Genomic DNA, 142,864 nt, shown 5'->3' with positions numbered 1-142,864 from the left:
TTAATTAGAACAGCAGAGCACAGCAAAGTTAAAAAAGAATTTCTCAGCATGGTGCATCTGGCAAAAAGTGCAGATAAAAACTGTATGAAAAGCCTTTGACATGTTAGCCTCACTTTACCCATAAGGATGACAAAAAACAATGAAGCTTATGATAGTGCTTTCAGCTGCTCTTATGTCTTTAAACTTATCACAGTACTCGTCAAAAGAAATAACAAACAAAAGTACGTAGCGTAAGGAGGCCAGTGTCATCTTTTTATGTTGTAACGAAAAGTAAATCAGCTAAATGCACAGGCTTAGAGGAACCCTCGAACGTAAGGGCACCGCATTTGTGTTATGGCGGTGAGCCGCAGGACAATGCTGTGTGCTCTGAAGGCTTCTATATAATGCTCAACCTTGTGAAAGGGTTAAATGAGATGAAAACGGAGCAATGGTCGCACACAATGCTGGAATAGGTGCAAAGAATGAAGTCAAATCCATTTTTTGTTTCCCACTTGAGCTTTTACATTTCCGCTAGTCCCCAACATTGCTCTACATTTATGATATGTCTCGTTCTATATCCGTGGTGCAGAAAATTCGCGCAGTGTCAAAATTGATCATGCAGCGAGGTGTGCCCATCAGAATCAGACTTCATTATCCCAAGATTTGGGAGGAGCCTAATACAAAAAAGCTACAGCAGGTAACTCAGTCGACTGAGTCTAGGGATTTTCGGTACATAGCATATATGTATAATTAAAGTACAATACACTACCGTCAACCTCGGGTTTCCCTTCGCCCTTTCCCAACCCGCCGTGGTTGCTCAGTGGCTATGGTGTTGGGCTGCTGAGCACGAGGTCGCGGGATCGAATCCCGGCCACGGCGGCCGCATTTTGATGGGGGCGAAATGCGAAAACACACGTGGGCTTAGATTTAGGTGCACGTTAAAGAACCCCAGGTGGTCAAAATTTCCGGAGTCCTCCACTACGGCGTGCCTCATAATCAGAAAGTGGTTTTGGCACGTAAAACCCCAATTATTATTATTATTATTATTATTCCTTTCCTTGTCTGCCAGTAACGTTGTCGTCCGTAGACGGCCGATGCGTCAGGTGCCGTAAACTTGTGAACGTGATCATTCGAGAATGCCGCTCATGCATTCGCAGCGTATACCCACGTCCACTATCGCACGCGTTTTCTCGCACTTATCCGCTGCTGTTACTTTAAGCACTACCTTCTCTCAAAGCATACGTTCGTCAAACCGTCAAGCGCGGCGGAGATCTTCCGTGCCGCCTGCTATAGGGGAAGCGCCTATTATGTTTTGAGTAAAAGCACAGACGTCATCAGGCAAAGGTCCGTGCACTCACAGACATGCCTACAATCGTCAGCGTACGAAACACGATATTGCGAGCGCTGTTTATCCGAGACACATATTCTGACGCGGCAAAACGTACGACGGCGAGTAACTGAAAGCACACGAGTTGCACATGAATCTGAACCCCTCTTGCCTTAATCGCGCAGCCGTGTATCAGCGATTCTCGGTACACCGAGATTGAGCGCAGAATCTGTTTAAGGGCTCACGGTCGCGTTGTCGCATTTCATTCGTTGACGACTACATACACATGGACGAACTCGCGTACGCAGCCCGACAAACTAATCACTGCGTCATGAACATGCCGGTCGCAGTTTGCGAGCCGGATGTTTGCATCACGTGGTTTACATTCGAGCGCATAGAGCGCTGCCTTTTGTCTCGTATGCTGATTGGCTGCGATAAATCGGGCGTTATTTTTTCCAAAGGTAGCAAGTGTATATCTGTATTTCATACGTCGCTCGCTCCTTTATATGCCGAGTGCGGTCACGTGGCCCAAGTCATGAAATGCTGAGAAGCCACCACTAAGGCACTGATATAGTGGCTAACAAAGATAAAATAATATGGTGATAACAGCGTACCGGGCACTGCATCGCTACAACTTGGCAGCTTCTGTATGTGGATGAGTGCACACACAAGTGCTTCTTAAGTTGGTACCCTCTTTTCTATGCAATATTTGATAGAGGCTTTTTCTTTCTCATTCAGGTTCGCTGACTGCCACGTATATGTTTTATTAGGTGCCCTTACTAAACTGTCTGCAGCAAGGTGTTCTATGAAAAGCTACCCCTGGCACTTACAAAATTATCCTGTTCATTGAAAGCAGAAATCTATCATTGTTGAATTATTCATTTTGTAATCAGGTAATCCTCGCGTGCCCCAGATAAAGTGGGTTGAACATGCACCTGTTGCTGATGTTGCACTGGTTCTAGCTCTTTCAAGCTTGGGTCGTGGCTTTCATTTACAGTTATGGTTCTAATAGAATATGGCAGACCTTTCTGCAAGTGTGCTCCTGCCAGGAGCGTAATAATGCAGTAACTCTAATCCTAGACCAATTGTGCACACTATCTTGCTTTGCATTTGCTTTGCATTTGCTTTGCGCATGTTCAATGTAGTGTGACAACGCTGCCTCGAACTCAGTGGAAAACGACGGCTTGCGTGTGATCTGCACATGGAATATTGCATGAATTTTGCCAATGCATTAGACTTCAGAGAGCGCCATGTCAAGGCAAATGGAAGTCAATGGCGCATACCCTTTGGTGCAAGATGGGCAACAGTGGCGCATGATGTCTCCACTAACAGCAAGAAACCGACTTGCAAATGAACCTCCCAAGCGTGAAAACAACATTGTTCTGCATGGCACTTAAGCCAGCTCGCCTACATGCAACCATGCTGCATTAGACAAAGGCATATGGGCGTCCACCACACCTACAAGAACGACAAAGGCTAGAAGAATACTGCCCAGTCAGGCAGGCTATGTCAACGACATGTTCTCACAGCCTCTACAAGATGGTTGCAGCCCAACTTGACCTACTGAAACTTCCAACACTGTTACCATAATCCCTTACAAACTTACAACCGGCAGCACGCTAGTTGCATCCGCCATCTCACAGAATTTAGATTGTATTCGATTTATACGATTCTGTTGAAGTCGGTGTGTACCAGCAGCCCAGTAAAGGCATGTGTTGAGGCATAGTGCGTAATATGCAAGTAGAAACAGCCGAATCGCTAGTGGAAGCACTGTACTCGGAAACAGCCACGATATTAGTAGCCAAAACCCACAGGCGCTGCCTTTGGTGCTTTGAAGGCCAATTGGCGCTGCTCACTTTACCGACACCTAGGCGTCATCGTACTGTGAAATACTGCGGCTGGCTGACACCTGTGTCAATGCATGAACCCAAAATCTTGCCGTGCTCTAGATGCCACGGGACTGGTCATAAACAAGACATATACATGCGCCCACCTGCTTGCACAAAGTGGGGCACGAAACACGAACTTGAAGACTGCCTCACTATGGCTTTTACATTTACATTGAAGATCGACACCTGGCAACGGACCCAAAACACCCCGAGAGGGCTTGTCACAAAAAAGAACTGAAGAAGCACACAGAGCAACGGCCGTGCAGCCGATCACTGCACAGTCGTATTCCAGCTCCCACAAATGCGAATACACTAGACAAGAGTCAAGTTACTTTCCTGCACGATACAGAAAGAACAAGCTGCTGCTCACACAAGCAGAATACTTCTGTGACCTTTGCATTAAGAATGAGGGGCTTTGCGCAAGCAGTGTCTGGATAATAAAATGGAAACGTGGCCAGCGCAGTACATTGAGGCATCGCACTGAAATGATGACTGAATCTGTAAAGAGAACTGAGAGTGACCTTAACAGACGTGCTACGTATAACTGAGCAGCTGAACAAGCAGCAAACTGCACACTGCACACCTCCTTGCACTTGAAGATGAGCAGCATGTAAAGAAGTGGAGCACAAGCTGCAGGACAAAGCCAGAGGAGGTGGGGAAAGTAGGCAGCAGCTGCAGTGAGCCACCCCGAAGCCTATCAATTCTGATAGTAGGCTTACAACCTGCAAGTATGCTTCTTCAGTGCCAAAGAAAGGGAAACACAGCAAGAAGCTGCAATACAAGAGGTTGCACCAGTCAACAGCTACCCCGCACTGAGGGCTCTGCTTCCTAGAGTCAAACTGTGCTTAAGGATATGACAATTAAAGCCGAATAACTTCTGTATGCCAAGCTTGAACAGCTTCTCATAGAACAAGGCAAATTAGTTAAAAGTTCACAGTCATCAGCACATTATTCACAATCAGCAGTAATAGCAATACAAGCAGCAACAACAAATGATGGCATTGTATATGGAGCAGCTTGGCAAGTTCCTCGAAATTCTTATTCAATAATCGTAGTCATCTTCGCTCAAGAATCCTTTCCTGAGATTCTGAAAGACTGCGAAATCCACAACCCCAAATATATTCCATTGCTAGCGTCCTTCAATCGTTCTATGTGGCCGCTACTCCAGACCGCATGCAGCGGAAGCTGCAGCTTGAGTGTTAGTGCGACCGAATTAAGTCAGCTGTTTCAACAGGAGGGCCAACCCATCGTCCTGCTCCTCTAAGAAAACAGAGGCCCAAAGCCAAACACACAAGGGTACAAAGGCTAACTGCAGGCGGATATAGAGCATCGCGCATGGTGAGGAAAGGGACCAATTACGCAGGCTCAAACAGCCGTCTTTGTTTGCACCGACACTCCACACATATAACTGAAAATTATTCTATACTGCACCTCTTAACAGAAACTTCTGGTGGTGTGCTGCAGGCTAAGGCAGCGAAAGGAAGCCGTTTTGGCACCGGTCTACCTCTGTCCCAAAACCAGGCGCTGCACCCGAGGTGACTTCACTTGGATTCGACATTTGCAAATGTGCTTTCCTCAGCACAGAATACTCAGTTGAGGTGACCTCAATGCACATCACCCACATTGAGTATGCAAAGACGTGCGGCCAAGAGGATGCCACCTTGACGAAGCAGACACCACAGACCTCAAATTAACAAGTGACATCAACTATCCCAACTGCCACACTCTACATTCAAACCAGAAAAGGAGTACATTTACCTAACCTGGGCAACTGTGGCCTTCATCCACATTATCAGTGCGACTCTGACGCAAGAGGCAGCCACCATTATCCGCTCTAGATAGCACATGATGTAGGGGTGAAATGGTGCCACATTCACAAAATCGTGGTTTCAGGCTGGGAGCATTTCCGTGACGCACTTGAGTCTGCAGAATGCGAATGTATTGAAGAATCGCTAGCAACACGCATTCTTTACACAGTGAAGAGAGTGACATGCGAACTAGAGCTGGAACCCTGATCGATGTTCTGCACAAGACTGAGTAGGCAAGATGTCATGCTAAGCAACTTGTCAGAGACCAGTGGATGGACCGCTGCGTGTCATTTGGACGCATATATCTCAATAAGCTGCGGCATACATTCTCGGCTGTAACAGGATGAACCAAGTACTGTAATACTATTGAAAACATACTGCTCGATCTTCAGTGCACATGTGAGAAACTTGCGGAACAAGCTGCAGATGCTTTATCCAATCCCTCACAGCTACCTAGCGTCACCAGACTGATACGCACCTTAATGAGCACTTTCTGAGGAAGGAATCGAAAGCCTCTTTATGATGGCAGAACCTGTCGTTGCTTTCGAGCATGTCAACGCTTAAAGCGCACCTGGCAAAAATGGAGTCATTTTGCAGATGTTGAGGAATCTTGCCGAAACGAGAAAGCAAGCACAACTACTTGTAATCAATGAAATCTGAAATATTGGAGTTCCCCCCAGAATGGAATGACTCGGTCATGATGCCACTGTCCAAACCAAGCAAGAAGCCTGACACCATAGCCAACCTTCGATCAATCTCACATTGACAGCATTCAATGTGATTAAAAGAATGTGCCTCGCGAGGCTGAACTACCACCTGGAAAAGACAAGACTATTTGCCCATGTGCCAGATTGATTTCTGGCATGTGACATGTGCGACAATAGCCTCTTTCTGCATCAAAGGATCACCAATACCAGCCGCTTCGGAAAAAAGATATCAGGGTTTTTAGTCATACTAGGGCCAAGAAGGATGTTGAGCAGTCTACAACGAGGCGGTACTGGTGGCCTTTTTTGAAGCCTGGCCAGGTATTAGGGTTGCCAGTGTTATCAATGCCTCTTATGCAACTGAACATTAGAAATATGAAGTGATAGTAAGCAGCCACATTTAGCAATTGCGCAGGTGGAAATGCATGTAAAACTTGGACCAGCACACTTGATAGCAGGAGTGGCTCGCTGCTGAGGTAAGAAGGTCACTTAAAAGTTGGTGATAATGTATACAAAATGCAAGTACGTGCAGTATGTAAATATGCTGTTGGGCCGAAACAAATGCATTTTCTCCAACGCAATATCGAAAGCTCATTTTTCGAGGTGCCAGTCATGTGCTTTAGGTAAGTGGGGACAGGTTTATATAAAGCTGCATAGGCAAATTTGCACAGCTAAATACTGCTGTTAAGAGTAATATCTTTTTCTGGGCTAAATTCTTGCTCCTTGAAATCATTTGAGATCATTAACTGTAGCACCAAAGTAGTGGAGCGCTAGTAGAACAAAAGCATCTAGTGTGCTCGTCTCAATTCTTGTGCTTGTACCAGTCTTCTTTTTACAACAATCGCTGCTATCAGCTCACTCCCCTGGTTGTTCTGATGCCTACTGGTGTTACTACTGGAATTCCCAAATTTCTTGCTTGAATATTGCAACTAAAGAAAGTTCTCATTGTGCCGTAAAGATTCGAACATACGACCATAGTATTGGCAGTCCACAATTTTGTATTTCAGCCACTCTGCTGAATGTACAGCCGCGGTGAATACTGATCCTGGAGAGCACCAACAGGTGCCATGATTGACTAACACCTGCTCAATGTATGCGTACTGTATACAGAGCTTGCATCCATGCCTTCAGGTTCTGACCCGTCACCTTGCCACTTGTGAAGGCAGTCCTATGTTAAATTTTCTTCTTACACCTGATGACAATGATTGGGTGCATCTGCTTCATTAATCTTATTTTTAGCGCTTGGCTTCTCATGTTTACTGGGTGGGGCTGTTGGTGTTTTGTTTTCCTCAAGCACAGCGTGAAACCTGGTAATGGGGTAGCCCAAATATAGATTTCAGAAAATCAAAATGAATTCAGCAGTAAGAAGCTAAAAAGTTGTTTTGGTAGAGACTAGTGGCTAAGTCCGGATATGAAAGAGGAGGAAGAAAAGCCAAGTCTTTCCACTTCATCATTGGGAGGCACAGCTCCCACAAACAAATACAATTTCGCGGACAAATTTCACTTCTCGAAAAGAGATTACGCGCTTGCATTGGCAAGTCTTTACTCTAACAAACGCCGCATGAAAGAAGCTTTCTGCGCATATTTCACCAGCTGTTGCATCATTGATTCGCATTATGGGTGAAACTGCAATTTTCATTATGCCACAACTTGTCCAATTTTGTGTTTTGCAGTAGGACGTTAGCAGTGCTATTAAGATGCTTAAGCACTCGTGAATAGTGATAGAGAACAAAAAAAAAGAACAGTGCTTTTAATGCGCAGACTATTCATATACCTGGTGCAATGATGGCCATTTTTACCCTATCTGCTAAACCATGGTAAAAAGAAAAGCTGATACACAATTATTCTGCACGGACAGACCATAACTAAACCAGGGGTATTCTTGGTAAGCAAGGTATACTTATTTGGTGACAATTTCTGCAGCCCTGCTAGTGGGCTTTCTTTCCTGTTCAGCTGTGTAGGTTCATTACTTAAGAAGTGATGAGAGTTTGGCAACTTTACTCATTGCAAGACTTTGCGAAAACTTCTTTTGGATTGTTTGTTCTTGGCTTTAGACTCTGCGCATTGCATTTTAAGGGATGTCTTCCACATTTTTTGCTTTTGTTTCAATTCATTAATGGGGAGGGGATGTCAACCTTGTGTATCTTTACAACATGTCAAGTATGTGGTGCCATAGAGTGATATTGGATGGAGTCCTGCCCTTTCATTCCGTACAAGGTCATGTTGGGTTCCTGTTCTACATTTGAGTGTGATTGTAGCATTTTGCTAAGTTTCGCCTCTGTCACTTAAGCTGGAAAGTTTGCTACCTACTGCTGGTGGCATACTTGCACTTGTGTGATATTTTTCTCAATGAAAGAAAGTGTCACTTATCCTGTGCACTGCTTGTCTGTATCTTTTTGCATTACAATTTGTTACCTGTTTTTGCTCTTTTGTTGCATTTCAGATTAGGAATGGCTATCATCATTGACATCATTTAGCCACATTGCACACAATATGGTTTATATGTAATTGAATTGTATGGCCACCATAGATGTGTGACGTGGGCCTTTTGAAACTGACAGCATCGCTGAAGGGGCTTTGCCTGTCTGCCCATTGCATAGTGGCCCAGCCATGAATTGTGGCTAAAAGACACCAGCGCTGCAGGTAGCACTGCTTGTGCAGAATATTGTTCAATTCTGAAAACACTGCTTTCAAATATCATTGTTCTTATCTGCATTTGTATAGCTCCAGTACCTGTGAACAACACACATCTGGTTGAAGAGTGGCTTGCACCTGCAGTTGGGGCCAATGAATAGCGAAATTTCTGCCCGTCCTCATGTTATTAACATGTTAGTAAAGATAGTCGTTCTTATAGTGGCCTGTTTGCTCAGTGTAGATACCTCTGCGGGGTTTCAGGATCTTGTAAACATCTTCGGCTTTGCAGGGGACACAGCATCTGGCTCATAGTTTGTCACAGGCTATGTCTTCAGGGCAAGTTGAGCTTACTCACTTGCACAGGGAGAATGAAGCTTGTTGGATATGAAGTAAACCGCCTGTTCACTCAGTGGCATTCTTCGTCTTGTGTGACATGCGGTTATAGCTACCCTTGCTTTATGCACTTCTCGTCCGTCATCAGTCTTTTGCGTTTGAAACTCACTCAGGATAGCTTTGAGCAAGCTGGAAAAGAATAACTCTGAAAAACCAGCAAATATTAATCGTGGCACTTATGATGCGAAGCTTCATACAGTATGATGAGGGCGTAAATGAACGAAGGTGTCAGACCTTATAGCACATGTTACGAGTTTGGAGCAACATGATGTATAACACTTTTTTGATCGGATGCTATAGGTTCAGCAGGTGTGGCCATGGTTGAAGTGCAGCGTGAGGTCAGAAAACGTAGATATCTATGAGAAGCACCCTGGTTAAGGAGAGGCTGGGAAAACTAATGGGATGCCTGTTGAACACCTGGTTGACCCTGTTGCTGGCTTCACCAGGCAAAGCGTGAAACAAGAGAAGGAGGTCATCAACACATTAGAAGGTTCTTACATATAGACGCCGTGCTAAGGTCCTCGGGCAGGTCTCTGTCATAACACGCTAACAGGTCTTAGTGTGCATACTATGCACGACCGAATTCATATTCCTTTTGTTTGGACAAAGAGCTGCTCACTGTAACTGATGAGGATGGAGTGGACAAAAAAAAACAGCAGCTCCATTAAGATGGTTTCACTGGTATTCACAATGTTCTGCAAGTGTGCATTGCCATAGTCCCCGATGCATTTTTGAGTGACATCAGCAAGGACCCGCTTGAGGCAAGGGTAATAGACGTCTTTACGAGCTAAAAATGCATGCATGCATGGGGAGAAGATTGCGCCCAAAAATCGGCACTTCACAGGAACAGATTATTAACAGTGGGCAAAGATAACCTTCTCTGCTACGGAACAGCCAGCACTGTTGCCATGTAACGACCTTTGAAACAATCCCTCTTAAACAGGAAATCATCTGTGTGCATCCATAGCGAGGGCAGACAGGTAAAGCCCCTTCAGCGATGCTCTCAGCTTCAAAAGGCCCACTTCACACATCATGAATGCTTCCATCTTAGCCTTTGCTGTTGCAAGCATTCTACTGTCTAACTAAAAGTTGTCATTGAGAGCAGGTTTGGTGACAATACAGTTCAGAAGCGATTGTAACAAGCCTTCCTTCCTATTTGGTCTGGAGGCTCATAGTGTATCCATGGAGCTACCCCATGAGACGAGCAAGCTGATCGGATGCCTCCAAACCCTTGTTCGTTTATCACACTATTCTGTTAGTAACAACCATGCGACCAGATACCAACAAGCTCAAGTTCGGCCCTTATGCGGTTACTATGGAGGATACATAAAAATAAACACAAAAACAGTAAACACAATGGAAAGGATAAAGCACCATTTAACACTTGGTATTGCTGCTGCCCACGCCTTTCTTTTATTTTGTCTGGTCGTGCCACATTTTTTAAAATATAGATAGGTGTGAACTCCTGTGCAAAACTTACTGCAGAGAGCATAGGTGATGCTTCCAAGCTCAAATCAGTGTCTGATTTTATGTACAGTATGTGCTGGCTCAAAGACACTCGGAACACTGCAATGGAAGCTTCTGGTAGGAAAGGTGGCTGGAAGAAAAAAAGCTGTGCTGCAATCATCTTGACAACATCTTGTCCCCTTAATAAAAATTGTGCTTCCATATCAACTTCAGCCCTCCAGTTTAGAATAAAATACCAGTGCACTTATGAACAGGAAAACAATTTTTAAAGAGCATGTGCAGTCCAGCCAAAAGTACGGGCATGAATCTGCATTGTGCTCCTGCATTGAAGGTGAATGATGTGTTCCTTAATGACGAATGTCTTCCCAGCGATATGAATATGTAATGTGGTGAAACATATTACAAAGAATTGCCATGTAGTGAAGCTTACCTTAAGTGCAGATGCACTTGCAAATTATATCACAATTGAAAATAATGAGCACAGTGTAAACCTATGTGCCCTTTCCACTCTTAGTATGCTTTATTGCACGATGTTTATTTCCACCCCAAACACACTATCAATTAGCTTCACCGCATCACACTCCTGTTTTGCGGTGTAGCAAGCCACAAAAGAAAACGCATAATTGGGCTTTCTAGAATTAGCTTTCTCGCAATATACTGATATTTCGCGGCGAAGCCTAAGCAATGTACTGCGGTGAAGCATATTAAAAGTGGGAAGGGGACATTGTCACTGGGCATAAGTGTTTTTTAATTGTACACTCACGCACCCACCGTCTTGTCACATTGCGCACACCGGGACGCCTAATAAGTGGACATATAATGACGGGTGAATGCAGTCCCCTCCTACTTTTAGTAATATTCCCCGCAATACATTTGCAGGCTTCTCAGTGTAACTGAAATGAAGTGCGGCAAAGCGGCTGTAGATTTGTATTGAGTGAATAAACATAGTAAACGGTTTTTACAACAGTACAGAAATAAACACGTACCATGCATCAGTCCATGACACGGAAGAGCGTTGCAACAAAAGGTAGCAGCAAAAGGTAGCTGATTCAGACAGGCCGCGTAGCCCATCTATCAGTCACAAAGTATTATGTGTAATTCAAAATTTGAGGCATACGCAGAAATATGTTTATACATTTACGTTCGTGCTCCCTTCGTAATCAGATTGCCAGAACTTTTACAACAGAAAGTAATTTAGAACACACAAACGCAAAGAAACCAGACATGTGCCTTGTTTTCAACTCGATCGCCATGAAAATGACATCTAGCACGGAAGAACCTGAACAAGCTATGTTAGCATCGTAAACTTAATACGAGGCAAGGAACACACCACAGTGCCGCGACAGCTGCTAAAGTGAGGTCAAAACGGGAGCACATGTCTTTGAACGCGCAACTGGAGCCCCCCTAAGCCACTCTGCTCCTCCATCAGCCCCGTTGCACGGCTACACCACTCGTTTCAAGCACAGCACACAAACCACACATTCAGAGCTGAACAGCGGGCGGTCGACGCAGTGACGTTTACGTGACTTGTAGAGAGCAGCACATCCCTCGATGTCCGTTAAGCAAAGGCGGACACGGCGACGCCACATCACGGTTCGCTGAACTGCGCTGCCGAGGCGCTAGGCCACTTCAACATTTCAGTCGTTACCGCCGGCGGCTTCTCAAGGAAGCATGGGTCACACAACGCAGATTCTGTACTGTCAAAGCTCACCGAGGCGAAGGACGCACTGCCAAGCCACCACTACTCACGGCTTTCCGCCAGCTAAAACAGAACCTACACCAAACAAACAAGCAAAGCAAGCACAATCACTTAAGCAACGTTGAACAACGCATGGTCGCACGGTCCACGCGGGCCGGAGAACGAATACGCCACGGCGTCGCTGGGCGCCACGATCGCGCCTTCTCAAAAGTCCCTAAGCGATCCTGTCCCTAGGAACCTAGGATCAGGTCATGTGAGGAATTTTTGCACGACATTTGGACGCCCGCGTAGAGTGGCAGGTGTGAGTTTCCTTTGCTTGATGACCTGATGCTTGGCAAGGTATAACGACAAACTGATGAGCAGTGGCCTAGTAAAGGGGGGGGGGGGAGGGGCGTGGGCTTCGGGTGCCAGGTGCCAGGTGGAGGGGGGTGTCATGTATGTCTGTCATATATGCCGACTTGACTGGGCGTAAATGGTAGTGGAACGGTTCATTGGCAGAGCGCTCGTGCTGTGCGTTCATGTCCCACCATGGTTTGTGCATCGTCGATATACATACAGTATTCCATTTATCAGTCTTGTATCGTTTGTATTAGTTTTGCATCATTTTCACGGTATTGCATAAAAACAATATCTCCTAGTCATACGTAACCATCGCTTTGTCATTTTGTTGTTGTCACGGTGGCGTCCCTCAGGGCGGGGTGCTGAGCCCTATTCTCTTTAACCTAACTATGGTAGGCCTTGCTGAAATATTACCCAAGACAATTCACCTAGCAATGCACACTGATGATATTTGTCTTTGGTCTACTGCGGTGACTCGTCTTCAAGTGCGCGCAAGAATTCAGCGGGCAGCCACTCGAACGTGTTCGTATCTCCGCAAACAAGGCCTTAGTGTCCCCCCCCTCCCACCCCCCCTAAGAATGCGCATGAATTGCGTTTACGCGCTAACCGATGGCGCAGTGCCCTGTTTCTCTCAATGGCCAGGGTATCAACTACCAGAAGTATCACCGCTTCTTAGGTGCAATTATTGACCGGGATTTTCATGGAGCCCCCATTACATCTACCTGAAGCGGAGACTAATTTTGATTGTGCGTATAATGAGGTTCCTGTGCGGAAAAACCTGGGGCACGTCAAAACGGTCCATGTTGCAGCTGTACAGAGCACTGTTTCTGTGCTCTTTATGGTACAGCGTGCCTGGTTTTGGCGAACAGATATAAAACAAACATTCGTACACATTCGTACCCTCAAAAGTTTGCAAGGCCAGGCTCTAGGGACATGTCTTGGACTACCACAATGCGCCTCGACTGGTGCAACGCTCATGCTTATTAGAGACTACTTGGTTCCAACATATATAATGACTGATAACCTTAAAGCACACATTACCCAGTCACTATATTGCGGCTTTGCCAGTACAAAGTCATCAAACCACATTTTCCAAGCTTGTTGCGACACATTAAGGCTACCTTCCGTCGGGCTTTACCGAGCATCAAGACCACTGTTACAACTCTGGTGCCTACGACAACCACAAGTACGCCTCACGATTCCGGGAATTACGAAGAAGACCCATCAATCAACAGTGGCTCTACGTCAGTTCACATTGTAATTACTGAACGAGACATATGAAAAAAGAATGCAGATTTATGCTGATTGGTCTGTCTCAGCCACCAGCTCCACAGGCGCTGCTATCATCCCGGCCTTACAAGTCACAATTACGTTGAAAGTGTCCCATTAACGACTTCTACGGCAACAGAACTTGCCGTTCTACGTGCCGCTGTTAATTACATCGCACTAGCCTAACCTTGAGAGTGACTCCAAGGCAGCCCTTAACAGTATGCAGTCAGCCTTACGACGCAACACCCATGAACAACTGGTGTTTCAGGCCAGAGAGGTTCTCCATGAAGCCCTCATAAACGGATATGACATCATCTTCCAATGGCTTCCGGGGCACTGTGGCATCGTCTGAAATGACCATGCTGATGATGCCGCCCGGTGAGTCCACAAACAAACTGTGACATTTCCTATACACTTATCAAGGAAAGACGCTGCTAGGGGTCGTTTACTTGCTGAAACCAAGACTGAAACTTTGTCGAACACCCCGATTATTTGCAACTGCCGTCTCTACCGGCTGGATCCTACATTGAGGCTGCAGATTCCATCAAACTTCTTTCGCCGTGATGCAACTTTACTGTGCCGCCTCTGGTTAGGGGTGACCCTTACGAAAGCCTACTCATTCCTTATTGGAATGACCGACACACCGATTTGTTACTTGTGCAAATGTGAAGCGACGATCGAGAACGTGCTGCATTTTTGTAGTTTCTATGAGATCGAACGCGACATTCTTCGGACGGTGTTATACCCGTGTCACACGGGCGTTTGGAAGGCCTTCCAACCGATAGTCACTTGACTCAAAGGTCAAGTTCGAGCTGCTATACGGGCGGTTTCGAAGGCCGCCGAGTCAATAGTCTATCGAGTCAACGGAGCACCCTACAACTCTATCGTTTCTTATACCCGTGTCACACGGGCGTTTGGAAGGCCTTCCAACCGATAGTCACTTGACTCAAAGGTCAAGTTCGAGCTGCTATACGGGCGGTTTCGAAGGCCGCCGAGTCAATAGTCTATCGAGTCAACGGAGCACCCTACAACTCTATCGAAATATTGATGGCCTTTGAGCAACGGAAGCGGAAACAGCGCGAACATGCCCTCTCGTTCACAGTGTGCTCGTACTCACGGTTAGATAGAACAAATCAAACCAAATGCTCTGAAAATACTATATATATAAGTGTTATTCATTATTCAATAAAGTGTTTTTGCCACTTGACATGCGCGAACACACACCAAAACGGCAGCCGCATCGAACGGCGCAAACGTTGCCGCAGTTTCGCTACTCAACAACTTAAAAGCTAAACATATATGTATGGCAATGTATAAACAATTTTTTTTTTCATGTATAAACAAACATAAAAGAAATTATAGTGCTTTTAAATGGTTGTAATGTTGTTTAACTTTTCGTGACATAAAAACGAAAATAACGATCTGCAGCGCCACACAATTTTGCGAGAAGCGCCTGAACCACTCAACGGCCTTTCAAAAGTGCCGTGTAGCAGCGCGACAACTCCTTTGAGTCGATAGAGTTGTGGCGCTTCAAAGGCCGTTGACTGGAAGGCCTTTCAAATGTGCCCGTGTGACACAGGTATTAAACCGATTAGATAGCAGACCATGTTCAGAGACTAAGATTCTTGGACCATGGTACCACGCGTCGCAGGCTCACAAAGCGACGCGGGCACTGCTACGCTTCATGAAATCGGCTGGCCTCAGGGACCGATTATAGCTGCGAAGTTATGGACATCCGCATGTATTCACACTGATATACTGCCTCCTTCTCTCCTTCTCCTTTCTTTTCCTCCCTTAAACACCTTTCCATATCTAGGGTAACAAACTGGACGTGCGTCTGGTTGATCTTCCTACCTTTCCTTCCTTGTTTTTTCCTCCTCCATATTCTCCTGTTGTTGTTGTTGTTGTTGTTGTTGTTGTTGTTGTTGTTGTGTGACTTCATGTCACAAATAGTGTCCTGTTTCAGCTACACGAAATGTTACAAAAACGTGATTTTGTGAGGATATCTCCTGGTATTCTATCAGGATATGCGTCTTTGTGATCAAGAGTAACTCGGTATCGTGCATAATGTGGCAGATGATTAATAAGGATATCTTAAATGACTGCTTAATCAGCAATTATAGAGGAAACATTGCAATTCCGGAATTGAGGACCCAGATTATGAACTATATCATGAACTGAACAAATATTTCTTCTCTAAACAAAATCATCTTGGGTGATAGAGCATGCAGTACTTTGGCCCTGCGGGCGGCCCAGTATGGCAGTATTGAAAGAAATATGAAATAGTGCACCGGTCACGTCGATCTCTCTATCCTCTCCATTGCGAGTGCAGACCAACAGTATCACCATCATGGTGCTACAGGCGCGGTATGGGCCGCGTCCATTTCTCGTGCTGTTCCTTGTCACTCGACAAGCAAAACGACGACACCTTTTCGTTCGTTCCCCTGTAGCAGCAACGGCACCCCGGCACGCAACACACGTTCGGCATGGTCGTCCCAACCCACCACTTCACCTAAACAGTCCAGTACTCGAAAAAAATAGCGCAACACATGCACAGAACGCGCCACATCAACCAACTCGTCTCTCACCACGCAAGCGTTTCGGTACGCGAACGGTGCCCTCTGAGGCACCGTGGCGCCGCGTCGCGGCAGCTTTGAGCAGCGTATGAACCTCTGCCATAGCGGGGTGGCGGAGTTCCGTGACCAGAAAAAAAATGTGAGGACTCTGGTATTAAAGACACACCAAAGTGGTGTAATAAATCTGTTTGGTATGTTAAAGTATTATTTGAAAGCTTTTATGACGTGAGGACGCTGGAATCGCTCGTACTCTCTGATGTTCGTTTTCCCCGCACAGTTCTTGCAGCTCTTGTCCTTCGTCCTCTCCACGTGACACGTACACGATTGTGGTCCTAGTATTTTCTCCTGCTTCCATCTTGTTTCGCGCTGCCCCAACTTATAAGGGTAGGAGTTCGAGTTCGAGTCGTGCGACGCAACCGTGAAAAGATTGCGCGAGTGCTCGAACGCGAAGTTAAGAAAGAATATATATATATATATATATATATATATATATATATAAATATATATATAGGGGTTTTCTTCAAAGTTCAGTACGCAGGACCCGACGTAACATACGCAGGAAAGAGACGACGAACTTTTTGGGAGACTTCTTTTACTTAACGTTTTCGGCTGGTGGACCAGCCTTACTGTACTCTGACGAAGGCTGGTCCACCAGCCGAAAACGTTAAGTAAAAGAAGTCTCCCAAAAAGTTCGTCGTCTCTTTCCTGCGTATATATATATATATATATATATATATATATATTGGGAAAACTGCAGAATATGCTCAGTCCAGGCAGACGCTTAGAGCATATCTTTGCACTAACCCAGTGCATAGAGATTATTTCAATAGCTCAGAATATATCTGTATGAATAGCATTTATAGATATTAAGGGAGCTTAATCAAGCATACAGACAGGGCACTGCTATGGAATATTCTCAAGCACGAGGGTATAGATGACGATTTCGTGAAGCTGCTGAGAGATATATTGAGGGACAACCGTGCACAAATCCTATGGGCCGGCCGGAAATGCGAAGAATTATTGTAGAAATTCACCGACGACCGACGCGAGAATGCCCTCTGTCTCCACTTGTTCACGCTGTAAGTTAAGGGCCTAAAAAGAAGATTGGAAAACAGCGAATGGAGTTTTCTTAGGTGCGAGTTTTATTTCTGAATTATTGTATGCCGTCCTTTTAAAAGTTCCGCGGACGTTTGTTCTCGTCATTTTTTACCATATTTATAGTCTCTATTTCTCTCACTTTCTTTCTGATCACTGCGTGTTGTGTGTTTGTGCATTTAATTAACTTTTAGTTGGTTGTCAAGTTGCTTGACCTCTTCCACCATTCCGTGTACGCGCTTAGGTGTTGCAGGTATTGGTGAAATGTAGATTCCCCTTTCTTGTATGTCATATTCCCAAATTTGTCCTCAAAATTATTTTTGCTCGGCGTTTCTCCGACAAAAAGAAGCCCAACTAATGCCAGCCTTCACTGCCACATTTGTAGTTTTACCTTGAGGACCCAACTTCAAGTGGTCCACCCCCCTTTCATTAGATCCCAAACCCGACTAGTATTCTTATTTTAAACGTTGTAGGACGCCACCTATTATTAGGGCTTGCATAATTGTTCCGTTTCCAATTCCTTGTGCCGTCTCTTAATTAACGAAGTGTTTTTGTTTCGTTATAGCGAAATTTCACTTTTTATTCATTATGAGCTGTTCATGATTGTTGTTTGAATAAATCCTTGGTTCGGTTAAGTATACAGGATTATATTTACACTGCTTGACTATGGGTATGAGTTGCAGTTGAATCGATGCAATTTCACTGTTCGTTTTCTTGTTAATGACCATCATCCCGGATTTCTTTGCGTCAGAATTAGGGCTCACATAAGTTGCCTAATTGCAGCATGTACTCGCGGGCCTGTGTAAATCCCCTACGTTGTCCACTAGTACTACTGTGTCCTCCTAATACCCCTTCATACATCAACCCAGGGCCTTCTGTTGCACCAGCTGTCCCTAAGGGATGTAAGATATAAGCGAAAGTGTAGATATTTCACTACTAACTCAATTGGGACGCTTCTATCTTAATTTTTTTGTCCGTTTGTCATTCAAACCACCCGCCGATTTTTATAGCCTGGATGAGCCAGTAGGCGTGGTTGATCCTTAGAGAAGAATGGACAAATCATGACGTCACGAAAAAAAAAGATACAGAGTGTGGCGTCATTAAAAAGCGGCGGCTCTGCCATCACGTTTCGTGCGAAAAAAAAAAGGTCGAGCTCTGCTGGTATGAGATTTCTCGACCAGAAGTGTATAAAAGACAAGGCCAAGTTTACGCAAGGTGAATTCTTCGTAAAGATTTCGTTTCAATCCGCGAACAACTAACTGACAACGTGCCCTTTTGGTACCTTTATTGTGATAGCAATTATTTGAACACTCTAGGCGCATTTTGCCGTCGCCGTGATGTTCCGTATTGGGGGCAGATGCCATTTTTCGGAAGCGCCTCCCTTGCGTAGCATGAGGGAGCCCGCGGCGCGCTTCTCATAGGTTTCACTTACGGCGCTCAATGAAAACACCACGCGGCAGCCCTCCTGGACATTTATGTAAGTACTCTCAAAAAGAGGGAAGTTTTTGACTGTCAATATAATAATCTTGGGCAAACTGAAAGTACAAGATCGTTTACAGACGCTATCTCTTTACTGAATACGTACAGTGGACACCACTATACGTGCGGTCGCCGCGATGGAGTCTCCCGAACCGGCTTCTTGCGTGAAAGGTAGGCAGACGCTGAGAGGGGACTATGTGAAATATGTTCTTATAGTGGGTTCACAATGGTTCATAGTGGTTCACAATGGGTTCAGAACATAACACAATGAAGCCTCAATGCAGTGATCACACGGGTTCGCAGCGACCGGCTGCGAGTCTGCATGCATGTCCGCGCACAATGTTTTGCTTTCGCTGTGAGCGCGTTTTCGCACCGTGCCGTGAGCTTTAGGCCGCAGCATATGAGCACTTGAAAGTATACTAGCAACCATTGTTGCGTGGACGCTATCGGAACTGTTCAAAAATAATTTCGTTAAGAGACTTCGACGCCTACGGTGACTGTGGTGTGCCGTCGCGGCAATTCAATTTTTTGTCTTCTCAGTTCTTGGACATTTCAATATTATTTCCCAAGTTGCGTCGCACTGTGTGTTTACCGGTCTTTTCAGCATGCGATTTCCCTCTGCTTCTTTTTCGTAACCCAGTTCATTAATTCATAACACAAACGTGACCATATGCCATGCCTTTTTTTAATGTGCGTCTTACCGCTCCCTTTCCCTTCCAGTGGACTTGCCAGTATCTAGCATCAACAAGTTCATAGATCAAACCGTCATGACATCAGCCGGGCAGCGGGCGAGGGCGAGCATCTCAGTTTGCGTTTTCTGCTACTCACCTAACATCGAAGTCGCGGCGCCGTAGCAGAAATCTTCCTCGCGTCTGTGCTTGCTGCATAACCGAGTTGTAGCCGATGGCTGTCCGCCGGTTCTAAGTTTCGTTAGCCAAGCTTCACGCAGCTCCTTGTCCTGCGGCTACGTGTGAATAAGGCTGACACCGGGCTCCGTTGCGCACGGCCGACGCTGCGGCACCGAGCAGTAGCCTACCATGCTATACGCCTCCAAAGGCAGCCGCTACCTATTCTAGAACTTTCAAATGTTGTCAAGCAGACACCGAAGGCGGTAAAGCCTCACCACTTAATCAGACTGCCGCGCAGCTGGGACTTTAAACTTTCGTTTTCAGCTCGCTTCGGCACCCCCGAAGCAGCGGATGCGGTCGCTGTGTCCACTTGTTCCCTCATGACACTTCACGCCGACGGTGACGCCAGCTTTTTCAGTGGTGGAGCTCGCCCCCAATATGTCCAATGGCGATAACACCATCGCCGCGCGGTGTATGCTGTATGTGGGAGTGAAAGCGCGCAATGGGAGGTGACAACTTTTCTGGGCCACCCCCACTTCGCCTGTCAGTCACATGACGTCACGCAAACCGTGATAGCTCCCCATCTGAAATGACGTGTACACTCTAATGATGCATGATTGAACTGAACAAATGAAAAATAGTTATTTCAGATTGGGCGCCTTTTCGCCATTAGCCCTCGGCTATTGGTCAATAGCAGCAGAAGCTTGATGTAGGCGAGTTGGTTTTGCATACTTGAAGAAAAGAGCGCTATGAAGACGCGGACTAAAAGACGCGGACATGTCTGTCGTACATGTTCCTCCTTTAGTCCGCGTCTTCGTAGCGTTCTTTTCTTCAAGTATTGCTCAATATTTTTCGGACTGCACCCACTTCACCTGCCTGTCACGCGACGTCACAAAAGCGCGAAAACTCACCGCGTCAAAGTGACGTGTAGACCTTAAAGATGCAATAATATGCCGAACAAAACTGAATCTTTCTCTGAATAACCGCAGGCTGCCCTGTTCCGAAAGGAATAAAAGATGGCTGCCGCCGATCGCTCAGGCACTGGCTACTCGCGCATGCCGGGGAGCATGGGTTTATTTGCGTACAATAAAATGTTTTGCGTGGCCGTGTAACGTTTTCGAGGACTTTCGGCATGTTTGCTACTTCGCTCAGCCAACTTTTCTTTGCTGATGAACCTTTTTAGCGGCATAGTTTACCTTCCGTTGCATGCCGCCGCGATTTTCGACGAGCCACCGCAAGCTAAGTAAGGGAAAACGCATCAATCGCAGACGTCGGCACCACCCTCTTAATCCGGTTATCGATTTTCAGCGCACTGCCTCGGCCCCATCGAATCCCTCTCCACTTGAGCGTGCTCCTCGCCTCTTGTAAGCCAATTAGATTGTGTAGGCAATGTTATTGAGTTTTTAAAGCAAAACAAATGTGACCTCCTATAAAGGAGGAGAGCGTTTGATTGGTTTGTTTAGGCAATCCTGCGGGTTACCGCCCGATGCTTGCGTCGGCGGTTGCGCAAATTTCACGTCAGGAGATTGGAACAAAAACATATTGGAATAGCTTTACGTTATAGGGCCCCTGGTTGTGACGCACGCCGTAGTGGGATACTACGAATTAATCTGGCTTCCCGGGGTTCTTTACCGTGCATGAAAGGCGAAGTATACGGGCGTTTTTTGCATTTCGTCGCCATCAAAGTGCGGCCACCGGCGACCGGTCTTTGATCCCGCTACCTCTTGCTTTACAGCGTGAGGTCGCGGAAGACTTGCGTGTTAACAAAAGTGAGTTCCTCCCCCCCTCCCCCAGAAAAAAAACTCAACAAACAACGAACAAGAGGAAGTTATAACGATGTTAACAAAAAGAAATAGAAGAGAACGAAAGCGAAAAAAGAAGCTGCAGAGAAAACACGTGCAAACAAGAAGACGTTGCTGCGCTCCAAGAAGATGGAGCTTGCTATTGTGATATTGTTTTCGCGCTCCAAATATAGCATGCACGAAGCAGTCCCTCAGTTGTCGCGTCGCCACTGGGCGATGCTGACCCCCAGCAATGCGAATGCACTTGGGTGATATCGCCGGTGGTGGTGCGTATTGTTTCTATTACTGATCTACCACTAGCGCACGGGTTTCGTATATACTGTCAATCCAGCGGCCGTGATAGCGTGCGACGCAGCAGCAGGAATGTTTGACAGACGGACAGAAACCTTATTTGCGTAATGAAGATGATGATGGGGACGTGGAGAAAAAAGCCTTTCACAGGCTCGACGAAGGTCTACGCACCCTACAAAAAACTTGGCTTATACGAGCATAGATAATAACTACAAAGTAGCCATTTATAGAGCAACGACAAAGCATTGATACAGCAACAAAAAGAAAATCATTTACAACTTGCTCTCTAGGGTTGATTTGCACGCGAAAGCAAACAAAAATCACTCTGCTAGCGGGCAAAGTCATTCCATGAATTTAATAGAAAGGGTAGTCCATCAGAAATCATTTGTCGACCGAAATTCGCACGTGTTTTTGGTATAAACCAATCACCAGCGGTTCGGGAATCATATGTGTACATCTTATGTTTTAAATTAGCTTAACAAGAAAGCCATTTTGTTTAATGTTAAATTTATATCTTTTAAGCTGCACATTATTGTACAATTCTGTTATGGGCATTATGTTAACCGGTTACAAAATAGGTTTGGAGGGGAAATAGAATGCAGCACTGGCAATGCTGCGTGCAGCACGTTTTTGGATTGTGTCTAGTTTGTTAGTGTCGGAAAAAGAAGTCGTGCCCCATACCAGAAAACAATAGTTAAGGACAGAGTAAAGCAATGAGTAATATAATAGTTTTTTGATACACTGAGGAAATAAATTTCTGAATTTCGAAAGGATCCCTACCGTTCTTGAAAACTTTACTACAACAGTATCAACATGATCATTCCCCTGCAGGTGTTTCTCAAAGAGAACACCTAAGCTCTTTACACGAGGTACCGTGTCTATAACGTCAGATCCTATTTTAAGAACAGTAGCATGAGTTTGAATAATCTTGTTCCGGGGTCTAAACAATACAGCTTTTGTTTTATTAGTATTGATAGCAAGCGAATTACATAGGGACCATTGGTGTAATAAACATAAACAATCATTAGCTTGGTTTCAAATGTCCGACACGCATGTTCCTCTAAAAAATAGGCTCGTATCGTCCGCATATATAACGAAAGTAGGTTTATCGCTAATTTTAACAATGTCATTAATATATAAGTTAAATAGTAGTGGCCTAATATGCTACCCTGAGGAACACCTGCGGGAATTTCTTTATTATCCGAATATTGACGATTGATTACTACCTGTTGATGACGGGATGTTAAACAGGATCTTATGAGGTTAAAGAACACACCCCGGAAACCATATACACGAAGTTGGACGAGTAATGTACAGTGTTTAATCCTATCGAATGCTTTAGAAAAGTCCACATATATACCCGATGCTTAATCCTTTCGTTCAGAACAATTTAGAATAAGTTCTTTTTGAGTTAAAAGCGTCGTTTCGGTGGAATGGGACCTTAGAAAACCATGCTGGCTGAGCGTTATCAAGTGATGGTTTTCGCAAAAATTTGGCATTCGTACGTGTATTACTTTTTCTAGAAACATTGAAAATGTCGGAAGTATTTATATTCGGCGGTGATTTGCTAAATTATTTCTATCTCTACCTTTATAAATGTAACTCTAGCGTTTTGCATATTCTTGGGAAAATACCACCTTTGAAACAGCAATTAAATATATGAGCTAAGATAGGGCTGAGAATATCAATAGCACGCTTAAAAAGGAGAATCTGAAAATCACATACATCTCCTGATCTGCTGTTTCGAATGTCCAGAAAAATGCTTTGGATTTCATTGGGATTTGTAAGGAATAAGAAAGCAGTTTGAGGGTTTCGTGGTTTTAGGTAGTTGAGACAAGCAGGATCATGTGCACTATGGACCAAGGACACCAAATAATAATTGAAACAATTTGCAAGCCTTCTGCCAGAAAACGTTTCATCCTTAATATAAATTTCCATGTTAGCACTGTCTTTATTGGGATCTAAAATATGATTTAGTCGACACCATGTTAAATCGCTTCTTTTTAGGATATTGTTGTTCACAAGGTCATGCGAGTAGTCGTTCTTCTCTCGTCTTAGACGTGACGTAACTTTATTGCGATACGCCTTAAATAGAGCAAGATCTTCTAAATTTCTGCGTCGAAGGAAACACTTAGAAAGGCGGTCTTTGTATGAGTTCCAAACATTGTTTATTTATCGAGGGTTTACGTGCCTTTCTGGGCTTTTAAAGAAATTGCAGGGAAAACATTCCTCATATACCGCTCCGATAGGGGCAATGAAATCGTTATAAACAGTTTCTACATCAGTGATTTCATATATAAAATTCTAGTTCGTATTGGCGAGTCTGGCACAAAATTTACTCAGTGTCGCCTCGTTTATGGATTCGTATTTTTACAGAAGATGTTTGTTGATGCCTTCTACCTGATTGCTTAAGAAAAAGAAAAAAATAGGTAGATGATCGCTGACTTGCGTGCATATGACTCCTAGCATACAATTTTGTTCGCATACGTTGGTAATAAAGGCATCAAGGGATGTATATGTGAGCGGTCGAGTAGGCTTTTGTATCACGTTAAAAAAAAACTATTGCATTCCACACTCTCTGCATTTCACGTTGTTCAGGTGACGATTACAAAAAAAAAAAATCAATCTTTATATCGCTACCCAGGACTAAAAAGAGCTTGTTTTCTGTAATGTGAGATAAGAAGGCATCAAAAAAGTGGAAAAAGGCTTCAACACTAGCGCTTCGAGGAAGATATAAGACGGAGTGTACATAGTTACCACACTTTAAAGAGAAGATTTCGTAGTCGTCATGCATTTGTCAAAATTCTGGCACTAAGTAGCACTTTAAGGACTCTTTTGCAGCTATCAAAATACCACCCCCTCTTCTGTTTTACCTGTTCTTTGTGTATGTATTGTAATGCGAGATGTTCAGACGTACAGAATTATCCCGGTACCAGATTTCAGTTATCATCAAAATAACGCAATGACAGTTTAAAGTGTAAAGAAAGGTCATCACCTCATACTCTTTGTTGCAGAGCGATCGAACAATGAGATGCAAAAACGACGAAAGATGTTGACTACCAGAGCAGAGAGAGTTAACATCAGTAGTTGCAAGAAATGGTGGAGCCATTTCAAAAACTCATTTCCTTTCTTGCGTCTGCGCAGTATATAGAGTTTAGCCAATTTTGTTTAAGTCACCGTCTCAAGCAATCCTGACGACCCGCTCGATCTCGTCTTTCCTGGCGAGAATTTGTCCATCCTTAGCCGAGGCAAACCTCCATGCTTTGTCCTTCTTTTTGAGCGATTGTCTTACCCATTAGTCTCTTAAAGTGCGGGCACAAATTCTCATTAACTATAAACAGCGTTGTTTTCGTTGTAGCCAAGACTTCGCGTAGTCATCTTAGTACTTCTTGCTTTTTGCAAGACAGCATCTCGTTTTGCATGACTTCGAAACTGCACGACAACATTTGGGCAAGAAGAATTCCTTGTTCTTGCACGGTGGCATTTTTCAATGTCGTCCTTAGTTATTGGCTCTTCCAATACATCAATCATTTTCTGCAGTACCGTTGTTAAGTCTTCCCTGTCAACCACTGGATGCCCCTTGTCCTCAATATTTATATTTCTAGAACATTGCTCAAGGTCCACCAAGCGTTCCGACCATGCATCTCGGTCGGTACGCAAAACAACATTCTTGTTTCTCAGTGCTTTGTTCTCTTCCTTTAAGGCAGCAATTTCAGTTGAAATGTCATTGAACGGCTTGCTGCAATGTTCTACAATTTGAGTCATATCCTTTGTTTCCTTTCTTACGTCTCTCTCAAGAGCGCTGCGGACAGCTGCGATCTCCTTTTTGAATTCTTTCCGTAACTCTTCTCTCAATTTGTCAGTTTCACTCGGCATGGTTCAAAAAAGGTGCAATAAAGGCAAAAAAAAAAAAGGCTCCACCATCCAGCATCCACCGTCCAGGAATTTTTTACTATACAGTGCGATTCCCTGTCAAGCTTTAAGCGAAATGTGTGCGCATTTCATACTAAACTTCCACGCCGTTCGCCCTGTAAGAAAACAAAAGAAGGAATATAAAATGTCACTCGAAGGACGTCCTCAAGTGCGATTCGATTCAGCGGTAACTGGTCCTTTTGAGAAAGACAGTGGCGAAAGCGAGCAATGACGTCTTTAGCACGACAAATGGCGACAAGGACACGATGACGACGGTTTCGATGAATCTACGACCGACGACGCGGGAAGCGAAAAATGTGATGACGATTGCGTGACAGCCAATAGGTCGCCAGTACAGGCAACGCTCACTGCCCGTCTGGATCACCATGGGGCTGGTGGACTTTCGTTTTAAAGCTTCCCCAAACAGTTGGTCAAATCAAACATGAGTCAAAGTCGGGGACTAGTTCACGGCAACCATCGCTGTAAAAGAGTGCCGCATTCAATGTTACAGTGTAAGGGTGTCAATGTCGAGCCAATCATCTGTTGTAGGGCCGGTGTTACCAAAAATTTCACTTCCTTTGGCGCGATCTCTTGTGCTGCTATAGAGATGCCATGGACCAGTTTTCATCTCGTTTTGCAACAGCGATCGCACTAAGCGGCCTGAAAGATCACAACGTCGTGCTTCCATGTCCATTGTGCGGGGAGTCATCGAAAGGTTTAGGCACTGTCTGAAGCAATGCATCGTCGGAGCTCCGTTGTGAATGTTGCTGTTACTATCCAATAACTATATAGTTAAAACCCGCAATGGGGGATTTGGCAAAAACTGGACGGGTTATTACAGGTAATATTTGGAATTGAATTTTCAGGGCTGATAAAGAATAATATAGAAAGGCGAAGAACACGTAAATTCGGAAGAGCAGCTAGCGTCAGAAGGAATCAGTAATAATCGAGAACTAAGAAAAAGAATTACAGCAGGCTTGTGCGAACTTGCTGAAAACTAGAGATCTGGGTCAGTTGGTAAATAATTAGACCAGTCAAAAGACGAAGGACAGAGGAGAGACGTAGCACGCACAACGATTGGACTAACAACTGTGCTTTATTAAAGGAAACGGTCTCACAGAAAAGCCGGGCGCAGCTCAAGAGCAAAAACCCACCCAAAACAACGTTGCTTGCGAGATAATCCAAGTAGCTAGCGCCACTGCGATAGGAAATGAGAGAGAGAGAGAGAGAGAGAGAGAGAGAGAGAGAGAGGCAGGGAGGTTAACCATAGGCGAGTTTCCGGGTTGCTACTCTGCGCTGGGGTGGAGGATACAGGGGTTATAAAGACGACAAAGAGCGAGAGGAGATAAAAAGTGAAAAAAAAAAGGAAACGGGTAACGGAAAAGGCGTTGCAATCACAGGCGTTCACACATGCCGGTCGATGCAAGGGCGACAATTTCATCAGCGCAACAGCTATCCCATTGACGCAGAAGCAACTTAGTTTCTATCGCACTGGCACTAGAAGCTTGGCTTATCTTGCAATCAACGTTGTTTTGTGTTTGTTTTGTCCCTTGAGCTGCGCATACTTGCTTGGTTTTCCTGGGAGAGCGTTTTTTTTTCTCAATAAAGCACAGTTCTTAGTCCGGTCATCGTGTGCGTCACGTCTCTCCTCTGTCATTCGTGCTTTCACTGGTTTAATTCTCAATATTATGCCGAACTGGTATCATAACTCAATTTCCAGCGAAGCAGTTTCGTTCAAGCGTTCGCAAGAAGAAATTGATACACGGAATTTACGCACTCATAGACTATGACACACTCATAACTTTCTGGGCCGCTTAAGTACCTAATTTACTGCAAAGAAAAAAATTCCCCCCCCCCCCCTCTTTGAACTTTGCCTACACATCACCCATCACTTTTTAGTCTGGTTGGTTGGTTGGTTTTTTAGACTTTTCCTCCAAGACGGAAAAGAAAGACAATGTATCGCGGCGTGACAAAGCTCCCGTCTCCCGAAAGTACGCCAGGCAGTTGCATGCAGGCAGGTGATCAACTCAATTAGTATATAGCCACCAACACTTTCAGCTAATACAATAATAACAGGCTGAAATTTAAAGCTAAAGATAAATCCAACAACTATAGGAACTGCAGAATGAAATCGCAAAAAGCTATTTGCTTAAAGTTTTTATAAGAAAGGCTTTTTAATAGACGAATAATTTAATATTGTCATTTAGAGTTGACGGAAAAACATATTTCAATGCTTGCATTCCATGATTTGTGCGTGGCCGTAGGATATACTAGAATTCGGGGAGAGTGTTGTGCAGTGGAGTGGGTTCCTCTGTAATTTCGCAGTTACCGACAAGAAAAAAAGTGATTCTGTGCCAAACTTGCGACGTATATAGGCAGACAATACGCATGGGATAAAGAGCACTCACTTTCTTAAGACGTAAAACTTACTATAGCAGTACGGAAGAAGCTGCAGAAGGTACATATGCAATATCTCTTAACACGCTATTTTGCAGTGTAATTAATTAATTTGTTTTTGAACAAGGTAGTTACCCACGCGAAGTGGCAGTATATTGTGTGCGATTAAAACCGAGCAAAATCTATTAACCGGTTCGTTTCCTGAGACAATGCGTTTTGAAATCTTGAAATACCCAAAGTCCGCTATAGTTCGCCTGCCAAGTTTTCGATTTCTGAATCCTACAACATTAATCCGTTAGAAGTGATCACAAGTGCTTTAACTTCACCAGCTATATGCATAAAATTGTTTCCCAAAGTAATAGAGTGGTTGACTGTTTACGACAGGTTTCTTGCTCGGTATAAGAGTGTTCTTGTTCTGCCTGTACTTTTGAAAAGAGCGTTCTTGACAGACCACACTTGCTATTTTTTAATGATACGTTCACTTTCCCGATGAGGCTGTTTGCGTCACTTGCTGAAGTAAATAATGTTGTGTCGTCTCTGTAAATGACTTGTTCTACTACGCTGTCTATGCGCATGAAATCTTTAACGTAAATATTAAATAAAAAAGGCCTGAAGATGATACCCTGGTGTACGCCATGTCTACAGTGCTTCTTAACCTGATTTTGAATTACCGATTACCACATACTGAACGCGGTCACTGATCTAGCTAGTGATCAGATCAAGTGCCGCATCTGTTACTCCATGTGTAGAAAGCTTTTGAATGATTGTCTTGTGCTTTATCCTGTGGACGGCCTTGGAGAAGTCTACATAGACGCTTAGTGCAACGCTTCCGTTTCCTATCTTTCTTATAACTACATCTTTTTTTGTGTTAACAGTGTCAGCTCTGTAGATGATTGGGACCTAAAGCAAAATTGCGTTTTTGTGATAAGGTGGAATCTTTTCATAAAAACTAGAAATACGCACAAAAATTATTGTCTCCGCACCTTTAGAGAAAGGGGGTAAGAGGGACACAGGTGTGTACTTACTTCAGTTGTTTTCGAAGCCTCATTTATGTATAGCAACAACTTTTGCCTTCTTCATTTCCAGCGCAAACATTTCCGATTATGAACGTAGAATATATATGTGAGTTAGTACAGGGTTAATTTCGTTAGTAATATAGACAATAGGTTTAATGTTTAAAACAACACGGGTCTTCGCCTCTGGTAATTTTCATTGGTTTAAAAATGGACAGTTAGGCACTACTACAACAAGAAAGACATACACTATTAAGGTGGTTCCTCATACCATAAAGTTACCCCCAATCATGCGCGGTATTCAACAACGATGCGAAATGGTCACTAAATTTATCTCCACGTTATACGCCACTACAACTGCTACGTTCGAGAATCACACTGTCAGGGGTAACAGGGTCTGAATCCTACAACATAAATCCGTTAAAAGTGATCCCAAGTGTTTTACCCACATAGGGATAAGCAGCCTAATAGGGAGTTTAATTTACTCTATAGTATCTTTTCGTCTGTGATACCACTATAAATGGTTGTTTGGTAATGGTCCTGGGCTCTTCGCAACATAACGTTTAGTCTATTACGAAAAGACTAGAACTTTGTGAAATCCTCAGGATCCCGACTTTGTAAAAACTTTTGATACATGCCATTTTTCTTTGTAGTCATTGTGAAGAGCTGTTTGGTGATTTAAGGTTTGCGGCCTTTCTTCGGTTTTTGTATAGTGTTGCATGAGAATGCATCTCTGTAATCGAAACAAATACCTACAGGAAGAATACCTGCATTCCTAAAATTGTTCCAGGTCGTCGGGTTAATAAGTTGTGTTACATGTTTACCTGGGTTGGCGGAAGGATTGACACTACTGGCCGCATATAAGGCAGAGAGGAATGTGATCACTTAGTGATCTATTGATAACACGTGCAGCTATCATGCTGGTTGATTTATCAGTGATAACTAAATCTATTGGTGTTGACCACGTTGTGATTGCACATGTTGGCAACATACTACGTTCTTAAGAAAATACGATTCAAGAAGAACTGCCAACCTTCTTGTTCTGCTCAAATTATCTCTGTCATATCAACATTTAGATCATCCGCAACGAACACGGCATAGTAGCATTCATCCGCATATCGAAACAAGTTTTCCATGAAATTGAGACACTCATCAATATTGCCAACAGGTGCGCTGTAACCAAGCACATAAAGTAATTTACCTTAATTTAAAGATAGCATTTCGTAGTCACATGCTGTGGCGCTAAAATCATCAATTCTTCCACAACGCATCTGCCTTTGAACCAGTACACACACTCACCCACCTCGCCCGACGCTATGATTCAGCGCAAATGGTGCACAGTTATCTAGGGTAAAATAATCATTTCCACATAACCGCGTTTCAGTTAGCATCAAAGCTGAAAATTTCAAGTTGAACTCTCGCATGTGTGTTTAGAATACGTCTTGTTTAGCACAGGCATATTTAGGTGTATACCTCGTCGTTACTTCCGCCAAACTTGTAGAAGGTGCCTCGTTTAGTTCACGGAGGTCACCAGGCGAATCTTTTATAATGCATGAAAATACTAATGTTCAATAATTATTTTTAGCTCTCCTAAATGAGAAAGAAACGTCAAAATTGTGCGACAAATTTAGCTTAGGGAGCCTCCCATTTCTACTAAATTTAAACTTTGTGTAACGCAGCGCTTTATCGGGAAAATGGGAGACGGAGCGGAGAACGGCCCCGTAACTCTTTTCAGCACATGTTTTAGGACTGGCTTGCAAAAAAAAAAAGAAAAAGAAATTAATCTACTTACATTGATCTTCGCACACCGATTTACTATAGTAGTCTCGTATTTTTCGCCATGTTAGACTCTGGTGGCATTTGTAGTAATGCCAGGGCTGCGTTGTGAATTGCGTCACTTGTGAAATTTAGTCATACACGCTGTATACAGCGCTTGAATAAGTTGCTTACTTGTGCTTAATAAATGAAATAAAGAAACGATAAATTAATGGAAGTTAAAGTGGATGAAAAAACAACTTGCCGCAGGTGGGAACCGAACCCACAACCTTCGCATAGGGGTTGTGGATGCGAAGGTTGTGGGTTCGGTTCCCACCTGCGGCAAGTTGTTTTTTCATCCACTTTAACTTCCATGAATTTATCGTTTCTTTATTTCATTTATGAAGCACAAGTAATTTCCCCTATGTTGTCCTTGGTGTCAGTTTGTTGGCTTCGTGTGATATGACTACTAAAAATCGGGCCCCTAGGTTAACCCCCTTTCTTGTCGTTTATATATATATGTATATATATATATATATATATATATATATATATATATATATATATATATATATATGCACACATACGCATGCGAATGAGACACCATCCTCTGCAAGCTAAACACCGATATAAAAAAATTCGCTGTCCCGCCTGAAAGGCGAAGCGCCGATTGCGATAGCAAATTAGTAGGCAGCTGTACGAAGTAAACATAGTAATTTTATCGGCCGTATAAACTTGTAAACGTTCGCTTACTAACTAAACAATGACAGAATGTGCAAGCGTGACTCAACGAGGACGTAGAAAGGAACAGACACACGGAGACAGCGCTCTCTTTCAAACCAACTAGCCTGTAAACGAGTTTTAACTAAATTAACCAGCGCGGTGTCACACGCGCACGGGCAAACAGGAACACACATAGCTCGATGACAGCGAAAACTGTCTGCGAAAACGCTGGTGTTAGGAATCGTGGCAGCAGCCGCGAGCCTATTGACCTCCGTGCATCTGTCGATATAACACGTACGAAAAGTCGAAAGCACAGCGCATAAGAAGCTACCGCGTGCACTATGCAAACATCGCAGATCGCTTTGAAGATGAGGCCTGCGAGGGCACGCACTTTAGCCACGTCGCATACCGCTTTCAAGACACACGAGCGCCGGCAACGCCTACGGACGCCAAAGGCGTCTACTACGGCGTCCGTTATTCGCGTGCCCAACGTCGTAGTAGTAAAGCCCCTTGATCAGAGTAGAAGCCGCGATTGTCTCCACGCTGTACGGAGCGACGGGCGAGGAGGACATCGAGGCACCGGATCAGCCGCCGGAGAGAACGCCCCTCCTTCCCGTCCTTCCTCGCCTCGCTCCCCATGAATCAAGCGTCCTTCCTTTCTTTAGATCACTATCACTATCATCTCACTCCCTGCCTCGCCAAAGCCACCTAGAATTTTGGCCTCGCGCGCCACAGGAGAGGGCACGCATTCGGGCCGCGTTCCCCGCTCACGCACGCGAGATTGAACCGCTTTCGCCGGCTCACCCTCACCAGCTTTCATTCATGCGGAACCTCACGGCGACGGCAGAAATGCGCCTGGAGTGTCTATATACATGCTATCGCAATAATAAGGAGGGAAAAAAAACTGGCGCACAGAAAAAAGCACTTCGTAGTTTCAAAAGATCCCGACATTTTTCTAATTCATCTTCTTCGCTTTATCAGCGTCAAGAACATTCCACTCAATAATTGTTCGTGGAAAGGAGTAGCTAAGGGTGTTGCTTCGGCATTTAAAGGGAGTTAGTGTATGTTGATGCCTGCGCCGAGTAGCATATCGAGAAGAAAAATGTAACATTGTTCAGTGTCTGACTATTCAGCAGTCCCTTGACTATTTTGAACATAAAGAAACGGTGCACACGATTCCTCTCTAATAGATGCCTAAAATTTGGAGGACGCGTAATCTTTGCCTTTAAGGGTGGAGCGCGATAGCATTCAAAGATTTCTGACTGCTTCTCACGCTTTGCGCCAACCGGAGCGTATGTAACCATAATGTTTCCCTGGAAACGCTTGCCGCGAACGCTATGCACGAAGGCGAGCTTTGTGGTGGAACCACGGCCTCTTGCGTGAGCCGCGATGCGGCGGAGGGGAGCGCCAGCTGGAGTTAATACAATGAACTAGGCGCGCCGCTCCGTCGCCGCCAACATAGAATTTCATACAATAATTACTAGAGGGAACTCTGGCGTTGCAGTCGTTGTACCACCATGGGAATTATGGGAAGTACATGGAGTTGTCTGATTATCGTGCTTGTGGATTCAAACGTTCTTGTGGCTTTGTATATTACGCTATATAAATCATATTGTCGTAAATTTCAGCCCAATCTATACTCTTCGAAGTGCAGAAGACGCCGGGAACACGCACAAGTGCTATTAATTGCAACGATTGAGCTTGTCCAAGTGGCCAAATCACAACGCGCCAAGCGTCTCAAGGCACTGGCATTTCCACGATAAATTTATAAGGGCGTTTGAGTCGCTTGTCGATGCATCCGTCACGACACCTAGCAGTTACCTGGGGGTACCTTTGGATAGGCATCGTGAGAACGAGTCACTTTGGCTCGAAAAAACGGATGAAATGCGTGGGATGACCGAAGCATGGGGTGGCCGTGAGTTGTCGATTTTTGCACGTGTCACTATTTGTAACGTTTTTCTCGCTGCGAAAATTATCTATTTTCTGCAGGCACCGTATTGTACACGTAAGCGCATTAAAAAATTCCACCGAATCTTCGCCACGTTTATCTGGTGTTCTACGTGGGAGCGAACATCAAGGACAAATTTGTTTCGTCGAGTGAAGAAAGGTGGTCTGTCGGTGGGCCACTTGTTTCTTCAGCAAGTTGTATCACGTTTCATATTGATAAGAGACGAAAGAGACCCGTTTCTGTATTGTTGTTTTCGAACCATGTTAACAGTTTCTATTTCCTGATTTTTTTGTTTCTTCAGCCATTGGCACTCATTACACAATTTCAAGGTTCTTGCGTGAAGTTGTAACGTCCTATCGTTTCCTCAGGGCAAGATTTTCCCTTGAGTACCTCTCCAATGTAAAAAGAAAGCGTCTTATGAAGGATCTCATTGAGAGTGTGTTCCCTGTTCCATTGTGTCGGTTAATGTTTCAAGAAGGGCCCGGGCAAGACGTACTTAAAAGGGTTAAAAATATGTGGATACCGGCAAACGTTAAAACATTTTTCTTCAAGCTTCACACGGGAACCTTGCCTGTTAAAACGTGGTTGGAGGAAAGAGGGATTTATGTGCCATGGGGAAGCAGATGCTTTCTGTGCAACAAAGCTGAAACAATCGAACATGTTTTCATTGATTGTAATAATGCCATATACTTTTGGGACATACTACTGATAACTTTAATGATAGACCTACCCCTCAGTTCACATGACATTCGTTTTTTTACCACCCGAACGCGATTTTCAACAGATTGATGTTACCTTTTTACTTGGGCCGCATGCAGTCTGGCGTAGTCTGTCGGCATATAGACATTGTGATGTTAAAGGCCATCTGTGCATGGATATTTTGCGGAAATGGTTGTGAAGGTACGTGACGTGTACAAGATGAATGACTGTGATGAAGCTGTGGTGTCAATGCTTGATACTCTAACACATATAAAGCGAGTGTGACCTATGATCACAAACTCTTTTGATGTTTGTAGCCAAGCTGTAAATGAAGAAAAAGAGAAGCGTCCGTGGCTTAATGGTTTCAATATCAGGCTTCTGTGCTAGTCGAGTTCCTGTGTTCAAATCCGGCCATCGGTCTATTTCATCGATATTTAGTTAGTTATTTATTACGCTATACACTGTTGAAAATGACGGGTTTACAAAGTCACAAAGCCGTTTGAAGCCAGAGGGACGAAGTTTAGGCAAATCCATGTACTTCCCACAATTCCCATGCTGGCACGACCGCTCCCATTGCAGCTCCCGTAGGCACTAGCGCCAGAGTTCACACTAGTAATTTTGTAGGAAACTCTATGGCCCCGAAGACACCTATCGCACCGGAGCGCGCAAGATGGCGGACGCCGCGGTCGGTCTGTGAACGCCGCGGCCGGTTTGTGTGAAAGGGTTTCTCTGAGTTTTCGCGTAACAGAACTATGTTTTTTCGTATAGTCAAATGGCAATCCGAGAGCTATCATGTCTGTAGGTTGTGTGCAAGTCGTAGTTTACGATTTTTCTACGTATTTTAGCTACGTATTTTTTAAATAAATCAAAATACGTATTCTACGTATTTTTAATTATTAAGGGACTTTCTTGCATCCTATGAAAGGGCTGGGTATACGCGGTCCGAAAATCTTTTTGCCGATGCGACGTCCAACGCGGGACGCAAGATTTTCTGTGACACAGGCTCCTTAACGCTGTCACGTTAATAACTTTCGCGATTAGTTGAGAAACTGATGTTCGTCCATAAGTATTAAAAAATGAACCGTGATGCCCTAATCTCTAACTCTCCTAATTTGTTTACATTGACTTTTGTAAAGGGGTCCCAAACAACGTTTGCGCAGTCGAGTATTGGTACTATAAAAGACTTAAATGCAAGAAGTTTAGTGCGGCTTGAAGCATCACGAAGAGAACGTTTCAAGAAATAAAGTTTAGCCATTACCTTATTACATATGCGAGTAATATGCTGATCACATTTGAGATCATCACTGAAGCATAGACCGAGGTATTTAAAATCCCTAACCCGAAGCGGTACGTTTCCATTAGCTGTGTACGATAAGGTTAACAGATGTTTCTTATTAGTTATGGACATAAATACACATTTATGGTAATTAACAAACATCTGCCACGCCCCACACCAATGCATCGATTTGTCGACCTGAGATTGGAGCTTTTGTTGATCATTAACAGAACTTACCTCAGAATACAAAACGCAATCATCAGCATACAACCGGATAGGGATCATTATATTGTCGACAATATCATTAATGTAAAGCAAAAATAACGACGGGCCAATCACTGAACCCTGCGGTACTCCTGAGTCCACCTGTAGCATTTTCGAGGGTGTAATATTAAAAAGGACATACTACTATCTTGGAGCAAGGTAAGACTCGATCCAGCTACAAAACTGTGTATTTTTAACGTAAGATGCAGCTTCAAAAACAGTTTAGAATGAGAGATCTTATCGAAGACTTTGGCGAAACCTAAGAAAATTGCATGTATTTATGTTCGGTTATCAATAGCCAAAACGAAGTCATGAGATATTTCAACGAGCTGAGTTGTGGTAGACAAACTTCTTCTGAAACGATGTTATCGAAGAAGTATTGCGATGTGCTTGTGAATAATGCGTTCAAGTAATTTAGAGCATGTACTCGTAAGAGCTATTGGACGGCAGTTCCCGATCATCTATTTGTTGCCTTGTTTCCATAGAGGTTTAATTTTAGATTGAGCCCAGTCAGCGGGTAAAGTACCAGAGGCAGGCGATTCGTTAAATATGAGAACAAGAATTCTTGAAGTATATTCTGCATATCGCTTCAAGAAAGCATTGAGTATGTTGTCAGGGCCAGCAGACTTCGACTCATTTATTTGCAGGAGATCGAGAACACCGGATTCCGAGATGTCCAAGTCATCAATAGGAAGAAGTGTCTTACATTTAGGAAATTCCGGTCTTTATTTATCGTCGCAAGTGGACAGATATTGGAAATGCTCGTTAAAAGCATTAGAAATGACGCTAGCATCCGAGATGCACATTCCTTTTATACTGAAGATGTCATTACTTGAGTGTCCTCGGAGTTACAGCTTGCCAAAACTGCATGGGTGATTCTTTTGAAAGATTGCTTACGAACATCGTAAAAATTTCGTCGTTCTTCTTTCATTTTAACTTTGAGGTGGTGGGAAAGTACAGAAATTTGTTCGCGTATGTTCGCTCTACAATTTTTCTTAACTGACATTTTGTAACGAATAATTTTCCTTTTGAGATGTATTATTTCTCGAGTTATCCAAGGAGTGGAATCATTTATTTGTTCTTGCACGGTATTTTATGCACGGTATATTTAAATTTTAACCACATGACATTAAAATCACACAAGGTGCTCTGTGCATTGTAACGGAGTTCGTCATAAGCTAACTCTAGTCTATCTAAGATAGCAACATCATTAGCAGAAGAGAAATTTGGTACCCGTATCATTTCACGTTTTCTCTTTGTTTTTAGCGAACGAAACCGAACTAAAATATCCTAAAATTAGAAGCTTTGCTTCTAAAACTGTCTTTTAATTATCCGGATCTTATTATTCAGATTAACTGCAAAAACCACAGATAAATCAAACACATTAATCCTAGTCCGCACATAATTCATAAAGTGGCCCTTATGTTTGAAGAATATAAACTTTGTGTAACGAAGAGTTGCCTCGGCGCATTGGGAGATATAACGTAAAATGGTCTTATAACGTTTTCGAACTAGTCAGGAAGGAACGTTGTCAACAGGTTTAGTTGATCCACATGCAATTAAGCTCGCACGAAACTCTTCCAAGGAGCTAACCTCGCGTTCGCGAAATTCGATCTTGGTGGCACATGCAGTTAGGCCAGGCCAACGGGCTAAATTTTGCGTCTATCGTAAAGTGCGTCGCTCGTTCGCATCGCCCGTAACGCTCCGGAGCAGTTACATACGCCATTATTTTCAAAGGCCACAATTAAGTCGCGCACTCAGAGGATTGTCTGCACATAACCTGTTATGTTTTCTTGAATTTATCCAAATAGAGACATTGTGTAACTAGGAGCTCCATCGGGACAATGAGGAACGTAACGCAAAAATACCTTATTTAACAATTTTGGAGCATTTTCTAAAGGAATGTTTCACAAAGGCTGTATTTATTCCACGTGATTCAGATGCATTAAGCTAGCAGGCATATTTCCCGTGGCGTTACCCCCATATTCGCTCATTGTGATCTTAGCGCTCTTTCTATTTGCGCCATGGCAGCGGTTTAAATATGGCGCTGCTCGCAAAAGACACTTGTAACGCTACGGAGCCCTTGCGTACGTCATTCATTAAAAATTCCAAAAATTAGGCGACGCACTTTCCGCGCTCTTTGATCACGTGTGGCTCTTGCGCCAAAAACGCCACATCATCATCAACATTTTAAACATCGCCCTGCACATTACCCATAATGTGCCCTGTAGCTACGCCAAATTATCGAGGAACGCGAGAAAATGCAAATACCAATCTTGTATGACGCATGAAAATATGGAGAAAAAGAGGGTTAGGTATCATCATCACCATTTGGTTATGCTATTACAGGCACAGTAACACACGAATTTAGAGAAAAACGAGGAACACAATGAAACGTGAAGCACCAACAGTAACAGTGCTATAGAACGATTGAGCTACACCAACTAGGCTCTTTTCAAACTCTGATTACTTTCGGGGTTCGGTAACTAGTTTCAACGCCACGAATAAGGGCAGGAATGTGAAAGCTTTCATTGTCACACATTGTCACACGTTTCAATGAACTTTGCCCCCATTTGCACCGAAATGAAGCTGTTGTCTTGTACAGTTAATTGAGGCCTGTGAGAAACGTCACGGATAACGATAGTATGACAAACTGGAACGCAAGAATAATTAACTTCGTTTTTAAAGGCTTTATTTAACATAAGCAAAATTCACATTTATCGTCCGTCAAACACAACGTTTGTACTGCTTCAACGAGAAGAAAGGAGGTTAACCGAGGGGCGCGTTTTTTATTATTCATATCATGAGAAGCCAACAAAGACATCAACGACAACATAGGTGAGTTACTGGTACTTGCTAATTGAATTAAAGAAATGATAAATAAATGGCAATGGAAGTGGATGAAAAATCAACTTCTCGCAGGTGGGGAACGATGCCACGTCTTCGTATTACGCGTGCGATGTTCTAACCAGTTGAGCTACCGCGGCGCCGTTTCCCAATCCACTTTCTTGGACATTTATGTGTTACTAGTAGAGCTAACCTGGGGACTGTTAAATAAAATTTCTTAATCATTAATTCATAATCATTAGATAAAATTGCTAAAGCGTTAGGACAGTGCTTTATAACTCAGCTGCTGGTAAACTTCGTAGAGGCTCTGGCAGGGCATGAGTTCTTAAAGGTAACAACGGAAGAGCTTCAGCACAATGTTCGGCTGCCCCCTGGCACAGCCCCGGGTCCAAGTGGCATTGCATCAGGCATGTTGAAAATGTTGTTGGACTTCTCTCCGCAAGACCTATCGAATACAATGAATTAATCCTTAATGAACGCATGGAGACCTCCTGACTGGAAACTAGCAAAAAAAATCATCATCATCATCATAATCAGCCTGGTTACGCCCACTGCAGGGCAAAGGCCTCTCCGAAACTTCTCCAACAACCCCGGTCATGTACTAATTGGGGCCATGCCGTCCCTGCAAACTTCTTAATCTCACCGCCCACCTAACTTTCTGCCGCCCCCTGCTACGCTTCACTTCCCTTGGAATCCAGTCCGTAACCCTTAATGACCATCGGTTATCTTCCCTCCTCATTACATGTCCTGTCCATGCCCATTTATTTTTCTTGGTCTCAACTAAGATGTCATTAACTCGCGTTTGTTCCCTCACCCAATCTGCTCTTTTCTTATCCCTTAACGTTACACCTATCATTCTTCTTTCCATAGCTCGTTGCGCCGTCCTCAATTTGAGTAGAACCCTTTTCGTAAGCCTCCAGGTTTCTTCCCCGTAGGTGAGTACCGGTAAGACACAGCTGTTATATACTTTTCTCTTGAGGGATAATGGCGACCTGCTGTTCACGATCTGAGAATGCCTGCCAAACGCACCCCAGCCCATTCTTATTCTTCTGATTATATCCGTCTCATGATCCGGATCCGCCGTGACTACCTGCCCTAAGTAGATGTATTATCTAACCACTTCCAGTGCCTCACTACCTATTGTAAATTGCTGTTCTCTTCCGAGACTGTTGAACATTACTTTAGTTTTCTGCAGATTAATTTTTAGACCCACTCTTCTGCTTTGCCTATCCAGGTCAGTGAGCATGCATTGCAATTGGTCCCCTGAGTTACTAAGCAAGGCAATATCATCAACGAATCGCAAGCTACTAAGGTATTCTCCATTAACCTTTATCCCAAATTCTTCCCAATCCAGGTCTCTGAATACCTCCTGTAAACACGCTGTGAATAGCATTGGGGAGTTCGTATCTCCCTGCCTGACGCCTTTCTTTATTGGGATTTTGTTGCTTTCTTTATGGAGGACTACATTGGCTGTGGAGCCGCTATAGATATTTTTCAGTATTTTTACAAACGGCTCGTCGACACCCTGATTCCGTAATGCCTCCATGACTGCTTAGGTTTCGACAGAATCAAACGCTTTCTCGTAATCAATGAAAGCTATATATAAGGGTTGGTTATATTCCGCACATTTCTCTATCACCTGATTGATAGTGTGAATATGGTCTATGGTTGAGTAGCCTTTACGGAATCCTGCCTGGTTCTTTGCTTGACAGAAGTCTAAGGTGTTCCTGATTCTATTTGTGATTACCTTAGTAAATAGTTTGTAGGCAACGGACAGTAAGCTGATAGGTCTATAATTTTTGAAGTCTTTGGCGTCCCCTTTCTTATGGATTAGGATTATGTTAGCGTTCTTCCAAGATTCCGGTACGCTCGAGGTCATGAGGCATTGCGTATACAGGGTGGCCAGTTTCTCTAGAACAATCTGACCACCATCCTTCAACAAATCTCTTGTTACCTGATCCTCCCCAGCTGCCTTCCCCTTTGCATATCTCCTAAGGCTTTCTTTACTTCTTCTGGCATTACCTGTGGGATTTCGAATTCCTCTAGGCTATTCTCTCTTCCACTATCGTTGTGGGTGCCACTCGTACTGTATAAATCTCTATAGAACTCCTCAGCCACTTGAACTATCTCATCCATATTAGTAATGATATTGCCGGCTTTGTCTCTTAACGCATACATCTGATTCTTGCCAATTCCTAGTTTCTTCACTGTTTTTAGGCTTCTTCCGTTCCTGAGAGCATGTTCAATTCTATCCATATTATACTTCCTTATGTCAGCTGTCTTACGCTTGTTGAATAACTTCGAAAGTTCTGCCTGTTCTATTGTAGCTGTAGGGTTAGAGGCTTTCATACATTGGCGTTTCTTGATCAGATCTTTCGTCTCCTGCGATAGTTTACTGGTATCCTGCCTAACGGAGTTACCACCGACTTCCATTGCACTCTCCTTAATGATGCCCACAAGATTGTCGTTCATTGCTTCAACACTAAGGTTCTCTTCCTGAGTTAAAGCGAATACCTGTGCGGTAGCTTGATCTGGATTTCCTCTATTTTCCCTCTTACCGCTAACTCATTCATCGGCTTCTTATGTACCAGTTTCTTCCGTTCTCTCCTCAGTTCTAGGCTAATTCGAGTTCTTACCATCCTGTGGTCACTGCAGCGCACCTTGCCGAGCACGTCCACATCTTATATGATGCCAGGGTTAGTGCAGAGTATGAAGGCTATTTCATTTCTAGTCTTGCCGTTCGGGCTCCTCCACGTCCACTTTCGGCTATCCCGCTTGCGGACGAAGGTATTCATTATCCGCATATTATGCTGTTCCGCAAACTCTCCCCTGCTATACCTAGTGCCTATGCCATATTGCCCCACTGCCTTGTCTCCAGCCTGCTTCTTGCCTACCTTGGCATTGAAGTCGCCAATTAGTATAGTGTATTTAGTTTTCACTCTACCCATCGCCGATTCCACGTCTACGTAGAAGCTTTCGACTTCCTGGTCATCATGACTGGATGTAGGGGCGTAGACCTGTACAACTTTCTTTTTGTACCTCTTATTAAGTTTCACAACAAGACCTGCCACCCTTTTGTTAATGCTATAGAATTCCTGTATGTTACCAGCTATGTTCTTATTAATCAGGAATCCGAGTCCTAGTTCTCGTCTCTCCGCTAAGCCCGGTAGCACAGGACGTGCCCGTTTTTAGCGCTGTATATGCTTCTTTTGGCCTCCTAACTTCACTGAGCCCTATTATATTCTATTTACTGCCCTCTAATTTCGCCAATAGCCCTGCTAGACTCGCCTTACTAGATAACGTTCTAGCGTTGAAAGTTGCCAGGTTCATATTCCAATGGCGGCCTGTCCGGAGCCAGTGATTCTTAGCACCCTCTGATGCGTCGCAGGTCTGACCGCCGCCGTGGTCAGTTGCTTCGCAGCTGCTGGGGACTGAGGGCCGGGGTTTGATTGTTCTGTTCATATAGGAGGTTGTGGCCAAGTACTGCACGAGGGTGGCCAATCCTGCTCTGGTGAGGGAGTGCGTTACCGGTTCTGGTCACCGGGATCAGGCCACACTCCAGGCCTGTTTATGCAGTTTTATCAACACGCGGATTTCTTTTTTTTTAATCCGGTGGAAAATTGCCGGCACAGGGATTCGAACCACGGACCTCCTGCACGCGAGGCGGGTGTTCTACCTCTACGCTACCGCTGCACGTACCCCTGCGTAAAAAGCAAGGAGCGGGAATGAATATAGGTAATATAAGGCCAATCGCACTAACTTCGAATGCTATAAAATATAATAGAAAGGGTACTGCGCATTCGTATATTGAAATGTCTTAAGTGATGATACATCTTAAGCCCATGTTGGATTGGATTTAAACCTGGATGCTGGATATGCTGCGCACAAGTCGATTTAGAGGGACCCATTAAGCTTGCTCGACACGTGTGGCAGTATGCAGCTTCAGTGACCCTTGAATTTAGCTAAAGCACACGACAGCGTAGGGCATGTCATACTCCTTAACGATTTAAAGAGCATGAGTTTTCCTCGGTATAATAAAAATTGGCCAAATGAATTTTTAAAGGATAGGAAATTTTATTGTTCCCAACGGTGGCTTGTTAACGCAAAATTAAAATCAACCAAGAAGAGTTCCCCAAGGACCTCTCCTTTCTCCTATTTTGTTTAACGTTTTATTAAGCTTAATTCTATTGCGCGATACCGTACAAGTGTATGTGCATGCAGACGACAAAGCATTCTTTGCATCTGCGAGTGATATTTACTCACTACAAAGAACACTGCAGTTACACTTAGGAACGCTTGAAGCTTGATTTGCGGATATTCGAATGTCGCCTAATGTCCACAAAAGTTCCTTGATTGTGTTTCCATTGAATGTACCGTTTAATATCTCTCGCCAATACCGTCATTAAGTAATTCCGTAAGTTGACTTTATCAAATATCTAGGTTTAATATATGACGCCGAACTGAGCTGGCGAAATCACATTGATAATGTTAAATCTAGGAGCAAGCGCAGTTGGCATGATAAGCAGACTTGGCTGACTAAACGTTGGGCTGCGTAGGGATACTCTAATAATGATTTATCGCGTGCACATTCTACCGACACAGGAATTTGGGTGCGTCGGCCAGCCTACAAAATTAACCCCCTGAAGCGGGAGGATCTCCGGAATTGTCTTGGTTTACCGAAATTTGGGACTAACAATGTTTGATATCAAGAAGCATGACTGCCTACTCTTCCCTGCCGATTCCGAATTCTAACAGTGAAGACGTACCTAAACATTTATGAATCTTCTTTAAGACGATCGCAATTTGTATTTATCAGTGAAATGAGGCCATTTTTTGAGGAGCATTGGTCTCGCTTATATAGACCTCAGCTTTTGTTTGCACAAGCTGAGGTAGATCCAATAAGCGTTAATGTACGCGAGATCATTTGCCTAGACAAGCTCTTGCTTAATACAAAGATTGAATTAGATGATATACGCGTATTTTCATCGAATCCCAAACTCCTGCCCACTATATGATTAAATGGCACCCTGCAAAATTCTTTAACGCAATCGGGAACAGATTATGTGATCGCGACTGATGCGTCAAAGAGTGAGGCGAAAGCGGGTGTGGGTACTTTCTGCGAGTCACTATCCTGCTCATATGCGTTACGCCTTCCGAATTTCACGGCCATATTTCTGGCTGGGCTATCAGCCGTTATCCTAGGTCTTCGAAAACTTCCTTTAAATTATTCAACAGTTATTATAGGGTCTAATTCGCTGTCAGAATGCACATCACTCACTTCATCTTCAGACGCTACTGTAACCAATGCATAAATCATTAAACCGCTCAGACTTAAGACTGGCACGGTTGGTATGTGTGCCAGACCCCATCGTGGTATATTCTTAAATATAATGGTAGACACATTCGCGCGGATGTCTTTTGAGGGATCAGCTATGTCCGTTATGCGCCACGGCGGCCGCATTTCGATGGGTGCGAAATGCGAAAACACCCGTGTGCTTCGATTTAGGTGCACGTTAAAGAACCCCAGGTGGTTGAAATTTCCGGAGTCCTCCACTACGGCGTGCCTCATAATCAGAAAGTGGTTTGGGCACGTAAAACCCCATAATTTTTTTAATGTCCGTTATGCCTACTTCAGCTTATGTCACTGAGGCTAGGTTTAGAAAATTTTATTTTTTCAAGATTCTACAAAATTTAAAATCAAAACGTCGGTATTTAATCATTTGGCCTTTTCATGGGACAATAAATGGTGTCCCACACGTAAATCAGAAATATACACAACAGAACCATGATGCCGCATGCCACCCCTCAATCTTTACCTATACAGGTCTGGCCTGCCACCGTCCCTTCTGTGTCTGGCCTGCCAGGAACCCGAAAACCTTGATCAATTTCTAATAGCATGCAGTCGATTTAGAAATCAGAGGAAGTAATTAGAAATTTCATTCCGAAAATTGGGTATTTCTTTTAACTATTCAAAATATCCTCTTCTTCGGGGCTTCTTTATTGGGCTTTAGCCACAGGAACATCTGCGTGGCCATTTGCGACTATCTCCGTGACTCAAGAAGGCTGCCATGTTAATTCTCGAAATCCATAATTGAATAGATCATTAAATCGCTGATTGTGTCTGAAATTATGCTGATACCACCCAAAAAAGAACGCAAAGTTTGGTCTTTATATATGTTTAAATATTTTTTTTATTTCTATATCTGCCATGCAAATCTATTTTTTGATTAAAATGAACGTTATACTTCCCCCTGATTTATTTTTCCGTTTAAGTTTTTCTCTCTCCCCTTCCCTTTAACCTTTAGCCGTTGGCTTCTTGGCGACTCCACCGTAGTGGGTAAGCGCCACAAGTGATGAGCAAGCAAGCAAGCATCGCCAACGCAATGCGGAGGATAGGCGCTCGACCTGAGGTAGTGCTCCTTGTTGCGGAATTCTTGAGTCTACAGCCTTCGTAGAATGAACATCCCTTCAATAGAAACGTTCAACAGCATTAGGAGGGAAAAATAGAACTTGGGCATCCGGCCTCATTGGGAAGATGATTAGTATATTGTCCTTTAAGACTAGCAGCGTCTGGAAGATTCAAAATGGATAGCGATACGTGCGGACGTCAACAACATTATGCGAGCGTCTCACGTACAACTTGTGTTTCGCGAGCAGCTTGTATGTCTTAGGCGGCCGTTCCTGCGTTGAGCCTCGGCGTTCCTCTCGGCGTCCCTCGGCGTAGCCGAGCGAACGAGCACAGGGAAAGATGAAGGAGCGAACGCGGGGCGCAGCGGGCGACGGCGATAGCAAAGAGAGTGCGAGGAGGAAATAGGAGGAGGAGGGCATGTCGAAAGCGTGAGAAGAAAAGCGTAGTGCCGCGCAAGACGGGCTATGCGGCGACGACCGCTGCGAGATGACGCCAGAGTAGCGCGTTGTCGTCTGTTCACCGATGGCATGCTGCAAGCGCGTCGACCGATACCATACAGGGAAACAAAGCGTTGCATGAGCAGTCTGTCTGCGGCGACTGCTGTGAATGGCTCCCACACGTCACCCACGCGCTGCCTCTCGCCGTGGTCCGATTAGCGAGGCAGTGGCGCCACAAGTCACTCTGTTTACAATGTGCTGCACGAGACAGATTGTCCGCGCTAGCAAATATATCGCGAAATGAAATCACGTACGCAGCTGCGCTCAAATTTCGCATCAGGGAGTACTGTATGCGTCGGTGGTTTTTTTGTTTATAAAAGCTTTTCTTTAATATTTGACATTTTCCCCAATGTTCCAGCGAAGTAAGATGTGTGTGGATGAAATACTACCTTCGTAAAAAATTCCTTCAATAGTGCTCGAAAGTATTATATGCGGTGCAGGTTTCCAAATGGGCATTCATATGCGGGCAACGTTTCAAAGACGACATCTTAAATGTAACTTTTAAAGGTGCGTTCAACGCGCAACTGAAATTCTCATCGCGACTTCTCTAAAGAAACGTATTCGCTGGAAACTGTGTTGTGATATTGCAAGGTCGTACAAGCTTGCTGTAAGTAAGCGAAATAGTATGAAAGAAAGATGATGAAAACAGGCGGTGTATTTGGAGGAAAGTCGGTGAAAGTGACTGCACTGGCTGAAACGCGCCATTATATGTTGCTACTTTTGCGATACCTTCTGAATTCAGCATGCGGCGCGCCCGCGAAACTTTCCCCCGCGTCATTCAAGGTCGCACACCACATGCGCAACAAAGGGCAACAATTTTGCAACACCGTCGCCTCCTTGGCTCTGCATTGTCCTTCGAAAATGCTCTGCTCCCCGCGAGATTCTAAGTCTTCCACCGCCCACGCGCCGTGTGCACTGGGGCATTCAGATTTTTCCAAGAAGGTCGGACTGACTCTACTGTAAGAAAGACTTTCATTGCTTTGTTCTGTGTCACTTGTGTAGCCTTTCGAGCATGAAACTAGTTTTGAAACGCTCTTTTGTTGCTCCGTTTTGGTTGCGTTACGACACTGTCGCAAGACGAATCGATGCGTTGTATGTTGTCGTAGTTGTTGATCGGAGCTTCGAGAACTGGGGAATGTGTTTAAAAGAATGATAACGTTAGAAGTGAAACATATGTTCCGATGCGATGAGTACGATTAAAACGTTCACCGGGGCGGAATACTACGACTCTCAGTAATGCTTGGAAAGTTGTTTTTATGCATCATGTGCATTTATTGGCAATAAACCACGACTATGTTAATACTTATGAAACGAGTTTCAAAATGCTTACGTACCGCGAAGTATTTTGATTAGATACGCTGCTGTAGCATAAATATTGTGAGTTTGAGAGCTTGTGATATCATGCTACATCTACAGCAGCGAATACCTATTTCAATGCGCTAACAAGTGTTTAGAATTGTTATTTAAAAATCTCTATTTTATCGTGGATATGAAGCCTGACACCATGGTTAGACTGATACAATATGGCGTCACCGATGGCACGCTGCCGGAAACAGAAAATGCTTCAAAATAAATATAAAATGCCTAGTTCGTCAAATAGTTGTGAATAGGCGAGAAGAAAGCCTAGATTGACGCGGTGAAGCACCGAGAGATTCAAGGGTCCATGCCATCATACGCCAATATGCACGCGTGAATTTCGAAGCACCTTAAGCTTTTTTTCATTATTTGGTCGTAAACTCCTTTTCTACCTACTGCACTGGTAAGCCTCTCTTCATACTGCCAGTGAACTTTCGTATTACTTTACGAAACTGCCGCACGAAACTGCCGGAAGAAATTGCCGGATGAAAAGTACGAAACCGGACGAGGTGGTTTGGGTGCCCCTGAATGTGTGCTCGTAGAGGGATGTTCGCACTCCTTTTTCGGTAGTCTCCCACGTGCCACAGTATGCTTTAAGCTTTTCTCTGTGCAATAGCAGCGGCAATCATAAGCATTTGCTGCAGTGCACACCGACTCTGCTTCAGCCGCTACTTTAGTGGATTTCCAAGACGTCGATCTTACTTTCTCAATGTGTCCCTGTTCTTCAGTTGTTTGACGCAACCCGCCGTTGTTGCTCAGTGGCTGTAGTGTTGGGCTGCTGAGCCCGAGTACGCGAGATCAAATCCTGGCCACGGCGGCCTCATTTCGATAGGGGCGAAATGCGAAAACACCCGTGTACTTATATTTAGGTGCACGTTAAAGAACCCCACGTGGTGGACATTTCCGGAGTCCTCTACTACGTCGTGCCTCATAATCAGTAGGTGGTTTTGGTTTGTAAAGTGCCATAATTTATTTTTATTAAAGTTGTTTGACGCAACCTATCTTCTTCATTTTCCCTCCGATCGCGCACCTAAGACGGATGACGACCGTGTCTCTGACTCTCTTTGCATGTGTTTTTTCACTTGTGGTAAAGATAACTGCAAGCCTGTCGTGAGTCGTCTTCGCTTCTTTAATGTGTCTAAAATAGCTATTTTCTGGGCTACTCGGTTCTGGCACAGTAAGAACATAATGACAAGAACTAATTCATTCGCAAGAAAAAAAAATCGTTTTCTTTCTAAGCGATGTGTTGCTTTGCGCGTGCATGGTAAGTTTGTGGTATGGTAAGAAATGCATGGTAAGTTTGTGAACTGTCATGGGAACGAGAAAGACGACACTTGACATTCCAGTTCATGCTAAGCGCACCTTCTTACTTCGTGTTGGCCAACACTTAGCAACAGATCGCACAAAGAAAGTTTGAGTAGTGGGCGAGTTGGTGTAAGCTTGTGATGGGGGGCACCAAAAAGAAGACGCGCATAAGAAAAAAAAAATATAAAGGGTGAAAAGCGCTGTCTTCTGCATGAATGTTTACTGAAGACGTGTGTGACCAATGCGTAAAAGGTGAAATGCACGCGAAAAGGCAGTAGAAAACAAAAGAAATACGCAAGGTAACGCCGTCAAGAAAAAATAACAAAGGCCGAACGCATCAGGTAGGAGCTGTAGTTAGGCGCAATTAAGATTAGCCAGTCGATATTGCGTTAGGGCGACGGAAGACCAGCTCGTCCTGGCCGATATATTTCAACGGTCACGGGGTTGTGTGCGTCAACTTAGTGGCCGCGGGCTCACACATGGCGACGCGCGTTGTTCCAATTCATAAAGGAAAGCTTTCGCAATCCCACAGGTGCGCTGATCTCACAAAGAAGCCTCATAACGCGTTCGGAAGATCGGCGCAGCTGTGAGATCGCGAGAGCTTTGCTTATGGGAGCGCACGTACTGCCATGTGTGAGCCCACAGCCGTGAGATCGTAACACGCGGAAATTTGTACATTTCAACGCAACAGCGTTAAGGGCCCCGTGCTGCGGAAAATCCAGTGTTGGCACCGGCGGCAATGTCCGTACGAGAAAAACGATCCCGAACCACGCATCCCGATCCACGCAGACCTTCTGCGTGGTGCAGGGGCGTTACCGGACTAAATGAATTTCTCATTGTAAAATGCGGCAGAAAATTCGTGAAGTACGATTTACACACAACCTAAAGACATGATAGCATCGAATTGTAATTTGAATATGCAAGAAAACACAATTCTGTTACGCGGGAACTCCAACACAAATTCCTTTTCCAGCTGCCGTTTGAGGTCTGTCTTAGTAGGAGCGGCGCCCCACGATCGGCTCCTCGCTGCACGAACCAAATGCTTCTCGCCTCCGCGTCTCCGCGGGAGCGGAAGCGCCCACCGTGGAAAAAAAAAGAACCAGAAAGCTCGCCTTCGTGCATAGCGCTCGCTGACACGCTTCGAGGAAAATATTACGGTTATATAAACTGCCCCTATGAAAATGGTCATTGCCTTTATGTTTCCTTTATGTTTCCTTCTTGTGCCCTATGTGACCTTTATGATTCCTTGTCCTTTGTGTGACCTCCGGGACGCCAACTTTGTGTGTACCACATGTTTACTCATCCTAACGTATACCTCGAGGAAGTGACCTTTATTATGCCTCTAGGATGTGTCCTTTATGTTTACGGCAGGATGTTAACTGGGTGTGTACTATGTGTTACCTGCGTGTACACTTGAGTGCACATGTAGGTGACATAGAGTGCACATAACAACTGTCTCTACATATAATACAGGCAGATATATCTGTACTTTGTGACAGCCGTTGATACACTCTGCAGAGTCATTGTAAGTACTAAATCTTGACTTATCCTTTCCTTTGCCCCAAGAAAACAACCCTTATTATAATTATTGTAGTATGTGCCCTTTGTGTTTACGGCGGGATGTTACCTAGGTGTGCACTTCAGTGCACACGTAGGTAACATAGAGCATTAATGTATATATGGTGGATGCACTCTTTATATGTTACCTACATGTGCACTTGAGTGCACACGTAGGTAACATAGAGCATTAATCTATATATGGTGCATGCACTCTTTATATGTTACCTACATGTGCACTTGAGTGCACATGTAGGTAACAGAATGTGCGCAGTAAGCATCTTTTGCGAATAGTACAGTTAGAGCTATCTGTACTGCATGTTAGTCAATGGCAGATTCAAGGAAAAGGCACTGCTTGCACCCCTCGCACTAGACATGCCGACCGGCACTAATTGTGGCTATATTGTGCGGAAAATCGAGCATGCCATGAAATAGGATGGTGTATATGTAATGATTTATGCCATGCATTCTCTTAATAGATAAAGTATTTCTTACTTTTTCAACCTGCTATTCTCCAGTAGCAAGCCATATGTAGAAATCCGCAGTATTTAACCTAATATGCAAGAATTTCATGAAAGTTGTGCGCCAGCTAGGCTTTAAAATATAGTTGATTGAGTGTTTAAGACGGTTCTCATAACAGGCGTCTTTCAGATGCTCCGCCTCCAGTTTGGGAAATAATCTACTTAATTTATATATATATATATATATATATATATATATATATATATATATATATATATATATATATATATATATATATATATATATATATGAGCACTATGTTACCTGTGTGGGCACTCTATGTTACCTGGCTGTGTACTCCCTCGAGTGCACATCCAGGTAAGATAGAGTGCGCTTATATATAGTGATTATCTTTTTACACATGCTACAGATAGATCGTCTACCTGAACTATGTATTAACTTTAACTACTGGCGTATCAAAGTAAAAAAAAAATGGGGGGGGGCACCTGCCTCCCCCTCCCTAGCTATTTTGGCCGTATTGATCACCACGCGCCATCAACACTACATGCGTACATCAAAGCCTCATGCAGCGAATAATCCCTCACGACAAATAACAATTGCGCGGCGGCTGGAGACGCGGTGGCACGACGCGCAGTGTTCGATGGCTTGCGCTACATGAACCGCAATAGAGGCGGACGCCTCCGCGGCCAATCTGCCGCTTTGCTAGTGAGCGTATATGATTATACAACCATTTAAGTAGCTGTTCTCGTCGCTTTCGCGCTGACCACAAGTACGAGTAACTGCTGTGTCGATATTAGCACGCGTAGAAGGGCAGCGCGGATCCCGTAAATGCTTGCTTGGCCGTACAACTGAATAATTTATAATTGTGAGTTGGCTGAGTATGAAAGTTGCGTGCGGGGTATGGCCGTATTTGATTACGCGAGCATGCAAGCAGTACGCCTGCTTCACGTTGGCCGAAGTTCCGCTGCCGCTGCAAGCCAGCCATCGCCACATTTTGTTGCCTTTATTCCTTACGCTACGGGAAATATGGTTCCACCTATTCAAGATAAGGCCTGACATTCTCAAAAACACGCCACTGGGCGCCATAAGAAGCGCGTATATGTGTGGCGATTCCGAATTTCTGATCGGTGGGTGTCACAGCTATCGCGGCTGCCCGCACACCGTGCGCCATGGCAAGCAGACGGAGCTGCACATGGTGCGCGCTGATTGGCTCGTGTCCGCCGGCAAAAGTTCGCGCATAGTTCGTCTAAAATCTCTGTATATACTTTAAAAAAGAAGGCAGCGCACCAAGACACTTTAAACTCAATAATTTGTGTTTAAATACCAGCCTTCCTTCCAGCTACGATTTTTTTAAATCTCGAAGGCCGTGCTTTTTCAACATGTACGCTCTAAAAGGAAATGCAGATCTCGGAGGCTAAATTTACTTGTTAACCGCAGCGCGGCGCTGCCGCAGTGTAACGGGTGACGGTTAGCTGTGCCACGTTGTGGTGTGCGGTGAGAGTGCTCGTTGCAGTTACACGGTAATTTAATCATATTTTCGAAGTGCCTAAACAAACTGTGATCCGTACCGTGTGCATTAACCATCAAGAAGCCTCTGGACTCGTGTAACGCCATTAGTTCGCCTTACGTTTCCTGTGATACGCCAGTGTCTTATGTGTACTACAGCGCCCGTCCGAGCTGCCTTTGTTCTCGCCTGTCCGCGTTCGCTCGTGGAATACCTGGTACTGTGGCTTCGAATTATGGTGCGTGGAAGAATTTGTTGAAAGTTGTGCTTTCGTGCGCGGGTGTTCATCGGCAATTCGACAGTGTTCGCGCCGGAAAGAGCGTCGTCGCGTGGTGCCTGCGAGACGAAGGAGCCGTTTGCCGACCAGAATGAAGGTAAGCAGGTCTGATGCTTGCGCGCATTCTCGCAGCTTCTGGTTCATGTAGTAAGCTTTGTGGAACGACAACAGAACACGTTCTGAGCGTATGTTGACCATGTTGCTCTGCACATTTAGCGAAGCGTTTCACGAGGGGAGTTTCCGTGAAATGTGTTATTTCTTACCGCTTACTTGCTTTATGGAGTGATGTGCTACCACCGCTGATCGTTGGGACTTAATGGGCAAATATTTACGTAAACGCTGAAAGTTACTGTTTTCTCGGTAGTTTCCCGGCAAGAAATCCTTCCGTAGATATGAATTTCCGCAAGTTACGTGTGTAATACATGTCGATGTGTCACGGGCATCGCGAGTTGGCACACGACTGCGATGTTTGACACTTGAACAGATATTAGCTTCTGTGAAGATTACTTTATTGATAGTGTTCAGTTTGAAGTCCAGCTTCGCGAGAACTTGTCTGCATTGTTTGTGTTCGACGTGCTCGCGTATATTGCAGGGCAAATATAGACCGACATAACAACAGCGAAATTTCTTTTTAATCGAGGCATGTCAATCAGACGCTCGTTTTCATTAATATTTTCATCCGAAGAACAGGATGTCAGTGCCTGCGATTGTTAAAGACAGTGGCTTGTAGCACTGCCTAATAAGGGATGCGATTTTCTTGCGATGCTTTCCGCTCGATGTTTGCCACTCTTATAACCCACCTTCCATGGCTGGCTGTTCTAGTTAATAACGATAGCCGAATGTCGGTCAGATCAATGAGCAAAAGGAGTAGGATCGGAAAAGGGATTGCTACAAAATCGCGGCCTAGGTTTTAGACCCTTCGCAATCGATTGTTCGTTTGATTTACTAGATATTTGAGTTTTGGTGATAATTTCCCAGGTAGTCTGATGTTTGCTGCTGGTTTTATTCCCGCCTGAATTTTACCATATAACAGTGTAACCACTTGAGATATAACTACGAGACATCTGTACAAGCAGGCACACAAAGATTTGTTGACCAGTTGCCTACTCCTAAATGTCATGTACTACTTAGCAGCTGCTGCAGAAATGTTTAAAAGAATTTGTGAGCAGTTTAATACCTGAGTGGACTGGCAGCTCAGTCTGTTTCAAACAACAATTAGTTAAAAGCTTCTGTGTTGCCCTGATGTTTTTATGAGCTGTTTTTGACTGCTCCACGTTTCTTAGCTGTGTGCATACAGGCCAGGCTGTTCTTGCTTATATGAATATTTTTGAATGAGTGAAAAAGATTGGCTTTTGTTTTGTTTTTCAGGTCCCAAGCACCACATTCCAGAGGTCTGCTGTGAGCAGACGTGGCAAATTGCAGTAACATCCAGATAATCGAATAAACTGTTCGTAGTTTCAGACAAACCTTTGCAAAGTATAGTCAAAACTTTCTTTTAAAAGTGCGAGCACTGATCCAACCTCATCTTTCTATCCAAACGTTACATTTTATATTAGTAACAAAGACATTACTAGAACAGCAGCACTGCAGTGAGGAACGTACACATGGCACTCCAAGTGTTATACTGAAATAATCTATGAAGTCTAATTACTTTGTAATTTTAGAACAAATTGGCATGAATTTCTGTGCCATAGCAGAGTTTCAATCCGTGCGCTGCATCATGTAGGGAACAGTAACCTTACAATGAAAACCAATGCAAAACTTTCTAACTCAGGAAATGTTTATAAAAATAAAATGTGCACACGGAACTCTTCATCTATGCATGTCTACGTAAAATACAGGATTTCATCACTGCGGCCACATAAAGGATGCATAAAGGTAGGACACACGAAGGAAACATAAAAGCAGTGGCCAAATTTCAACATGGAGGAAACATAAAGTACGGTAACATAAGGGATACATAAAGGGAGGACACATGAAGGAAACGTAAAAGCAGTGGCCAAATTTCAACATGGAGGAAACATAAAGTACGGTAACATAAGGGATACATAAAGGGAGGACACACGAAGGAAACATAAAAGCAGTGGCCAAATTTCAACATGGAGGAAACATAAAGGACATTTCCTCATGTGAACTGCGGGAAACATACAGTAAACATAAAGGGCATAACCATTTTCATAAGGGTGCAGCTGCCGGGAAGCGTGAGAAACAGTCAGTGGTCTAGGAATGATGTCGTCATGTTCCACTCTTAAAGGCGAAGCTTAAGCGTCCTCAAAATTTTGATCGAGCGGCCATGATCGACGGCCCTCTGCCACTCTTTACATAACACGAATCGGCTGATCTTGATTGCCACGTTACTACAGCTCCTACATTGTGTCTTAGTTATTTTATTAGTTGTTTTATGCTACTCATTATTTTGGTGTTTTAATTTCGTGTTTAAAACTACATATAATTGTCATACGTTTTCAGTCAATATTTCGTTCAAAGCGCTTGCTTGCTCCTCCACTTTTTTTCTAGCCAGTACTTGCATGCGCTGCAGATTATGTGCACGCGAGCAATATAACAACAAACGAGAATTGTCGGTGATTTGGTGGCGACAGAGGCGCAGGAAACACTTCCATATAGTGAGAATATAAACAGCACTCACAAAGGTCGAAGGCAGTCCTGTCGTCTTCTTTGTCTACGCGCTTCTTCAGTGCGTGTTTAAATCTTCTGTACATGATGTTGCATGTACTTGCCCAACGACGTACTTTCCTGAAGAAACGCTTTGTCTGTTGGCCACATTGTTCAAATTGTTGCCCAGTGTTAGCAGTGACTTTGCCACATTCAATTGAATGATGTGATTTGACTTGGGGGGGCGAATATTGGAAATTTAGAATATGGATCGAATTCAACACACTATTTGTTCGCATTCATATAGGAAAATAAACTGCAGGGTATTTTCGAATATTCGACTAACCGCATATTTCGTATCAGCCAACCGGTAAACTCTGGGTACTACTCCCCGTCTGCTAAATAAATTATGGCTAGTTATCAGTAGCGTGACAACGATTAGAGGTGTTGAACAATTAGAAAACAAAATAGGTAACGGAACTGTTTTGAGTTTCGCTGTGAAAGCTTACATGGCAACTTTGATTTTTGCTGGTAGTCTGTGATTTAGTGTTTTGGGTAGTGTAGCCACGTCTCATTTCGATACTTTATTCTAGCACCATTGAAATTTTCTTTGCAACAGACCCTTTATAAGTGTCTACGGCACACAAGTCGTTTAGGAGCTTTTTGTATTTTCTCAATATTTCTTATCTTTTTCGAACAACCATTTATTTCACATTTTTGGAAAGCTAATCATACAGCAGTCATTCCTTCTTGCAAAGCTTGTTTGCGACGAGACTCTAATGTTGTTGGGAGACTCTCTGTGCTGATCTTTTAGTGACAGTTGGTGATTTTCCGTTTAATACTGATAATTTATTCTTGATAGCTGTTTCTTGCCCTAGTCAGTACAGGCACCAGTACCTGATTATGCCAAAATAAATACTCCTGCTATAAATATATACATCTGTGATTGACTGTTCGATGTTCGGTTTTATATTCAATTCTTAATACTTGTGCTTAATTCTTATTCGCAAAAGTTGGTATTTGCCCACCTTTAAATTTACCTCATTAAAACTTCTTTCTGGGCGAGTTGGTGCATACTTGACATAGGAATTGTAACAGCGCCAACACATGCATCCACAAAGTAACAAGGACGAGACACAAGCACTGTTCTTTACCGCCCCAGTGCAACTTGCGTGCTATAAGAGACGTCGTACTGTAGGGTCCCGAAACTACTTCAAGAACAAAATATAACGAGCCCCGCGGCCCTGACTGGTTGCCTTTGATGGCCAAATGAACTAGATTCCAGATCACTGGAGTGTTTGCTCTTTGATTTCTTAGGTGCATGAGCCTTCACGGACGAGGACGCGTGGCGAGCCCTTCGTGCCTGGCTTGTGGACACTAAAACGTATCGCTTGAGCACTTGCTGTTAGGATGCTCAACCTTCCACAGTTGTCGCTATGTGCTGCTGAACAAGTTCCAACAACTTAATCTCGCTCGAACTGCGCTTAATGATACGGTGCTTCCGAACGGTCCTGCTTCGACTCGATATGAGGCTCACAAGAATCTGCGGGAATTCTCGCCATCCACGCGAATATGCTATCGTCGGCAATGTTTGTACTCTGCGCGCGACAGTGTGATGTGTTGTTCTTTACTCTCTTTTTCCCCCTACTTTATCTCCTTTATCTCCTTCATCTCTTCCTTTTGATTTCACTCCTCTGTAAGCGGGTGGGCGTGGCGCCCTTTTGGGAGACAATTGTCAGCGCCATTTTATCTCTCTTTGTGGTGATTGTATACGCTTACATGATTAATGATAATAAGAACGATTATTTGCAGATGCACAGTGTGTGACGACGTGCCTGCTCTTAAAGAACTAATGGCTGTGGACATTTTGATCGTGCAGTTTTTACAGCATTATGCTGTTACAGTAGTTTTATCCGTTACTGGTTTTTGCGACTGGCGATGCGTCACTCATAAACTATCTAAAGAAAGAAAGAAAGAAAGAAAGAAAGAAAGAAAGAAAGAAAGAAAGAAACCCTCAGAAATTTTCTCTGCTGATAATTTTGAGCAGGCACTACTCATGTATTTTGCACAATGATATGGAATGTTATTTTTCCCCTCTTTTATTCATGTTATCACCTATGCAAGTGCATTTTGTTCTGACAAGAACTTGTTATTTTGATGTGATATTGACTATCCCAGTGCATTTTTATGATAGTGTGAATATCGTCCTTTGCAATACAAAAATGCCAACTTGTTACTTTTTTTCTTCGCTCTCTTCCTTTTCCTGTTCCATATGTCTAACACAAGAGCATATATTATTCTTGTCCTACATGATTGTTTGCGGAAATACGCCCACCTGCTTGGTCTGTATAGACTGCAGTATGTACAAATAAATAATAAATAAAGAAAAAGACCCCCCCCCCCCCCCCATCGCCATATGTCACCATAAAAAACTGGAGCATTGCAATTACGATGTTCCTTAGGGCCCCCAGGATGATTGAGTCTCACGGCCACCGTACGAGCACATTCACGTCAATGAGTGAATTAAAAAAAAGTCTGCGAAAATGCAACGACTTTTTTGCAATATTCATGTAATGATGACTGTTTCTTTTGCATGGTGTTCGGACATCATCGCAGAAATAAGTTAAACAGAAAATGCGGCGGCATTGAAATACGCTCCACTTCCTCTCCCATTGAAATCGTCGTCTTTGTTGGGTCAGCCAATTTTGATCTGGGTGACACTCACGGATGTATTTATATTATATAAGAAAATAGTGCCAGTCTGAACGGCCGACTTTAGGTTTAAATCGACTCTCTGCCATTTTCGTAGTTGGCCTAAATGAACGATTACTTGTATTTGCATGAAATACGAGGGCGAATCAGGAAGTCCCTACCCCTATTTTTTTATTAGCCAAAGTAAGCTACATACAGGTAATTACAAACAAACATACTGTTCTACGTACCTTACGCTCTTTTCCCCCATAGTCCGTACAGAGGTTCAGACATTTGTCCCATGGTAGCAGAAAACTTGAGATGCCCGTTTCCTCGTCGTCGTGTCGTCTTTTCACCGTGTGTCCGTCCTTTTTAGCGCTACCATCAGTTTTAAAGAATGCATCACCGACTAGCCCAGCACCATGTTTTACTGCAGTAGAATTCGTCCGACTGACTGTGGCAGTACCGTCGGACTGCTGTCTCGGCTTCATCGTTGCACATGAATCGCTGTCCTGCCAGGAACTTCTTCAGCGCACCGAAAATGTGGAAATAACTAGGGGGCGAGGACCGCACTGTATAGTGGTTGGTACAGACTTTCCCACTGAAACGACCGGAGCTTGTCGGCAGTTCTGATTACTACATGTGGCCTCGCATTGTCGTGGAGTATAACCGCGTTATCCACATCGAGAATTCCTCGGCGTTTTCACTTGATGGCAACCAGCAGACGTGACAGTGTGGAACAATAACTGTTGGCATTGGTGGTTGCACCTTGTGGCATGAAATCCGGCAGGAGCGGTGCGGCGATTCCAGAAGACCGTAAACATAACTTTTACAACAGATGGCACTGAACGGAATTTTTTTTTGTCACAGACGAACCCGGATGCTTCCACACCAAGCTCTGCATCTTCGGTTCCGGCGTGAAAAGCATAGCCACTTTTCATCGCCAGTAACACTGCGGTGCAGGAAACGTTCACTCTCCTCGGCATACGGTTGCAGATGATTCAGTGAAGCAATCATTCGCCTGCCGTCCATCTTGTCATCCAACTGCTTAGGCACCCACCGACATGAAACCTTCCGGTACCCTAAGGATTGTGAACGATGTCGTGAACACTCCCATGCGGAATGTCAAGCTCCCGGGAAATGTCCTAGAGGGCACACGCCGATCCGTCTGCACCACTGCATCCACGCGGGAAGTGTTGTCGCCCGTCAGCGACGCACGCGGCCTCCCCAAGCACTCATTGTCATGCAAGTCTTCAGGTTATTTTGCGAATTCACAACGCGACCATCTCACACTTCTCAAATCAAGACACCTTTGTGAAGTGATTTTTAAAGAGAAATGGAAGAGATAAGTGCAGTGCCGTAACTGTCTCTCACAGGAGGACACCTCAACAGCACTGCACGGGGAAAGGGGTGTGGGGAGAAAAAGATGGAGATAGTGACCGGAAGTAAAAAGGAGAGAGAGACCGGAATAGCGAAAAATAAAATGCGACAATGTAGCAAAGCGTTTGCGGGGCCTACAGCCGCGCTCTGAGGTGTGTTGCTTCGCAGAATTCCATCAATGCCGAAAATGCACGCTTGGTGATGGAACTGTGAGCATTGGGGAAGCGTAGGCACTGCAGGGTGGTGCATGGCAAGCCATATCGGCGGTAGGAGGCGTACAGAGCCTCCCTCTCGGTCTCGAAGGCCGGGCAGTGAAGCAGAAGGTGTTCTAGTGTCTCCACGTCGTCGCAGTTACCACACACGGGGCTGCCGGTTCCCGTGAGCCTGTGTGTGCGCGCCGCTGTTTTGTAGCAGCCGATGCGCAGGCGGAGAAGGAAGGCGCAGTCAGCCCGAGAGAGGCCCGCACGCGGGAGCAGGCGCGGGGGCGTTCCCGCCGCGACGCGCCGATCGGGCTGTTGCGCAGTGAGGCTGCGCAGAACCGCTGTCTTGGCCGCGTCGAAGCTCGTCACCAAGTGGGTGAGGGGAAAGCGCTCACCGTGCGCCGCCTTGGCGAGGGAGTCAGCCTCCTCGTTGCCTGGCAATCCGATGTGCGCGGGTATCCATTGAAGCGCCAGGTCGCAGCCTTGATTCACGATGTGTCGCAGCTTGCAGCCAACTCGAACAACAAGGGGCACTCCGCCGTAGTCCCTGGCCAGCATGCAAAGCGCCGCACGAGAGTCAGTGAGAATGGCCGCTGACACAATGTTCGGATGTTCCAAAAGAAGGTCGGCAGCGAGATGGATGGCGGCGAGTTCGGCCACTGTCGATGACGCGGCAAAGCGCAGTCGGCACTGGCGCGTTTCCGAGATGTCCGGTGCCGTGCAAGCCGCAGCACCAGACCCGTCCGGCGTCACCGAGCCATCGGTGTAGACGAGAAGTCGTCCTGCCAGACACCTTTCCCCATACTAGGGGCTGCATTTCCCTGTGGATTTCGATGGACGTTTGTACCTTGCTCCATGGAAAACGAATCACACTTCGCTCCTCGTACGCCATGTACGTGTGAAGAACAACTGTCATCTTAAACAACTGACAGCAGTGCCGTGCCGTGGAGCTACCCGCAGATATGGCCGGGCCGGTCCGAGAACGGTCCACCACTGGGAATGTATATGTTGACTTCGTGTTTATAGTCGTCATTTTGCGTATAAAAATAGAGACAAATACTTAATGATTTGCCGTCGTATCTGTAAGGTGTGAGCTGCGTCGCTTTATGAAATTTTTAAACCCACGATAAGAGCTTTTACCAATTTATGTGCTCTTGATTGTTCTTTAAACTTTGTGGTTTCAGATAACTTGGAGTGCTGCGCCCTCTGGAATGTTCCATGGCGTTCCCACTGTTTGCAGTAACTGTCTTCGTAATATTACGGCTGTCACTTTGTCACGCACTTGGCGACACGAAAGGCGGTGCTCCTGGAAGATTGGGATGCAAGGAAAGGAATGGCATACATCTCCGCAGCTGTTACGATTACATCATAGGTAATACTTCTTTCGTTCACGTATACGTGTACTTGTGATAAGGGTTGTAGGCCATGTTTCTTATGGCCTAGTTTTCTAGCGAACAAGATATTCTAGAAATGCTCCACATAATATTGTTGAAACAACAGTTTCGCTGAGCGATGTGGATAAATTCGGGAAGTTCTGAAAATGCACTGATAGATGCGATTGTTTACAAAATGCTTTTATATAGAATCGTTCTTTAAGAGCAAGTGTCTGCAAATCCTCACGCTGGACATATTATTAGCATAGGTAGTCAGCCGGTGGCAAGGACACTCACGAACTAATAGCTTTATGAATTATGGTCAACGTTCTTAGAATAGTACGGCTCGAAAGAACAACTATACCACGGAATAGTGATATCGAACATGAATAGTGATACCGAAATATGGCTGGTATATGAAAATAAACGCCTGCGAACGAACCAGTGAAATCAGCCCGTACACCGAATTTCAGACAAGCTTTACGTTACTGCGCGCCCTGCGCGATTGCCCAACAGAGCGGCGAGCGCACCGCCATTATTGGCGGGTGCCAGAATAATAGTCGATTTTGCATAAGCCAACAAGTAATAAGCGCCATCGTTTTTTTTTGAGACAAACGTATTTAGAAGGCATTGCCCTTACTCAAGGATTACTCAAGGTACCGAATGTATAGTGAAGATAGATAATTGGCACTGTGATGAGTCAAAGCCACCTAGATAGCACAAGGCCTGTACGCTGTGCTTTATGACGTCATGCTACTAGGGCCGACTATCATAGGAATCAAAGGGAAATGCTGCCGAGTCAGCCGCGCTGATCTTGACATAACCGCTTTCGTCACGCCGTATTTGCGAATAGAAATTTCGGCCCTAGTAGCGTGACATCATAAAGCAGAGTGCACAGGCCTTGTGATATCTAGATAGCGTTGGATGAGTACGGCCGCATGAAGGGCAGGGGTAATATCTACAGAGGAAATTTAACACCGAAAGTGGCTGGCCATTGCCAAATGGCACTTAAGAACGAAAAGTTCAATGAATTCGGCCCACGGAGCTGAACTCCTAAAGCTTTTCGTTCGTAAGGACTCTTTGGCAAAGGCCGGCCGCCCTCTAAAGGGTTTTGTCCGGCATGACAATTCGCTAACACCTCTCCGACGAACAGTTATACGCCTAACTATTTTATTTATACGGTCCCTTGGTCCATACCAACCTAGGCGAGGTGCAGCAATAGGCATCAGCGCCATAGGCGCGCAAGGGACACCGGTTGAACCAACGGTTTTACAGGGAAGCTGTTCAGGGACTTCCACAACAACGGTTTACAGATGGCGTAGGCAGACTGAATGACAGCCATGATGTTAACTCAGCTTTCTTCGGATCCCACAAGCAGCCATATGATCGAAGCGTCGGTGAAAACGATCTGCTTGGAACCGACGACGGGGATGAGCCGTCACTGGGCCTGATTTGTACGGCCATAAAGTTGCCCGTCCCGCGACCACCACCGCGAAGGCCTCCGTCAGGAAAGAACGTTTCATCACCAGTTTCTGCTCAAATAAAGGTCACCGGTAACGTTAAGAGCGTCAGACAATGTCGCATGCATCCCGTTTCCGGGTTGAACATGTCGAGGAAACGCTTTATCTTGACGGGCGCCGTGATGGTGACGGGACGGGGCGGATGACAGCTGCGTGGATCCAGCCTAAAGCGAGGGCTACATGGGGCGTTTTTATCCTGTGATTATCGCGCGCCAAAAAAAAAAAAAACGCGCTGGCGGGACGCCGGCCAGGCTACATGAGGCGTATGAGCGGCGAACGCCGCCGCAGTGTGGCCAGAGAAGGCAAAAATGTTTAGGCTACCACTAAATGAACGAACAATGCTTATATGTTGTTTGCTTGTGTTATAATTAATAAATTATGCAATAAATACCCCACTAATATGTCTATACACCTTACCAGGTATGTTTAGTATTGTATCGATATTTTTGTGGATGTTCAGCGGAGAGAGTTGGCCGGAAATGTTTCGTCTGGCGACCTTGTGCGACTGAAACGGGTGCGCGGATTGCGCAGAGTTTCAGCGCACGCGCCCGAAGTGTTCAAGGGATGGCAAGGAACGGTGAGACGGCTGGCCGCTCGCGCCGAAAACAGACAGAAGTGACTCCGACAGGCACTTCCGGCAGCATCAGACGCGTGCGCGCCGCGTCAAAATCTAGCCGGTCCCGATCGGCGGCGGTGGGCGTTTTTCTCGACGCCGGGCGTCAAATCGGCGCCGTGAGGCGAAAATCGCCTCAAAAACGCTCTATGTATTCCAGGCTTATTAGGCGACAACGCAGCGCGTTACGAGCACGTCAGAAGGCGCAGCCGGACGTGGGCGTTAGCAGAGCCGGCGGAGCGAGCAGAACCATGCGTCCTAATTAATGGAGTGGACAGAAGTATAGTATATGCTCGGATATGTAGTGTTTGAAGAGACTCGCAATAGACGTAATGAAGCATTTTCAAAGTTTTTGGTATATTTCGGGCAGTGAAAAAATCGGAGCCTGCGGGGACTTCCGAGAAGTGGCAAAACTCGCTTAACGCACGAGTTGCTCGAATTTGCATAGATCTGCGAAATTTGTTTTGCTTCCCTGCGAACCACCGCCCCAATCAAGGAGACAGATCGGGAGGAAGCTGGCTTATAAATTCCATGCGACAGACAAGGGGCTCGGCCACTGCAGCTCGTGCGAGCTCGCATAACGGGTATTTTTGCGCGAGTGTTGGTTACGCATAAGCACGAGAAGAGTGAAGTCATGGGGGCATGTATGGCACCACGTGATGCCGTCTAACAAGTCAGCCTATCGGCGGTGTAGAGATCACTCCACTTAAGACCTGACTCAGCATCTGTCAAAATAGGACATACACTTCCATCACATATCTTATATTTGTTTTTAGCGGTGATGGAACAACAACAGTTTTCTGTCGCAGTGACACAGTGACAAACCGCCACATTTGCAGCAGTTAAATGCAGTCGCTAGATGCCAGAACTACGTTGTCACGAGTCACGACTATGAGCCGTCATGAATTGCAGACAGAAAGAGAGACAAAAGGGAACAATTTCTCCGGTTTCCGCAAAAAATATCACGGAGAAGAACTAAAATCGCTGTAATTTTATTCAGCTGACCATAGTCAGATTGGCTGGTGGTCTATATATATAAATTATTGCCCACGGGTGCACACAGCATGCTGTAGCGTTTGTGCAGCCTTACGGGAAATTTATATAAATTTTTCCCGCTTTCAACCGAATTTTCAGCATTTCATTGATTGCTCTTCCCGTATGCGCAGTGGGCGCCGGCTCAGCAGGAAGCGTAGTGGCTAACCGCCTCTCGGAGAGCGGCAACTACAGCGTCCTTCTCCTCGAAGCCGGTGGAGAAGAGACGCCAGACCTTATGGTTCCTTTCATGGCACCCTTTGCAGCCAACAAGAACAACAGCTGGCAGTACGTCACAGTGCCGCAAAAGCATTCGTGCTTTTCCTTCCCAGGACGTGTGAGTGTCTTGTGGATGGATTGATTTTGTTTGTTCGATGTAAGATTGCGTGACCGCACTAGCCACTTCCATGTGGCGCTATTGTGCATAATTCGGATCCAAAATGGCTAAAATATTTGTTAATATACCAGTTGCCAACTTGTTTCACCTTTACCGAAAGAACAAGTTCGCTCCTCTTTGCGTTACCCCACGGATTGTCTGCTGCCATCTACGAGAAGCGCGGCAAGCTACTGAGACCAGGCCAGCTCGTTCATGTTGTTTTTACCAGAAACGTGCGGATGAGCCAAGCTCGTCCATGGCACGGAAGGGGCTAGTAAAAAATAGTGAGAATTGCGGTAGAATTTTCCTTCTAGGGTGATATGAAAACTCGAATTAAGACTGCCTGTTTTATATTCAGAAGTTATTGCAGCCGTGAAATGTTGCGCGCGGCATCATCGACATGGTATTAAACATAAGAGCAACAAAAACAAAAAAAGCAAGACACTCATTTTTGGAAATTACTGCATAAGGCAATTGATTGTACTTGAGCCCTGCGGTACGATCATTTTTTAGGTCATTTTGGAAGACTTAAATATTTCCTTCCTTAAGTCAGTAGCAGCTATCATCGTAGGGTACATGACAACACATGCTGCTTGAGTTCATACACAACACATACATTATGGTACACGTATAATACAAAGCAAACATTACACATTCGGGCAAGTCTTCAGTGCAGGAAAAATAGTAGACGGAAGGCGAAAGCATCCGTGCACTTAGATTTAGGAGCAAGTTAAGGAACCCCAGGTAGTCAAAATTTTCCTTGTTCCTTTCTACGGTTAGCCTCATAATCAGATCGTGGTTTAGGCACGTAAAAACACATAATTTTAATTAGTAATGTCACGTTGTAGTGACGGGGAAGAACACAGTAGAAAAACTGTGGCTCACGAAACCAACTTTTGGTTGGGCGAACCTGCGCCAACAAAGGCAGGTGACACCGAAAACAAGGTATACGTAAACTAGTAGCAAAGCTTTCATAGAAGCCCACATGTCAAGAAAATGGCGGCTCGTTTCAACTGTCACCATCTACGTATAGGGGGGGGGGGACAACTAACTGCAAGCAAAAAGAAAAAAAAAAGAAAAGTGACGTCGCAACCGGAAATTAGTGACGTCAAGATCCTATGCTCTTTGGCGCGAATGTTTGAATTTTTTTTTAGCGTCCGGCATTTCGACCGCTACGCCAGCAGTTTTTCTTATGAAGATGAGGCGAGCTTGGGACTAACCTGTGCTGAAGCGTCAGCGTGTCATTAAACTATAGGAGTGGCGTATGTGTTAATGTGAACATAATTATGCTGCCATTGACAGCGATTGTTCCAGCAGGTTTCTTAGGAAGGTGAACGAACAGGATGAAAATAAATGACAGTGCCACACAGGTTTCAAAAGCAACTTCACTTTTATTCGTCTAGAATAATGCAACCCGTATATATGACTAAAGAAAACATGTTTCAATGAATGAAATGTACTATGGCCAGCACACAGTCGCAAATGAGGGTTCCGCATTTATCGCCACGACGAGACACAGCGCGTCGGATGCAGCAGCGTGAACTTGTACGATAACAAAAATCCTCCACTCACACCTTTCGCCAATGAATGCCGAGCGCTAGGTCATGCAAAATTTGAAGTGAAGCGCACGCCACACTTTGAACAAACACGCAAGGAAATAAAAAGAAAAGAACACGGATGAAACTACCCCGTTCAAGTGTGCAACGCCATTCCGCACGACATAATAGCTGATTTGCGCAGCCTTGCCAAGTCTTGTGACAGAATCAGGGGTTGGTAGGGGGTTACCAAGAACGAACTAATAAATTGTGAATTGAAAAAAAAATGAATATTTGTTGTTTTAGTACAGCAAGAATATTCGAAACGATATATTTACTCGTATGACAGTATTCTGATTAAATATTTCAGATTTTTTTCACATAGGTTTTCTAGTTTTAGTGTTTGTCCCCCCCTCACCTAGTCGCGCTTCAATCGAGCACCACTAATTGATGTCTCTGGTGATAGGTTTTGGTACGCTTTTTGCTCCAAGCTTCGCGACCTGTTTAGATGGACCTTGCTCAAGGCACTTGGAAAGCGACGAGCACAGTTGGCAATCGTCGAAATCTGACCTGCAGGTTAAGCGCGGCCTTTTACGCATCATTCGTCGAAGTTTCCGGCGTAATTGCTGGTAGTCGCATACCTTCCAGAAACGTCAACGCTATTCCCGTCGCGCGTGCAATCTCATTACACCAGGTTCAGCGAGAACGCTCACGACAGGTAGTATCAGCGATAACATTACAGTAAGTACGAAATGATGCAGGCGCGTCTTGAGCTGAGCGGTAGTGTTAAGTTGTGTAGCGGATGAAATGCAGTCCCCGAGAAAAAAGATAAATAAGAACATGTGTCGGTATCATGAAACGATTGCAAATATGATTAAACAATGCATACTTCATCAGCTACGACTGCAGCCTATTATTATGGGCATTAACAAAAAAGAGACATATCAGTGCTGAAGCCTCCTGGTCATCGGTACACGTATTTTATTATGCTCTATGCTTTAAATCCCTACGATATGTAGGAAGCAACACCTCTATACCGTGTTGGGGTTCTAGGGCTAGTGCACGACAACACATTTTTGTTCGTTTCAGTACCATTCACGCTGTACCTTGAATATGCACTTGCAGGTGTCACTAGTTAAGGCAGGCTGGTCGATTCGGGAATGAAAAACTCAAGGAACGTTCATTATTGCTGAAAGAATATGTTGCGAGCCAACTGGCAAAATAATTAAAAAAATGTGGCTGATGATCAATGGTTAGCAAATGTTAAAGTTTTTTTATGATTACCGTGAGCAGCCAGCATAATCAGCAGCATGCTTTGGAAAAGCTTGAGCCATGAGTTTGAACGGGGCTCAAGAATATTCCGACAGAATTGCGCTAATCGATGAAACCAGTGGCTGAATGGTTGCGTACTCTTGCGGACAATGTTGGGGTCCATATAAGCTTTAGAATGGTGTAATTATTATAATTTTTTAGACAAACTGAAATTCGTTTTAATGAACTTCTTTTCTCACAATGGGCACAGACTTTGCAGACACCATGCGTAGTGCTGCCGATCGACAAACAAAAAAAGGTGCTAGTTTGTGCTGTGAATGTCTTTCTAATTTCCACTCCGTGTGCTGCACTGTTCTTTTCCGTATAATAGTGCAACTAGCACAGTAATGTGGACGTGAGCGCCTTGACACTACGTACATTGACCCGACAACATTACAAGCTCTAACTGCCGCGAAGATCTTACAGGTCATGCGACCGAACGGGGGGCATTGGTTGAATGTCATTTCTCATTACCGAGGCATGAATTCGAGGCGTTCTGCTGATAAGTTCTTTTCGTTTTGCACCTGTCGAGACAGGTGGCTGCCATTAACACGGGAAAAATTCTAGGCGGCACCAGTTCCATCAACTCCATGGTGTTCGTGCGGGGAAGCCAACATGACTTCAACCGATGGGAAAGTTATTACAAGGCCATCGGATGGAACTACTCAAGCGTGTTGCCCCACTTCAAAGCCATCGAGACATTCAACGTGAGCGGGGTGCCTGAACACGTCAGTGAGTTGAGTAGCCTCTCCGAGGACTAGATATAGCACTGAAGGACTAGATACAGCACAACTCGCGCACTTGGCTTACTTTCCTTTATGCAGTGAAAAGTTGAGACTTCGGGGTCTACATTCCCGTTCACACGAAGCCCTTATGCCAGAACTGTTCGCAAGAGATTATTGCAGGAAGTCCTGCTGTTTGCCGTATTATTAGTGAAGGCGACCGACGAAAACGGTATGAATTCGATTTGCGTTGCCTATGTCCCGCAAATATTTTCGGTCGAATTCCCAGAGCGTTTCGTTCAGAAGTGTTGTTTGCCACTGACCAGCCGCCTTCTCTGAAAACATGTACAACGTCCCGACTTGAAGGCCGTTGCTCTTGAGGACGTTTCTAGTGCAAGACCTTTTTTGAGTACGGACCCTGATTGGTAGGCCTTAAAAAGTATTTTGGTTCATGCTGCGAGTTAATTGAGTCTGACCAACAGATTCAGCAGTTGCAGGTGGCAGGTGTTTCGGTGGGGTACAAGATTGTCCACTTTTACAGAAAACGTCTCCTTAGTATTTGAAATCTCATAGCTGGCTAAACTTGGCATGTAATCCAGCAGACTGGACAGTCGCTTAGGAAAAACCTCATCTCCGGAGCTTCTATGTAAATCCATGAGAACTGAGAAATATTTTTTCGCGAAAATCGCAAAATTGGGGAAAACAAAAGAAACCTAAGTATCAAGTTCACAACTCTGTAACTGAGCAATAAAAAAAGAACTCCGAGCACACTAAGCACTCCTTATGAGTTGTGCATCCGAAAGCATTGATCTCCAATTTAATGCCGCTGTTCGGACCTTCGAATTATTAACTCCACGCGGCAAGCGAGCAACATGAGACGCTTGGCCCACACCTCCTACATAGTGCAAAGCCGGTGCACTTCAATTCGGCACGCCATGCTACCTTGCCCGAATTCCGGGCAAGGTAGCATGGGGCCGCTAATAGGGCCGCTCCCGTGTAAGCCGCGGTGATTTTGACATCACCGCTCTCATCGCGCTGGGCTTGGCAATGTTTCTGTTTTGATACATTAATTTTAGGGGTGTGTGAATATCGAAATTTTCGCATGTGAATACGAATATTTACCTTCGGATAACGAATCGAATATTAAATAATGATATGAGCATGCATTTATCAGCAAGTTGGGTTAATTTGTAGCTTTGGAACATTGCATTTATTTTGTCAATGCTAAAGAAACTAGACTACAAACCCTTTATACTAAGACATTGTGTATTTGCCTCATGTTAACTTTGAAAATTGAGTAATTCCCCCTAGCTGTCCTTGCCAATCTGTGCGTTATTATACCGCATCAAATTCCCTAAATAGGAGACATTTCATCCGGTGCCAGTCGTCACTCATCGCACTTGCTGTCAAGCGATAAGCTCAGAATTAGGGGTGGCTCTGAAAAAAAAAGAAAAAGAACTATACGTGGCCCTGCTATCACAACCACCCGAGGAGGAGGAGGAGGAGGAAAAACTCTATTTAAGGCCGACAGTAAGTCCTAGTGAAGAAGAGCGCTTGCTCCCCTAGGGCCCGTTGTCCATCTGCCGAGTCCGAGTGCCAGAGACCAGCGGATCTGCGGGAAGTTAAAGCTTCAGAAAAAATTGGAGGACGCTTAAGCTTCGCCTTCAAGAGTGGAACGCGACAGCGTTCCCGTCGACCCGCCAAGGGGTGTAAGACAATGGGCTACGGCGCAGCGACTACGCGCCCCGCATCGGACGCGGTGAGCGTCGAGCAACGCAGCGTTCGGCGCGACAACGAAATGTGCGCCTGAGCAAGCGACGCACGCCTGAGCCTTGGAAACAGCTCGTTTCTAAGGCAACGCCGCGTTCACTAGAGGCGCTTTTGTACCGCTTTGAAGCATCGAACTCGTGGCTCAGTGGTGCTGTCGTCTGTGAGACAAGGCTGTCCTTTATCCCCCCTGCTTTTCGCTCTCTACCTCGAGCCCTTTTTGTTTGCGGCTGCTGAAGAGCCCAAACATTCGGGGTTACACGTTTCATAAAACTGAAGTTCGAGTTTTAGCATATGCTGATGATGTAGCAGTGTTTTGTACGGACTATGACAGTGTCAAAGCAGTTGTAGAAGAGGCTGTAAAATTTTGTACTGCAAGTGGAAGTGCTATTAACTGAAAGAAGTGTCTTGGTTTTTGGCATGGGAATTGGCAATACAAGCCTGAGACTTTTTGTAAGATGCAATGGGCGGTAACTCCAGGCACCTACCTAGGTGTCCCCCTCGAACATTATCGAGATAGCAAAGAATATTGGGACAATGAAGTAGCGCGAATGAAAACCCAGACCGGCAAATGGGGAGGGCATAAATTTTCAATGTTTGCAAGAGCCACAGTGTGTAATTTGTTTTTAGTCGCGAAAATCTTTTATGTGATGCAAGCGTTATGTCTGACGAGGATGTCTGTGCAAAAGCTACATAGAGTATTTGCGGTGTTCATTTGGGCCTCAACATGGGAACGTACAAGTCGTAGTAATCTGTTCCATAGAGTGTTTAACGGGGGGCTGGGGTTGTCACATTTGTTCCTCAAACAGATTGTAAGCAGGTTTACTTTTTTGCGTGATCAAAAGGATGCTTTTCTGAGAACAATGATTCAAGCTAGACTGCGTGATTCATTGCCTGATTATGTAGTGTCGTCCATGTATGCGGGGCCAATGCCTTTGAGTGCTTTTTTGCGTGAAGTGGTCGCGTCTTTCCGAATACTAAAAGCAAGATTTTCTAGTGAATACCTGGCCGTTGTTACTAGTAAGAAGTTGTACAAAGATCTTGTTGATGTATTCTTGCCTGTACCGTTGTATCGTACAGTATTTGTTTTAGGTTCAGAACGAGATGTTCTTAAGAGAGTTAAACGTATGCCGGTAAGAGCTTCTGTTAAATCTTTCTTTTTTCAACTACATACAGGCACTCTCCCAGTGAAACCGTGGCTGCAAAGCAAAGGCATTTTTGTACCTTGGTCTGTGAAGTGCTTTATATGCAAAAAACCGGAGACGATTGAGCATATCTTTTTGGACTGTCATGACGCAGTGTTTTTGTGGGATATTCTAAAACGTAGCCTTAAAAAGGAATTGCCGTTAAGTGCTTTCGGAATACGCTTCCTGCCATGCGCGGAACCAGAGTGTGTGCCTGTCGATCTGTTAATGCTTCTGTGCATGCACAGTGTGTGGCGAACGCGTATGGATATTAGACATGAGCGCATTGTCCAGGCCCCAGCACATGAATACTTCATTGAAAGTGTGTTATATATACGCGAATTTTTTCTGCACACAGAGTGATCCTCCTGATTGGCTAAGTGCTTTGGACAAAGTGACTAGCCTACATCGTTCTTATCACACCACACTGATCCGGCATTGACTAGTTGTTTTTTATGGCCATGTAATACTCACATTGTATTTTCTTTTGCCTAGCCGGTAATAAAAAAAACTCGTGGCTCAGTGGTAACGTCTCCGTCTCACACTCCGGACACCCTGGTTCGATTCCCACCCAGCCCATCTTGGAAGTTGCTTTTTATTTATGAAGTGCCTGCCATGATTTATCACTCACGGCCAACGCCGCGGACGCCGACACCGACACCGACGCCGACGACACCGGCTTTTCTGCGACACGAGCTCCTTAACGCTATCGCGTTAAAATACATGCCGTCTTCCTTTGTGGGGAGTTTCGCTTGGGACTGCGCGCCACTTGAGGCGGCCGCCGCAACGAAAGCGATTTGTTGAGACGCCATATGCGTCGGTGTCGTGTGCCAGACGCTGCACCAACGCGCCGCGGTGGCAACTCGCGGCCGCTGAACAGTCCCCCACTGGGGGGCGCCGGGCCGGATCACAGCGTTTTCGATGCATGCGGCAGGCCAAACCTTTTCTTTTTTTATCCAGCAACCGTGCCCTGTTGCATGCTAGCTCCGGCGCCGTGTGCCTAATAGCTTCTTGAAGTCCGCCTAAGTGAGCGCGCGGGTTTTTGTAGGAGAGCTATGACGTCGCACCACCTGTGCCCCCTCCACGCCTCTCCTTCTCCCCCGCTAGGCTCCACCCACACTCGTCGCGTCGCTGTGCTGCGCGATGCTATTTTTCTACTCTGCTTTAACTCTCTCTCAGCTCTCTCTCCCCCAGCTCGGCGAAGCTGCGAACGTAAAGAAAAACGCAGCGAGATTCTAACAGCTCCGCTGTAAAAGTGCACCCTTGCTGTCGCAAACCCGTGCCCCTTGATACTGATAAACTGGCTTTCCAACATTATTTGCTTGTTCAGTGGCTAAGTGTGCTTTACAGGCAAAATTTCACTTGCAACACAATATTGCAAAATTTAGCACAGAATCACCCCCATCTTAGGTTAGATGCAAAAAATGCTAAGAACCGTAGTTTCTCCCGCATAACAAGCAGTAAATTCGATTTGATTTGTATATTCGTATCCGACCGAGTATTTGAACATTTTCGAATATCTATTTCCCGAACCGAATATGTATAATAAAAATGTAACATTCGATAATACTTGAACTTTTCGAATATTCACACACCCCTAATTGATTTTTTGTAGACATTACCGAGGTCCACTTACAACGCAGGCGAGAGCTTGAGCAGATAAGGAACGCGTGGATTGGGGGCGAGGACCACAACTGGAAAAGCTGGCGCCACCGTCGGCGTGACATGGCATGAGGGATCACGTGGACACAACGGCCGCGTCGGCTGCTTCAGAAGCGCCGAAGCGAGCTGAAAACGAAAGTTTAAAGACGCACCTGCGCTGCGGTACTGATTAAGTGGGGAGGCTTTCCCGCCTTGGCTGTCTGCTTGACAACATATGAAATAACTATAATAGGTAGTGGCTGCATTTGGAGGTGTGCAGCATGGTACCGCAGTGCCGGACGTACGCAACGGAGACCGATGTCTGCCTTATTCACACGTAGCCACAGGACAAGGACCTGTGTGAAGCTTTGGCTCGCGAAACTTAGAACCGGCAGACAGCCATCGGCTACAACTCTGGTATGCAGCAAGCACAGACGCGAGGAAGATTTCTGCTACGCTGCTGGGACTGCTATGTTCAGTGAGTAGCAGAAAACGCGCGCTGAGATGCTCGCCCGCACCCGCTGCCCAGCTAATGTCATGACGGTTTAGTCTATGAACTTTTTCATGCTTGATACTGGCAATTTCACTGGAACGGAATGAGAGCGGTAAGATGCACATTAAAAAAAGGTATGGCATATGGTCATGTTTGTCTTATGAATTAATGCACTGGATAAAGAAAAAGAAGCAGAGGGAAATCGCACGCTGGGAAGACCGATAAACATACAGTACGACGCAACTTGGTAAATAATATTGAAATGTCCAAGAATTTAGAAGACAAAAAAGATTCAATCGTCGCGACAGCACATCACAGTCGCCGTAGGCGTCGAAGTCTCTATAACAATATTATTTTTGAATAGTTCTGATAGCGTCCACCGAACAACGGTTGCTAGTGTACTGTCAAATGCTCATATGCTGTGGCCTAAAGCCCACGGCATGATGCGAAAGCACGCTCACAGCGAAAGCAAAACATTGTGCGCGGACATGCATGCAGACTCGCAGTCGGTCGCTGCGAACCCGTGTGATCGCTGCATTGAGGCTTCATTCCCTTGTGCTCCATTTGGTTATAAAGACAGCCCACTATAAGGACATATTTCCCATAGTCCACCCTCAGCGTCTGCCTACTTTTCACGCAAGAAGCCGGTTCGGGAGACTCCATCGCGGCGACCGCGCGCAGTGGCGCTCAGTGTACGTATTCGGTAAAGAGATAGCGTCTGTGAACGATTCTGTGCTTTCAGTTTGCCCAAGATTATTATATCTACAGTCAAAAACTTCCCTCGTTTTGAGAGTACTTACATAACTGTCCAGGAGGGCTGCCACGTGGTGTTTTTATTGAGCGCCGTAAGCGCGCAACCTATGAGGAGCGCGCCGCCTGATCCCTCATACTATACGCAAGGGAGGCGCTTCCGACAGATGGCGACTCCGTAAGTCCTCGCCCCCAATAGCACAGGCTGCCGAGAGCGATAACTAGAGCGGCGTGGCGTAGAGGCGATGGTCTCACGCAACACCAATGGCGTACCAACGCGACAGCGGGTGTTTCGCCTGCTCTGCTCCGTTGAGCCGTGAAGGTGACGTGGCGTCGCAGCCGATGGGAATTTAGGTGCCATTTCGCTGCTTCAGACTGTAGATGCCAGCATTCTCGCTCAATGGGCTATTTGATGTTTTCGCAACAAAACGGCATCACACTTCTGTAGGCTGAGAAGTCTAAGCTGGAGAAAATTGTAGTACACGGTAGTCTGTTGCGTACCACTGATTTGAGAGCACGGTTTATTTGAGACCCTCGTAGACACTGCAACAATTTCACGTGTACTCTAAACTCATGTATAAAATTTGTTCGCTTGAGATGCTCTCACTAACGGAATTAATACAACTGCGGTACCCGTTTCTTATGCAGAATTATGAACTCCTTAGTCGTGTGCTTCAGTTTTTCTAAGTTATCGATATTTGACTTTTCCTGCGTAAGCACTTGAGATCACAAACGAAAAAATATGCTTCTGTAGGTCGATAAAATTTTGCTTGCTGGTTCAAATGCAACCAGTTTAATGGGAATAGTTTCAGCTGCAGTGTACTGATAGCATTTCTGCATTTTACATGAATTCGAATTGGCATTGGAGCTAACCCCGAGGCATAGCTTTTTGTTAATAAATATCTTCACAGTGAAATCATGTTGGCTTCAACGTTGATCAGACGTTTCCCATAAATGTGGATGACGCTGTCTAGTCTAGAGGGTGCGTGCCAATAGCCGCTGCGTTCCACCTCCTGTATAATACATTTGTAGGTAACAGATGCAAAGACACAGTGTGCCCTGTGCTTGCAACGTAGCAGAAGTATAAAACTGTGAAGAAAATAACCGACGATTACGATACCCCCTAATGCGATTTCGAGTGCCGGTCTATAAGTTTTTTCCCTTCGCGATTTATTGGCTGGCGGAGAAAATGTGTCTCGTGCGGCACGTTGCAAACGGAGCGAAGTATGACGTGACTGCCTCGCTAATCGGGAGATCGTGAGAGGCAAATCGTGGGTGACGAGAGGGCATGATTCACAGCAGCCGCCGCAGACAGACCTACGCTCATGCAGCGCTTTCTTGGTATCGGTGGAGGCGCTCGCCTCACGCCTTATCAATGGCATCATCGGTGAACAGACGACGCGCGCTCCTCTAGCCCCATTTCGTAGCGATCGCCGCCGGAGAAACGTCTTGCGCGGCAGCACGTTCTTCTTCTCACGCTTTCGACATGTCCTTCTCCTTCACTTTCCACCTCATGGTTCTACTGCACCCTATTCCTCCACTTTCCTCCTCGCGTTCTTTTCGCTATCACTGTCTTTCATCTCACGCTGCGCTCCGCGTTCGCTCTTTCATCCTTCGCTAGGCTCATTTGCTCTGTTACGCCGAGGGACACCGACGCTCAACGCAGGAACTGGCGCCGAGGAGCTGCGCTCTAAAATGCCATATATTTGGGACACATTATACTCACCGGACATTTGACCAATCACTGAGAGTTAATGCAGTGGGAGAGAGCCCCAATACATGCGTTTTTTTTACGTTCCTTGCGCAGATGTATATGCAGCATGAAGTACACGCGAACGCTCCCTATTCCTATTGGATAAGTCGCACGTTAAGAGCTAACGTACTATTTTCTGTTATGTCAGATTTCTTCCTGGGTTCAGCGTGTCAAATATGCTTCACGTGGTGTTTCAGGTGCCAATATTTTTAGAGCTTGGAGTTTTATTTGACGTGTCAAAGTAACAAAAACTAAGAGGTCTTGAATATAATACTATGCGCGCGTGAAATTGATCGTTTTCTTTTGCGGCCATACAATTACCCTTCGTATTACTCTCAAATTTTGCATTATATTCCGAAGTTTACGGTACTTGTTGCGAGGCATGTAAGCAACTTTGGGTTATGTCACCACCAGAAAACGAAATAAAATAACATGCGAATACGGCAAGTCAATAACAATTCAAAGCTCAGGTAATGCAGCCGGTGGGGCCCTTTGTAGTCATAATTGTCACATTGAGAGGGCCCATCACCCCCTCCTGTTACGCTCCTTAAATTTTCGGCTCTACCTTTCAGGAAGCATGAAGTTAAGAAGCCGTAGTCAAATTGGCCATTTCATACGACGCCCTTATGCGTAACAACGTTTACTTCACGCAGAATCATACTACCACGGAAGGACAGGGGAAATACCAATCAATTACCCCCGCTACAGCACACCGCTAAGCTACCACTTCCTCAACGCCTGCAGCGAGTATCACTACGAGCACGTTGACTACAACGGCGATAAACAATCAGGTAAGAGTTGCCAGACGTCTTGCCATTGTCAACAGTTCTGCAAGAAAATGAGGAAAGTCATTCAGGAACTGCTGAAGATAATTTCCAAAGCAAGCGAATAGCTTTCTGAGTCCACCGAATTATCTGTGAAAGTCGTCGCGCAATTTTTCTTCCCGTTCCTAGGTGGTCATGGCGGCCTCCCATTAACGCCGAGCCTCGCATCACTTTTCCAACCTCCGTTTCTTTTCTGTCGATGTCATGGCAGCAGCATGCTGGGTCGCCGCAGTAGAGAGAGAGATAGAGAGAGAGATGGAGAGAGAGATAGCAAAGAAAGGAAAGGCAGGGAGGTCAACCAGAAGAGCATCCGGTTTGCTACCCTACATTGGGGGAGGGAAAGGGGGAACAGAAAGAGGAATGCGGAAGAGAGGGAACACAAGTGTGTGCACGCAGCAAAGTGCCTTGAAATCAGTAAAGTCCAAGCTAGTGCCCCGCCAATACATTAGGCTGCCGTAATTCTGCTGTCTGAAGTTAATCTTCGGGCTTGCCCATCTCTGGTGATGCACGTTGAAGTCACCTGTGAAGACCAAGGAGCCATTGGTCGTCAGCAGTACGTTGCAGTATGTGGAATTATATCGTTAGAGTAAAACCCAGCCTTTTTGACTTCAGAGCGAATAGAATGCTGCGGGTGAGCCATGATGCCTACTCAAAACTTGCAAGTACTGAATTGAGAGCGTCCAGCACTCGCATTGCACTTCGTGCTGACGGAGTGTGCAGGTTATTAAAGAGCATTCGAAAAGCATTCATCATACATCATAACCACTTCCCGGTCTTCTTCGGGCAATTTGTCAGGAACCCGCTCAGTACAATCTACAGCGGTGCACAGCTGTATCACTTCACGTGGCTCCGGCTGTGGCATCGGCTGTGACATCGGCTGTGGCATCGGCTGCGGCCTCAGTTGTGACTACCACTGTGGCTCTGGTTTTGGCTTCAATAGTGCGGACAAAGTTGCATTGGTCTCCGCCATGACCTTGTCTGATTTAGATTCGATTTCTCCAGACCTAGGGGGCAGAGGAGGCTGTGTTGTCGTATCGGGTGTACTCATCACAGAGGCATCAGCGTTCTTTGAAGTGGGACATCTGACGGCGCCTGGAGCGTCGCTTTCTAATGGCCGCAACAGCTTTTCAACGAGACGGGAGGTCTCTGGCCATCTGCTTCAAGAACACCTTTTCCTTCTTCCTTTTGGGGCACTCCTTCGAGAAAGCATCATAAGACCCAAGGCAATTAGTGCATCTGAGAACCGTGGCTGCACATGAGTGCAGCATGGAGCTCGCTGCAGCGTGAGAAAAATCTCGCGTTCTGGCACATGGTGCTCACGTGTCCCAGCCTCATACAATTGCGGCACTGGAGTGGCCTTGGGATAAATGGCCGCAAAGGGTGCCTAAAGTGGCCCACCTTGACGTGCGAAGGGAGAGTCTCGCCCTTGAAAATAATTTTCGCCCAGCGGGTTGTGCCGAGGCGATACACATGGGTTATGGCGACGCCATTATTGACAGGCATCACTAAAATCAGCAAGTCGGCGCTAGGGATGGAGACGTCCACGTCGTAGATAACACCAGTAGCGCAACCACTGACGAGGGGGATGTACGAGGCGAGCTTTATGCCACCAAGTTCTTTAACTTCACTCAAATTTGTCAACGCAGTCTCATGTGCGACGTGAATAGCTAACACATTTTTCGTGGGTTGACTGTAACGGTCCGTGATTTCATCTAGCGCCACCGTTTCAAGTTGCACCGAGACAGACTGTCTGTTGAGTCGCCTCAGGTTGTCGGTAGCGAGTTCTGGTAGAAATAGAATCGTACTGCGGTATTGTATAATCTTTATGGCGCTGCTTTGTCGACACACGAGGTTCATTGTGGTAGGGCAGTGAGCTATAGGTTAGTACGGCTACTAACATGCCTACTAACGCCTGCTAACACTCTTGTTCCCACAGTGAGCAAAATTGTTAGTAGGCGTACGCGCTAGGCGCTTCTCTGCTGGGCTTTCACACTTTCCGGCGCCAAGAACCGTCACAGTTTGTTGAATTGTTAGCTGGACACTCACCGCCTATGTAGCCCGGAGAAAATGTAGAGTTTGTCCGGTATTCGGGTAAACGAAGGCAGCAAATTTTCAGCACTGGCGTAATCATGTTGCTGCCAAAAATTTACACATGCAGCAAAGTAAAATACACTGGGTTACTGCAATATTAGCTCCTTTTGTCTGTTTGAACTCCGCGCCGCCAGGTGGCTGCACCATGCAGGCCGCCCCCGTTTACACCTCCGCCCCAACACCTCCGTCCGCCTGTGTTTACCCGAATACCGGACAAGCTAAACCTTTCTAATGTCTGATGAAGAAATGCAGCTGTCACAGCGCCTTTCGCACTCCAGCTTCACGTTACCGGGCCGTAGCCCAAGTAGAAGCTCACTTCTGTGTTGTCACGGCTTGTTGTGATTACGGATGGATCAAAGACAGCGGAAGCAAGACCACACAGAAATAGAAAGAGAGAGAGAGAGAGATAGATATATAGAGAGACTCTAGCTCTGGGAGCGAACAAGACAAGCTCCTTGGGAGAGACGGCTTGCATCGCCAAGGGGCATGGAGCCATCGTCGCTAGGATTGGTTGTTTAATAAACACCAATTTGTAAGTTTGACTGAATTATTCGCACACACTTTCGCAAGAACAGGATCAGAACATTTAGGGTAGAAAGTTGGATTCGCAGAAGATAGCAGATACAGACATGCATAACAAATACGATGCAAGTAAACAAGTAAACTAAGAACTTTTTATTTCATCATGGTTTATTTCGTTTGTTTGTAATTGTGGGACGCGAACACGCACTAGAAGAAAAAAGGCATTCAGAGTGTAACACAATTTTATGCTTATATTTCTGGCCTCTACGGTAACGCGGGTGCAAGGCTTCAAGTACAATACAACCAGCGTGCTGTGCCATGGAAGTATGAAACATTTATGACACGAACTTTGCTAGTGCACATTCTTCAGTCGAAGGACCTGGTTTGGTTGAAGGTACTGCAAAAATAATGTGCAATACGCCTTTTGTATTTTCTTGTGTGACAGAAATCTGTCTTGCCGCTTTTTGCAAGGAAACTACAATTTGACTTCAACGTTGTGAGTGTTTTGAAACATTCGCAGAAAAGTGAGTCACATTGGTTTCTGCCTTATCTACAGGTTATTCGAGGACACAATGCAACACAGCTGCTGGAGTGAGGATGAGCGCGAACAAGTGCTTCCTAACGAGCGTGCGCCAGATTCGTGAGGGTCACCTACACGTGTCTACGAAAAGCACTGTCACTAAGGTAAGGACAGCATGTCTTCTGTCAAACGAATATGAATGCATAGAAAATGCAAATGATGCGATCAGTAGGAAGAATAAAGGGTGTCTCAGGTAATATGTAGAGGAGGAGGAGGAATAAACTTTATTTGTAAAAATGAGCTGAAGGTGGAGTCGTCCGAGGTGGGTGGAGTCCCTAGGCCAGGATGCCGTGAGCATGAGCCGATAGATTGGTCCCGCTCATCGGGCAATGCTGGTCTTTAGGGCTCGCGTTTGTCAGTTGGGCCTTCCACTGCTCTACAGTCGGTCCAGTTAGGTGTGGTGTCGATGGGTCGTGCCCACACTCCCTTACCATGTGGTAGAGGGTATTGGGTGCAGAGCAGAAGGCACAATTGTAAGCCGCAGGATAGGTGGCGGGCAGCAGGGTGGCATGCGAGGATGTGCAGGCCTGTAGTTTGCGGAACATCACCGCCTCTCCTCTAGTCAGCTTGAGATGCTGGGGTGGGTAGGTCCTGCTGCCGCGTCTGTAGTGGCTCTGGATGTCGCTGCATCTTTTCGGGACGCCATCGTGTAGGTCTACTGGGGCTCGTGAACCCGGTGGGATAGCCCGAAGAATGTGACCTCGAGCAGCAGCGCGAGCCCTAGATTACCTGCCGGAGACTCCAGTCTCGGGGCCCAGACAAAGTATATTTGTTGAAAATTTTATATTTTCTCGAGGTTGCTCAGGGGTTCTTTAGAAATGCGGCCCTTTTGGTAATTTCTGCACGCTGTTTGTGAGCCCGTGGTGACATTGATGTGATATTTCTGTGGCTTGCCCGTCGCGGCCGCCAGAGCTGTCGACGTTTCTTCCACGTAGCCGATGTCTGGAGTATTCACTGAGGCTTCTGCTACCTCTTCTTCCTGGCCGTTGATAACGCTGACAGCGTGGACTGCTTTGTTACTGTACTTTATCGCATCGGTATATCTTATTTCTCCATTTATTGGTCCTTCTTAGGCCTTATGCAGAGATTGTCCTCTAGCGTGCCTCCTTTCTCTGTTATGTTCCCGGTACATGTTTCTCAGGATGCTGGCCCCCGCGATCTCCGCTGTTTTCGAGATTCATATTCGACTGGGTGGCTCAGTCTTTTTAGCGTGTCCCTGGCCGTGCTGGTGAGCTTGAGTCGCTATATTTGACTCGTCCTGTGGGCCACTGGTAGTTCCTCCCAAATATTATGGAGACCCAGGCTGAGTAGCGCCTCCGTCGACGTCGTCGGGGGAAGCCCTAGTGCCAGTTTGTGGTTCTTTCGGATGAGAGTCTTTAGTTTGTCCCTCTCGCCCATCTCGAGACGCAGGTACGGGGCGTCGTAAGCAACTCTGCTGATTGTCAGGGCTTGTGCTAATTTTTATTGTGTCCTGCTCCTTCAAGCCGTGTTTTCTGTTCTCTTCAAACCAGGTGGGTGACATGTATAATGTCCACCTCGGGTATGTTGACTCCGCTCAGGGTCAATGTCGGGTCCGATGTCTCCTGTGGAGGCCACCCTCTCGTCCTCTTTTCCAGGATTAGGAGCTCCGACTTTTCCGGGGCCCATGAGAGACCGCAGTGGTGCAGATAGCACTCGGTCCTGTCGATGACTTTTTGCAGGGCGTCTTGTTGTTCACCCGCCGACCCCGTGCACGGCCACACGGTCAGGTCATCAGCGTAGATTGTATGACGGATACCCGTGACGTTTTCCAGGAGGTTCGGCAATCCCCTCACCGCTATATTGAAGAGCAACAGGGGATTCCTTTCGGCGGTATTTGAATCTTGTAAGTCCTGAAGTTCCCCAGGCCTATGGCCGCCCTTGGACCCATAACGAAGTCCCACATGTAGTGCTGCGTCCGCTGTCCACATTTAATGTGCTGTAGGTAGTTTAGCACTGCTTCGTGGAAGACGTAGTCGAATGCCCCCTTCACGTCGAGTGCCGGGATGGCACTCTTATGGCGTGTGCTGAGACCGCCGGTGTCTTCTTCTTTTAGCTGAAGTAAAATGTCCTGGGTGGAGAGATTATGCTCGAAACCGAACACATTGTTCGGCAGGTAATGACTCTCGCCCTTCTTCCACGTAGGGCGAGAGTCGATTGTGGACCCCGTGCTCGAAGAGTTTCCCCGCACACGACGTGAGAGAGATCGGGCGCAGATTCTGTAGCTTTCCGGGTTTCGGGATCATCATTGCGTCCACGTATTTACAGGAAGCCGGTATGCTGCCGGTATAGGAGAGGTTAGGCCCGAGACCGAACATATTGCTGGATAGGTAATGACTCTTGCCTTTCTGCCACGTAGGGCGAGAGTCGATTGTGGACCCCGTGCTCGAAGAGTTTCCCCGCGCACGACGTGAGAGAGATCAGGCACAGGTTATGTAGCCTACCGGGTTCGGGATCATTGTTACGTCCGCGTATTCCAGGAAGCCGGTGCCGGTCTCCTAGCTTTCATTTATGTACTTTAGTAAACTCTCCGTTGCACCGTCGTCCAGGTTACGGAGGGCCTTGCTAATTTTGTCCCGTCCGGGCGTCGTGCTTTTCGTGAGGTTTCCTAAGGCTGCAACAATCTCTGGCTTGATGAAAGGTTGATCTAGATCCGTGTTGGGTTCCTCCTCGTACTGCGAGGGTATGACGGGCTGCGCCTTGCGTTGTTGCTCGTTTCCGAGCTAGTTCTCGTTGACGGCTACGAGCACTTCTTTGTCGGTGCCCTGAAACTTGCGCATAAGTCTTTCTATATATAGCCTGGTGACAGTTTTTGATCCCTCCTTGGCAAAGAGTGTCTTTTGAATGGGCCAGGTCTTTCGCTTGCTTACGGTTCCCTATAGTTGGTCGCACACTTGATTCCAATTCTGGCGTCCGAGTATTTCAGCGTACTCCTTTGCCTGTCGGGAGATTATAGCAATGCTGATCTAGAGTTTTCGGTTTCTCTTCAGCTTCTTCCATCTCTTGAAAAGGCGTTGTCTAGCCTCCCAGAGGTGAAGTGGATGTGAGTCGATTTCAGCACTATCAAATGTGAGTTGGAATATCTTAGTGTGCTTGATAACCAAATCTATCACGTTCCTGGTCCACTCCTCAATGTCCTCGACGCTTCTAGGGTTTTCATCTTTTCGGAAGGGGGCCAGTACGTAATTTTGGCCTAACGTACTCTTACTGGTGTTTTGTGGTGCATGATTTCGGTCCGGATGATGTCATAGTTGCTGCCCAGAGTTTCATCCAGCCTCGAGCACTCAACTTGCTTAGGCCACTGGAGAAGGTCAGGTCTGGACTGGTGTCTCTGGAGACGCTGTTGCCGATTCGACTTGGTAATTGAGGACTGGTCCACAACGTCAGTTGGTGGTGCTGTGCCGCGTTGTACACGTCCATACCCTCCTTGCTGGATTCTCGGTAGCCCCAAGCCACGTGTGGAGCGTTAAAGTCGCCCACTATGAGGAGCTTTTGACCCTTTGTGACTTTATTTCCTTCTCCCAGAAACTTGTCCAAGTCCTTGAGGGTGTAGCGCGACTGTACACAATAAGGATGTAGAGGCTCTGCAGGGTTTTCTTGTGAGGAACCAGCTCGACCAGAGTGTGTTGGATTTGGTTGTCGATATGGTGTTGTTACGTCGTGCGATGTTTTTTGATCAGGACGGGCTTCCGGGACCTTCCCTGGACAATGTGCGTTTCGTAGCTGCGCATCTTACTATTATCTGTTTCTGTTTCCTGTAATGCGACGACGTCCGGTTGATGTAGGGTGCATAGGTGAAGTAGATTTAGCCACTTCCAATTTGATGCTCTGCAGTTCCCTTGCCAAATGTTGAGGGCTTGGATCACTTTTTTCTTTGCTATCTTACTCGCCATCTTGGCTTCCCAGAGTTTCGTTCATCTGGGATTCTCTAGGTATTTTGGCTTTTTTCTTGCCTACTCTTTGTCCTTTTTGAGGATGGAGATGCGTTGGCTGAATTCGTTGCCCACGTAGGTGATCCTTTGACGGAGCGTTTGTACGGCTGCTTGGACGATGGCTGCCACAGATTTGCTTGTAGTGTCGGTGGCCTGAGTTCTGCTCGGAACTCATTTTTCAGTTCGACTTTGTCTTCGGCTCGCGTCTTGTTCATATTGTACTCTATTCCCGATTCGAGGTCCGCTTTCGGGGTTCCCTCGGTTGAGTTGGTGTTATGGTCGGTTGCTGCTGCTTCTGCAATTGGTGAATGAGTTGCCATTGTCTCGCTTTTAATAGATGGCTGTCTGCCTCTCAATTTACTTTTTTTCCTTACGTGCAGGGGTGGGGGTCTTGGCTTGAATCTCTTCTTGCACTCCTTGCTTGCCGTCTCGTGAGGAAGTCCGCATAGTTTGCATTGTAACTGTCATTCGTGGTCTGCTTGTGGGTTTTGTACCTCGCACCGGTTGCGGATATTTTTGTTTGGGCTGGGGCATGCTGCCTTCTGGTGGCCGATTTCTCTGCAGATCTGGCAGTACTGCACCGATCTGCGGTATGGGCGGCATCACGTGTACGAGCTGGCCACCTTCACATAGAAAGAGGCATGCTACGTGAGAGGGATCACCTTCGAAGGTGATCACTGCTGAGGTGTATTTGCCGAGGATCCTCGCGTGCAAGATACCACAGTCGTTGGCTTCCAGAAGCTCCGTAAGTCGTTCCTCCGTCGTACACGCAGTGATATCATACGCGACTCCACATGGTGTTCCGGAATGGTTTGATGTAAGGCGTCACCTCATATGTGGCCGCGGCTAGTTGGGCCTAGTTGGATGCTGTTGATGGAGGCGAGCGTCCTTCTCCAACGAGGTCAGCATCCATCGTGCCTCCTTACCATCGGGCTTCACACCCTCAGCACGTCCAAGATCAGCTTTGTTGTGTTTAAAACTACCTCAAGTGAGTCTTACGGTTCCATGGATAAGAAAGAAGATCGACCAGCCTACCTTGGCCTTGAACCAAGCAGCTCTGGATTGTTGCACACTTTCTGCTTTGACCGAGTCGACATATATACGGATGGCTCTTCTACTCTGACCAGCTCCACCGGCGCAGTGCTTATACCATCAGGATCAATAAGCATTCGATACAAGATCTCTCACTTGACAACATCGACCAGTTCGGAGCTTGTTACCATCCGAGGTGCCGTTGACTATATTAACAAACAACCGGCTAATCGCTGGGCTATATTCTGTGATTCGAATGGGGCCTTACAATGTTTTCTGTCATCTCTTCGTCGCGGGTCCTGTGAACAACTCGTGTGGGAGATACGAGAAATGCACGATTGCGAAAGGACACAACGTCGTGTTTCAGTGGCTGCCTGGCCATTGCGGTAACTCCGGCAACGACCACGCTGACGAAGCTGCTAGGAAAGCACACGAAGGAACAAACCTTGTTTCTGTACCTTTATTGCGGACTGACGCAGCCCAACAGTTAAGCAAGCTAGCGCACCGTATGACATTGGAGAAGTTACACATCTGAATTCACCCAACATCGATTGCATTCCCTCGATCCATCTATGCAACTGCGGCTGTTACCACGACTTCCGCGTAATGAGGAAACAGTGCTGTGCCGCTTACGCTTGGGCATCGCATTCGCCAATGTATATACGTTTCTGATTGGAATGGCTGATAGCGCCGAATGCAATGACTGCGGTGTCGAGGAAACTATAGAACATCTACTGTGCTAATGCCCATTAAAAAAAAATGAAAGACATACCCTCTGCACAGCTCTCAATCAGTTAGATAAAAAGCCGTTCACCTTGAACAAGATCTTGGGACCATGGCCTAGCCTATCGCAGCTGCGAAAGGTCACAAAAGCACTGCTGCGATATTTGAAAGCTACCGGATTGAGTCAGCGTCTGTGATCCGGACTGAGTGACCGAATGATATCCCCAGTGGACTTTCTCTTCTTTTAATCATTCCGTCCCCTTTCTCCAGTGTAGTGTAGCCAACCGGGCTCAGTCCTGGTTAGCCTCCCTACCTTTCATTTATCCTTTGCTCTATTTCTTTGTGAGATTAGGAAGAGAGTTGACCAGTTCCATGTAGTGCGCAGGGCAGATAAGCGGGCGCCAATTAACAGAATGGGTGCCAAGGGAAAGGAAATGCCGTCGATGATTTCAGACAGCTAGGTGGTGCGATGAATTGAGGAAACTGGCAGGTCCAGGATGGCATCAGTTGGCTTAAGAAATTGGTAGCTGCAGGTTTCTGCGATAAGTTAATATCGTTAGTTAGTTAATATAAGCTAATAATGATGTTGACAATGATGAAGCCTGCAGCATTACGATGTGATAGGTAACCCTAGGATGGAAGTGGGTTTGCTCCGTCCGCGCTTCACACTGTCTTCATCGTCAGCCCTTAAAATCAGGATTCTTGCCTTCTTTGCTGTGTCATCGTTCGCAAACATTAAAGTTCTTCTGTCTTGCGTGCCAAAACAACAGATGGTGGTGGAGGTCGTAAGACAAGATGTCGCGGTATTGAAGGCTAACGATGTCATCAGTAATGTCAGTGCACAACGATGTCGCACCGGGTAACATTGACGAACTAAAAGCGCCCTTTGATTTAAGTTGTGGTAAGCACTACGGCTTGTACATAGCGTTTATTTTGTTTCCCCTTTTTAGATTCTTTTTGAGAAGAAACGGGCCATCGGTGTACAGTTCATCAAAGACGGCAATGTTACGAGTGTGTCTGCTGGCCGAGAGGTGATATTGTCTGCTGGTGCCATAAACACGCCCAAACTGCTCATGCTGTCTGGGATCGGGCCTATCGAGGAGCTAAAGAAGCACAAAGTGCGTTCATTTTTTCTGTAGAGCATTGTTTTTCAAAAACTTTGTGTCGAAGTATTATGAGGCTCTTCGCAACTCTTTGGCACACACGTATATTACTGGTACTATGAGTGCTTGTCTTGTCTGTACTTCAGTTGAAATTTGTATGCTGAATCTCACAAGTCGTTTGCAGCATTGTGGGCGCTGTAGGACTCCTTAATCAATAAAGAAGGTCAAATGCCCTTTGAAATGTGTTGGGCCGCGCCTCACCGCCTTCTCAGCGGCTGCTGAATTCGCGATAAAGGTCCTAGCATGTCACGTATCGCTGTAACGTATCATGTACCAAGAAAAAAGAAGCAACACTATCTATCCTGCCATTAATCAGACAGTTACACCCGGAACTATATTACGCGGCGCAAGGACATTACCCGTGTACGTCTCGTACCTTCGGCGGCGCAGCGAACGGCTTTTTCGATGGAGAATAGGTGCGCTTATGTGACGTGTCTGCGCTTCATGGACCATAGCCTCTGAGATCGGGTGGTGTGGCAGCGTGCGTAGTGTGATTTTTGAGGCCTTACAATCACACTGCGTGGTGATTTTCGCTCAGGAATGACCATCTGGCGTCAGTGAATGATCTCCGAGATCATCCAGTGTGTTCTGTCGAAGGTGATTTAAAACTAACTTTTTGTAAACCTCCTTGGGTTTGCCATGTCTTCATATTCGGGTTCTCCCGTAAAAAAAAAAAATATAACAGGGTGCTTTCGACGTCTCTTTGAATGCACTGGAATAAAGGCCGCCTTTCTTAAGCAAATCCTCATGATTGTTTTAGGGAAGCGCTGTTAAAGCGTTGAGCCTTCACTGGACAGCTGTCGTTGCACTCTACGTAGTATTGAGTAAATGGAAAAAATTTCAGAGTATCGCCTTTGTCTTCCGGGCACTGCCGCAGGGCTGACTGGTTCGCTTGTCTCACGCGAGCTCCAGCGTCCATACCCCTTCCAAGCGCCTTCCGTGTATGCGCGTTGCACACTCAGTGTGCATGGACTTTTAGAAAAACTTTGTCGCTTTATTCAACGCGTGCCAGCAAAGTCGCCAGAAATTAGCTCAGCATCATGCCTGGTGGCTGCGCCTTCGAGTATAGCAACCTAACGGAGCCTGAAAAATTTATATTGTATTCTGAGCCGGAAGGACGGCCAGGAATGGCGCTCTGCTTGGCTCTCGTTTTCGAGGTTGGCGGTGGTTGGTGGTCGTAGGTAGGACTTGCGATGCGAAGGCGCCGAGATAAAGCGCGTGAGCTCTTGCACAACGAAGTTGCAGGGGTTGGGATATAGGGAGGGGTGGGGGGGACTGGCGCTCGCTCGTTCGTTCGCACGCTCCCACGTTAATTCAGGCTGTTCGCTTACTTAACAATCATCATCGATTGTTTCTCGCACAATTCTTTTAGTAATCACATATGCGCAGTTTCCTGGACGGTTTAACTCGCATGACTTGACTTTTTGTATATGACCGATAAACTTTAGCTGTTCAGTTCGCACGGCCTACTCTGCTTAGCGCCATTGGTAACAACATACAAACCTTCAAAGTAAGCTGCACTGTTCTTTCCGCTCGCGCTGCTTGGCACTATCTGGAAAACAGTGTACAGCGTGCTGCAGCAGAATTTTGAACGCTTGGAGTTTGCCAACCGGCATATCATCTCTAAGTAACCTTGTACGTCGTTTTATGCCAACAGCACTGCGAAAGCAGTGTATTGCCTTCCAAAAATATATGTGCGCAACCAGCATAGTATTTTATGGTTGCGCTTTTCTTATATGGTTTTCCGGTCACCTGACACGCCTCCTCGTCTTAAAATACCTTTTTATGTTTACTATTTTATTTAGGTAAATGGTCGTCTACACTAGAAGGAGTGCTATCAGAAAGAATTATAGAGAGGTTGGCCTGAAAAAAACAACACCCCTGTTTACGTACTGAAAACATTTGCAACAAAAAGAATCTTCCAGAACACAGTTGAAGATTTGCAAATGCACTGCAAGTGTGATCATGCCAAAGAAGCGAAAATACATATTAAAAGCACATACGTACATACATTTGCTCATGACCGTATATAAATATAAGCTTGCGTTTCGCCTAAATGAAGCGCTGTTAACGAGTTGTTCACAATGCGAAGTAATGTTGTTTAAATGGCTTACTCCTTTGACTTAGAAAATAACAAGCACGCATTCGCAAACGAAAATATTATGCAGAAACCATCCACGATCACTGTCAATGTAAGCGAATGGCCCGAGTAAACGAGTGAATGAACGAACGAGCAAGCGAACGAGTGAACGGGCGACTGTCACCTCTCCACTCTCTCCCGCCTTTCACTGCAACTCGGCAACGGGAGAGCTAACGCGCGACAGCCCCCTTCAAGCCGCCCATCCCCGCGACTTCGTTGCGTCAGAACACGCGCATTTACCCTCGGCGCCTTCGACAATGCGTTGAGGGATAACAAACGCGTACTTGAAGGCAACCTGAACACCAAATGCCCATTCGATCTGCCGTCAAGCTGTGTTTTCAGCGGAAACACGACCTCACAGTCCAGTGTACCAGTAAACGACGTTTTATACGGATTCATTGAAAGCATGCAAATATGTATGCAGTTCCGGACCGAGCGAGCACAGCATTTGACGTAAGACGACACCCATGAAGGGACGAAGATAGTACGCCGGCATCGCAGCTATCGCCCCCTCGTTTCATGCGTTTCATGTACCGTTTCATGCAGCGTACTGAGGATTATCGCGCAGTACGTTTATACCCATCGATATCTCGGAATCACTGTGATATCCATTCGGAGAAAAATAAATATTCCAGTTCCGCCGAGCGGAACGCGAGATGCAGGCGCGCGAAAACCCAGTTTGTTACCCAGCACACGCCAGCAGTGCATCGGTCATGTATCGTCGGTCTGGAAGGGATATGGCTGCCGCCCAATGTTGCCGGCATGCCGCGTGCCTTTGCTGTGCTCTGAATTTTTTTCCAGTGACTCTACGTAGCGTTAGGCAGCCTCAACGTCCTCCTCGCCCGTCGCTCTGCATAGGGTGAAGACAACTGCGTCGTCGGTTACGCGTGCGCCATTTCCATGCCCGCTCCGCGGGACGCGTCGCTGGCGCGTGTGTGCAGGAGCGGTTTGTACGTGGACAAAAATACTATCTAAAGGCATTATTGCCTACTGATAGTTAAGGAGGTAATGTTTTTGGTGGTTTACAGTTTACCAGCACTATTAAATAAGCCACTTCACGCTGTCATGCAGTGCTGCAGTCTGAAATAATCTTAAAACACGTTACGACCGCTTTCTGGCGTCAAAGTTTCTGTTGCATGGCACCCGCTGTTTTGTTCTACGGGCGGGAAGTAGAACGTTTTACTCAAGCATTCGTATAGATCAAAAGATCATTGACTGTTCAATGACCATATTACTACGCATTGTTGTTCTTCAGGCAGATTGGCGTGGCTTAACGGCGCCAATCTAGGCATACTTCTCGTCGCTACTCTCCGATTTCGAAGCCCGGTTTACTGGTATGCTTTCCAACACAGCACTCGGTGTTGGTTTGCGCCCCGGCCTTCGTTGTCAGATAAACAGTAAACATTGTTACAGCTTTATGCGCGTTAAAATGATTAAATTTTGGCGTTTCACGTGTTAAAACCAGGTCTCATTGTGAGGCACACCGTAGTAGGGACCCCGGATTAATTTTGACCATCTTGGTTCCTTAACCAAAGGTACACTCAATGAATCTGCGCAGGGCATTTTATTCGTGGCGCTAGAGCGCCGCTATCAATAAATCAATAAATACTAAGCGAGTAAGAGTTGGCCTTCGGCGTGTGAGAGAAGTGGCAATTTTGGAGGTAATTGGGTGACAAGGGGTGAGAAGCGCATCGGTCGCACTCTCTTGGTCGCGCGGGAATCGCCGGCAATCTTCTTCAGGGAGAAATAGCGACTCCTTGGCGCGCCTTGGGTCCGGCGTGGTCGTCCGTGCCTCTCAGGACTGCGCTAGCCTGCCTGGTGTGTTTGTCTCGGAGCGAGCGACATCGATTAATTTTACGCGTTAGTACATGCCATTGTTATATCCAGCCACACAGAAGCCGCTAGAACGCCCATACCGTCTGTCCTCGACGGCTCGGACATTGAGGTGTTTGACCAATAAATTTCATCACTCACTCGAAAGCCCTAATGTATGTTCATTTTTCTGACCAATGTTTGAGTTACGACTCTGACCACAGTGAGCTTTTGTTTAGACGGAACTGCAGCGGTCCCCGACACTGGCGAAACATGTAAGAATCCAAAAGTAGGCAAGGCCTTTCATGACGAATGAGTAATTTGAGTAAAGCTCGTCTGGTCGGGTAAGGATATTAGAAAAAAAAAACACACGGTTCTGGTCAGTGACGAAGTCAAATGCCAACTTACGCTTGTGAACACAAGAGTTTATTGTTCACAATGCCTTGTTGCTCGTTTCCTACTCGCAATTCCCAGTTCTTTGTTCACAAGGCACTGTTCACAAGCTGTATGGGTTGCGTTACGTCAAATAACTGTTTAGTTGGTCAGTGAGCGTTTTAGGCTTAAGGGCAGTGCTTGTAGCCGTTGCTTGCTCGGGCGGCGGCTGTGGCGGGATACACCGGCTCGAAGGAGATGACACACTTGTGTGTCAACTGGCCTTAAGGGTTACAGCTCACATTCCTTTAAACCGTATACCTACAACATGCATCAGGGCACTGCAGGAAAAGGCAACTGGCTCATAGTTCTGACTGCGAGAGGAAGTGAGCTGAAGGAGAACTCAACCTTCATTATTGAAATAGACCGGGTGCCTCCGCTAACACAGATCTCAGCAGATAAACGACGTTATAGTCCATAACTCGTCCTTCAAAAGTAGTTCCGTGATAGCTTCAACCCAATTTGCAGATTACAAGACTGGCCAACCTGCCGGTAGGATGGGGCCTCCAGGACCACGTCGTGTTTTTGGGCCTTGTGGTCACCACAGACAAAGATTATACAGGACTGAGTGACTTGCGGAAGAGCGAAGAATTGTACAAGCACAACCAAACAGGCGAGTATGACGCAGAACCTCCCTGCGGTAGCCTGTAGCACTGTTCACTTGACGTAGTGGTCGCGGATGGCAATAACTTGTCTTCGTTCTCTAAGCATAGCTTCGCATTACGCTTGTCAAAAAAAAAAAATAGCGGGAATACTGGAGAGCAGCCGCGGCTGCTAAGTGGATATGACGCTGCACTTCTCAACTCGACTAGGTCGAGAATTCGATTCCCGACCGCGGCAGCCACGTTAACACGGGCGCGGAGTGCAACAGCGCCTGTGCACCGTGCTTACGGCGCACGGCACACAGGAAGTCCAAATTATGCGGAGCTCCCCCTAATTCCTTCCCTCGTAACCTTCTACGTGGTTCCGGGACGACAAAACTTACAATTTATTTTTGATGGAAAATAATTGCGTCATTACACAGCTCAATGTAACTGGACGCAATCACAGTGTCTGAATAGTGCGCAGGATACGTAAAACACTGAGAGCTGTTTAGTTTTCTGAGCAGCGGACGTGGCACAGGGATAAATACTGAGCAACTTGCTCCTAGGTGAACTACTTGCCCCTAGCGGCTGCAAGCTGTAACGAGGCACAGGCCTTGCGGTGGGAATTTCGCATTTCGCGAAATTGTTATAGTAAAGATCATTCCGTAAAAAATTATTCGAGGAAATATACTCACCTGTCGTGCCAAACAACGGGGTTTAAGCGGCAGTGTTATTAACATATACGTGTTTTTCCAACTATGAACGCAGTTCGCACCATAAACCTGTGCAATAATTCGTCATATGACAAGCCGTGACATAAAAATAATCAGATATTTTATAGTGGTTGCGTAGAAAAGAGCAAGTTAAAAAGGAATCTGTGCTGGGCTTTTGATTTACTAGTGGTTCATGAAGATCATTCAATTTTACAAACGTGTAGTTGCTGCTGTGGATTTGTTCACTCTCTCCTGTCACGCGGCATTACTGGGCGCCAGGTAAATGTCAATATTCATTGAACAATGTTTTCCCCTGCGCCCCTTTTCTCTCTTTGTACTGTGACAGAAATAACGGTCAACTTGACGTTCATTTTTTTTGAAACCGTGAATGAATGAATTATGGGGTTTTACGTGCCAAAACCACGTTCTGATTATGAGGCACGCCGTAGTGGGGGACTCCGGAAATTTCGACCACCTGGGGTTCTTTAACGTGCACCTAAATCTAAGTACACGAGTGTTTTCGCATTTCGCCCCCATCGAAATGCGGCCGCCATGGCCGGGATTTGATCCCGCGACCTCGTGCTCAGCAGCCTAACACCACAGCCACTGAGCAACCACGGCGGGTTTGAAACCGTGGTCTGCCTAAACACATTTATGCGCACACATAGAGAACTGTTTGAAGCATGCTTGGAAAATGCATAATGGAAACAAATATTTTCCTTGTAAGAAACACATACTGCGCGCCTGGTGGGCGTGTGGTTTGTAGAGGATAGAGAGAGAGATGAACAGTTTATGTAAATTGAGCAATGGAGCTGCTGGAGGCCCTCAGTCCAAGGCCTCGCTGGTGCAATCTTTATACGCAGCTTTATCTCACCAGGTACTCTTGTGCCGGAAACGAGCTGGTTTGTGTCAGCCACGTAGCCGATTTTACTTTGAGAAATTCAATTACTTCGAACACGCACTTGCGCTCGGCGGAGGGCCCACAAGAATGAGGATGCAAGCTGTGCTAACGGTACCGCCACCTAGCGCGGAGGCCACTCAGACAGACCTCAAACGGCAGCTGGATAAAGGCGTTGTCTTTCAGTTCTCGCCTAACAGAGTTACGTTTTCTCGTACATTAAATAACAATCTGCGGCTATTGCGTCCCCAACTTGTGTGTAAGTAGTACGTTACGCATTTTCTGACGCAATTTACTTCTAAGCAATAACTTAGTTCAGTAAGGCACTTGCGCTTGGCGGACGGCCTGGAAGAATGAGGATGTATGCAGCACCTCCGTATGCGTGCGCGCGCGCGCGTAATGTATGCGGCGCCTGTGGCGGTGGTGGTTGCGCAACGTCGTCAAACGTCAGCTGGGGAGGTGGTACTTGTCTAACGGCTGCACCAACTTTGCTCTACATCCACTTTTACAGAATGGAATGTAGACGGATTTTTAGTCTTTCGCTTTGTTGCATGACGCAGGACTGCTGACGCTACCCGGTGCCATCGAAGTGTTGATCTTCACAGACAGTGGTACAGTGAAGGGTAAACTCAAGGATTACCCCGACATAGAGGTGCAGCTCACTGACGTATTTCCTGATGCCAATATCAGCCGGTCGCCGTATGTTTCTGAACAAGTAAGGAGCTCGCTCTTTTGCGCATTATACATCGACATTAGGGCGAGATATATTTGAAAAAAGCAACAGAATACGCACGCTGAAAGGTAACGTGAATATCACGCAATAACTTTGTCTGTACAATAGCTTCGTATTTCCCACGCTGGGCACGTGGTAATGTGTTATCTTTGTAAGAACACCACCTGGACAGAAATTCACTGCATTTTTGGTCTCACTTATATGTACTCTCATTATTCATGCCAAACATTTCTGGACATCAAACACCAGCGCCGTCTGTCGGTGTTGGATGCGTGAAAGTCGCGTCACTGTATGGGGAACGTCACTGAACATCTGACTGCAGTGCCACAATTCTTCGTGCACTGGAATCACATGATTGACGTAACATAAAGGGCAGTATATCAAAAAGCGCCGAATCCTTCATTACTTCCAAAAAGACCTGTGAGTTTCGTACTTCTTTTACGTACCACTTGAACACCTACGCATAGCGTAGTGCTTCCGAGTCGACATCAGTGTAGAAAATCAGAGAGGTTCAAAAGTCACGTTTTTGGGGACGCCATGCATTGAAGCAGGGATACTGAGGTGCGTGTCCCTGTGCGATTGTTGGCTGCCAAAATACAGAAAATTTGGCCTTCGGGAATAGGGAAAAACCCGGGCAGTTTTGTCCAAAAATACTGCAGAGAAAAAACCGTCTAGCGTCTTTATCGTGTGCACTGCTTCAAAAATTGTTTTCTCTAAAACTTGAAGTTCGCTGCGTGAAGAGCGTGAATAAGACTTTTAAGAAAGACAAAGAAAAGTGCAGGGTAAACATATTTCTGTCGCACCAGAGAACGTCCCCGTAAGAAAACGTGAAGAAAATGCACTTGTTGAATGTCCCCTTTTTTTGCGAAATCTACAAAAACCCCTAAAACGGGGTTTTTGTGATAAGTTGACGCTAGGTTTGATCATCAATAGGCAAAAACAGGAGCTGTTTACATAAAAGCATTCGAGATTTGCGGTGTGCGAGTATTCAAAAAATTTGAAACAACGAATGCAATAATTTTCTATTTGATTCTGTCGTCGAATTGAATAGTGGCAATTTTATCTTCGTCCTCAAATGGAACATCACTATGAAAAAGTCCAAATACTTTCCGAATACTTTTCGAATAGTTACCACCCTCGACTGCACACAATCAGACAAGAAAATGAAGCAAAAATGTGATAACTTTCATCACTTTCACAATATAGATAAATGTGGACAGCACACTGTCCTTAGAAAATGATAATTTAAAAAATATTGAAGCATAGTTGGTCGATGTTGACTAACTGTATTGAGCACGTATTGTGCATTTGTTGTAATATTATTATTATAAAGGATGAGACGTTTCCAGTTCATTGAGCTGTAACTCCTTTGAGCGTTTGTTCAACCGCCACAGATACAGTATTGCAAGCCTATTGCTTGTGTTCAAATATAGCTGAGGTAAGTGTTTATGCCTATGGAATATTGACAGCTGAAACTATATTGAAAGTTTATTGTGCTTCAGCTCAATTGAATCTTGAATGCTATTAGCCAATCGAATTTTATTCGCCATGTGAATCTGTACTAACAGGTACTTTCGATCACGACCGAACCCGATGGAGATCGAATTTCTTTATGGTAATTAGCTTCGCAGTGCAAGCTGTGGGAGGGAGTCACCACGATAGAAAATTTCGATCGCGAGTCTATCCTAATAAATTTTTTTGATCGCCATTGGCTCCTTTGTACAAACAGCTGAAGGAAGCCAATGGCCATTGAGAATTGTGTTCCCAATCGAAATTGCATTGTGTGACCAGTGTGTAAAACATTGGTTGCACTTCTCCTGCAAAACAAGCTGGCTAGAGTGCAAGAGCACTTAACAAGAACAGTGCTCATAAAACCATACGAATTAGCTCGCAGCTGACCGCAGCCATGACAGAATGGGTGCCAAGAGAACGGAAGTACAGTAGAGGACGGCAGAAGACTGGGTGGTGCCACAAAATTAGGAAATTTGCGGGTGCTAGATGGAATCGGCTGGCGCAGGACATGGGTAATTGGAAATCGCAGGGAGAGGCCTTCATCCTGCAGTGGACATAAAAGAAGCTGCTGCTGCTGCTGCTGATGATGATGATGACCGCAATCGATTGGACTGAGAAGAAATCCGCCTTTCACGCCTAACGAATGCACTTCATTGTGGGCCCATTAGTGCCTGGTCATGAACACAATTCTTATAAGATGGTCTGGTCCTTGAATGCGGTCGCCCATTTTTTCCCGTTAATACGTAACAAAGTACATGTAGCACAGTTCAGCTAAAGTGCATGCTGACAACATGCCAGAAATTACACACTATGAGCCCACGAAGAAGAGCGTTTCTGACTTACAAAACATCGGGCTGCTCGCATCCCCTTTTAATTGTTGCACGAGCACTATGAGTGGCAGTTATAAAAGTCAAGCCAGCACAGCTACTACCCAAAACAACCTCAAAATCAGTTATCTTGCAGAATGAATATCAGTTAATTCCCGTACTCACCGAGTTATATGCAGCACCGCCAACACGCTGCATTGTGCGAGGGAGGTAACCACACTGTTGTTAGATCGACACAACGGTGCACTCAGTTGCATTCAAGAATGCCGGGAGCACCATTATATACGAGTAATAGCCCGATACTTCCGTTCGCAACTAAGTGCTTATGTATTGCGAAACTAAATAAACAACGAACAAACGATAAATTACTTTCATAAAGTAGACATTAGAAAGTAGACAAGAAGCATATACAGTGCTGAAAAGCGGGCACGTCCTGTGCTACCGGGGCTTATCGGAGAGGCGAGAACTAGGAGTCGGATTCCTGATTAATATGAATATAGCTGGTAACATACAGGAATTCTATAGCATTAACGAGAGGGTGACAGCTCTTGTTGTGAACCTTAATAAGAGGTACAAATCGAAGGTCGTACAGGTCTACGCCCTTACATCCAGTCATGATGACCAGGAAATCGAAAGCTTCCATGAAGACGTGGAATCGGCAATGGGTAAAGTCAAAACAAAATACACTATACTGATGGGTAACTTCAATGCCAGGGTAGGCAAGAAACAGGCTGGAGGCAAGTCTGTGGGATAATATGGCATAGGCTCTAGGAATAGCAGGGTAGAGTTATTACTAGCATTTGCAGAACAGAATAATATGCCGATAATAAATACGTTCTTCCGCAAGCGGGATAGCCGAAAGTGGATGTGGAGGAGCCCGAATGGCGATGCTAGAAATGAAATAGAACTTATACTCTGCGCTAAACCTGGCACCAACAACATGTGGACGTGATCGGCAAAGAGCGCTGCACTGACCATAGGATGATAAGAACTCGAATTAGCCTAGACTTGAGGAGGGAACGGAAGAAACTGGTACATAAGAAGCCGATCAATGAGTTAGCGGTAAGAGGGAAAATAGAGGAATTCCGGATCAAGCTGCAGAACAGGTATTCGGATTTAACTCAAGACGAGGACCTTAGTTTTGAAGATATGAACGACAATCTTATGGGCATCATTAGGGAGTGTGCAATAGAAGTTGGTGGTAACTCCGTTAGACAGTATGCCAGTAAGCTATCGCATGAGACGAAAGATCTGATCAAGAAACAACAATGTATGAAAGCTTTTAACCCTACACCTAGAATAGAACTGGCAGAACTTTCGAAGTTAATCAACAAGCGTAAGCTGCAGCGAGAAGACCGTTCTCTTTGCGTGCAAGGAACCTTAGTAAGGAAATGGGTGCTCCGGTGCTTGAATATTGCCTTATGTCACCAGCGAAACTGTTGCCACCATGGCAGTGGCAGCTGATAGAGTGTGACACATCCTTTGTAGAGATCACTAAACATGCACCAGAGACACATATTAAAATGCATTTCTTAGAACTACAGTACAAGTACTCGTGCGCAGAGTTTCACACTGACGCGTCTAAGTCGCATGCCGGGGTGTCCTATGCAGCCATTGGTGCATCTTTCTCTGAATCCGGTGTACTGCACCCTGAAACAAGTATATTTACGGCTGAGGCCCACGCACTATTGTCGGCTGTGAAACATATGAGAAAGTCAAATCTTCAAAAAACAATTATATTGACAGACTCCTTAAGCGTCGTAAAAGCATTGAAGTCACTCTGTAAACACAAGAACCCTGTACTTACTGAGCTATATTCCATTCTCTGTAGAGCGTATATCTCTGGCCAGCATGCCATTATATGCTGGGTACCTGGCCATAGAGGCATCGAGGGGAATGTACTAGCTGACGAAATGGCTACATGACTCACCTCACATGCAATTATTCCTACGGCTGCTGTCCCTGTTACAGATCTGAAGCCTCTCTTACGGAAGAATCTGCGAAGCCACTGGCAACGCTTATAGGACATGTAAACTAAGAATAAGCTTCACTTGATTAAGCCAAAGTTAGGTTTCTGGCCCCCGAAAACGAAAACACGACGTACTGATGTCCTATTCTGTCGACTCAGGATAGGACACACCTATGGCACCCACAATTTTTTACTGACAGGAAATGAGCCTCCAACGTGTGGTAGATGTGGTGAGAGGCTGACCGTTCTTCACGTACTCCTGGAGTGTCGGGAATCCGAAGCTGAGAAAAAGAGACATTTTCCTCTTGTATATCGCCAGCACACCCCTCTCCATCCAGCAATGTTTCTTGGCGAAGAAGCGTTCTTTGACACCGCAGCAGTCATAGCTTTCTTGAACGATGTAGAGTTGCAAGTTTTTAGCCCCATAAATTCATAGCACATCCTCTTCTTAGAGGATGCCGCTGTGATGGTTGTGTTGCAAAGCACTTGCCTCCAGGCCCTTGCATCCCAAGGGCTCGGTTAAGGCAGTAGTGCTTATTGCAAAAAGTTTATCTATGAGATATGTCACTATCTGATAATTATGTTACAATGCGTATTTCGTGTTCATTGTACAGCCCATTAATCATTGGCATAATTTTATCTTTTATAGGTTTTTATGCACACTAGAGCAACTGTTTTAAGGCTCCTATACAGCCACCGTATCATCTGCATTCGTCAATCATAGCTCCATTGCGAACACATTAGCACCGGCCTGGCACTCTTTGGCCACACTTGGCCCTTGCGCCACAAAACACCACACATCATCATCACAAGCGTAAGACAGCTGACATAAGGAAGTATAATACGGACAGAAGTCAACATGCTCTCAGGAATGGCGGAAGCCTAAAAGCAGTGAAGAAGAAACTAGGAATAGGCAAGAATGATATCTATACGTTAAGAGACAAAGCCGGCAATATCATTACTAATATGGATGAGATAGTTCAAGTGGCTGAGGAGTTCTATAGAGATTTGTACAGTACCAATGGCACCCACGACGATAGTGGAAGAGAGAATATTCTAGATGAATTCGAAATCCCACAGGTAACGCTGGAAGAAATAAAGAAAGCCTTGGGAGCTATGCAAAGGGGGAAGGCAGCTGGAAAGGATCAGGTAACAGCAGATTTGTTGAAGGATGGTTGGGAGATTGTTCTAGAGAAACTGGCCACCCTGTATACGCAATGCCTCATGACCTCGAGTGTACCGGAATCTTGGAAGAACGCTAACATAATCCTAATCCATAAGAAACGGGATGCCAATGACTTAAAATATTTAGACCGATTAGCTTACTGTCAGTTGCCTACAAAATATTTACTAAGGTAATCGCAAATAGAATCAGCAACACCTTAGACTTCTGTCAAGCAAAGAACGAGGCAGGATTGAGTAAACGCTACTCATCAATAGACCATATTCACGCTATCAATCAGGTGATAGAGAAATGTGCGGAATGTAGCCAACCCTTATATAGAGCTTTCATTGATTGCGAGAAAGCGTTTGATTCTGTCGAAACCTCAGCAGACATGGAGGCATTACGGAATCAGGGTGTAGACGAGCCGTATTTAAACATACTGAAAGATATCTATAGCGGCTCCACAGCCACCGTAGTCCTCCATGAAGAAAGCAACAAAATCCCAATAAAGAAAGGCGTCAGGCAGGGAGATACGATCTCTCCAACGCTATTCCCAGCGTGTTTACAGGAGGTATTCAGAGACCTGGATAGGGAAGAATTGGGGATAAAAGTTAAGGGAGAATATCTTAGTAACATGCGATTCACTGATGATATTGCCTTGCTTAGTAACTAAGGGGACCAATTGCGATGCATGCACACTGACTTGGAGAGGTAAAGCGGAAGAGTGGGCCTAAAAATTATTCTGTAGAAAACTAAAGTAATGTTTAACAGTCTCGGAAGAGAAAAGCAGTTTACGATAGGTAGCCAGGCACTGGAAGTGGTAAGGGAATACATCTACTTAGGGCAGGTAGTGACGGCGGATCCGGATCATGAGACGGGAATAATCAGAAGAATAAGAATGGGCTGGGGTGCGTTTGGGAGGCATTCTCAAATCATGAACAGCAGGTTGCCACTATCCCTCAGAAGGAAAGTGTATAACAGCTGTGTGTTACCAGTACTCACATATGGGGCAGAAACCTGGAGACTTACGAAAAGGGTTCTACTTAAATTGAGGACGACGCAACGAGCTATGGAAAGAAGAATGATGGGTGTAACGTTAAGGGATAAGAAAAGAGCAGATTGGGTGAGGGAACAAACGCGAGTTAATGACATCTTAGTTGAAATCAAGAAAAAGAAATGAGGGGGCATGGGCAGGACATTTAATGAGGAGGGAAGTTAACTGATGGTCAATAAGGGTTACGGACTGGATTCCAAGGCAGGGGAAGCGTAGCAGGGGGCGGCAGAAAGTTAGGTGGGTGGATGAGATTAAGAAGTTTGCAGGGACGACATGGCCACAATTAGTACATGACCGGGGTTGTTGGAGAAGTTTGGGAGAGGCCTTTGCCCTGCAGTGGGTGTGACCAGGCTGCTGCTGATGATGATGACTTGTTTTCTCCCACAAAATGTCGCGATTCGACTCCAACCAAAGGTCGTGGGTTAGAGTGCCGTAATTAACTCTAGATGAACTGTGTCTTAATTGACTTCGCCTTAATCAACACCAAAGGTAGTGGGTTCTACTCTCGACTGCGACGATGTCAACTGGAATCCAACTTTTAGATATCGCCGGTTCGCCGATATTTCGATGTGGTCATGCGTTCGAATGCCTTGACTAACTCTACCTTAATTAGCTGTGCCTTAATTAAATTTGCCTACAGTTAACACCACTGCTTGTGGGTTTGACTCCCACCAGCGGTCGGGGGTTCGGGTGCTCTAATTAATTATGTCTTGATTAAGGGTCCCTTCATTAACTTCACCTTAATTAACACCAAAGGTAGCGGGTTCGTGTCACACCAAAGGTGAAGGATTCGACCCCCAATGTTGGTGCCATTGAATGTTGGTACCATAACGCCGGACGATAAACTTTTCGTTCCCTGAGCGGTCTAAGGCTTTCGCCCTTTCGCCCTAATAACGTTTACCGGTAAGATACGAAACGGTTGAAGCACATAGGGCGCCAACGGGTGCTGAGTAGTTCGCACGATTCTTCGAATAACTGCTACTTTAATCGGCGCATCCTACTAAAAGATTGTTACGACTCACGAGCTGCGCTGCGTGCGAAATGAGGGATAGACGATGGGTATATGCTGGCAAGTACGGCTACTTCGGCAGACACACTTGCCCTTCGGAAGTGGGCCATGATAGTTGTGTTCCGCGGCTGAAAAGTTGTTTCAGGGGCTCCACGAATTCGACATTCCTGGCGACGCTCCCAATTCGGCTATTAGTTCAACTTGCAGATAAAACTAGAGAAACACGGAGAGCGAAAAAAAAACCCCGATATCCTCGAGGAGGGATATCAGCAAGTTCAGCGGCAGGACTCATTGTAAACATAAAGCTGCGGTCCCTAATGATTTTCGTCATGTTTTCAGTGAGCGATGACCGCGGCTGTCGACACCACACGAAATCTGCTTTCGTTGCGTGCCATGGCGCAACGCGCGGTTAGTGCTTGTGCCATAGAGTTGTAGAAATTAATATTGGGGACCATGTGCGGCGCTTTTGTCTTGTTTGTCCGCCCTTAGCCATCGCAAGGCTAAGGGCCTTTTCCAGTTGCGCAAGAAACATCGACGTGTGAAGCTACGGTTGGTGTTCGTTAAGAATCCTCAATTCCCTCACCTGCTTCTAAAGAAGCAGAAAACTGAGCGAAATGTCAAATGCTGGCTTTTTCCTTTGCTACCTATTAGAAGTTCGAAGCTGTAACTTGTGTAATACAATGGTAATTTCCACTGTCTTCAAAACTATCGATTACATGCCATGGTTAATTCATTACCTATACTGTTGTAAAAGAACTGAAGCAAAACGAAAGTTGACTGACTCCGCTGTAACGACTGTGGAAGCTAAGCAAACCTTACTGTGACGCACGGATTATCACTAATTACGTCTTCATTAATTCTGTACTTGAAAATGTCCGTGCAGCTGTCTAAGTGTATCGTAAATTTATGCCTCCTCTTGAGAGAGAGAGAGAGAGAGAGAGAGAGAGAGAGAGAGAGAGAGAGAGAGAGAGAGAGACAATTTGATTCCTAAGAGTGGGGAGCTAATTCATGGGCTCGTCAGGAAGGCCAGATGGCCGCCAGGCAATGTGTGACGGCGACCTCTTCGGCTCGCTCCACGGCTCGGAGTTGCATGTGCGTGCTGGATCTAAGCAGCACTTCCTCTCACGATGAAGGTGAAGGAAAGGCCAGGAGATCTGGGGAAGAATTACATAGCCCCATACGCTAGGAGCACCTCACGTGTGAAACCTGCAATTTAAACTTGACGCAAGTCCTTAACAAAAAAGAAGTTAAGCGCACAGTTTTTATTGTCTTCGAATGCAGAATGCAAAGCGGCAATGAAAGTCTATGGTGCGAAACGCACTTAGATTTAGGAGCATGTTAAAAAACCTAGGTGGTCAAAATTAATCCGGCATTCCCAAGGAGGGCGTGCCTCATAATCATATCATTGTTTTGGTACGTAAAACCTCCTGATTGCAATTTGAAATGAAAAAATTACCTTCGAAATTGCATAGGCCTGAGGGACACATTATCAGCAAATCGAGTGAAAGGCAATCCGGTTATAGCAAAGCTGCGACATGGGTTAGTTCGTGTGATATCGTGGCTAAGCGCGCTGCCAAGTTCTGACGAAAGACTGGTAAAAGAAGACACAAGTAAACTGACAGGCAGAGTGACACGCATCACCCTGTCTGACTGCCTTCTTTTGGTCTTCTTTTACCAGTATTTCGTCAGAACTTTGCAGCACGTGCGGCCACGAAGAAAGATCATGAAGGTGACTGCGCCCATCCGTGCAGCTTGGAAGAAAGGAGCAAGTTGCGAGCCCGTCCTGCATGCCGTTCGCACGTGAGCCGCACAGCCTTTGTGCCGATATCTTCGCCAAATATTTCTGATTGCACGCCTAATTGCCGCTCACCGCAGGAGCAGCTCCTGGGAAACTTCCTTGCATGTAGGTCTCCGATTCTCGCCCCTTCAGAGCACGCAGTCCATCGTCACAGTGAATCACGACACTCCAATGAGATTCACAATGAAATTCAGAGTGACGAGCAAACCATCCGCGTGTGCGACACCACTTCAGTTAAACTGACAATGAATAGCAGAAGCCCAGCGGACAGATGCAAAACTTGTGCTTGAAAACCTGGGAGAAATTTCTGCTAACGTTGACCGTAAATTATGCCGAACTTACTGGTTAACCGAGTTTTAAGCTTTCACAGGAGCTTCCGGAAAAAGAAAAGCTCGCAATTTTATTCCTTTGTGTGTTATTTTTTGTTACCGCAACGCAAGGTTAGCGTTACAGGGAGCGCGTGGATGCTCTTTAGCGCAGGGAGCATGTGGTGCGCATAGTGTGCGTTTGTAATTACGAGAGAAAGTACGAATTTACTTGGCATTTTTACATGCGCTCTTGCCCTTATTGCGGAGGCTATCAGAGCTTTTTTGTGGCGTACAACAGGATTAAGCGCTGCGGTCGGTGATGCGGTTTGAGTTAACCAGGGTCAACACATTGGAGACACCACGCCCGCCAGCGTCGTGTACTGGTGCTAGGGGTGGAGTGGGCGAGTCTGCTATGCTTCGTTGGGAGTCATTATCTGCGGAATTCGTATGGTTGTGACAAAAAAAAAACGAGTTCATCGTGTAGGCTGTTCTCGCCAACAAGACACGCACGCACACCTATTATTTATTATATGCGCTGAAACCCAGTAGTTACACGACAAGTGAACACTTTTTTGTGCAATGCTCAACCGGAATATCATTGAATATCGCATTGTAAGTGTAATAACTGCTGAAATGTCACCACTGGTGCATGATGTGCCAGATAGAGGTAGCATCACTCGAAGGTGGTGGTCGGCTGCGGTGGTGGATTGGACGCTTCCAGTGTACTTCATTTGGATTAAGTGCCTGCTGACTTTGATCGTGTTGCTATATCTAACGAAGTACTAACCCCTTGGTTCTGCTATTCTATTCTAGCTATTCTTTACGGGAACACACACGTACACACGCTGCTAAATTATGTTAACTGACACACAGTAATCACACATAGATAAGTCAGCAGAATGCCGCCAGTGACTGTATTGTTGACAAATGCTGAACAGGAATGTCGTTGAACATATCTTGTCTGAATTCAAAAAAAACTGCTGAGAGACCACTGAAAAAAATTGAGTCAACATTCCCTCAACAATATCTTCAAAAAGAAATAAACCAACATTCATTTTATATGTGTGTGTCTCTCAGATAGTCAGACTTTTTGACGAAACACGATCACTCGCTATAAAATGCTGGGCAGGCACGCTATTCAGCAGTGGGTATTGTTTGGTACTAATTATACATGCAGAACCTGTGTCCAATCGTTGGAATTAATATGAGAACGTTTCATTGCAGGATACTTTATAAATAGTGTCTCTATCTGTCGCGAACTTCCAAAGGAAAAAAAATACGATTTCCTTTCGCTCTTACTTCGCCGTGAAGGTATAAGCACATAAAAGTGGGCCAATAAGGCTGTCTTTCGTAAAGTTTATATGATAATGCACGACCACGTATTCTTCAAAATGAGCCTGAATTTGAAACAAACTGTTTAGGTGGTTGTTTCTAATGCTCCCATAGTGCATTTAATGAAGCATGCTTTGTAATGTGCAATTTGATCACAAAAGCTTGCCACATAAAACTTATAAAACCTATAATATAAAACTAGAAATGACACAAAATGTTGTCGCTACTAAGGCATGTTAATTGTACCATTTAATGGTGAGAATGGTTGTACTTTGTTCGCAGGCTATCTGGAAACTGTTCGATATTCGATTTGATTCGGGACTGGCAGTGTTAAATGGGTATTTCGTTCTGTTCTGGTACTATTCAATTCATATTAAATTCGGTATGAAAAACTGCTATCGCACACCCCTATTAAAAATTTTACTCTAAGAATGCCACTATTATGCCCTATATGCAAGAAACCCGGTCATAAAACGCGAGTTTGGAGCTGGTAACGAAACGTTACCTCAAACTCCTATCAAAGCACAACATCTTTGCCGAAGTGCAACAAATTTGTGCAATACAGTGAAAACAACGTGTAGGAGTGAGCCGCGAACCAAAAATATCATGTGAGTTTATTATGAAATAACGAATCAAAAGCATTTATTCGGGCAGAAAGCATGAAAAAAGAAACGCGATGACTACTCACAAGACGAGAAATTTTCGAGTGACAAGGTGGACGCTGAATTGAGGTAAATTAACTTCGGTGCTTTGATTCGGCAGGCCTTCGTCCAGCAGGGTACACAAATAGGCTGATCATGATGACTATGAAATTATTGCGTGATAAAATGTTGTGTTCTCTGGAATAAAGTGCGTTTGATTTTTTCACTTGCATCCTACATCTACAAAACAATACTTTTCTTTTGTATTTGGAAAAACGTCTGCGCGCTAAGGAAGAACAAACCGTACAAATCGTACCGGGCGGGATAAGTTACATGTGCACGCAAGCTTCTTTTTGAGTTATCTTAATCCAACGTTTTCACATAAACATTTTCTTTCCAGATATACGAACAGTACTACAAGCCCATGCTACAGAAGAGTGGATTCATGTGCGCAGTGGTAATGCTGCAACCGAAGTCGCGAGGCACCGTCCGGCTGCGATCCCCGGATCCCCAAGACCCACCTCTCATCGATCCACGGATGCTGTCCAAGGACGAGGATGAAGATCGGATGGTGTATGGCACGTGTCCTTGACATCTTTTATGTAACAAAATTTTAGGTTGTTACCTCCATTTTCTGAACACTTAAGCAAAGTCTGCCCGACTCTTGGCCAATCCCCGCCAGTGGGTAAGCGCCAAACTCATCAAGGACATCATCATCATCATCACGATTTGGCATTGGAGGACGTCGGAACGAAATGGCCTTTTGTTCTGGTTTTAGTTTCGTTCCACTTAAAAAATGCTCCGTCCCGGTTCTGTTCCGGAGCGAAAAAAAAAATGATCCGTGACGGTCCATAACGATTTTCATTCGAATTCAAGAACTTTTGAAGCAAAGTAACGATAAATGAATAAATTAATTAACTATTAAATTTTCTGAATAAGTGAAATATGAATTCTGAGATCATGTTCAGAGCCTTGAGATAAGGCACTGAACACTATCTCAGAAGCAGCGCGTCATCAAGCGCACTCGCCGAAATGGGAAAGCACGGTTCCGATGAAACAAACTGGAACAATGAAATTTCGGTAACGAAGCGTTGTAACCGCAGAAAAAAAAAAGCTCTTCATCGTCCAAGCCCTGCGTTTTGATACGCCGCCGTTCTGCTAGAGCACCGAGCAAGGAGTGCTAGACCGGCTCTCGTTCGCACTATCCCTAGCTGTGTGCACACTTATGCTCACGTTGCCTGACGTCGGTTGTTTCGGATTGCCGACATTCTCGTTGAAAAGAAATCAGTTAAAAAATATTTCGGTTTCCCTCCGAATCAAAATACTAAATACCGTATCGGTTACGTTTTAAATCCGGTCAAAAATATAGTTTTTGTTTTTCGTTTTTGTTTTCGTCCTGTTCCGACACACTGTGGCATTGACGCTCATGGAAGAAATCGACATTGCCTTGGTTAATATTGCAATATAAAACATTTTTTTTATTAGAAAAGGAGCTTGTCGATCGGTGTTTATTACAAGGATAGTTACAGTGCAACTCAAAAACTGCGCTTATTTTGGCGCACATCGAGATGCCTGTTTCATCTACTTGTTTGAATAATTCGGCCTGATATTATCAGGCTAACTGGCGCTTTGCACAAGAAGTTCTAAACTAGGGTGCTATGCAGGAAGGGCTGCGTATGGCGAAGTTCGTCATCTCCGCTAGTTTTGGCGACACCCTCAAATGAATTAGCTAATAATATCAAAACACAAAATTCAACCCTCGGCACACCTTCAGTTTTATTGGCTTATCTAGATTCACTCTTGCACGATTATCACTTGGGCGTTGCCTCATGGGTGGGAGAAAAAAAAAGAGGAATCACGTAGTCAAACCGTCGGTGCCTTGTTTCATTTGTTTATCGTTGCACCCAGTGCATTACCTGTGCCAGAATGTTATCGAGAAAAAGAAAGCTTTCTGATTTATTTTTAACATGCAATTTATAGTAGTATATAAGCATTTCAATATGTGCAAGATGTGCATTGCATGCTCTTTAAAAGAATTTGTAATTTATTATATTTAACGTTGTACCGAGAGGGAACAGTGGAATTGACAGATGTCTAAAAAAGGAGACACGCCTGTGACGTGCGCCAAGAGGGCGTGGCAAGCAGCCTGCACCGGGTGCAGATAAAGCGCGGGCTAGTCACGGTATTCCGATATTGCGTTGATAATAACAGGCTGTGCTGGTGCGCAACCTTGCCCATTTTTCTGTGTTTGAAACTAGGACATGGGGCGCTCCGCGTTGACATACGTGGCTTTATCTCGACATTTCATTGCCTGCGGCTACCGGGCGTTCCACCCTTCCTTTGTTCACTGACTGCCGTCGAGCAAATTCAGTCGAGCGACAAACCGAGGGCATCCTGCACAACGCCCCTGGACATTCGTTTCGTGTGCATTTTCTTCAGTTATATTCGTTCTCAAAAATAACTGAAAAACAGTGCCACCACGAAGTGATGACAAGGTTGCCTACATATATTTTGAATACAGTCAAAATGAAACAATGTTCTTGCACAATAATTTTAGCGATGATAATTGTGTTGGCCTAGGGAAAAATATTTTTTTTCGAAAGAAGGCAGTGACATGATTGCAATAAGCACAGAGATATAATATGATTAGGAAGCAGCAGTTAGGCAATTTGATTAACCAGTTAGTAAAATAAAGATTTTACTTTCATGAGGGGTGATCAGGTTCATCAGTTTGTTCAAGCTACTCTCGTATTTTATTTTTTCTAAGCTCCACAACAGAAAAATTTGATAGAGTGGAGAATTCTGTAGTTGGCGAGATCTTCAGTATTTCGGTCAACATATGACGGAGGATGCACGCGCAAATATAGTTTAATACTTACTAATTAAAATGCAAAAGTATAATGACTTTATTTAGGCATTTAATGAGGTATGCAATGCCCTGCACTGGAACACCAAGTTCGATGTTGTAGCTGGGACAATTTCACGCCGGTCTTTTGAGCTTACTTTGTTCTGGCCTAAAAAATAGCTGAAAATTGTCAACTGCAGTGATCGGACGATTGCTCAGTGTTGCTACTACGTCGCCCTTATTTTTTTGCTCTTTAGGCGTGCTGAAAGTGAAAAAGCTATTTGACACACCGGCCATGAAGAAAATTGGTGCTCAAGTTTGGAATGGATCGTTCCCGGCTTGCAAGAAATACGCCATCTGGAGTCGTAAATACGTGAGATGTTTCGTCAGGAACGCTGCATTTCCTGCTCAGCACGTGTGTTGCACATGCGCAATGGGTGACCACAAGGGAGCGGTTGTCGACGCGAGACTCAGGTATGGTGGCTGGTAGTACTGAGGTATCTTTTTCGATTTAATATTTGTGGTTTCGGTAATTAACAAGAACACATCGTATGTGTTCATGGACTAACGTCGATGATGACAGCGCGCTCTCGCTAGAAAATGCACCGTTGTAATTAAAACAACCAGGGCGAATCGCTCGAGGTTACTATTAAAAAAACGCAACTGAATCTTGAAAGGTAGCACGCGCATTTGATACTGTGCCATCACCGAACCACAAGAAAAGCATCAAAGCGGGTTTCTTTTTTCTAAAGCTGGATCACAACCAAACATTGGAGTCAGCAACTATGACTTCGCAATAATTGTTTTATTACGCCTGGAAGAAATACGCCTGCGTTTTCAAATAATACATACGGTTAGCTGAAGAAAAACGCTTAATACGTATTTCTCAAATTTCATTTGACAGAAATACGGTGGTATATGGATAGTTGCCTGTATCGTGAAAAGGCATGAAGAAAAGTACTACAGCTTATGGTGGTAAATTATCAGGCATAAGGTTACATGCAAATCAAGAACTAGTTCATGAACTCTGTTGTCCTACGTCGCAAAGCTATACATTCGTCTACTCATCGTTGTAGGACTGAGCAAAGCACTTCTCGAAGCCTAGATGTGGGACGCAGATTCCGTCGTGCAGTAACTCATTAAGGCATAGCGCACTTTCTTTTTGGCGGGAAACGTCTCTTATTTCGGTCAGAATTAGGGGTCGCTTGCTAGAACCACATGTAACAAAACACGAAACGCCATTATCGCTTATGTCTTTGCAATCATACTACCTACGAAATTTACTTTGGTATTGTTGTGTAAATGAAAGAAGTCATTACTTGATCATGCATCCGAGCTAAATTTAGCCTCGCATGCATTTAGAGAGGGGTAGTGCGGCAGTACGCTTGTTAGTCCGAGCGGGAGTGGTTATGTGTGAGAGCTTACTCTGACATAGTAAGAATATTATCCATCGAACGGATCAGGAGTTATAAGGCTTAAGAATGTGAAATTCGTGGCGGAAATTTAACTTTGCTCAGTTTTGGTCCACTTGCGTTCGACACGTAGGTTACAGAAGTGCCGCAACGTGATTCACCAGCAAGACAAAAGGATATCCATCACCCTTGATCACGGCGGAGCGTGTCTGTCTCTATAGGGTGTATAAGCGCCGGAGCCGCAATCATCCACGAGAAGCGCAGGACAGTCTCGGTCAACTACGGTCAACTAGGAAAGGGCAACTAGGAATAGGGAGCGAACACTATTGCAAGCTTACACCGTAAGACCTTGATTTGCTGTAACATAAGCACTTAAGCTTCCCAATGCGCGGATACATAATTTGTGAATATAGTAGCGGCATTTCTGTAGCCCTCAGTGCCCGTACCCTCTACAGCGCGCACACTACGTTTTACGAAGAAGACCACACTGCGGCTGCGTCCCTGATACAGTCCACATTATTTCTCTTTCTCAATTTAGTTTTCAATGAGTTCACTTGATGCACTTTCCTGAGGGCTAGCTATGTATGTATGTATGTATGTATGTATGTATGTATGTATGTATGTATGTATGTATGTATGTATGTATGTATGTATGTATGTATGTATGTATGTATGTATGTATGTATGTATGTATGTATGTATGTATGTATGTATGTATGTATACCAGACATCGCACCAACTTGGGTCACAAAGTGTGTAACATTGGGCATATATGCACCGCTCTTCATCGAACCTCTTTTATGCAGACATGAGTAACTGTAGATGCGGGACTGGGTCGGCGCCGCTATTCAATGAAAATATTTGATGCCGACTGTAGCGCTCTGGGTGTACTATTCGCTCTGTGCTGGTCTTCACTGAACCTCTTCGGGGACAACTTTGGTCAAAGGGTATGTGCCAGTAAGTGTGTGCCGCTCTCCAATGAAGGTCTTTGACGCCAACGTGGGCCACTATGCATGTTCCACCGAGGATGTTCCGCGTTGCAATGACGAAAATGTCCCTTCGTTTCTCCGATCATGAGAGCAATGGAGCCCACTTCATGAGGTCTCCTCAAGGACAGCAACCCGACGCATTAGCAGTGTGCGCCACAAATGCATTGGGTACGCACCGCTGTTCAATCAACATCTCTAACGCTAATGCTTCTTTGAGCTGCGCCGTGAGTGCACTGGGTACGTGCCACACTTAATTGAACCTATCGCCAATTTGGCCAACTCATTGTATGCTACTGAGTGTGCGGCAAGCGACGGAACAATTGTCAGCGTTCGCAAGCACCGGCATGACCCGCTTCTCATCTCGAAGGCCACGCGCGGACCTGTTTGCAGCGGCTCCAGAAACAAGCGCGAGAGAGGAACCCGGTTGCCACATGACGCGTTTCTAAGCGTTCCCAAGCACCGACGCGGTACGCATTTCGTAGGCCACGCCGGCTTCGCGGTAGAGGCACTACATGGCGCCAAGCGTTCTTAGTGATGCGCGAAAGAGGAGCAATGCTGCAGTACACGTCTCCTACATAACTCGTTTCGATGGTGGCAATACGCTGCGTCGCTGTGTTGATTCAGTGCTGAACGCATTACTGTCGACAGTTATCGTGAGATGGGTTCTGCCGAATGGTGGGCCGTGGAGGTTTTGCCACACTTTCACTGTTTCAATATACAGAAATCAACAGAAGGGCGATAAGCTAAGTACCCTGACTAAAATTATTGCTCTGAATACACAAATGTACCAAAAGACACTTTTGTGCTGAGTACACGAGCGTGCAAGCAACCGCTCTTTTTCGAAAATGTTCGGATTATTTTTATATTGACACGTGTTTGTATCGTTTTTTACCGGGGACTGCATTTCACCCGCAAAGAACGTGAAGTTATCGCTCAGCTCAAGACGCGTCTGAAAGATTTGGCACTTACTCTAATGTTATCTTTGTTTCTATCTATTGTGTACGTTCTCGCTGAACATTGTGCGATAGATTACGTGCGCGACGCGAACAATGTTGTATTTTTCTGGAAGGTATGCGGGCACCAGTGTTTACGCTAGAACCTTCGACGAGTCATGGATAAAAGCCTACGCCCATGACTCGTAGATCGGATGTTCGACGATCACCGACGCTGCCTGCCGCCATCGTTGTGCTACGAGTGCAATTTGCTTTTGTGTGCACAGGTTTGCGCAACATGAAGCTATTTTCTGGATTCACAGTTCCGCTAGTGTGCTTTTCACCGTCACTACAACGTGACAATACGCCGTTCATGCTGTCTTCGTTTAAATATGATGTTATCAAGTGAGAATGTTAACACAAATGAAAAATATCATGAAACCGATACGACTAATGTGATAAAAGATGTGTGAACATCTGGATAGGAAAAAAAAACATTCTCACAGAATGGGTCTAACGATGAATGTCGTGTTGATGTGATTAGCATTGAAGCATCTTTGAGACACCGTATTTCCTACGCGGAAACGTCTATGGAAATTTCCGCTGCACACCCTGCGTCATCTAGATGTGCAGCCGTAGGTACCGCTCGAGGCGGGGGTTCGATTCCGCCGAGCAGTGGAGAAATTTAAATAATAATTTCCACTATTGTAGAGCCGTACCAGCCTAGCTACCCAATGTTAGTAATCAGAGAGCGGCTCAGACCGAGTGGCACACACCCATTGTTGTAAGACGGCGTCAAGGAGATTCCTTGAAGAGCGTTCGTACATATCCAGTGCTACATGTCCAGAGCCGCATTCACAGTGACCTATGTCGGCGTCAAAAATGCTCGTTGATTGACGAGCGGTGTGTAGGTACACAGTGCAACATACCCAGTGGCTCAAGTTGGTCTGACGGCTGGTTTGAAACCCTGTCCCCAAGCACAACCACTCGATGAGCTACCCATTCCATGATGGACTACCCTGGACCTAGGTTGGCCTGATAATGGTTAGAGACATAGACAGTCAGCTCCTGAAAAGTGCGTGGAGTATCCAAAGAACGCCAATCGCATTGATTGGCCGTGAATTAAATTGCCGGTGCATCCATCTTTTACAGATTATTGGCGACTGTAGCGCTATTGGCAATGGATTGGATCATTATTGCGTAATGGTTGGTGTTTTATTTCGTGGTCATTAGGGAAGGCGGCGCATAACGAGTGGTACGTAGCTGCGGACCAAAGTTGGCACTAAACAAGTTCACTAAACAGCAGCACATACCCCGTGTCGCACACTCAGAGACCCAGGTCGGTGTTATTGAAGGTCACAGAAAAATGGCACATACCGGTTGGCACAATGACGACGTATCCTGCGATCCAAGCCGGTCCAGCAGTTGGTTTGAACCCGGTATCCCCAGCACAGCCGCCCCATGCTTTTAAGCATGGACTATCCTGTGGCCTAAGGTAACCGGAACATGCACACATAAATACATATTGTGAGCACAATTTGTATACGTCATCCCCGTCTGTATTACTAGTTATCATCGTACTTTGGCTCGCCGGCTGCATCAGCTGTCTCGTGCGGCTGCAATAGAATGAAAGCATTACATCGACCGACGTCTCATCACTGGTGGAAGTGTTTGGTCACAATGTATAGATACGTCGATACATACCGACATACCCGCTAGCTGGAAGAAGGTTACAAGGAATAGCATTAATAATGTACGCAAGAACATCAGAAATACGTCTTTCATCAACATCGATTAACAATGACCGAAAAGAAAACAGCTATGATATTAATTAGCGGGCAAACATAACTGACAACTTCAGGGATAATTTTCTGAGTTTGTTTAAACATGCTTTCGCAGCAGTTTCGGCTGAAGTCGAAGAAATTGTTAACTTAATTAGCGTTGAGAAATAAAATACATCTTAGCAAGATTCGAAAACCTTTACTACGACAGTCTAAATATAAGAAATCTATATATAAGAATGTATTGAAATCTATGAAGTCGAACTGGCCTATCAGTGCTGAAATTTTGGCGCGAAATTCGAACATGTCAAGTTTGGTAGTCATTTCTTCACTAACAGTGAGCTTTTTTCTACCAAATCAATGAAAAAATAGAGTTATTATGGAATATTTTACCAAGATAATTAATTTAGTGGTGCTTTTCAGTGTCCCTTTAAGCAAAGAATACAGAAAATTTTCAATTGAGTTCTGTGGTCAGGATTTCGTGCGCGTTTCAGAAGGCGACAAGCATATTTACTGATAATTTTCAATAGTAAACTGGTATAAAGTTAAAATTCTTGACGTTCTGAATATTCCGCACTTGCATTTCAACATTACTGAAGTCTATTTGGCGTTCATTTGTTATAAGTAAAATTCTAAATTAATCCGGTGCTATGACTACCCGTGTAGTTACGTTAGAAAAAAAAATATGTATGTTTCATGTTACGTTTCCTGAACGGAAATACTGTTGTCGTGTTAAGGCTCCGGGTCTGGACTAAATTTAGCACACACTTTACAAAGTCGTGCAACTGAAAGGGTGCTGGCATCATTGACCGCTGTACAAAATCTGAAAAATATCTGAAGTGCAAAAATACTTGTTTTTTTTTGCTGTGTGTGCAGGGTGCATAAGGTGAAGAATCTCCGAGTCATTGACGCTTCAGTGATGCCTAAAATCACTGCGGGTGGCACCAACTCACCGGTGATGATGATCGCCGACAAAGGAGCGAAAATGGTACTAGAGGACGCCATTGCTCAAGACAAGAAGCTAGAGGTGCAGACAGGAGCTAAAGCTGAGAAAAAAATCCCAACGAAGCCAGCATCCCATTAAACATACCCTATTTGTCTTCGTTTGTTTTGTGTTTTCCTTTAGTGCGTATTGTTATTGCATAGTCACTGATTAGGGTCGCATAGGCACACGCACGCACGCACAACACGAACTCTACTGAACAGAAGAATTTCTTGTTCTGCTCAGTGGGTTTTTAGCTGTGTCCTGTGTCGCGCTGTTTAAAGCAGTTGTTCAACAAGACGCGCCATAAAGCCCTAATGAACACGCCTTTATAGTGAAATACATCTTCCAAGTTGGCCATTATTTGAAAGATTTCTTACGTGTGTGACCCGATCCATTCAGATAGCGAGATCATTATAATTAACATATTGCTTATCTGACTTATATTCAGTCTTTTGCGCATGATTTCGCAAAGGTGTGGGTATAGGAAGCGCGGAACGAACGCGATTTGCTTCAAGGAGGCATGCTAGGCTTACTTGCGGCCTTTTGAATCAGTTAACTGATTATAATGAACTTTTTGTGTAACAGGTTTTATACTTCCAGGGAAAAGAAGGGGAATGCGCGAGATGGAAATTCAAGACGATGAGCAAAACGTGTGTGGGCGCAACTTGCTCACACATTTGGGCACCTACTGAAATAGTTATCTCAGACACCAAGCTACAAGGCTGACCTGCCCCCTGTAACACTGGCGCTTTCTAACCTTTCTAGTTTTGAGCCATTGCTATCAGGATAATGCGCCCACACAAAAAAAGCACCCCTCATGTAATACCGCTTCCTCAGGGATCATTGAGACACACCATATAAACAAATAAATAAATTTTAGAAAACGAAACACTGAGGAGTGTTTTCTTGAGCAGCTACTTGAGGTATGTAATGCGTACTGATAGTTATGAGTGCATACGACAGACTCAAAAGAAATCAGAGGTGTCTCGAAAAAAAGAAAGAGAAGTTAGTGTCATTTAACTTCGTGAACGCGGATGACGCGCAAGCGTATGAGTGCTATAGCGAACTCGATGCTGTCGTCCTTCGGTGCGCCTCGACGCATGGACTGTCCACATCACAAATCGTATTCAATAAAAAGGCTCGCGTAGCGCCATCATACGCAGCAGCCACCGCCGGAGTAGAACGCCCCGTTCTAGGCATTGGCTTCCTATCTAAATTACCTAGGATGGTGTCAGCGCGCACACGCAAAGATGAACACTTCACACAGCATGACCGCGGTCAAAAGGCTGGTTTGAGGTAAACATGGCAGCAGCACCGAGCGTAGTGACCTTCGTCCTGTTGATCACTTCAACCCTAACTGAGTGGTGAGAACACAGCCCACGCATAGGTACGAGCCGTCGGGCCGCTTAGACTGCGGCCCCAAAGCAGATTGTTTTCAGGATAAAGCCCTTACGATCGAGCGCTGCCGAAGCACAACGCCGCCCCTCCCTCCCCTACCCCGATAACATGCGCATGACAGAATAGGACGCGCTTATTCCCCTTGGGCACGCGAGATTGAGCCGTCATTGTCTGCTTACCGTCGCGCGCTTTCACTCGCATACACCAAGCACGGCGCGTGAGGACGACGCCACGTCCATCTGCCAGTGCCACGAAGTGCCTGCATCCATTATCAATGCCGGAACTGGCTCGCTGGCTCATCGGTCAGCTACATTGACAGTGTGGCGAGACCAACACCCCTTCTTTCACTACCTCTTCTCCACCGCTCCGTGCCGAGTTGCTGCGTGCGCTCACACTCATAGTCTGCCCCCTAACTCAAGTTCTGTTGGTACTTTCATAGCTCGGAGTGTATGTTATTTCTTGTTGTGAATCAGGCACGTACCCAGGATTTTTCTTTTCGGGGGGAGGGGGGGGCAACCCAACGTAACTTTTCTATGCAAATGAGGGGGGAAGGTGCCTTTACTAGTACAAATGTAAATAACGCCCCCCATTCACCATAAAAAAAAGCGTAAACCCACAAAAGAGAAACGAAATAAGGTGTATTATATAGGTAAGCTTGTGCGATACACCTCTCCTTTACTTGGCAAACAAAGAACCACGTCAAATGAACTCGCGCAGCAAAGAAGCGCAGGAAGAACACTGCCAAGAACAAGTAAAGAAGCGAGACTGTAAAATAAAGATTACATTAGTAGAATAGAACTTAAATAACAGCAGTCGGCAACCAAAGCACACGGACCACGCGGAGTTGCGTTACTCCGCCTGCCAATCTAGAAGCAAACAAAATCGTCGTCATGCGGCCTTTTCAATATGGCGTCGTACTTGATACCTCCGGAGCGTCTGCTGTTCTTGAAGAGTCTTTTCATCGGCTGAAACAATGAGGTATGGAATATACATGTACAAAATATATGAAGTCTGAGCATTTCACTCTTCAAAAGTCTGCGGTGCAGTTCATTTCACTGCTGAACCCGTTTTACTCATGAAACTTCACTGCCAACTGCAGTGAAGCTTCACAACAAATAGTTGTAGCCAAGCAAGAATGTTATATGAGTTCAATAAAGAATTAGGCATTCGCCATTCCACTATAATAGGCGAGGCGAAAGGTATAAAATTACGCGCTAATAATTTTATTTTTTAGCTACCGCCTTATTTGGGTAACAGAAAAAGTTTGAAGTACGAATTATTTGCAGCGGCTGCAAATAATTGGCTCGCGGTTCTGAGGGCGTGGGCGGGGCTTCATTGCAGACTTAAGTTGTATCCGACTATAGTAGCGTTTTTTTAATTAGCTCTGGAAGAATTATACAGAAATATATATTTGTGGAACAATCACAGTTGTTTTGGCTCGCTCGTTTACTGCTCTAACAAGTGCCACAACCGACTCGTATTGTTATTTAGGAAGTTACGCAACGTTGCGTGGCCGACAGTCGCATACAACCGCGTATGGCGCAGGAAGCTGCGATTCTACACGTACTGCGCCCATCGCGGAAGGTTAGAAAAACACCTACATAAGCACAGCAGTGAAGTGGCTACGTTATGCGGCTCGAATGATAACTGTAGAAGCGTCATTCAGAACACACAGAATTGTCCTTCACTTCAGACTGAGTCTTCTCTACTTCCTTTATTAAATAAAAAGATGCTGAACCACAAATATTTTCATAAACAACTGCAAATTGTTTTAATTTTCGCTTTTCCTTCCTGTTTGGCTGATGCCTTGGCTCTCTCCCTAAGTAGATCGCTTAATTTCTCAAATCCTTGCGACTTTTGTTTCCACTTGGTAATTTTGCACGAAAAGAGCTGAAAAAGGGAAAAACCAGACGAATTAACACGTGACAGTAATTTTGCCTATAAGTTTAAGAGTTATTGCAGGGTTTGATGATGGACGCTGTCTTGCATTATTTTATTTTCCACCTAATGTAACCCATAGCACGGGTACACGGTTCCGAGGATCTGTCAGCGTCGCGGCGAGCCGTCACTCGGGGAAATAATGGAACAAAAAGAAAAGTTAAACGCAATCGGAATTTGCACCGGCCGCAACTTGTTCCACGTGCATACAGACCAGCTGACCACGTACTGAATCCCTTTCCTGGTCCCTGGATCAGTATAAACGAAGAAGGTTGAACTAAGAAGCAACAACGATGCGCGTGACCGTTGATTAGATGGTGACAACTGAATGCATCTCGAGTTAATCGCGCGGGCACCGAATCGATAAGGAATCGATAAGGAAACTAGCCTTCGAATCCCAGGAGACGCCGATAACTACCGCCATCCAAAAGGAGTGAAAAAGGCAGCAAAATGTTGACCGCCGAATAGCTGTCAAGTCTCAACATTGATTTGGCGGCGCTTTAGGAATGTCTGTGAGAAGTGGCGGCGTGGGCGGGGAGTGGAGATATGAGTCTTAACTTCTAGGGGGGGGGGGAGGGGGAGGGCGGGCCCCCCCTGACCCCCCCTTGGATACGTGCCTGTTGTGAATGTTTCATTGAGTGTTTATGTGTCTCTCTCCACAATAGTCATGCTGAAAGTTTTGTGGTTGTTTTGCAACAAAGGGCTTCGTCCTCAATTGGGTTATTCGAGGCTCCGCTTCAGGGAACCTTCTGCAACCATTAAAGAACCTGCGTCACATCAACCAGCATGCCTCCGCCTAGCTTCCTCCCTCGCGACGCTTCGCCTCGCTTCTCCATCCACACTTCGTTCAACGTTGCCTACACATTCCTCTGGGTGGCGCTACCTTGCCGCGCGCTCAGCGCTTGGTCGTACTTTCCACGGCGCGCGATTCTCTTCACTCATATAGGCGCCTTCCTCCGTCGCTTGCTTTGCGGTTCAGACAGACACCGCCGATTTCATGAGCTGGTCAGTTACGTTAGCGCGTAAAATGACCGCGTTTATGCGGTCACCCGGAAGTTATATATAGACGCGAGAAGAGGTCGCTCAAGTTCGGCTTTAAGAGTTATACGCAATAGCATTCATAGACTCCTAACTTTTCACGGTTTTCGGCAGCAGCATCTTATGTAACCGTAATGTTTACCGGGAAACGCTGGCGGCGAAGGCTATGCACGAAGGTCAGCTTTCTGGTGGAAACGCGGCATCTTGCGCGGGCCGAACTTTTTTTGTTGTTTCGCACTTTTAATATTTCAGTCTGAGAAGATTTGACACAAAAGGCATGGCTATAAATGTTTTGTTTCATGACATTTGTTTGTGAGCTGCCATTCTCAAAATTCCGAGGAATAACGTTGCAAAGAATGGAAGTCATGAGCAACTTTAGTGCCGTATAGAATTCTCCGCGGCCTCAGACAAACACCGCTGATTTGAAGACCTCACCAGTTACGCTGACCTGACCAGTTACGTATCAGTTTTGCTCGAAAGGTCAAGCATCAATTGCGATAGCAGGTAATAGACAGCTGTACGTAATAAGGACAGTAGACAAACACCGCCGATATGAAGAGTTGGCCAGTTACGCTCGCGCGTAAAAGTCGCAGTTTTGCTCGAAATGCCAAGTATAAATTGTGATAACAGGTTAGTAGACAGCTCTACGTAATACGTATAGTAGTTTAATCGGCAGTATTGACTCGTCAACATTCGCTTACTAACTAAATTAACAAGCGTGCTTTCCCGCGCGAAGGGGCACGGAAATGGATCGCACTCGATGAGTGTGTTTGGAACTGGTGTCAAAACGCTGTTGCGAGGAAGAGCTCCAGCAGCAGTGAGCTAACGCTGCCTCACGCTTAAACGCCAACTAAGCGGCGAGCACACAGCGCACACGAAGCCCTCGGTGCGATTAGATTCTGTAACCACCGCAGACGACTTTCACGATAGGGCATGTGCGGCTGCACGCAGCCTTGCCATACGCAGTCGCCGTTGGAGTAGATCGGCCCTCCTCCCCTTCCCCTCGCGCGCGGTGAAAGCCAGCGCGCTTCCTCCCTGTTTTCCTCACTTGAGCGCACGAAATCAAGCCAACATCCTGAGCTCACCCTCGCACGCTTCCACTCCACGCCGCGTGGCCTCGGTGTTATCGCACTTCGAAATTATACAGAACATCACGGAGACGCGGCCACCGACAGCGACGACGACGGTGAAAATTAGCCTCGATGTCCATGTCATTGCTATTGCACTAAAATGATATTTTCATTTAGGACGAAAAAACACTTCATTCCTCTCAATATAATCTCGAACTAAGTCAACAGACTTGCAAAACCTTTTGTTTTTTTGCAACTCTTGCCAATGCTGTTGAATGGCACCTGCGTTGCTCTCAGCAGATACACAAAAAACGTTCAGAGTTGAAATAATAATACTTTATTGCGTTAGCAACAGTAAGGCCACTTCTTCCACTTTTGTGGATCGTCCTCGCGTGGTCCCCATTGGTCATAGTCTGATGGTTTCGGGCACCTATGGTCGAGACAAAAAAAAAAAACACTGCGATAAGTTTGCAAGTGACCGCTAGATTACTGTTTCTTCATTTGTTGTACTTGCAATTTTTTTTTTAGCACAGAGAAGCCAAACGCGCACCGGCTATTTAGCACGTGGGTTCTGGCTATAGCAGACTTGGCCACTAAAGCACGGAGCTCAGACCCAAGTATTGGTGGTTAGCAGACGCGCTGTTCGAAAACACTAACGATGGAGCAGAAAAAAAAAGACATAGTCATAGTCCTGGTGGGGAGTGAAAATTCCAGCAGCTCCTATCTCACAGTGAACGTCCACGTTACTGCGATTAGCATTGAAGCAATGCAGTGATGCGTGTACGAAGCAGAATTCCTCCATTGTACTTCCCTTCCGGACGCGCGATGCTATCAGTGGCACCCCCACGAAGTGTGTGAGTGGCACGTGTATGGACACATATCAAGTCAAGATCGTCGGAATATACATGATGCGGATTCGGTGCCGCCCTGCACGGGATGAATACTTAATTATTTCTTTGTCTTTATTCATTAACTTCATTAATTACTTCTGTCCACCTTGCGCGTTTCCGCAGAACTATTAGACGAAACAGCTGCCTTTGCTTCGAGTTGTTCATGAATTCGACCCCGCGGTGCTAGCCGCCTGGTTAGCTCAGATGGTAGAGCAGCTGCCCCGGAAAGGCGGTGGTACCGGGTTCGAGTCCCAGACCAGGGCGAATTTTTCTTCAACTCCGAGGCTTTTCTTTCGAGGAACCCGTATGGGTTTCCTTGCTAGCAATTGCTGCGATTTGGTGGTTGTCTCACTTTTCCTTCATTAATTCGTTCCTCAAACTCACTGGCTCATGATTAATTACCAATGTTGACGTCAATGAGATTCATTGAAGAGCCACACGCATCCTGTGGCCCAAATCTGTCCAAGGGCCGCTTTCCAACCCGATTTACTAAGCACAGCCGCTATATGGTCCCCGCATTTGACATGGACTGCCCGTAGACACAAGTTTACGGGAAAACAGTTAGATAGACGAAAAGGGAGGCAGGCAGGTAGGTAGACACCGTGTAGAGCCTTAAGTATCCTAAGAAAGCTGATGGCAGTAAAGCTCTAAAGGGGTATAACAAATTTTTAGCGAAGCTTTCTTTGTGCACCCTCCGAGACTTTGCTGACCATGGCTGCTGTATTGCCAAATATACTTTATCAAAATGCCACGTGGCACAAATAGTTACAGTTATAGAAATAATTAAAAAGAACAGGTATTTAGAAAACAGGGCAGCAGTGCTGGACGCACAAGATGGCTGCCCGGAACAGCCGCACGCTCGCTTCGCCAAATCGTTGTCTTTGTTCATAGTAACACTATGCCCCACTGCTCCGTAACAATATATACTTGTACAAAGGTTACCCACGTAGTTTCTCATCTAAACTTTCGTTGTTGGCTACGTATCTCGAGCTTTGTTCTTCGTAACAAAACATTACATTCTACATAAAACCTGAACGCCATCGAAGCGACAAATCAGTGTGACGGCGCGCGGCGAATCCAACTGTGCAAACCGTACGGAAAGCGGCGAAGACGTTCATGCATCGCCATGTGGACGGCCAGTTGTGTGCTCGCGATTGCAATGGCACCTCCATATGGGGCGCGACCGGCCGGCTCCGAAAAAAACCACGTCGTTAATTTGGCGTTAAAAAGGAATCGTAAAATACGATGCCTGTCAAGAGTGCGCGCACGGAAGTTTAAGATATTTTACAATCTATTCATCTGCACCACTGGGACGGACAGCGCTGCTGCGCTACTGCTGTCAACGACACTTAGGGGTAACTGACGCTCTGGCAATGTTTGTCAGCCTACCAGCAGGGTAAGATAGGCTCGGTTGCTCTCTTTCAATTAGCTGCTTGGAGAGGCCTAAAACGCGCGCACGCGTTTTCTAGCGCAATCTATTTGTGTATGCGATGATGTGACGGAGAAAACACGACAAATCCGCCTACGCGTAACGATAAGCGTTATGTAGTTTCACTTAACAGCTCTTTCAATCAAATACTCTCTTCTTTGGAACAAACTGCCGGAGTTTCTTGAAAATCTACTTTCTTCGCAGGCATATACAGGGACACTATGTAAGGCGAGGAATAGTGCGTGCGACACGAGGCTGCCTGGGACAACGCAAGAGAGATGACCATAGTATGGCAATACGCTCGACGGTATGAATAGGGTTTTTTTTTCTTCCGGCGGACAAATGTTACAATGCGTTCTGTCATAACCCGAGTCAAGACCGAAGGCGACACACGACATCTACGCAGCTCTAGCTGCTATGACGAAATGAATGCGTAATGTGGGGTGATCGCGAAAGCGCGGCTGTTTAGCACAGCTTCGAAGTGTGATAACTGCTCTGTGGAAAGAACGGCAGCCGCGGGTACCTTTCTCGTAGACTTGAGCTGTGTAGCAGTGTGCTTTAAAGCTTGCAAATGTCGCAAGAGTAGTAGAGCCACAGAATTGAAAAAAAGAGAGCAGCCATTCCACTCTTTGAAGGTGGGTCATTAGCGACGCTGTCGAACATCACACAGGCCTAGACGAGTATTGTAGTGACAAATACGGGCGCCAGCAGAAGACGAAGACGGTTGTTGTTGTTGGTGCTCTCGCTCGCGTCGTTCGAGTCTTGACGTCCACGTTGGAACGACTCAGGAGAGCTCGTCGTGCCTGCCTGTCCCTGGTTCCTGCTTGCCTCGACAGAGCGACCGTTTCGTTGACCTGCAGTGGTGTTTTGGCTGAGTATCGGGTGGTTTAAGGTGTCTCATTAACCGTATTTTAGTTCCTGGTTGATTGGCATTCCTTGCGTCAGCCGTCTTGAGCTGATGTCGACCAGTTCTCCTGGCCAGGCGCGATCCGCCTGGTCAGCATCCCTACCACCTAATGAATTGCCCATAGATTTATTTTTTCGCAGTGGCGTCAGTACCATTCCTGTGGCGCTTGTGCCTACCAATGGAGGTTCCATCAGGATCACGAATCCACAGGCTGTCCAGAAGGCACTTAAGGCCACGACTAACCACTTCCAGACCATCACTGATGTGCGAGCGTTCGGACGGGGAGGTATAGTGTGTCGTTCACCCGACCAGACCTGTGTAGAAGACCTCTTGAAATGCACTTCATTCGCTTCCACCCCGGTGAGTGCTTTTATTCCGCCTCATCTTGCGTGCACCAAGGGTCTTGTACGGGGCGTAGACTCCAGATTAAGTCCTACTGAAACCCTGGAGAAGCTATCCGTAGCAGGCGTCATTGCCATCTACCGTTGCAATCGACTGGCCAATAACGAGAGGGTTCCGACAGAATCTGTTATTGCAACGTTTGTGGGCACATCATGTCCATCTGAAATAAAGGTGTGGCCTCTTGTGTTCCGTGTAGAGCCGCTTGCGTCACGTCCAATCCAGTGTAAGAATTGTTGGAGATTCGGGCACAGCGCAGGAGGATGTAAGTCTAGCTTGCGTTGCCGCACCTGTGGGGATGGTCATTCTTCAAGTGCATGCTCTACTCAATCTCAAAAGTGCTGCCTCTGTGCGGGAGAACACCCAGCAGACTATTCGAACTGCTCAGCTCGCGCTCAAGAAGTACAAATTCTTGAAATAATCGACCGCCGTCGTTGCTCCCGCAGAGATGCAATTTCAGTTATCAAAGACAGGGCCTTCGGATACTCTAGTGTTGCAGCGCGCAACACTCCAAGCATGGATCTTAACCTCTCAGAAGCAATTGACTCTGCTGTGGAAAAAGCAATGGCTAAAGCTATGGATAAATTGATTTCCAGTCTCTCTGATTGCTTAGCGCAAATCATTTCCAGTCACATGATGCAAATAATGCAGCCCACTAGGACACCAATGCAGTGCCCAGTATCTAACGCCAGACCTCGAACGCCTAGCAACGAGGTCGAGACGCCTTCCACAGTTGCAGAATATTCCACAGACACTACTTCGCTAGTCCAAACACGCGAGGATGAGCCCTCTTATTCAGACACTGCTATTGTCACAGACATGGAACTTGACACTCGAGCTCCCAAACGTATGGGGTCCCCAATTTCAACAACTATGAAACCAAAATCAAAAAAGAGTCAACCAACTCCTGTGCTTACAGAAAGTATTCTAAAGGCGGCAGTTGCCGCTGCTGTGCGTTCAACACCATTGGACAGTTGAAAGTGCTGCAGTGGAACTGTCGTTCTATATTTTCAGCTTCAACAGATTTATCTTGCCTATCTATTCAATTCAATCCAGATATCTTACTTCTTCAAGAAACGTGGCTTTCACCAGAGAAAAATTTTCATTTAAAAGGTTTTCGGTCCTTCCGATTAGATAGAGACTCGCGAGGTGGAGGATTAATGATACTTGTTTCCAGTAAAATTTGTCACAAGGCAAAAATTTCTTTTCAAATCATGGACTGCGACTGTGAAATTTTGGCCATAGATTTATGTCTCCCAGGATACCATCCATTTTCAATTATAAATGCTTATTTCCCCAGTGGTGTGCAAAGTACGCGTCAACTTGATAGGGCTGTGGCTGCATGTAGAAAAGAAATTTTGTTTGTAGGGGATTTTAATTCGCATCACGTGTCGTGGGGGCAAAAAACAGATTTGTGTGGTAAGAGACTTTGGGAGTGGACTATTGATAGTCACCTTTCATGTCAGAACACAGGGCAGGTAACGTTTGTTAGAGGACCCTTCCGTTCAGTGTTAGATTTGACATTTTGTAGCGCTGGCATCAAGGTTTTGTCGTGGGTAGCGGTTGAATCAGCAACCAACAGTGATCATCTCCCTGTGTCATTTGAAATCAATTGTCAAATAACATCTTTAGAATACAAGGCATGCACATTTATGGACCATACGAAATTTAAGACTTTCTTGCGTTCTGCCGTTTCGAAACTTGCCAATGCCAATGATAAGGAAATCGCTTCAACCATTTGCTCAATACTAGAGGATTCCCGGAAGCAAGCTGAATTTGTCATCCCTTCGGCTAAAGGCACCGCTTGTCGTTGGTGGAATGATGAGTGTACGCGGGACTATAGAAAAAGAAGGGCCGCTTGGAAAATGCTTCTGCATAATCAGTGCCCGACCAATTGGAAAAATTATCAGTTTCATGCTGGTGTATTTAAGCGTACTGTTAATCGAGCCAAAGAGGAATACGATATTAGACATTACGATTATCTATCTAATTCAAAAAATAAGCGTGCTTTATTTTCATTCCTTCGTGCTAGGAAGGTGCTACCAACACCCTTAACATTAGATTCAATTGTTTTGAGCCCGCAGGAACTGAGCGCCTCCCTAGAAGAGATTGCCGAAGGCTTAGAAAATCGATTTACGGCCAGGCTTCCGGCTATTCATTCTACATTAGGTCATTGGGATGGCTTTACTCCAATTTCCTTAGCTGAACTAAATGAGACTGCACTATGTTTACCGAATTCAGCCCCTGGCCCTGATGGCGTCACAAATGCAATGTTAAAAATATTGTTACAGGAATCGCCTAACGTTCTTTTAGACCTGGTGAATTATTCAATTAAATATGCATGGATTCCGTTACACTGGAAGCTTGCGAAAGTAATATTGATGCTTAAGAAACAAGAAGGAAGGTATGTATTGGAGAACATTAGGCCCATTGCGCTTACATCAAACGTAGTAAAATTCATTGAGAGGCTTCTTCACCGTCGCATCATGAAATTTATTAATGATAATTCCATTCTTAGTCCCTGTCAGATGGGTTTCAGGGCTGGCTGCTCCATCTGGCATGCCCACGTCGACTTAGAAAGCCGAATACAACTCGCTCGACGTCACAAGCAATACGCTGCCTTAGTGACGCTCGATATCGCTAAAGCATACGACACTGTGGAGCACAGTATATTGATCAATCGGTTAACTTCCTGTGGTGTTCCTGGTTATATAGTAGCGTGGATTCGGTCATTTTTAGGTGAAAGAGAATTCTATTGCTACGAAAGGGGCGTTTCTTCTTCTAGACACAAACAAACGAGAGGCGTACCGCAAGGCTCAGTTCTTTCCCCGGTACTTTTTAATATTCTCATGAGCACACTACCTTGTCATCCAGAAATAACCACTTATGTTTATGCAGACGATATTGCGTTTTTTGCATCTGCCAACGACATCCACACGCTATACCAACGACTGCAAACTTACCTTTATGTTCTGGAGAGGTGGTTAGATGCTACTCACTTCACACTCAATGCCAGCAAATGTGCTGTTCTCGTATTTCCGATACGTGACATAGTGCACATTTCATTGTCTTACCACCTTCAAGACATACCACAGGTGGAATCTGTTAAATACCTCGGAATTATTTATAACGCCTCTCTCAACTGGCGCTCACATATAGATCATTTGACTGGGAAAGGTACCCGTGCAATTGGCATATTGCGTAGGCTGAGCAGTCGTCGAATAGGAATGCGAAGAGATACACTCCTAATGATATATCGTATGTACGTTCGCCCTGTATTAGAATTTGGTTGCGTGCTCTTCTCTGGAGCTCCAGCCTACATGTCCCGTCCTCTAATCCTCTTAGAAAGAGAGGCATTACGTCTGTGTTTAGGTCTTCCTAAATTTGTTGCAAATTCTATTCTTTATCTAGAATCCCGTGTCCCGCCACTTTCGTGCAGGTTCCGGCTTTTGACGGTGCAGACGTTCTTAAGGATTTACGAATCACCACTGCGTCATCCCCAGATAATCTTTATTTCACAACCTGCGTTGTTTTTCGGTGTCATCTGGCCGCGACTACATAATCCGCAAATTATATTCGTGCAAAAATTACTTGACTGTTTGGGCGTGCGCATATGCGATGTTCTTCCTATTACCGACAGAGCTGTTGCCACGGATATTCAATTTGATGATATCTTTCCTAATAATGCAAAATTACTTCCACACCGTATTCTAGACGGTATATTACAAGATCACCTGAAAAACCTTCAAACAAACGTTGTAATTGCTACAGATGCTTCACAATGTGAAGAAAAGTCAGGTGTAGGAATATTTTCCCCGATTCTCGATTGGACATTTTCTCTTCGGCTGCCAGATTTCATACCGATTTTTTTAGCCGAATTCATGGCCGTGGTGCTGGCATTACGCAAATTAGGACCATCAATTACGTCAGCCGTGATAGTCACTGATTCTTTATCATTGTGCTCCTCCCTTACTGCTTCTAATGATTCTCGCGTAATGAGGACATTTCAATCATTGGTACCTGGTTACTTGAGAAGCGTGCGTTTGATTTGGGTGCCTGGCCATAAAGGACTAATAATTAATGAAATTGCAGACTCTCTAGCCAAGGCATCAATAAGTGGCCCGATTCTTCCTTGCTGCCCTTTGACTGCTTATGTTACTGCAGCTAGATTTCGCAGGAGTATCATTATACAGTCAGTATCAGGCTCCACAATTACTAACTCTGTGGATTACGGACATCTCCTGCACCCTTGGAACAGAGATTTTTGCCGAACACGGAAAATTGAAGTGTCCATAACAAAGCTGCGCTGCCGTATACCTGCATTGAACTTCTACCTCCACAGGTCTGGTCTGGTCCCCTCACCATTATGCTCATTCTGCGGCGAGGCGGAGACAATCGACCATTTCTTGTTGTCTTGCAGACGTTTTTCTATTATAAGAAAACGACTACTCGAAATCCCGCTTCGCTCTATTGGTCTAACTTTATCAGTGCCAGTGATCCTATCTTTTGGAGCCTCCATTGTTGGGTTCAGCAACAGAAATGTTTGCTTGGCGATCCAAAATTACCTAATTGAAACCAAGCGATTTCCATGTTAGATTGATCGTTCTCCCTCCCAACCATAGCTTTCTTTTATTTCTTATCTTTTATTAACTATTATTGTTAATATTATTATTATCTTATACCCGGTTTTCATCTGATTATTTCCTTTTTCTCCAAACACAAAACGTTCACTTTTAAACTCACACGCCCAAATTGTTAACTCCCTTGTTATCATTATTATTTAGGCACCTAATTAAACCGCCCGATTCTTGGCCAATCCCCCACTGTGGGTATGTGCCACGGCCACTCAGGACAACAACAACAACAGCAACAACAACGCCCCGCTGGGCCGTTGCCTGTTTCTGTGCATTCATATAGAACGCCGAGCTGAGCGAGCGCGAGCACTTGATCATCGTCGTGGAACCCCTCAGGCGCTACGCCATGAAGCACGTGAAGTCGCCTTGCTCCTCCTTCGCAACTTTGTTCTTCGACACAGAGCGCCTTTCGAGCTACCGAGTGACCGTAGTCGTTCATTCCTCTCCGAAGCTGTAGAAGGCATCCTTCGCGAATGCAACATTGTCCATAGAACTACAAGCTCCTATCATCCGCAAACCAGTGGTATGACTGAACGCTTTTATTGTACTCTCGGCCACATGCTCGCAATGTGCGTCTACGCTGACCGCACTAACTGGGTCCGCATCCTTATCTTTGTTACCTATGCTTACAATAGCGCCACTCAATCTACCACGTGACTCTCCTTTCTTTCTTTTTATGGTCACAAACCTTACTCGTTTATCGACACGATTGTTTTGTGCCGCCCCGACGCTTCCGAATCGACGATTATATCCGAAGCCGCCACTTATGCCGAAGAATGTCATCAGACCGCACGCTCACTCACCGCGCAAGACCAGGCCAGCCAGAAACATGGTCATGACGCAAGCTCATCTTTCCCATCGTATTCACCTGGAACGCTGGGATGGCTCCGCGTTCCCTTCTCTACTCCTGGCCTTTCTACAAACTTCAGCGCAAGGTATAACGGCCCTCACCTGGTTCTATGACAGACGTCCACGGTAAACTACGTTATTGAGCCTATTCAGCCATCTACGGACCAACGGCGTCGCGGACGCGAAACTGTTTACGTCTACCGACTGAAACCGCACTACAACCCACCAGTGCTCCCTGTTCCATAGGCCGCGAGGATGGCTCCTTTTTCTCCGGGTAGTGATTGTAGTGACAAATACGGGCGCCAGCAGAAGACGGAGAGGAAAAAGACGGCTGTTGTTGGTGCTCGCGCTCGCCCCGCTCGACCGTTGCCTGTTTCTGTGCACTCATACAATAATAATAAAAAAAATGCCGTGCCCATCTAACCTTAAACGCGTACTATCAGTACAAGTGTTTATTTTCATGATTTGGTAATGTTAGTGACGATAGCGTTGTGATTACTATGATGAGCGCTGATTGGTTCGGTTACAATCTTGGACAGATTCTTGGTGAAAGTTAAATCTATACACGGCCGTTGTTGAATAGTTGAGTCATTTGGACTGGTGTGGCACTTGAAACCAATTTCTTCTAGCACAAATTGAGGGAACAATAGGTTCACTAAAGATGGGTTCTACCCCAAACATTTTCTTCTTAGAGGCGTTTACATTTTCCTTTATCTACAGCACGGTATCCGTGACCATCTGCGAATTCATTTGCTACATAAACGGAATATACGGGTAATTTACAAACTTGAAAATTGCGGTAGAACCCATCTCACGATCACTATCGACGGCAATGCGTTAGCGCTAAATAAATATAGCGACACAACATATTCCCACGGTCGGAACATGTATGAGGAGTGTATTGCAACGGGACTCCTCTTTCGTGCTCCCCTAAGAACGCTTGCTGCCACCTAGAGCCGCCGTCCCGAAGCCTGCTTGTGCATGAGCTTGTGTCTGCTTGTTCGATCGCTGGGAAACGCGTCTTGAGGAAGCGGGCTCCTCTCTGGCGCTTTTTACAGCGTAGGTTGTTATGGGCTCATTCCAACGACCGTTTTGTTTGGCGATGGTGTCCGCCGCCACCGATACTGTCCAGTAGAAGCTATCGCTGAGATGAGAAAGAAAGATGCCCAGTTCCCGTTGGGATCAGGCCCGCTGTGCCGAGGTCAGGTACTGTACAGTTGAGCCATGCCAACGCTTTTCTTTCGTGGCATTTATCACAGTAGCATGCTACCCGATAAACCTTCGCCACTTGTGCATAGTCACAGGATGGCGGGCACAATGAGAGTCACGCACAGAATAGACAGCGTTCACACTTTGGGTGGGAACGTTGTTTCCGCTTTAGAAGGGTAACCCTTGCTAGCTTGTGGCGGAAAAATGCAATAGAAACGCGCCCCGGTGCGTGAGGACACGCGCGATGTGTCATGGGGGCCGCGTGCACACTTTTCATTGCGTTTCCACATTAATACACCAGGCAGCACCCCGTGTAGCGGATGCACAAGTAGTTGTACAAGGTAGTTAGAGAAGGCTCGAGGAAGAAAAACAAGTTTAAGAGATGCATACAAAAATGCCGGAAAAAATATAGATTGTCTACCTGATTAACGGTATGCAGATTAACGGTATCCAATGTCTTTAACAACAAAGAAAAAATTTACGTTTGCAATTTCTTTTCTTGCTTTGGAATAAAGATCTAGCTATTAACGCTTCTCCATATCTGTCGCTTTCAACGTCGAGGCATACACGCCGCCATCATCCTAATTCTCTGACGCCGTTCTTTGCGCGAACAGATTTATTTAAGTTTTCATTTTTTCCTCCCACTTTAACCGACTGGAATGATTCTTTATTGCCTTTCGCCACACTTTTATGTTTTTTAACGTTGTTATTATTATTTTGTTGCCATTAAACCCACCCTGCTTGGACCTGTACAAGGTTTGAAGTATTGAATGAAGAAAGTTGGCTAGGAGACTTTGTCCCCGCCGCCTTTCAAAGGGGATGTCAATAAATAATAATAATCATTAGCAGATTAGCGCTTTGTTTCAAAGCGGATGCCACTAAGCCCTATTCATCACCACCACCCTTATTAACATCGTAGCCTGCCACTTGTCAAGCGATGCGATATGCGTGCCACGTAGCGTTGTTACGTGCACCCTTTATATTGCAAGTGCATATTAATACGCCAGGTGGCACGCATTTTAGCAGTTACGCAGGTAGTTGTACAAGGTAGATGAAGCAGGTTTGAGGAAGAAAAAGAAGATCAAGGTGATGCATACAAATACTTTAGAATGAAAAACATGTATGGCACACCTCAATAAGTCAAGCAGGCTTAGCGACTGTTTGTCATTGTCCCGTTTCAAAGGGAATGCCATTAAATCATCAGCATCGTATCGTGTCATTTGTCACGCCATGTTACATGCGCACCGTGTGGCGTCGATATGTGCGAACATTGCATTGTAGCTGTGTTATATCCCACCAAGTATTCTGACATGTAGCAGTTGCATATAACACTTGTACGCTGCATACAGCTGGACCCGGTTAACTCAAGTAGGCTAGGTGAATGGTTGTCACTACCCCGTTTCGAAGGGGATGTTAATAAGCCGTCATCGTCATTATCAACAGCATCACATCGTGCCGCGGGTCGAGGGATGTGAAATGTGCGCCACGTAGTCTGGAAGCCTGTGTTTGCTCTCTGCGCACGCTATGGCGCCTCCTCTCAACGTAGAAAACTGTGCTGAATAAGCGAATTGCGGGACTAAGCGCGGGACTGCAACCAGGCAACGTCGGGCTCAGCGGAACACTGTGCAGAACCCGACGTGTTGGGGCGCAAGCTACAGCTCGGTGCAGACGCCGGGCGGGAAGTTCAGATCGTCTTCGTACAAACGGCGCGAAGAGACTTCGCGACGAAGACCCTGTAGTTCTTGGTGCCAAAGATGGAGCACCTATGGAGGCGCTTCTCCAGCTTACGCCGTGACTGTCCTGCGTGTGCCGTGCGGGCCCGTGATTTATTTTTTGACACGCTGCGCCATCCAGTGGCACTACTGAGAAATCTGCGCGTGGCCTCCGAGAGGCGTGGCGCGCCGCTGCCTGAAAACGCTGATACTTGTTCCCTCGCTTTCCGTAAACTCAGTGGCACATAATCAGTGACCCAAGTTGGAGAAAGGTTCACTAAGAGCGCCACATACCCAGTGCATTCATGGTGCTGCTCGCTAAAGCTCAGCATCGGAGAAATTTAAGGGATCGTTTTCGTGATTGTAGAGCGGCACATTCAAAATGGCACATACCTAGTTGCCCAAGTTGGCATCATATGCATTCAATAATAGCGGCACACACCTATTGGCACATACCGAATGAGCCAAGTAGGAATTAAAGAGGTTTGTCGAAGACCAGCACAGACCGAGTGGCACATACCCAATGCTCCAAGTCGGCAGCAATGAGTTTCTTCTAACAGCCGTGCCTATCAGGTCTCGCATCTACAGTGACTCATGTCGGCGGGAAAGAGCTTCGTTGAAGAGAGGTGCGTATGTGCACATTGACACATACTCATTGACCCAAGTTGGTCCGATGGTTGGTCTCGAACCCTGTTACCTCAGCACAGCAGCCCGATGAGCAGCCCAGTGATCCAGGTAGGCGGGAAAACGGTTGGATACAAATATGAATAGACAGATAGATAGACAAATGCAAACATAAATAGGCGGCAGCCCCCAAGAAGTATATGTGAAGTACACCCAAAAATGCTATCGCATTAGTAATATAAATTTCATAAAATTCTAAATTGCTGCTTGTATTCCGGCATCTCTATGATAAAGGAAACTAGCCGGCGCGCACGCGCTCTTACAAGAGCGCACTTTAAGACGTGCTATGCGACTTGACGCACGCACCAGACATGTCATAGAGCTAGTGGGCGCTGCCACGAGAATGTATGCGTTTTACAGCCTAGGGCTGTTATGCAAGGTTCGCACAGTTCGCAAGTTTCTGACTGAGGTTCCATCTCACTTTCAGAAATGTATATGAATTCAGTGTGCACTTTTGCCGAATTCAGTATCTATCTATCTATCTATCTATCTATCTATCTATCTATCTATCTATCTATCTATCTATCTATCTATCTATCTATCTATCTATCTATCTATCTATCTATCTATCTATCTATCTATCTATCTATCTATCTATCTATCTATCTATCTATCTGTCTGTCTGTCTGTCTGTCTGTCTGTCTGTCTGTCTGTCTGTCTGTCTGTCTGTCTGTCTGTCTGTCTGTCTGTCTGTCTGTCTGTCTGTCTGTCTGTCTGTCTGTGTCTGTCTGTCTGTCTGTCTGTCTGTGGATGCAGAAAGGAAACGGTAAACTAACGTTCTTCTAAAGACCAAGAATATCGGCACCATAGCCATCCGCCCGGGTCCCACACAGTTATATGAAAAACAAGTGCGTCGTTAGAGGACTCCTAAAATCATACTCGGATGAAGAGCTGCTGACCTGCCTGAGATCTCAGGGAATATTCCATGCAAGAAGAATCATCCGTCGGGTCGAACCTTCGTAATCTGAATGGGAGTCCAACGCGCATTGACTCGGTGGTTCTCCCATTTGCTCCAAATTCTGAGCGCCCGGAGAAGATTAACCTCGGTTTTACGAGACACGAGCTTGTCCACTACGAGGAAGCACCGCCACGCTGTATTAAGTGTCAGCACTTCGGACATTTAGCTAAGTACCGTCGTGAGGACCAGTGATGTAAGCGCTGTGAGAGGCCTCATGAGTTTAAGACGTGTGCAAGTAAAGACAATTTTGTTTGTGGAAACGGTGGCGGCGACCACCCAGCTAGCTACGGCCGATGTCCTGGGCGGACAGCTGTTAAGTGAAATAATCAGATGTTTGTGTTGGGTCGAAAGGATGAAAGCGCACCATCGAACACGAATACCTCCAGCGTGCCACAACCTATGTGACCGCAGTGAATCAACCTCAAGTACCGTATGAAAGTAGTCAGCAGGAGAACTGCCAGCATGTGATAAGCGCTTTCTTCACAGCCCTACGCTCAAACGTCGCGAAGATGCTATTCAGTTCCACGAAGGATATGCTGGAAGCAGCGCTGTCCCTTGAGTCAGCAATACTCTGCTCTACTTGCACATAGCCTGGTAGCATAAAAGCAATTTCTCGCCACCCTGGTTCATTCCGCCATTCAAAAGTTCTCTTAATAATGCAATGAAACTGCGCCGATATTCTGCAGCGTCTGTGCAAACAGCATTTTCCTTCAAGACATCCCTATACCAATTTGAGCCCTCTCGGATACTGGTCTCACAAATGGAAGGACAATCCCAGGGTACATCAGCCATGGCAATCCGAGTATACCGTCATTTGCAAATGGAAGTGCAATAATCTACATCAGGCGAGAAATACCTCCTGTTCTACCTCCTTGGATGTCCCCGCTGTGCAAGTGTGCCTGGAAACTGAAAGCTCAGTGTGGTGTCTGTGTATATAAGTCCATGAAGAAAGGCCACCATGCAGGCGTTTATAAAGGATTTTTGCCATTCTTGCCCATCTCCTAAAACAATCTGTTGTGATTTGAACGCACGTCATTCGCTTTGGTGAGATAAGACTGTAGGTTTTCGACGCAAGGAACATGTCGCAGCCGTGGATGCTGCTGACTTATATATGGTGAACGATGGCAAACCGACTTTTTTCAGACCACCAGATTCACGGAGTGCCATAGAACTCGTGTTCTACTTTAAAGAACTTTTGGTATCATCGACAACGGCCCCAGACAGGATGGGCACCACATTTCAGACTGCTGCCCGAGAATTCTGTACTGTGACAGGCTGGGGCACATACAGAGAAATATCGGATGAATCCCCAGTGAGCTATTCACAACTATGTCGCGGAGAAAGACACTGGCGACTTCACTACAGGGACTGCCAGATTATTTCTATACTCCTGACTTTAAGCTAAAGAACGTCTGCGCAGTGCGTAGGAGAGCGGAGCGGAAAATAATGACAAAAAAGGGGAAATCCCTCTTCGAAAACGGAATATAAGAGGATAAACGGTGACGTCCTTCGTCACACAAATAGGTTAGGTAGAGCTCAATGCGATGCTTTCTGTAAAAGCTTATTGGCGTTTATTCCCTTGACAAGCATATGGTGTATAATCAATAGCCTATTCGGAAAGATTCGCCCGCATAGGCCATTCGAAGCACTCGGTTCAAAGCAAGGAAAAGATTTCCAAACCCTTGGGGAAGATTTTGCATATGTATACACATGTGGCAGATCAGCAAGAGTGGCGAATCCTGTGTCATTTTTCTGCCTCCGCCTTTTTATCGCTCTTTTGGTTTGCTGGTGTCCACGTTTTTCAATTTCTATTGCCGCTAGAGCCAAATGATGACCGCCACAAACTTCATCTGTCGCAAAATGGATGAATACAGGATAATGGAGCAGATTTATACGTCAATTGCATGAGCTTAATAGATAATTTGAGATTCTACAGAACTAAACGGACTTGTATACCAAAAGCGACTTTTCGCATTTGCACACACAAAACGCCACGGCCTGCTTACGCTCCTTTGTATACCTTTTGCTTTTATTTTTGAAGCTTTTGTTCATTCTTTGTAAACCCGAGAATTAGCAACCCCAAATTTTGGGTGCGCAAAATCTAAAACTGACCACTACGCTGCCACTGAAAAAGAACGAACAAGCTAAAGAACAGGATCAGCTAGATATTTTTCAAACTTGGATGGTATTGCTGAGTGATCACTTTCGCGAAGTATTGCGTCACTTAGCACGTCACGCGTCCGGGCATACGGTCGACTGCGTTTCTGCGCGAAGACTGCTAACGTGCCACAGTCCAAGAAACGCTGCCGATGGTAACACGGACGCCACGGGTGCCGAGTCACGCGAAATCTCGCGAAAGATCTCGGAAGGCGATCACCCGAGAATTCTGACCCTGCATTTACACCTCGCAAGGGATCGCCGTGTGTAGTCTGGCGGACAAGCATCGCGTGCCTCAGTGGCAACGAATCACGCCGTGCGCAAGGCTGCCGCTGTGTTTTGTGGCATGATTTGTTGTAGCTAAGGCACGTCACACTCGTCTGCGGACCTATTATTGAGCTCGGAGTACAGCAAGCAAACTATCCTAACATCATCAACTATCATAACTTCGTCCTAGGGACGAAGTTCTTACGGCAGCGACTGTCACACCCCCAGTAGCAGCTAAACGCAGAGAATACTCTCTCATGCCGCTGTGTCTTCATCTGTCGCACGAACATTGCCGTAATACTTTGTTCCATGTACTCTGAGCGGTAGGAATGAACCGTCATGTGAAGCCAACTTTAAGAAACCGGTGTTAGCGGTACAAAATGCATGGTAGCGAGGCCGACGTCACAGGCGCTATTTTTTACTGCTAAACTTCACGGTCATGAAGCCGCCGAATGTGAAATAGTTGTCACTGTAGCTCACGCAAGAGCTTCTTTATTGAAAACTTCCAAGCTAACTTAGGTCGAGGAAGGTCTGCAAAACTGTTCGTAAGCTTTATCTATCAAAATTGAACAATTACGCTTCGATAATGTGCGTGCGTTATTTAGACATCTAACTGTGCACATTTCTTGCAACATGGATGATGCATTCTAGACACTCAATAACAAACATAGTTTGAAAAGGGTGGAAATTCGGCCTTGTTGAGACGACATACTGCAAGTGAAGCGCGAAATAACTCACTGCCTTTCCACTCTGTGAAGAAGGATGACCAGTGAAAGTGTGTAGTGGGCGCCAATGGTGAAGTGCACCTCCGCCTCGGGTCGGGTCGGCATTGCAATATCTTTGGGATCGGCCTAGGTATGGGGAGTACTTAACGCCTGCTTCAACTCCGCCGCGGGTCTGCCCGGTATTGCACTATCTTGGGGATCGGCCCACGTATGGGGAGGGCTTAATAGCCTACGTATGGCGAGTACTTAACGCCTGCTTCACCTCCGCTGCTGGTCGGCCTGGTATTGCACTATCTTCGGGATTGGATCACGTATGGGGAGTGCTTAACGCCTGCGTCCCCTACGCCGCGGCTCGGCCCGGTATTGCACTATCTCCGGGATTGGTTCAGGTATGCGGAGTGCTTAACTCCCGATTCACTTCTGCCATGGGTCGGCCCGCTATTGCACTATCTTCAGGTTCGGCCCAGGTATGGAGAGGGCTTAACGCCTGCTTCACTTCCACCGCGGGTCGGCCCGGTATTGCACTAAAGTAGGGATCGGCCTAGGTATGGGGACTGCTTAAGGCCTGCGTCACCTACGCAGCGGCTCGGCCGGGTATTTGCACAATCTTCGGGATCAGCCCAGGTATGGGGAGTGCTTATCACCTGCTTCACCTCCGCCGCAGGTCAGCCCAGTATTGCAGCCTCTTCGGGTTCGGCTCAGGTATGGGGAGTGCTTAACGCCTGCTTCACCTCCGTCGCTGGTCGGCGCGGTATTGCAATGTATTCGGGATCGGCCCACGTATGGGTAGTACTTAACACCTGCCTCACCTCCGCCGCGGGTCTGCCCGGTATTGCACTATCTTCGCGCTCGGCCCACGTATGGGGAGTGCTTACAGCCTGCTTCACCTCCGCCGCTTGTCGGCGCGGTATTGCACTGTCTTCGGGATCGGTACAAGTATGGGCCACGCTTAAGGCCTGCTGCAATTCCACCGCTGGACGACGCGGTATTGCACAATCTTCGGGATCGGCCCACGTATGGTGAGTGCTTAACGCCTGCTTCACCTCCACCGCTGGTCCGCCCGGTATTGCACTACTTCGGGATGGGCCCACGTATGTTGAGTGCTAAACGCCTGCTTCACCTCCGCCCCGGGTCGGCCCGGTATGGCACTATGTTCGGGATCGACACAGGTATGGGTCGTTCTTAACACTCGCTTCACCTCCGCTGCTGGTCGGCGTGGTATTGCACTACCTTCGGGATCGGCCCACGTATGGGGAGTGCTTAACGCCTGCTTCACCTTCGCCGCTGGTCCGCCCGGTATTGCAGTACTGCGGGATCGGCCCAGGTATTGGGAGTGCTTTAGCCGTATACGAGTAAACGCGTTCTCTTTAGCCACGTGACGATAAGAAGTTTTTTAAAAGACGGCGCACTTTTTATGCATATGTAAAACTTGTTCACGTATGTAAAAGACACTCAGGTGCGTCGCAGTGCGATGAAAGTCGCCAAGTATTACCACATTTCGTTGTCGTTTCTCACCCCATATCTACCGTTTCATTCGTGGCAGTGAAGGCAGCGGCTCTTGTTAGTATAAATACTCTTTAGCGCGTAATCTATTTTATTTTACAAGTACTGCCAGCCTTGTTACCGGGCCTTAGACAGGAGTGAGCATTTGGAACAGAACAGAAATATCAAACAAGGCAGCAGACACTGAACAATCAACTGCATAATAAACACCCCAGGAAAAATATTTGCGTCATCATGATTTGACCTGGCAGAGACAGGTGATGAATGCTATGGTCCATTCCCAAGTGCAGAAGGAATTGATAAAGCCGCTCGGCAGTCAATAACTGCGGCGGCTAACGCGTTCCATTTGAAGACCATGGGCGGGAAAAGGGACCACTTAAATGCGTTAGTCCTGCAGGAAACATCTCTAACCTTTTTATTGTGATAAGGCGGCGTGTAGCGCTGGCTAGCAGGTAGAATATATAATGTTTTATCTAGTCCTATCTGAGTGTTATACAGTAAGTAGAAAAATTTTATTCTGTCCCGCGAACGCCTACAGCAAGGTTTTCCAGTCCTGCAGCTTCTAGAAGGGATGATGGGGACGTGCGCGCCAGCTGTACGAAATGAAAATAAACCGAGCTGATTATCTTTGAACTTTCTCAATTATAGTGATGTTCGTATGTGTGTGTGGATCCAAAACAGTCGTATCGTACTCTAGAATGGGTCGGATAAATGTTTTATATGCTAAAATTTTATTTCAGGTGAAGCGTTTCCCCTTGATAGCCCTAAAAAGCCTAGTTTCTTCAGTGCTTTATTATAAATGTATGTTACATGTTCGTTCCATCTAAGATCTCATATAACTATTACTCTCAAGTATTTGTATGTAGACACCACAGATAAAGACCGGTTGTTAATGCTATAAGTAAAAGTTAAGGAATTCTTTTTAAGAGTGATGGTCTTTGCAACAGACTCCGATTTTAAACGATAACTGCGAAATACCTTGTTACTGCAGATGCACTTATTAACTTTAATCTTGGCATGTTTTTAACGCTCACCGGAAAAGTTTGATACCTTTATCTTGTCTAACAAATACTAATTTTACCTGAATTATTATTAAACAAAGTATTAGCAGTAAACAAAGTAACAAAGGTACGCGCAAATTATGGTAAGCAGATTATAAATTTTTCGCCCGTTTCCTTCTGAAACACACTACCTTCTACTACTTAGTCATTTAAATCATTTGAATTTAAACGAGAACTGAAATACCATATTTTGTCATCTGCCATCACTTAGTTATGTCCTTGTTTCTTTTGCTCCCTTCGAAATGTACATTTGGTTAACACTTGCGCTACAAAAATAAGAGTTCGGCTGCTATGTTTCATCATCCATTTAATTTCACAATGACGTTATAGTCACTTCTACTTCTGTACATAGCCGCATATAACAACAATTATTTTACTTGTTTACTAGTATGTCTGTAGCTGATTTATATTAGTACTGCTGCGCGTAAACCAATACTACTTTTGCTTTTAAAGAAGTTGTTTACATCATTTGTTGCAGCTGTTGTTTATATTTTTACTTATAAGGCTGTACAGGAGGTCCAGTTACTACACTCTTTGACCTCCGGACCTGCTCCTGTACAATATTCCCTTGTACTGTATTTTGCCTATTAACAATAAGAACTCATACATACAATCTAAAATGGGCGACTTGCATGCGGTAATCTGAGTGCATTTATGCGAACTTCGAAGGTTTCACGGCAAGCAGGTGGGACATATATTCATGACTTTCTGTGTAAGTGTAGAATTGTAATTTATTCGAAGATTGTAAAGAGCAGCCTCGTTGCTATTGCTTTGAAATAATATTTTTCACTTGCATCAGTATGTGATTACACGTTTTGAGCGGTTGTTGGGTGGGTTAGCTAAATTGTAACGGGTTTGGAAAATATGCATCCATTGTTAATTATTTAGTTCACTAAAACTTCAACTACAACTAAGCTCTTGTTGGTATTACGATATTGCTACCGGAAAAACAAGGCAGTCGTTTTCGGCGATTCCTCCAGGTAACTACAAGGTGAAAGTGAACAAGACGAAAACCTTGAAGTACACAAGTTGCCGGCTCATAAGATCACGTGCTTCATAACACATGCTGCTTATTGGATGATTGACCATTAAATTATTAAATAAATTCGGGAGTTTTACGTACCGAAACCATCCATATGATTAGAAAGCACGCCGTTGTCGGAACCTCCCGAATAATTGCGACCACCTTGCGTTCCTTCACGTCTCAATGCACGTTACATGTACGTCTTTGCATCTCGCCTCCCATCGAAATGTGGCCGCCCCAGCTGGGTTTCAGTACCACGCCTTAGAACTTAGCAATGCAACGCGAAAGCCGCTAATCCACCACGGCGTGTCAGTGCTATTACAAATAGTGCTGCGAGGTAAAAAACTACATGGGCTAAGTTAGAGAGAAATGAGCATAAATGCTCAAGAAAGTAAACAGCGTACACCGGCTGAAATGTAATAACGAATACGCTGCGGTAACGTAGTGGTTTACGCAATAAACAGAACTCATTTCTATGAATGTACTGCCTTACCCTGTTACCAGTACGTCTCTGTCCTCGCATGACCACCTCTCACAAGCGCTAGTTGGGAAATGGTTTTCTCCATTGTGCAAGAAAACACCCCTGAAGAGGCAGGAACCTAGAGTCGAAGAAATAGGGAAATTGATATAGGCCTCAATATTCGATTCGTCGCCTTATGTAAAACTTTGAGAGATTCATGGTTTTTGATCTGAACGTGCTAAATGACCTGCCTCCGGAATGAAACGACGAAGTATAGAATTGAAGGTGCATCCGTTTCAAAATAAGTTCGCTCATATTCTTACACCATAAAATGTGACAAATGGTTAAAAACTACTTTAGTTTGTCACATAATTTTGAATAACAATTTCTATTTCTCCTAAGGTTGCTCTTTATTCGGGGCATTCCTTTTTCACTGCATAAACGAAACATGTCATATACTTGTGGAATTATTAGTGTAACAAAGAGAAAATTGGACTTAACAGGAACGCGTGTGCTGCAGTGCGAGAAATTAATTAGTCGATTGAGTGACCGAAAAAGAGGATCAGCGCAGTCGATAATACTTTCGGGAACCCTATTAAAAACATAGCTGAGCGAGCGTCAACGGCGAAGGGGAGGCAAACTGAAAAATACATGCAAAAGAAAAACGGTCGAGGAGCAAATAAACACAACACCGCGCACCCGCTTGCGACGGCTATGTATGCGGCGAATGCTATGCGCGAAGGGAACCTTTCTGGTTCTCCTTCTTTCTCTCCCCCGCATGGCACACGCCGCCGCTGCCTCAGTGAGGATGATGATAATGATGATTATTTATAGGCAGACCCTTTGATACAGGGCTGGACAAATCGTCACCTAGCCTGCTTGAGTTACTCAGGTATACCATCAGTGCGTTTCCTTCTAATACCTTTAATACATCTCTTTAAGCTTCTCGATCTACCTTGCACCGCTGGACATGTTTGTAATGGTTCCGGTCGCATCAGTAGCTTTCATGATTTCTTTTTCACGAATATTCCACACGTCTCCTACGTATCTTTACTATTGACGGGTCAATACTTCAGTCTACATTAAATCCAATGTCTTCTAGAAGTTGTACATTACGTAGTGTATAGCTGGGTAAATGTCTTTGCATTGCACTAAGATGTACTGAGTGGTCTCCAGAATATTTCTGCAGCATACACACGCCTCACCTAATTGCGAATATTTGCTGCGGCACGTATTTGTCCTTAGGCAACCAGCCCGAGCCTCAATAACAAAGCAATTCCTTTTGTTTTATGACGCATATTTTCCCTTCTAATTTCTTGTAATTCTTGTGCGTTTTCATGGTCTTTTTTCTTTCCATTATTTGCGTCTAAATTCACCTTCTCTGTTTCTCTCACTTCATTTCTGATTACTCTTGGATGTCTACCTACACTGTGAATTGCCCTATCATTGGTTGCCAACTTTTAACCTCTTGCTCCATTTTGTGTCTATGCTCTTTAGTTACAGGTGCTTCTGCAATTTAGCTGGCCAATAATTTTGATCCATGTGCCTAAGTCTTTCCTCAAAAGTAATCTTGCTCGGCGCTTCCTTGCCGTCAGCGCGTTGGCACCATGACTGCTTTACAGAGTCCGCGCACCACCTCATATTTATTGTGGCATCAAAATGCCCAATGTTTAATTATTGCTGCATTCCGCTTTCCTTTTATTTTGAGATTATCTTGGTTGGTGCTTCAGTAAGTGACATGGACAAGAACTTTACTGGAATGTCCTGAGGAACCTGAATGGGGGCAGCAAATGGCTCCCCAATCAAGTTGGTGGCTCCGCCCACGACAGGACCGGGATATGATGACTCTCTGCGACGTCGCGGGCCTTCTGGATGGCCTGTAGTTGGTGCGTGAATTCCGAGCTCTTCAGCAAGGCGTCCCACTTGGACTTGTATTGAAGGTCGAAGTCCGCGTTGTACGGGCACAGCCAGAGCATGTGGTCGAAGGAGCAGCACGACTGCGGGAAGTTCAGGTCTAGCCAACTAAGCGCTCTGGGGGTGAAGTAAGATCTCGTTTGTAAGAACCTGAAAGTAATGACCTGAGCCCTGTTGAGTTTCGGGCTAGGGGGAGGGAATTTCCTCCTGCTGCACCTGTAATGCGACGTAATTTCGTGATAGGTGGTAACAGGATCTTTGAAGGAGGCAATCCAGTGGGGGAGCCGGACCGTTAGCTCGGGCGCGTTTCATGAATTCACGCGCCGGGCAATTGGCCCGCTCGTTAGGGTTGCAACCCGCTTGCTTAGTGGTATCGTTCACATGGGCCGGGAACCGCGCTATGCTAAGACTTCCAGTTTCTTCGCCCGTAGTACTACGAAAGGATTCATTGACGTTGCCGGCTGCATGCATAGAAACTAGAGCGGACGAGAAAGCCCTGACGCCGTGTGCGAATTGGAGAGAATGGTCACCGGGCCTATTGCGGCTTGAAGAGCCAAGGCTATCGCGCTTTCTTCCACCTCGTTCGCGTGTTTAGTGTAGATTGACGCGGCGCTTATAAGTGCTCTGCGTGTGTCAACGACCGAGATTGCAAACCTGTCTTTGCTGCCATATTTGGAGGCGTCGGCGAAGAATGTATCTGCCCCGTAAGGATCGATTCGTTGAAAGATGGTTCTAGCTTGTGATCTCTGCTTGAAGAAGTCTTTCCTTCGATTATGCATGCGCCGAGGTATTTGCATTGTTTAATTATGGCTATGAATCTGCTGTTGAGTCGGGTATGAATATGGGTATGAATGCGCTGTTGAATCGACACCACGTAGTTATTCATTAAATATCATGATTACCGATTTCTATGTGCTAAATTTAAGGCCTAGATTCGTCGTTGCGTTGCCACAAATATTGGCTAGTGTCTGCAAATCGTTTACATGGTCTGCTAGTAGCACTATGTCGACCGCATACACCAGTGCGGGGACCTTATGTTGCACCATTTGTCCGTAACGCGTGTATGATAAATCAAATCTGAATTGAGTGTTTTCCATTTGACGTTCT

At 45.5% G+C, this 142,864-nt stretch overlaps 1 protein-coding gene across 2 annotated transcripts; it reads left to right on the top strand.

The window, feature by feature from the left end:
- The first annotated feature begins 21,498 nt into the window (after positions 1-21,498).
- Positions 21,499-113,646, top strand: LOC142590390 (4-pyridoxate dehydrogenase-like). 2 transcript variants are annotated; one of them, XM_075702473.1, is made up of 12 exons: positions 21,499-21,574; positions 59,890-60,077; positions 63,378-63,580; positions 67,002-67,197; positions 75,429-75,566; positions 78,769-78,896; positions 85,448-85,615; positions 90,513-90,657; positions 92,800-92,954; positions 104,988-105,165; positions 107,690-107,906; positions 113,423-113,646. In XM_075702473.1, exons 2-12 carry the CDS (start codon positions 59,924-59,926, stop codon positions 113,628-113,630), a joined length of 1,890 nt encoding a protein of 629 aa, XP_075558588.1. In that variant the 5' UTR covers positions 21,499-21,574; positions 59,890-59,923; the 3' UTR covers positions 113,631-113,646. The 2 variants fall into 2 exon arrangements, with proteins under 2 accessions (XP_075558588.1, XP_075558589.1); XM_075702474.1 differs by lacking the exon at positions 85,448-85,615.
- The last annotated feature ends 29,218 nt before the right edge of the window (positions 113,647-142,864 follow it).

This window comes from Dermacentor variabilis, chromosome 8, assembly GCF_050947875.1.
Source record: "Dermacentor variabilis isolate Ectoservices chromosome 8, ASM5094787v1, whole genome shotgun sequence".
Taxonomy (NCBI): Eukaryota; Metazoa; Arthropoda; class Arachnida; order Ixodida; family Ixodidae; genus Dermacentor; species Dermacentor variabilis.
The sequence above is the reverse complement of the archived record's forward strand: the minus strand, read 5'-3'. Positions and strand labels throughout refer to the sequence as shown.

Coding starts and splice junctions, on each gene's coding strand:
- LOC142590390 (XM_075702473.1), top strand. CDS start 59,924: ATGGCGTTCCCACTGTTTGCAGTAACTGTCTTCGTAATATTACGGCTG. Junction 60,078..63,377: donor CTGTTACGATTACATCATAG/GTAATACTTCTT, acceptor CCGTATGCGCAG/TGGGCGCCGGCTCAGCAGGA. Junction 85,616..90,512: donor AGGAGCTAAAGAAGCACAAA/GTGCGTTCATTT, acceptor CCCAATTTGCAG/ATTACAAGACTGGCCAACCT.